Here is a 110144-nt window from a genome sequence, read left to right as displayed (position 1 = left end):
AACCAAGTACATAAAAGATCATAAGTTTGGACAAAACCAAGGCCTTGCATGGTCCTCGGACTCAAGCCTATGGGGAAACCAAGTACATAAAAAGATCACAAGTTTTGGACAGAACCAAGGCCTTGCATGGTCCTCGGACTCAAGCCAATGGGGAAACCAAGTACACAAAATGATCATAAGTTTTGGACAGAACCAAGGCCTTGCATGGTCCTCGGACTCAAGCCTATGGGGAAACCAAGTACATCAAAAGATCAGGACAGAATCAAGGCCTTGCATGGTCCTCGGACTCAAGCCTATGGGGAAACCAAGTACATAAAAAGATCGTAAGTTTTGGACAGAACCAAGGCCTTGCATGGTCCACGGACTCAAGCCTGTGGGGAAACCAAGTACATAAAAAGATCACAAGTTTTGGACAGAACCAAGGCCTTGCATGGTCCTCGGACTCAAGCCTATGGGGAAACCAAGTACATAAAAAGATCATAAGTTTTGGACAGAACCAAGGCCTTGCATGGTCCTCGAACTCAAGCCTATGGGGAAACCAAGTACATAAAAAGATCACAAGTTTTGGACAGAACCAAGGCCTTGCATGGTCCTCAGACTCAAGCCTATGGGGAAACCAAGTACATAAAAAGATCACAAGTTTTGGACAGAACCAAGGCCTTGCATGGTCCACGGACTCAAGCCTATGGGGAAACCAACTATAAAAAAAAAAGAGAAAGAAACTACTATGGCATATAAACCTCAAAATCCATCCGAAGAGAACTTCTCGTTAACAGTTGGGTCAATCCTTTAATTGCACGGGTTCCCCGGTCTACCCTCAGATCCCCAGTGCCAAAGGGGCTGATACGATACGGCACAGTATGTTACCCCAAGGGCACGATCCAAGTCCATCGCTGCTCGGCTGCTCTCTCGGATATTCGTCTAGCGTGCATCACACAGCGCTCAGCAGCTATCTCGGTTAGTTCCATGAATTCAATCTATTGAGAATTACCATTGTTATACTTGATAATATTTGCGAGTTTAAACTAATAAGGGTTTGTATTAAAGTGTTCTTCCGCCCAGAATATTGTTAAAGGCAGGCTTAGACTCAATATTCAGACCCAAAGTGGTTGTTGCAAAAAAAAAGTATGTATAAAGAAATAAACACATCTTTTATTAAGACAAAAGAACAGTACAGTGTACAATAAAAGCTGAAACCAGCTTACATTAGAGTTAACTGCGTAAGCAAAAGAAAAGTACAAAAGAGTGAAGATGATGCCGAGGAGATATCTCAGAGGAGAGGTTGGCTACTGTTCCAAGATGTCGTCTAAGGAAACTATTCCTCGACGCTTCTACATGCCCATAACTCAGGCAGCCAAAGAACCTGACCTCAGGCTAACACCATCTACAGAAAAGATGCAGGGAGCCGGAAGTTGGGAAGCCCCCGCAGAAATTTGCCTGCTACAAGGCAAACGGCGCTGATGGCGGAAATTCCTTCTTCGGACATACCAAAAATCTGGCATGACCAGAACCTGCTTCGGATTTTGACTAAAAGAGGGAGAAACATCCTTTCCCCTCTCTCGAACTGAAATATTCTCTTGAGTCTACGCCTCCTTGGCCCGTACCTCACTATCTGGAGTCTCAGGAAGACACGACGCTTTTGTGGCGGAGAGAGCTCCTTTGCCCCAATCCTCGCCTCAAACATGATGTACTAGGAGGAGAGACTGAAGAATTTGTGCGAAGGCAAAGCAACTTTCTCTCCTATTTATTTAAAAGATGAGGTGATGGCATTTATTCACAGCAGCGTGCCCAAGGACGCTACCGACAAAATGTCTCCGCTCGATTTCCAATGCCGTCTGCAACCCTGAGATTAAAGGAAGCCTCGTGAAGGCGCACCTCGAATACTGGGACGCCAAAAAGTACCGCGTGACCAAAGATTACGGAAATGCCTCTAAATCTGTGGGCCTAATAAATTCGCGGCCCAGGCCCGTTCTGCATGGAAGCCCACGGACTATGCCCACACCAAGGAATAACCGTTGCCGATGACAACTTCCTGCTCGGCAGCTTATGAGACACCTGAGGAAAGACAAGTGCAAAAAAAAAGGGAGAGCATAAAGTTTTGGACAGAACCAAGGCCTTGTATGGTCCTCGGACTCAAGCCTATGGGGAAACCAAGTACAAAAAATTGTTATTATTACGAGTTTTGGACAGAACCAAGGCCTTGTATGGTCTTCGGACTCAAGCCTATGGGGAAACCAAGTACAAAAAACTATTATTATTACAAGTTTTGGACAGAACCAAGGCCTTGTATGGTCCTCGGACTCAAGCCTATGGGGAAACCAAGTACAAAAAATTATTATTACAAGTTTTGGACAGAACCAAGGCCTTGTATGGTCCTCGGACTCAAGCCTATGGGGAAACCAAGTACAAAAAATTATTATTATTACAAGTTTTGGGGCAGAACCAAGGCCTTGTATGGTCCTCGGACTCAAGCCTATGGGGAAACCAAGTACAAAAAATTATTATTATTACGAGTTCTGAACATAACCAAGGCCTTGCATGGTCCTCGGACCAAAGCCAAGGGGGTAAGTATTACTTTTTATTGGTCTGCCTTATTATGCCAAGCACTTCCATTAAAGTTATGGCAACATCTTTTTATTATTAAGTATTTTGGTCTTAGTCGTCATTGATTTAGATGCTATATTATTGTGCCGAGCGGCGCTTACAAATTTATAAAACAGAGACAAAACATGCAAAATGAAATAGAAACAACTTTTATTAATATGAAAAATCATTACAATGTACAAAAAGGGGCTTCAACAAGCCTATACAAAAGAGGGGCTGCCGAAGCAGCACTAACATCCACAGTACAGATAAGCAAACGGTCAAGCGCCTTTTAAACTTGTCTTCAAAGTCTCTCCAATCTCTGCCTCACTGTTGCTCATACTAAGAGAAGAACTCACTTCAAAAAAAAAAAAGAACGAAGAAGAAGGAAATAGTAAGGAAGAAATCAATGAAGAAGATGGAGGACATGAGTAAGAGAAGGAGGAGAAGAAGAGGGGGAGAAATGAAAGGACAAAGAGAGGAGCAAAAGAGGGAGAAGGACAGCACCAGGGCGGAACTGGTGCTGGGAAGACTATAAGAGGAAGACGGAGGAGGGCACCAGTGAGCAAAGAGAGGGAGAAGCAGAAGCACTTCGCCCCTGCCTCAGCCCTGACTCCTAACACACTGGTGCCATGTTAGGTACGCTCGTGAGGAGCCGAGTGGTGCTGATATTGGGTGTTCTCGACTCAGTCACGCCGAGAATTCGACATGACGAGCCCCTGCTTCGGATTTTGGCTGAAAGAGAGGCGGGACAGATCTTAAGTCTGCGCCACCCTTGCCCCGATCGAGCCATTTCAAGCTTTATCGGAACATGGTGTTTTGAGGAGGGGCATGGTTCCTTCATCGTTCGTTATGGTAGGCGTGTACTGATATGGTGTATAACAAACGGGCTAAGCAGGCGCTAAAGGAGGCTACGGGTTTCAGATCTCAGAAGGAAGGAGAGGAGTCTGCACGAAAGTGATGGCCTCCTGCTTGCCTTCTTATAGGAAGGGCAAAACGGAGGGTATTAAATGCATTCAAGTTTCCCAAAGGAATCTGAAGAAAAAAGAGGCGTCCGTTCCATTTCCCCACCTTATCAGATGAGCCGCCGGATATAAATGAGCCTCGTAAAGATGATTCATTAAGGGCGCGTCTGGGACAGCCAAGCGGCAGGAGTAGATCACGAGCAGATTAAACGGAATCCCTTGAAAACCGGCTAACTTCCTGGATAGGTGGAAAACCGCTCACATAAATGCGGGGTTGAACTAAACAAGCCATATTAAGGGCCCGGGTTTGCCAAAACCCTCCTTTCCAACCCGGAAGTCGGATAGAAGGGTTTTGAGGGGCTATTGTGGGGCCCAATAATTTAAGGGCCAAGCCCAATTGCTCCTGGAAAATCCGAAGGCCCAATCCGAGGAGAGCTGTGGCCCAAGCTCTACAATACAGAGCACAAAACAATTTTGGAAGGCAGCCGAGGACAGTTTGGTCCTCGGCAGATCCAGAACCCCACCGGAATAAAGGGGTAAAACTGGTATAGGGACGAATTTGTAAGGAGATCCAAAATATCTTGGAGAAGTTATCCTTACTACCCTTCCAGATAAGACCCAGCGCCTGACAGAGCCGTACCTTGCAGCTTTATCAAACCATCCCCAACAATTCCGGGATTGGACTGATGGGACAAATGTCAGTTTTTGTAAAGATTGACCCTACACGTGGACGAAGGACAGCGAATGCAAGTTAGTATAAAATAAGAAAGTAAGTGAATCTAAGGGAGATCTCATCCCACCTCCGAAAAAGAAAGATCACATGGGGGAGAACATCTCAACAACACCGGACTTCACTGAAGAAAGTCCGTCGTTGGATAACCGGGATAAGGCCTCAGTGCTCCTCGAATCAACTCCGAGGAGTCCCATCCCATAGGGTGCGACGTCTTAGGGCTTAAATGTTCAAGCCCAACTCCTTTTTTCTATAGGAATCCCTCCAAAACCAGGACCGGGCACCGCCCCGTGACCAACGGCTAGCTTTTCAAGCCCACTCTCTACAAATTATATTGTGAGGGATCTTTCATGTGCGAGCCCAACATCCTTATTGGGCCGCCAGAGAATTTTGTCCTTACAAATATATATATATATATATATATATATATAAAAATATAAATCTATATATTTATATAAATATATATTTATATTTATATTTGCATTTAGTTGTATAAATATATAAATACAAATATATTTATATAAATATTTAAACATATAGTTGTATAAATATATAAATATAAATATAAATATATATACACATATTTAAACAACCAACTAATATACATAAGGAGCCCTGCCTGGGCTTCCAGGCCGGTTACTCAAAAAAAAAAAGTAATAATATTATGAAACAAATATACATATTTAATACAAACAAATATCTTATCAGGAAACAAATATAAATATTTAATACAAACAAATATCTTATTAGGAAACAAATATAAATATTTAATACAAACAAATATTTTATCAAGAAATGGCATGACAAATTCAATGCAAGCAACACTTTTTAAAGCAGCTATATACACTAAACAACCAACTAGATAGTGAGGAGGAGACCCTTACTTGACATGAGGATGAGCAAATATACTGTTGAGATTGTATGAGAGTGAGAGGAGCAATGTTTTGCTGCTGATGTATGAGAGTTTATGAGAGTTGTATGATGTTTTGTGAGAGTTGTTGAGAGAGAGGTTTTGTGATAGAAGTTGCTGAAGGTGTGAGTTGTGTGAGGCAGTCAAAATATTTTCTGAGAGTTGTGTGAGAGGTTGTGTGAGAGTTTTTTATTACTGACCAATCACCTAAAAATAAAACACGGATATGACCAATGCCAAAACAGTGCTGGTCAGACTTTTCTTTATAAGCTTTGCACATTCAAAATAAACACAGTAGGCTGGTCAGATATTCTCTGCACGCCCAAAAGAGACTAAAAACAAAACACTGTAGGCTGATGCTTTGCACGTTCAAAATAAACATTGACATGACCAATCACTACACAGCCCAAAAGAGACCAAACTGACTGACCTGGTCAACCACTCAAAAACAAAATAAACATTGACATGACCAATCACTACACAGCCAAAAGAGACCAAAAACAAAACACTAGGCAGGTCAGCCACTCAAAAACACAGACCCATAGTCAGCTATTCTCTGCACGCAAAAGACAAAAAACATGGACGACCAAGACGTGAACGTGTAAAAATCGAGTCCTAGAGACTCGACTTTACTTTCAGTAAATCGAGTGTCTGATACTCGATTTCTACGTGTTCTCCACGTAGAAATCGAGTGTCTGAGACTCGATTTCTACGTCGAGTACACGTGGAAATCGAGTCTCAGACACTCGATTTCCGCGTGTAGTCCACGTGGATTTTTGGCATGGAAAACCAGGTAAACCGAGCCTTAGAGGGTCGATTTAGAGCCTCTAAATCGACCCTCTAAGGCTCGAGTTGTTACAATCACAAATACTTTGCAAACGGGGCCAACTAACTGAATAGTTAGTTTTTTAATGCTAGTTTCCTACAATCTCCCACTAGAAGAGTCTTAGTAATTAAGTAAAGGGGTTATCCCTATAGGTCTCCTTTGGAAGAGCCTCATTTGGAAGAGACTCTCCTTTGGAATAGCTTACATTTGTTGGACAAGGTGTTTTGAGAGAGTTTCCTTTTTTTTTTCAAATGTAATGTACCTTGGTCATCCATGGAGTTGGATGACTTACTCTGGGTGGTGCTGGTAACTTGGACTTCCGTATGTGGCGCTTGGCCATCTACGGGGTTGGACGACTCTCATGAGGTGATGTTGTCGATTCGGAATGGCTGCTTTGTCATTGCCTAGTCTTCCATGGAGGTGAACGACTAGCTTTTGTCAATGTCAATGGAAGGCTGACTTGGCGGACTTGTCAGATAAGTCTATTGTACAGTAGTAGGTAGTTCGCTTAAGGGGTGAGAATATTATTCTCATCAATTTTATTTAAAAATAAACTTGTATGGAACTGAAAAAAAGAGATTTAAAAAATAATTGATAAACAACCAATGAAAATAAGCCTATATTGTGAGCTAAAACTGTTTTTACAACCATCGAAAGCACTTCAAACATTTATAAGCATGATTTTGGTATTTTATAGTCCTTGACTTCTTGTTCCTTTTGAGTTTGATACCTTTACATAGGTTAAAGGACCAAGTTTGAGCCAAAAACAAAAAAGGAAAAGAAAGGGAAAAATCAACTTTGGTCCATTCAGTCCTATTCAGTCCACTTAGTCTACTTTAGTCCGTTTTGTCCAAAAAAAAAAAAAAAATCTACTTTAGTCCAATTCGGTCCACTTCGATCTATCGGTTCAATTTTACCTATTCAGTCCATTTCGGTTCACTTTGGTCCTTTTGGTCCATTTTGATATACTTACTTAAGAATGGGAAAGGACAAGTTTGGGTTGAGTATTATAGTTATTTGAGTAATATTAATTGTAATTATATTATAAGCTTTGATTATTATGATAATCTCCTTAAAAGAATGAGAATTTGAATAAATTTTTTTTTTTTTTATAGAAACATTTGAATAATAAATTTGAAACTTAAAAATTTTAGTTATACCAAAAGAACTAGGAAAATATAATTTGCAATAACAATACTTAGAAGAATATGGACCACTTAAATAAATATACACACACACATATCAATCAATCAAAAACACCAAAAATGTTAAAATTATATATTTGTAAAAATAGAGAGATGAAAATTACTTTTAGAAATTATTTAATTTCTATGAATAAAAGTTAGAGAATAAATTATACATTACACGACATCTCAAAATAATTATATATCCTCATGCATTGCATAGGTCTACAACTAGTTTATAGAATAAAATATTATGAGAAACAAATGTATTCAAAATAAAAGGTATAGTTGTTGTAAGGACTCAATTTGTAACGATCCCAAACTGATATTGGGTTCGTACGTTAAACGCCCAAACAATAAAATTTGTAGAGAGTGGGCTGAAAGGTTAGGCCTTGGTCACCAGACAGTGGTTAATCATGGTTTTCATAGTAATTTGCATGAGGGTGAACCTGGAGTATCTAACAAGACTTTTTTCCAACACGACCTGAGTAGCTCCGGTCCTTAGACCTCGTCCGAGGAGCTTCATGTTCTTATTATTCTCCTTTTTTAGGGCTCAATGGTCTGGGAGACGATCTGTCCCCCTTCTTTTTGGCTACTTCCCCCTTCTTTTATACTAGCCTTTCCCTTCTCTTATGCGTCCACATGTAGGTTTCGCTTTTTAGGGCTGGTACTTGTTTTTTCAGCCCATACCCAAAGTAATTGGGGGTGGTTGTAAAAGCTGAAGAGCATGGTGAAGAGCATGGACCTGTCAGGCGTAGAATACTTAATTGCAGTATTGGCAGCCTTTTACTTGGGCCGCCCCTACATTGTGCTCGCCCTTTCTTTTAGGAGCGCTCTGGGATGCCGAGGACAAAATCGTCCTTGGCTATATCCCTAGGCCATTTGGACTTTCATTGTATGTCTTCAGCAATGCCTCTTCTCGACTCGAGCCTCGGGCCCTAATGTAAAGTGGGCCGGGGTCATAAATTCTCTAGCCCCACAGTTGTAAATATCAAATTATCTAAGTTATGCTATATAATAGAATAATATTATATCATTATATATTATATTTATAATTAAATAGAATTACATTTAACAATCAAAGGAAAAAAAAAAAAGATAACAACTTAAAAAAACAGCCAAATTAGATCAACTTAAAGTCTAGTTCAACACAAAAATTCATCAACTTAAAATACAGTTGCAAGATTGAATTTAAGGAAAAAAAAAAAAAAAAAACACGCGCACACACACAGAGTAATTACCATGTTGTGTTGGAGAAGAATTCAAATAAAAAATTCATTAAATTAAAGTAAAGATGCATGCAAGAGAGAATTATAAATCCATCAAAAGGGAAAAAAATAAGAGAGAGAGAGAGTAAACAACTTCTTTTCTGGGAAAAATATGGATTGAACTAATAATTTATATGGGTTGAAAAAAATGAATTTACATGGATTAACCTCTCTCTGATGAAACCTCAACACCTTTGATGGACCTCCAACACATGCCACCTCGCATTGCGTTGATGATGTTTAGATTAGTTTTGTTCATGTATTCTTCTCAACCATTGCAACCTTAGCTCAGAAAATTAAAGGTAGAAAGCTGTAAAAATTTCAAGGTGGAAGCGCCAGTTGCGCTTAAGATAAGAAAAGCGAAGAGAGTAGTAATGTTTAGTTAAATTAGAAAGTTGAAAAGTTGGGAAAGCGTTAAACGCTGCTAAAAAGAAGAAGAAACGTGAAAGCAGTTTATGGTTGAATTCAATCAATCATTTTTAATTTCCAAGAGAGGAAGAGACAAAAAAGAAGAAGAAATAGAATAGGACAAGGACTGATTAATTACTAGTGAGTTGGGTTTAATGTTGAAACATTAGCCAAATATGTTCTTGGGCAGATGAGGAGTCCATAATTCAAATGCAAAACATTTAAGCTTTTATTGAAGTAGACTAAATGGACCGAAATGGGCTGATCTAGACCGAATTGGGCAAAGATGGACTGAACTAGATCAAATGGACATAAATGAACTAAACTTGACCAATGGACATAAATGGACCGAATGGACCGAAAGGACTGAAGTGGACCTAGACCAAATGGACAAAAGCGAACCGAAATTTACCAAATGGACCAAAAGTATGCGTTTATTTCTCAAAAAAAAAAAAAAAAAAGAAAAGAAGAAGAAGACGAAGAAGAAGAAGAAGAAGCTAGTAGGCCTATCATAACCAAACCAAGCTGGAAAAGGTTTTAGTTTTTTCTAGTGTGTATTTGAAAAAAAAAATTTGTTGGAAATTGAAACAATATGTAAATTTATTTTATTGTTTATAAAAAAAATTAATTTCTATCTCTTGTCTAAGAAAAAAAGAATATCATCATTTAAATTAGTATAGTTGAACACATCACATTTATTATTTTATTTTATTTCTTTATATATATATATATATAGTTAAAGTTGAGAGAAAATTCAATTAGATACTAAATTGGATTTCAATTATGCTTTAATTTTGCCCACTATTATATCTAAACTAGTGTGTAACCCTGTGCACACACACAGGTACATTTAAAAATAATCATAGTTACATATTTATGTGAGTTTAAATTAAACTTGGTGTAAGAATTACAACTTACACATTTTTTAAGCTATGAATTTTTAAAATATGTATTGGTTTCTCATTTTATATATTAGATCTAGACTCTTCAATTTTTGCGCTCAATAATTCATTTGCCACAAAAATTTAAAAATTAGATGGAACACATAGCGCATAATTCAGTTTTTGATTTTTATACATAATAATTCACTTGACACAAAAATTTAAAAATTAAATAAAACACGTGGCACAAGACTACAATTTAGAATTTAATTAGATTTTCTCTCAGTTTTACTTATTAATATACACACACACTAGCATGTAACACATGCAAAAGCATGGATGCATTTAAAATTAAGCACAATTTTTATTATAAAAATATAAATAATTTGTCAAATTATTAAAAAAAAATAGCTTGTAACACATGCATATTTATAGATATATTTATAATTAACCACAGTTTTTATCATAAAAATATAAATAATTAGTCAAATTATTTTTTTTAAGTAAACATAATTAGTAATATATTAAAATTCTTACCTAAATATAATACTACTTATGATCATTTTTTTTTTTTTCTAATTTTTAATAAGATAGAAAGTGTGGTGATCCAAAGGGAGAGGACTGGATGGATCAAAAGAGAGGATTAATCTCCAATAGTTATATTCCCAACTCAGACTTTATCATGAAGATTATGGTATGGAACTGTAGATATATGGGCACTTAGTGCTGGTTTTCATAGATCAATCAATGATATGGTGAATACAAATAAGCCAAAGATTCTTATTGTGACAGAGACCAAAGTTGGAGGTTCTAGGGCTAAAGACATTTCTAACCATCTTCCTTTTGATGGTACTTTACACACGGATACAGTTGGGTATGCTAGAGGTTTCTGGGTTCTATGGAACTTAGATTGCGTGGGGGTGGATCATATAGCTTCAACTGAACAAGAGGTGCATACCATGATTAAGGTTAGGAATTCAGAGTTATCCTGGCTTTTATCTGCAATTTATGCTAATCCTAGGATCAGTGAACATTCCATCCTATGGAATAATCTTACTAGTGTTTCTGAAGGTCAGTCCTTTCCGTGGATTATGATGGGAGATTTTAATGAGGTACTCATGAGTGATGATAAATTTGGTGGTAGGCCTGTTAACTTTTGGCTTGCTATGAAATTCCAGCATTGCTTAGACACTTGTGGTATGACGGATATGGGATTTAGTGGAAATAGGTTTACCTGGACTAATTCAAGAGGTGTGGCTAATCTTATCCAAGAAAGAATAGACAGAAGCTTTTGTAACATGAGATGGTTGCTCATGTATCCAAAAGCAAGTGATAAACATCTTACTTGGGTGCATTCTGACCACTATCCCTTACTTATTGATCTGGACAGTAGATCTAGTCTTCACTTGAGTTGTCCATTCCGGTTCCAACTTGGTTGGCTGTCTCTTCCGGAGTTCCATAAACTTTTTCAGAAGGCTTGGAGAGATTCTATTCCTATGGAGAGTGCAATTAAGTCTTTTGTTGATGCAACAAAAAAATTGGAATAAAGAGATCTTAGGTAATATCTTTGCGAGGAAACGAAGACTTGAAGCTTGACTAAATGGCATCTAGCGATGCATTGCAACCAATCCAAATCAGTTCTTATTAAATTTGGACTGGAAGTTGAGAAAGGAATATGCGGAAGTGCTTGCTTTGGAAGAAGAGTACTGGGTAATGAAGTCTAGAATAGGCTTCTTGGTGAATGGTGATCGCAATACCTCCTTTTATCAACTTCGGTTTTAGCTAGGAGGAGGAGGAATAAGATAGTGAGTCTTAAAAATAATAATAGAGAGTGGATTTGTGACGAAGCTGAGGTAGCAAATCACATCAGACAGAGATTCATATCCTTATATACTTCTAGCATGGAGTGTGGATACCATAGGCCTTGGGATATTCCAAACTGGCAAGTACGTATTTCCCAGGAGGATGCTGACAGAATATGAAGTCCTGTGGCTGATCTGGAAGTTAGAGCAGCTCTATTGTCTACGAAGCCTTTCAAAGCCCCTGGCCGGATGGGCTGCATGCAGGATTTTTCCAAAGATTTTGACTTTTAGTAGGTGGTTCAGTCTAAGAGATAGTAAAGGAGGATTCCGTTATGGTGAGGTTCTGAAATTATTAAATAAAACTTTGGTTACTTTGATATCCAAACATCCTGGTGCAGCTAATCTTAGCAGTTTTCAGCCTATTAGCTTATGTAACACAGTTTACTAGTTGATCACAAAAGTTGTTGTTGCTTGGATCAGAACACTCCTCTCAGATCTCATCTCTCCTATGCAATTAGCTTTTGTCTCGGGGAGAAACGGGTTGGATGATGTTATTATAGTACAGGAAATTCTGCACACCATGAGCCTAAAAAAAGGAGGAACTAGTTATATGGCGATTAAAATTGATCTTGAAAAAGCTTATGATAGATTGGAGTGGGGCTACATCCGAGACACCCTTACTCTGTTTATTGTTCCTCCTTACTTGATCAATGTAATGATAAGCTGTGTCTCCTCCTCTTTAGTTGTTGTTTTCCTCAATGGGGGTGCTCTTGAGGATTTCAAACCTTCCCGGGGGATAAGACTAGGTGATCCTCTCTTGCCATATATCTTCATTATGTGCATGAAGTCCTTGGATTCTTGATAAAAGATAAGTGTGATTCAAATCTTTTGGATCCTATTAAAGCCTCTAGAGGTGGTCCGGCCTTTTCCCATCTCTTTTTTGCGGATGATCTTGTGCTATTTGGTAAGGCGGGTGAGAAGAATTGCCAAATTATTAAAGATACATTGGAGGTCTTTTGTGAACTTTCTAGACAAAAGGTGAATAATGACAAATCTAGAATCTATCTCTCCCAATGTGGAGTATTATAGACGAGACATGATTTGCTCCTGCCTAAACCTCCATTCTACATCAAATCTAGGCACCTATCTTGGTTTTCTTTGAAGAGTCCAAGTCCGACAACTCAGGATTTCAACTTTGTAGTGGAAAGGGTTTGAGGGCGTCTAGCTGGCTAGAAAGCAAATCTTCTATCCTTTGCTGGTCAAATTGTTCTGGCTCAGTCTGTTCTAGCAGCTATTCATGCATATGTCATGCAAGGTACATTGCTACCTAGTCGAGTACTTGTAGCTGTTGATAAGATTGGAAGGGATTTTATTTGGGGTTCCACTAATGAGAAACGGAAAATCCATTTGGTTAGGTGGGAGAGTATTACCAAACCAAAAAAGGAAGGCGAACTAGGTCTTTTAGTAGCTAAACTGAAGAACATTGTCTTACTTGCTAAATTGAATTGGAGACCTCGTTTGGAGAAGGATCAAGCTTCGGCCAGAGTGCTTCAGAGTAAATATGCAAATACTCGAAGAGCATGGTCTCAAACCTGGTCAGGTATTAAGAAAGGGGAGGAAGTGTTTATCCAAGGCACTAAATGGCTCATCGGTGTAAACAATACAGTTAATTTCTGGCATGATAAATGGCTAAATGAGGGGAGCCTTAGGAGCTTAATGGAAGGTCCTCTAAACAAAGATGAATATCTATTACTGATCAGAGATATGATTTATGAGGGTTCTTGGAATCTTAACCTCTGCTCTTTTGATTTTCCTGCAGTCCTTAGAATGAAGATCAAGGCCATTCCCATTCCTTTCTCAGATGTCAAAGTGGATGGTCTATGCTGGTCAGATTCTCCTTCGGGTGAATTCAATGGGAGGAGTGCTTACAAATTGGCCTGTGGTGTATCTCAACTACAGTGCAAATTTAAAGGTCAGTGAATTTGGAAGCTTGACACACTACCAAAGATTCAACGTTTTGTAAGTGTATATGAAGTGCCTACCAGTTAAATCCTTGCTGGTTCATCGAGGGATAGCAAAGGACCTTTGCCAAAGGTAGACCAGTGTGAGGGCTGTGAAGAGTATTTTTAGACAATTTTACACATGCAAAGGGACTATGCAGCAGCAAAAGACTTTTGGCAAAGAGCAAATATTGACATTTGCAATGACAATTTCTTCAATGTTGACATTTGCTCTTGGTTAAAGAATAATCTGGAAAATAGTTAGAGTATGATGAGGAACCAACTTCCATGGAGGTATTTCTTTGCGTTTGGTGTTTGGAAAATCTAGTTATTCAAGAATGGAAGGATCTTTAATTGGAACTCTACAATACAATTCTCTCTAAAGGAGGACTAACTTACATCATTCTTCGCTTATTTCAGACTGCAGAGATTTGGTGACTACTTTCCCGGAGGTAAGAATCAAACGCTGCTTTCGAGAGGCGAACCATTGTGCAGATAGATTGGCTAAGGCTGGTGCAAGACTTCAGCAAGATTTTGTTGTTTTTGAATACCCCCTTTCGGAGGTAGTTTTGCCTTTGTTGTATGACTCTACTAGAGTTTTCTTTGAAAGGCTTCGGCCTAACTCTGATGTTTGTTCTTAATTTTTAATTCATATCCTTTTCTACCAAAAAAAAAAAAAAGTGTAGTGATCTTTATTATATGGTGGTTTTTACTAAGTATATGTGATTGGTTTTTTATTTATTTATTTATTTTTATTTTATTCTTCATTAATATTAGATTCTTAGTATTTTACATTTATTAACTTACTTAGCACAAAAATTAAAAACCCTAAGTGGACACATGGCACAAAATTGGATTCTAATTTCATATTCTAATTTAACTTTCTCTAAACTTTATATATATATATATATATATATATATATTTCTAGTTAGTTTCTCTCAAACATCCACAGTTTTTCATTCTTTAACTGATGTCGTGGAAACCTGAAGAAAGCACACACGATACTCTCTTGATAGTACAAAAACTAAACTATTAGCTTCTGGTAGTAACCCTCGAATCCATGAGAGGTTTCCCTAAATCCTCAAAGAGAAGAAAACTGGAATCCACCAGAAAAATATTTGACAAAAGTCTATGTTTATTAATAATAATTTGATAACTGACTTGCCTTTAGAGGCTACAATGCATTTGAATAGTAAAAACAAAACCTAGAAACCTAGGGCAACTAGAAACCCTAAGGCAACTATGAAAGCATATAAAACCTTAATTTGACCAAAAAAAAAAAAAACATCAAAAGCACCTAAAAAGAAGGAAATAAATTACCTAAACCTAAAATAACAAAAATTACATAAAAACACTAAAATTAAATAATTACAAAAATTAAATATTAAACCGTGTCCTACATAAGACCCCTCCACTTGAAACAAACTCATCCTCGAGTTGATGGTCAAAATTTGAAATCTTCCACTCCAAATAAACAAATGATTTGAATGCTTTAATAACTTGATCCAATTTTGAAACTTGAATTCTTCATAAAGTATAGCATAAAATTTCTTCTCATCTACCTTCAATTTATTTGCAACATCAATCAACAAAGGGTTGAAAATAAAATTAAAATTTTCTACTCCAAAAATATCAACATATTGTGTGGTCATCTTCAACAAATCAACAGGAACCTGGGGGTTGTGGATGATGGACTCATCATTATATTTAACCTCAATTGGATCTTCCACAATATTCTCATTAAAACTTTTGACAAGTGGTATCATCATTTTTCAATTCAATAACTTGTTGCAAGTCTTGATCCTTTTTAACCACTTTAAAATTTTCTTTAGAAATAGGCTGCTTCTTCTCAACCCTCAAACCCTTTTCTTTATGTGACACATGGACTTGGCTATGATAATTTTGGTTTTGTGGTTGACCTTTCATATTTTGAATATACTGCTTTTCATATGAATATACAGATTTATAATCAACACTTGTATAATCTAGTATATCATAATAGTCATTAGAAAACCATAAATCAATTAATACCCTTTTCATTCTTTGCCAAGAGTGGATTGGATGCTTACCTCATCGCTTTCTATCGATTTGAATGTCTTCCCACCATTCCTCTGCTTCATCATCCAATTTATTAGATGCAAGCTGCACTTTTTCTTCATCACAAATCTTCCAAAAATTAAAATACACTTCCAAATCAAGAAGCTAGTCAATAAAATCCAACTTAAACATATCTCCGTCAAAGAATGGAATTTTCTTGTAGTAGGGAGTGTGTCATTGAATATATTGATCATTGTTGTTGTGAGATGATTTTCTAGCAAGAAGAGTAGCAATCATTTGCTTGATTTTGCCTATAATTTGCTAACTCTTTTCACGAAATTGTTAATTTTCATCACGAAAATCAAGGAACTCAACCCTAGTAAGGAATGTGTTGTCGACGTCGTTGCCGTCGTCGTTGTTGTGGTGGTCGCCGTCTCGCCGATTAGCCATCAGACCAAGGTATGTTAAGGCTTTGATACCAACTGATGCAGGATGTGGAAGCGTCAAGAAGTAGAACGCGTCTACTTTTAGAAAACAAGAAACAAAATATATTTACTTCTAAAAAATAACCTCAAATCCACAAAGGTTCCTTGAATCCACAGGGAGCAAATGTCTGGAATCTATCAAAGAATAAAAAGACAAAAATCTGAATTTTATTGATTGAATAATTGTTCCAAAAACATATACAAACTTAGGGGCCTATTAAAGGGTTCTGTAAAACTTGACAGACAAGAAAATATATTTCAAAATAACTCCTAATTGATACCTAACAATAACAGGAACCAAGTTTGACTTAAAAAGTATTAAAAGCACCTAAAAACAAGGAAATAATAACCCTAAACCTAAAATAACAAAAATTACAAATTAAATACCAAAACTAATAAATTATAATAATTAAATTGTAGATTTCATCCTACATCATTAACTCAAAATCTTCCTTATAAACTTCAAGGATTACAATTTACAAAAAACCATTCTTCTTCTTTTTTTTCTTTTAAAAAAAAATCACCTAGCAATGTTTTAGAGTATCTTTTAACATGTGGGGGTGGACTGGGGAACCAAGACCCTTTACTTTGTTAGTGTCCAATGTCCATGTAATTGTTTTCGAGCTATTCAAGTTCCGCTTTTTTCAAAATTTATAATAAAAAAAATTATAAAGTAACCTATGAAGTTGTTCAAAATTTTATTTTATTTTTTCCTTAGTTTTTCTCAACAACCAAATGGAGACTAACCCCTCTCTATATATTTGTTAATTTTGGTATCAAATTTTGTTTGAGCGTTGTTCTGGTATTGACTAGAATTATAAATGGACCGAATTTCTAGACTTAGACAGGCTTATACGGTTAACCTTAACCTAGTGTTGTCAGATTGAATTCTTTTTCCTGAATGTAAGTGGAGGATTTCGCCCGGTTTCTATATAGCAATGTGGAAATCCAGTATAATCATGTTGTTGAACAATTTTAGACTGAATTTTAATTCTATTTGACTGCAATATCAAAAGTCATGTAATTCAATGACTTAATCCATTCTCTGTTTAGGAGAATCAAGGTTTAAAACTATAATTATTGAATTTTCAAAATTAGTTCTTTTGGTTTTTGAAGTACTCCAGCCTTGATTTTAATCTTTAGGAGTCATTGAAAATGGAATAACTCTTGGAATACGATCAATAGTGCTCATTACTCTCACATGCATGATAGGATTCAATTATTAAATTCATGGTGGGTTTATTATGGATGTGAAAGGAGGTAACGTCATTTCACTATACTCTAGGGGTACCTAAGTCCAATGAAGGAACTAGAGTTATTTACTTCAATGGCAATGTTCATCTATGGCTTTCAATTTTTTTTTTTTTGGAGGTCGTGGGTGGGGGCAGAAGTGTGGGGTGCCTATGAATCAAAATTTTTATTCTTTTAAATCCAGCATATCCTGGTTGTTGAACAGTTCATAAGATTCAAGATTTTGAATTTCCATCTTCATATGTACATTAGAAATTGCTTAGCATTACAGGATTAGACCATGACTCCTATTTCTGCAAATTCTAGCATCCCCACTGCTCTTAATCATTGCTTCAAATATTTATTATCAGTAAGAAACAAAGTAAAAACCGAAGGAACTAATTACAAGTTCTCTAAATAGTAATGATGCATGTGATGTGTGCATCGAAGGTGCCCTTGCTTTCTTTCTTTAGTACATAAATATGGTAAAAATAGTCCACAACCTCTCTCATATATTTTTTTTTCTTTTATCCACCAAAGCCTTTGTCAAAGCTAGGAAACGTCAAGCTGTCCTCACACGGAGAGGAACTCCATGTTCAGGTGCAATAACCAACCTAAATGCAGGGGAGTGTTGGTATGCCGGCGATAGTGAGAAGCAAAACTTGGATAGAATGAGAGATAAAATCACCTTCAGTTCTGTCATGGCAAAGTGTTGGCCAGCACAGACACGAGACCCTACTCCAAATGGCATATAAGCTTGGGGAGTCTTACAAGCCCCAACAATTCCATGAGCAAATCTTTCTGGATTGAATTTGTGTGCATCAGGTCCCCACAAATCATAGTGCTGTTGTAATATTGGGATTGGAATCTGAATGTTTATGCCTTTTGGGATCATCATGTCTTTGAATGTTATGTCTTCCAGGGCCTCTCTGTTCACAAAAGCTGCAGGTGGGTAAAGACGCAATGTCTCTTGGATCACCATTGTCAACTGCCGTCAAATACAAGGTTAGTGAACCTAGTCAATGAATGGGTGTGTCAACTCTCATGTATTAATTTCTCAATGTTGAGTACACGGTTTCAGAATTTGTGAGGCATTGGTGTCAATCTCTCCTTGTAATATTTGGTAACTGATGCATCAAGTTCTTTATGTGTGAAATTAAATGAAAAAAAAAAAAAAAAAATTGAACCTCAAAGGCATAATTATGGGAAGAATATTCAATCATGTTACTAGCCATTAGAAGTCACTTTTCTGATGATACTTCAATGGGGTATGAAAATTTATTCTTGAACGTTTTTCCAGGCACCACCTCCAATTCTAAGGCAATCTTACATTTATAAGTGCATATGACACCAATATATGTGCAGAAGCATTCTTCTAAATATATACTATATGCACAGAAGCACCATATAATACACTCCTACATGCATTCTTTTTCTCTCTTGTTTGCTGGGATATTCTGAATTAACATGCATCCATATGTAGTGGGAGTGTTTTCTTGGAAGATAACTTGATAAAATCAAATACAGAAATAGCTAAAACTAATAGTACTATCATACAGTAACTAGAATTATAAATTTTAAAGAAAAATACATACCGTTTTCATGTTTCGGAGCATGTCGACATCTGGTAGACTATCCCCAACTATTTCGAGCACCTCAGCACAAGCACGAGCTTGCCATTCAGGATGTGCAGCCAGTAACATCAAGCTCCATGAGGCTGTGATGGCAGTGGTCTCATAGCCAGCAAAGTATATGTTTTTGCAATTATCCACAATGAACTTGTCACATGGGCCATAATAGTCATTATTACTTTTGGCACCCTCAAGAATCATTTGTAAAAGATCCTTCTCATATGATGCTTCAGTGCGCTGTTTTACCACCTTTAATATCATTGAGTTGATCTCTTCTTCAAGTTTCCACATAGCTCTATTGTTTTTGCTCGGCAAGAATCTATAAAATATACATAACATCCATTTTGAAAAATTTAGGAATAATCATCCCTAGCAATGTTCTCTTTCCCTCCAACCCCATTTATAAAAGAATAGAGATACCCCTAGTTTTCTTATCTCATAAATCCTCGACCCATAGAAGGCCAGGGTTGAATCTAAATCCTTAGGCCAGTGTTTAATCTAAATCCTACTCTTTTATAAGAAAGGGACGTATCGTTAGGCTATAAGAACACTAGTCAATTAAAGATGTTCACAAACAACAAACCAAAATTTGTCAATGTTATAGTTTTCTATTCTTTGTTATTAAGATCAATGGATTCAAAATGTTACCATACCTAAAACCAGGAACTCCAACATTTCCCTTGGACATGATTCCTTGAAGAGTATTGAGTTTTAAGAATATTTCTTCCCCTTGGGAATAGTTGCTTCCAAAACAGGCTCTTGATATTATATCTGCCGATAGGCTTCTCAAATCCTCATTGATTTTAATGTCTGCAATCCCTCCCTCATTTTCAATTCTACTCTCCCAACTTCTTAGCATTGAGGTTGTTGAGTCCACCATTAGGTTTACCATGCCCTTCAGAAAGAAATGCACATATTATTTCTAGCAGTATAAAAGTTTACAACAACAACCTAGCCTTAGTCTATAGAGATTTATTAAATGATGGTATAGTAGTGACTAATTAATCTAAAGCTTAGTATGATGAGGCATTGAATTACCAACAGTATAACGCAATCTTGACTCAAACAATCAGGAAACTGAGACAATATTGTGCTTTAGGATTGTTTCTGAGTTTTGTTCATGTAAAATGGCATATTAATATTGTCAAAACTGGACTATCCCAAAAAAAAAAGACAAAACTGGTTTCAGGTTAGTTAGTTAATAACAAAAATAAAAAATAAAACGTAATAAAAGAATGGTTTCAGATTATGTCTTTGTAGAGGATTACATTGCCTATAATAAGTGAAATTTACCTTAACCCTATCAATGTACAATTCAGGAGCAATAATCTTCCTTTGATGGGCCCAAATTGCGCCATTTGACGACAGAATGCCTTGGCCCAGAAGCGGCCCACGATCTTTGGATAGATAAGAAGGTTTTCCAAGGTTCAAAGAAGTGCAAAGGCTGATTTCCTTCACCATCTCTGGATCTGTTATGCATAATAGCTGTATGTTTCCAGATGAATATAAGAATATCGGTCCTGCCACCAATGCATACTAGCTAGGTGAGCAAGGTTGAAAAAGATAAATTTAAGATTTTGATTTTGATTTAGTGTTGATATGCATATTTTGATCATATGATCTTCAAGAGGTCCATTGTTAATATTCTAGGCATGTCTTGGACTAATTGCTAAAGATTACAAAACAGAGGAAAGTATTTGCTATATGACAAAACATGCCATTGTTTCTTCAACTTGTTACAAGTAAAAATGTGCATTCATCATTAAAATGAAATCTACTATAATTCCCATTCCCAAATCCCTATCCATGTCCAAGTTCACCTATTGGAAAAGTGGAAAAAAAAAACATTTGAAACAGAAAAGTACCAACTTTTATTATTAATTTATTTTCTGAACAATGCTTTTATTGGAGAAATATAATAAAGAAGCAAAAACAAAAAGAACCATCCGGTACAAATACAAGGTCATTGTCATAAGTATGGACTACAAAAGTTTATAACTCTAATTACAATTGGAATATTAAGACATCAAAAGTTGTCTAAAATCTGAGCTACACCCTCTATGACTACTGCTATTTTAATTTTCAACTCCCTAAACTATATTTCAACCTACTTTGGTAGTTAGAGAGAGAGAAGAAGAAGAAGAAAGGAAATGACAAGTGAGGTACCATATTTATTTCTCCACTGCTCCAAATATGGGAAGAGAGTGGAAGGCCAGTCATGAGCAATAGCATCAGGGTGATCATACTCCTTTGTAGCAGTAGTTTTTGGTGTTGAATGAACTTGGAGTTGAATTCTCTTCATTTCAGGGATGTTCCCAAAGAAGAAAGAAGGAGAAGGTCCCCTTATACCTTGCCTTTGAAGTTTAGCTCCGAGAAGTTTTGGTTTCAAAACCAAAAGGTTATAGAGTGCCATTAACAACACTATAAACCCTCCTATAACCACTGATACAGTGATCTTCGCCATTAGAATTGGGTTTGCTTCCATGTTTTTGCTTCTTTTGCTTCTTTCCTCCCTAGACTTCGATCAAAACTAGGACTCTTTAGATTCTTTGCGTTTTCTTTCAGGTATTAATAGTCAATAGTCTGTTTTGCTGGCCACATTTTTTTGTCTTTTTTTGGTTTTTTGATCTTTAGCATTTTCCAAAAAATCTATATTGTGTTAGATTTTTATCTGATTTGACAAGTGTAATTGGACTAACTGAGACGTATTACCTTGAGACATTGCAGCCTATATGGTTTTGTTTTTGTTATGATAATGTTGATTAATAAGTGCACGAACTGTTTTGTCTTTTAGTCTTTAGAGCACCAGTTGCAACCAAAAAAAAAAAAATATTCTATTTTTACCTAACAAAAGTTTACTTTATCCATTTTAACATTTTACTTTATAATAAACCCTGCATTACATCTATTACTTTAGCATATCACTTATTAAAATAACTTTTTAAAAAAATTTCTAACTTTAAAAAAAAAAAAAAATCACCACGCTTTCCGCAAGTAGTAGCAAGCCAGCCACCACAATCCACCCAAAACCAATTTGAACCCATTGAATCACCTTAACCCACATCTAAATCCAGCCAAAACCCATTCCACTAGACCACCAAAACCACAAAGATCAAACCACCACCAACGACTCACTGCAACCCATCAAAATCAACCCATAAAAAAATATCCACACAACAACCCCAACAAAAAATCGCCACAAACCACCGAGAGAGAGAGAGAGGTAAAATTTAAAAACATTCAAAAGTTTTACAATTTTTATTTCTATTATTAGAATTGTACTTGTGCGCGTCGGAAATGAGGCTATTAGGGTTGAGCTCACTTGGGCTCACAACTTACTTATAAGGAGGGCTTAGGATTTCCTACTTTGGATCGTTCTCGATACAGAGACTCAACGTAGTTTTTTCTCTCTCTTTCTGAATCACTATTTCTCTCTACCAATTGTGCACGCCGGAAATGAGGCTATTGGACTTGACCTTACTTGGGTTCACAACTTACTTATAAGGTGGACTTAGGATTTTCTACTTTGGGTCGTTCTCGGCACAGAGACTCAACGTAGTTTCTCCTCTCTCTTTCTGAATCATTGTTTCTCTCTACTCTCTATTTTTTGTGAACCTTTCAACAAAACCTTTTTCCTTTTCATCTTCTTATATTTATAGCTCTGGATTAGTGGAGAGACTATGATTACAACTATAGTTAGTGCAATTGGGGGTCCAATATCATCAGTTGTAAGTGGGTGGTTAGGTGGGGGTGGAATGTGGCGAATGTGACCTTGGAACTTGGTTCCAACTTAAGTAGGAATGCTTGGTAGTGATGTTTCCTAAGAACTGCCGAACATGCTATGGTGTGTTCGGATTTTAGTCTTTCTTTATTATTTGGGAACGTTATGCCGAGCAATGGTCAGGTGATGATACTTGGGCTTGTAGTTTGTAAGGGTAGAGTAGAAAGAGATTGGAGACATGAGCCATGCTGCTGGGCCTGAACCCAAGGCCCAACTGGATCCGGGTACCTTGATGCCATACAGTACTATTTATCAATGCTAAATTTTTTACCATTTAGTCATTTGTAATATTTGATGTGGGAGGTTTTTTTATGTTTAGTGTGCTAAATGCTAAAAAATTAGCATTTAGCACACTTGATGCTAGTGCTCTTATCCCTTTTTTTTTCAAGTGAGTTTTGGATAACAATAGGTTTAGGAACACAACTATTTTCACAAGTAATATATGTTATGATTAGTGCATAATAAAAATGGTAAATATGATGGTGTTCAGAGAGATAGTCAATACAATTTCTCATTAGATAAATGAGAAGGTTTTTTTTTTTTTTTTTTAAAGGAATATTGTAAAGGACAAGGGAGTTCATACTAGTGATCTCATCCTTATAATCAATTGTACTACTCTTCTTCTTTTTCCATGACCCACAATTAAAAGGTAAAGAAAGAAATCAAACACAATTGTTATTAATTTGCAAAGATATGAAGGAAATCAAAAAAATTAATCTTAGTGTTACTAAGAGTATGGATGATTAGATGAATTTATTTTTATAGTTTATTTTGTTTATAAATAAACTTGTATGAGAGAGAAAGAGAGAGAGTTGAAAACAATGGATAAACAGACAAATGATCTAATATTTTGAGCTAAAACTATTTTTACTACCCTGGAAAGCACTTTAAACATGTATAAGCATGATTTTGTGTTCCTTCTAATACCTATATATAGGTTAAAGGACCAAGTTTGAGCAAAAAAACAAAATGGAAAAGAAAGGGAAAAACCAAGTGTGGGAGTGGTTTTTTCCAACCTAGGCAATGGGCTTTAACATTCATAGGCTCGTGTGTTTTAATCTCGAATGAAGTATTAAATTCTAATTTTACTTTTTACAGGGGAGAGGAGGAAGGCCCATTGTTACTAAAGACCAAAATGAGTGATTGGGTGTCTAAGGCTGTGTTTGTTTTGGGCGAAAATCACTTCCGGAAATGCTTTTCCGTAAAATAGGCTGTTTGGTTGGTCCGGAAAATTGGGTCAAACGGAAATTATTTTCCGTTGACCATAAAATAAGCCCTCTAATTCCGGAAAAGTATTTCCGTTTTTATTTTACCTTCAAATCACTTCTGGAACTGAGATGCGCAAAGGGAGAAAGAGAGAGAGAGAACGACTCAGCGGAACGGCAGAGAGAGAGAGAGTAGGGAGAGTGAACCGGGTTTGATCGTCGCAACACCGTGTCGATCGCAATCTCGCCTTCGCACCGATCGCAATCGCAGCACCGCGCCACACCGCCGATCTCTCTCTTTCTCGATCTCCCTTTCCCTTTTGAACCGAGTCTGATTGACGCGGTGCTGCGATCACGATCGGCGCGAAGGCACCCCGCCGATCGCGATCGCAGCACCACGCCGCGCGATCTCGCACCTAGATCGCACCCTTTGACTTCGCCGGCAAACCCAGAGCCCAGATCACGCATTCGACTTCGCCGAGATCGCACCCCAAGATCTCACCAAGATGGTACCGATTGCACCGAGACGGCATCGATCGCATTGAGATCACAGAGAAATGGTTGGGTTTTGATGAATTTGACCGGATTTGATGAATTTTTTTTGGTTGGGTTTTGTTTCTGTGTTTATCTATTGAGAAATGGGATTATATATTTTTTTGGGAGCTGAGAAAATGTGAGAAAATGTGAGGAAGAAGAAGAAAATGTGTTTTTTATATTATTTTCAGCAACACAACCAAACACTAGAAAATATTTTCCAAAGCATTTTTTCATAATGCAACCAAACACTTGAAAATATTTTCCTTTCCCGTAAATAGCATTTCTGGAAATATTTTACATAAACCAAACACAACCTAAGCCTCTTTTCAAGAGCCCAAATCAAGTTCAAGCTCTTTTTGCAATATCAATTTCAAGGACTATTGGAGTTGTTTGAATACAAGTTTTGGCCTTCCAAATCACAAGTTCCCAAGCTTTTCCATGACAACTCTGGGCTTAAACCATGGCCTTAAGACTTGACAAAGCTGTAGGCATGTGACAATTTGCAGCTTCGTTAAAAGTTTTGTGAGTTTTAGCTAGGGGTGTCAATTTTTGACCCAACTAGCGAACACAACACGGATTTTTGCAAGTTAGGGTTAGGCCTTAGTGAGTTTGGGTCATAAATGAGTCGACTCAAAAGTGACACAATAAAAAATGTGTCATAAACGGGTCAACTCGTGTGATCCACAATAGACACGTTTAACACGCCAATTTATTTGAGTCAACCCAAAAATGACCCATTTAACACAACCCTTTTAACTCGTATAACAAATAAATATTCATTTTATTTTAAAATTGTTAAATATTTTTTATATCCAACCTATATTTTAAACTTTAAAAAAAAAAGTGAGTAATTACAAAAACTTACAAGTGATATAATAGTAAATTAAAACTTTATAAACCCTAGTCATGATCAATCTACTGTTTGCACTAACTCTTTCAATATTAATACTTAACATTTGGCGAGTTCTATGGATATTATATTTTTGTTGAACTATGTTATATTGAATTTAAGTTGAAGTGTATACACTTCTTTTGGAGTGTAAATAACTTATTTCTAGATTGATGTTATATTTTTGTTGAACTATATTATTTTGAATGTGGGTTGAAGACTTGAAGTATATGCATTACTTTCGAGATGTAAAGAACTTATTTCCATATGGATGTTAAATTTAATATTAAGCGGGTTGAAATGGGTTGTGTCACATTTGTATTAACCCAACATAATCCGTTTATTAAGCATGTCAAGTGGGTCAGGTCATGTCAACCCACTTCATTATCAGGTCGGGTTAGGGTTGAAGAACCATTACATGATTGTTAAATGAGTCAGGTTCAGGTTGAGGTATTTAGTCGACACGAACCCGACATGCTAACCCAAATTGACACCCCTAATTTTAGCCATGACTTATTCAAAAATTTTGGTATCTTGATTTAAGGCATTATAATAAGGAACATATTGATGATATATTGGTGGGACTTGCTGAGATGTTGTTTCTTAATATTTATTTTGGGGTAATTCTGGTGCTGGATTTTGAGGAAAATATATACTCAAAATAGTAGTCAATTGTGGATGCTTTGATTCTTGTTTCATAAAAAAAAATTGTGATTAGTTGAATTAAATCCAATAAATAGACCGAATTTCTAGACTTAGACGGGCTTATAAGGTTATACCTTGACTTTTTCTTTTTTTCTTTTTTTTAAAGAAGCAACCATGGAGGGAATATTAGTGGATAGCTAAATAGCTAAATAGTTATATACAAAAACCTTATAAATATTTGGAAGAACGAACTCCATCTAAACTAAAGCAGGAAAAGAAAATCTCGCTTTCTTTGCTAAAAAATGAGCCAACGTGTTGCCTTGCTAAAATGTACGAGAGGAAGAATAGTTTTGGAGAGAATTAGCTGAGGACAAAATATCTTTAACAAGATGACCATAATATGGTTGAGGTAAATAACCGTTTCGTATATAGCAGTTATCAAAATTTCTAAACTACCCTTGAAGGTTGAACTGTGCAAATCCAGCTCCTGAACAAAGTGGACTGCTCTTCTTGCTGCAAGAACTACCACTGAAAGATGGCATGGGAACAATCTCGGATAAGGCTGCCTTTATTTCTCCATGAGAGTTGCGAACCACTACTTCGACACCTGCTACATTCAGATCTTCAAACACGGTTATACCTTAACCTGGTATTGAAAGATTGAATTCTTTTTTTCTGAATGAAATGGAGAATTTGACCCGGTTTCTACATAGCAATGTGGAAATCCAGTATAATCAGGTTGTTGAACAATTTTAGACAGTGAATTTTAAATTCTATTTGTTTGGAGTATCAAAAATCATATAACTCAATGACATGGTCCATTCTCTTACTAGGAGAATCAATGTTTTAAAACCCCCTCCCTTTATTATAACTATCTATGGAAATATCAAAACTAATTCTCTTGGTGTTTGAAGTACTCCAGCCTTGATTTTAATCTTTAGGGGTCATCTACTTCAATGGCAATGTACATCTATGGCTTTCAATGCTTTTTTTAGTATTTTTTAAAGAGTGTGGGGTGCTTATGAAACAGAATCAAAATTTCTATTCCTAGAAATCCAGCCTATCCTGGTTGTAGAACAGTTCATAAGATTCAAGATTTTGAATTTTCATCTTCATATGTACTTTAGCAATTGCTTAGTACTACTGCAATTCTAGCATCCCAACTGCTCTTAATCATTGCTTCAAATCTTTATAATCAGAAAGAAACAACGTAAAAACCGAAGGAACTATTACAAGTTCTCCAAAGGTGCCCTGCCCTTACTTTCATTTCGTAATACATAAAGATGGTTCAAAGAGTCCACAACCTCTCTCATATTTTTATTTTCTTCTATCCACCAAAGCCTTTGTCAAAGCTAGGAAATGTCATGCTGTCCTCACGCGGAGAGTAACTCCATGTTCAGGTACAATAACCAACCTAAATGCAGGGGAGTGTTGGTATCCCGGCGATAGTGAGAAGCAAAACTTGGATAGAATGAGAGTTAAAATAACCTTCAGTTCTGTCATGGCAAAGTGCTGGCCAGCACAGACACGAGGCCCTATTCCAAATGGCATATAAGCCTGTGGAGTCTTGCAAGCCCTAACAATCCCACGAGCAAATCTTTCCGGATTGAATTTGTGCGCATCAGGTCCCCACAAATCACACTGCTGTTGTAATATTGGGACTGGAATCTGAATGTTCATACCTTTTGAGATCATAATGTCTTTGAATGTAATGTCTTCCAGGGCCGCTCTGATCACAAAAGCCGCAGGTGGGTAAAGACGCAATGTCTCTTGGATCACCATTGTCAACTGCCATCAAATACAAAGTTAGTGAAACTATGTCAATGTATGGGTGTGTCAACTCTCATGTATTAATATCTCAATGTTGAGTACATGATTTCAGAATTTGTGTAGCAGTGATGTTAATCTCTCCTTGTAATATTTGGTAACTGATGTGTTAAGTTCTTTATGTGTAAAATTAAATGGAAAAAAAAAATGTTTTGAACCTCAGAAGGCATAATTAGAGGAAGAATATTCAATCGTGTCACTAGCCACTAGAAGTCACTTTTCCGATGATAGCTCAATGGGGTATGAAAATTCATTCTTGAACGTTTTTCCAGGCACCACCTTCAATTCTAAGGAAACTTTGAAAATATAAGTGCATATGACACCAACATATGTGCAGAAACATTCTTCCAAATACATACTATATGCACAAAAGCACCATAAATAACATTGCTTGCTACATGCATTCTTTTTCTCTCTTGTTTGCTGGGATATTCTGAATTAACATGCATCCATATATAGTGGGAGTGTTTTCTTGGATAAAAATTTGATAAAATCTAATAGAGAAATAGCTAAAACTAATAGTACTATTATACAGTAACTAAAATTATAAATTTTAAAGAAAAATACATACTGTTTTCATGTTTCGGAGCATGTTGGCATCTGGTGGACTATCCCCACATATTTCGAGCACCTCAGCTCGAGCACGAGCTTGCCATTCAGGATGTGCAGCCAGCAACATCAAGCTCCATGTGGCTGTGATGGCCGTGGTCTCATGGCCAGCAAAGTATATGTTTTTGCAATTATCCACAATGAACTTGTCGCGAGAACTATCTGTTGATGGGCCATAATAGTCATTATAACTTTTGGCACCCTCAAGAACCATTTGTAAAAGATCCTTCTCATATGATGCTTCAGTGCGCTGCTTTACCACCTTTAATATCATTGAGTTGATCTCTTCTTCAAGTTTCCACATAGCTCTATTGTTTTTGCTTGGCAAGAATCTATACAAAATACATATCAGCAATTTTGAAATATTTAGGAATAATCATCCCTAGCAATGTTCTTTTTTTTCCCCCATTTATAAAAGAATAGAGAATTAGAGATACCCCTAGTTCTCTTATCTCATAAATCCTCAACCCATAGAAGGCCAGTGTTGAATCTAAATCCTACTCTTTTATAAGAAAGAGAAGTATCATTAGGCTATAAGAACACTAGTCAATTAAAGATTTTCACAAACAACAAACCAAAATTTGTCAATGTAACAGTTTTCTATTCTTTGTTATTAAGATCAATGGATTCAAAATGTTACCATACCTAAAACCAGGAACTCCAACATGTCCCTTGGACATGATTCCTTGAAGAGTATTGAGTTTTAAGAATATTTCTTCCCCTTGGGAATAGTTGCTTCCAAAACAGGCTCTTGATATTATATCCGCTGATAGGCTTCTCAAATCCTCATTGATTTTAATGTCTGCAATCCCTCCCTCATTTTCAATTCTACTCTCCCAACTTCTTAGCATTGAGGTTGTTGAGTCCACCATTAGGTTTACCATGCCCTTCAGAAAGAAATGCACAAGTATAAAAGTTTACAACAACAAAAACCAAGCCTTAGTCTATAGAGATTTATTAAATAATGGTATAGTAGCGACTAATTAATCTAAAGCTTAATATGATGAGGCATTGAAGTAACAACAGTATAACGCAATCTTCACTCAAACAATTGGGACATATTGAGCTTTGGGATTGTTGCTGAGTTTTGTTCATGTAAAATGGCATATCAATATTGTCAAAACTGGACTATCCCAAAAAAAATGACAAAAATGGTTTCAGGTAAGTTAAAAACAAAAGAAAAAGTAATAAAAGAATGGTTTCAGATTATGTCTTTGTAAAGGATTACATTGTATATAATAAGTAAGGGTTTTAATTTGTTTAAGCATTATTCTAGTCTTCATAGGAAATTTTGGTAATTAATAGAGATCATTATTATATGCCGTTGTTAAAGTCTTTCTTCAATTGTCATGTTGAACATTTTCGCCACTTAAGTCTTATGCATAATATTAAGATCTATTGTCCAAGTACTATTTTTGATATTTATGTAAACCTTTGAGGCTTACCTTAACCTTATCAATGTACAATTCAGGAGCAATAATCTTCCTTTGATGGGCCCAAATTGAGCCATCTGATGACAGAATGCCTTGGCCCAAAAGCGGCCCACGATCTTTGGATAGATAAGAAGGTTTTCCAAGGCTCAAAGAAGTGCAAAGGCTGATTTCCTTCACCATCTCTGGATCTGTTATGCATAATAGCTGTATGTTTCCAGAAGAATATAAGAATATTGGTCCTGTCACCAGTATAGATTAGGTGAGCAAGGTTGAAAAATAAAATTTTAAGATTCTGATTTAGTGTTGATATGCATATTTGATCATATGATCTTTAAGAGGTCCTTTTGTTTACATTCTAGGCATGTCTTGGACTAATTGCTAGAGATTACAAAACAGAGGAAATTAAGTATTTGCTAAGACAAAACATGCCATTGTTTCTTTCAACTTGTTTCAAGTAAGTAAAAATGTGCATTCATCATTCAAATGAAATCTGCTATAATTCCCATTCCCAATCCATGTCCAAGTTCACCTAATGGAAAAGTACTAACTTTTTTGTTCTGAATAATGCTTTTATTAGAGAAAGATAATAAAGCAACAAAAACAAAAAGAACCCCTATTTTCGTAAGTATGTACTACAACGGTTTATAACACTAATTACAATTGGAATATTCTGACAACAAAAATTGTCTAAAATCTGAGCTGTACCCTCTGTGACTACTGCTATTGTCTTTCTACCCAAAAAAAAAAAGACTACTTTTATTGTCTACCTATTTTATTTTCAACTCCCTAAACTATATTTCTACCTACTTTGGTGAGAGAGAGAGAGAGAGAGAGGAAATGGCAAGTGAAGTACCATATTCATTTCTCCACTGCTCCAAATGTGGGAAGATAGTGGAAGGCCAGTCATGAGCAATAGCATCAGGGTGATCATACTCCTTTGTAGCAGTAGTTTTTGGTGTTGCATGAACTTGGAGTTGAATTCTCTTCATTTCAGGGATGTTCCCAAAGAAAAAAGAAGGAGAAGGTCCCCTTATACCTTGCCTTTGAAGTTTGGCTCTGAGAAGTTTTGGTTTCAAAACCAAAAGGTTATAGAGTTGCATTAACAACACTATAAACCCTCCTATAGCAACTGATACAGTGATCTTCGCCATTAGAACTGGGTTTGCTTCCATCTTTCTGCTTCTTCTGCTTCTTTTCTCCCTAGACTTAGATCAAAACTAGGACCCTTTTAGATTCTCTGTGTACTGTTTTCTTTCTTAGCTGGCCACATTTTTTTCTTTTTCGTTTGACCTTTACCATTTTTCAAGAGAGAGAATACTAATTTTATATTGTGTTGGATTTTTAATTGATTTGTCCAGTCTAATTGAGCTAACCGAGGTATATACAGATAATACTGGCGGCAAAAATTGTGACGTGTTTTTAGCATTACTCATATAAATTAATTGCAGGTTAGAGCATTCATGAGTTTTAAAAATTTTAAGGCCTGTTTTGTAATGGAGTTTGAGTAATGCTTTTTTTGTAATTTTTTGGAGGGTCATGCTAACGAGCGTTTTAAGGGTACTTATTAATAATCTATTTTAGGAAATTTTTGACATCATTTTTATAGGAAATGAAAAAATTGTCAAAACATTAATTTTTTTTTTTCCCTATAAAAACTTTCTTTAACCAGATTCTTAACCAGTGCCCTAAGGGCACTCGTTAACATTTTCCTTTTTTGAAATATGTATGGATGAAAAAGGAAAATGTGTGTTTAAGATGTTCTACCAAACGAGGCCTAGTATTTAGCAATTAAAAAGTCACTTTATAACATTTAACACAACACTTTATTTTTTATTCATTTTTTATTCTTCCTCTCTGTCTCTCTCTCTCTCTTTCTCCCTATGTCTTTCTCTGTTTATTAATTGACTGATAATAATTTTTTTTTTTTTTTAAGATTTCAGCTACAGTAGAATGTCAAAAATGACATTCTACTCTAGCTAAGATGTTAAAACTTTTAAGTATAGCACCCTTAATGTAGTGTGCTTTTTTAAAATCAGATGTTAAAAAATAGCATATTTAGCATTTGAAACCTTTTATGAGAATGGCAGAATGCTGTTATATGGAGTCTTTGGTTATGATGATGGTGATTTGGTTGATAAGTGCACAAATTATTTTGTCCCTTAATGTTTTTTGAAGTGAGTTTTGGATAACAACAAACTATTTTATACCTTAGGGTGTGTTTTGTTTGAAAGTGAAATAGGGTGGACAGAAAATTTTGGTGAAAAAATGGAAAGAAAAACTTTTTTAGAGTGTGTTTGGTTGGGTGGGGAGAAAGAAAAATAAATGGTGGGACTCGAATGTTTTATCCCCAGGCCAACCAAAAAGTTTTCTCCTCAAAATTGAGAGAAAAATGAAGGGAGAAAATGAGACTGCTTACTGCAAAAAATTTGTCCAATTCTTTTCTTTATTTCTTTCCTTTTTTTTTTTTTCCTTTCTTAGATGTTGCCTTCTTTTTTCTTTTTTTTTTGATTTCCTGGCTATGGGTGTTGTGGGGATCATTCGGTTGATAGGCCCATAGGATTCAGAATTGGTTGAGGATTGTTGGGCCAGTGGCCCATCCGAGGTCGTGCACCCGTCCGAGGACGCCATGCTCCTCGGCAGTATGCGTCCGAGGACGATCGCGTCCGAAGACGATCAGGACGAGGTCTCACCACGATCAGATCTCAGAAGTAGGTCATCTCCAGGGGTAGAGTAGCCGACTAAAGATGAAAGAGATAAGGCAAACAAATATCTGAAACTATAGCTGCCTCCGCATTAATGACCTCTCAACCAACTCTCTGGCCGCATTAATGTGGAGGTGATACCTGAGCAGTAGGGAAGCAGCCTTACAGCTGCCCATAGGAAGTTCCAGGAGGTGCCAGATGGGACAGAAAGAAATCCCCCGGACACAATCTACACGTGTTCGGCGAGGATGGATCGCGAAGGGGAGTATATAAACTAAACGAAGAACATGGAGAAGAGGATCGAGGAAAAAAGAAGAACACATATAAAAACTGGAGAGAAAGAAGTAAGAAGGGGGAGAGAGAGAGTAACACTAGGGACTGAAGAAAAAACGTTGATTATACCAACAAAAAAGAAGGAAAACCTTGGATGGGCTTGAGATAAAATCTTGGAGGTAGATACCACAGTTAACCTAGTTCTTTACACCCACGCTCTACAAATCATATTGTCTGGGCCTTTTACGTACGAACCCGATACTGTTTAGGTTCGTCACCAAATCGTGTCCTTACATTACTCATACAATGATCTTGTGTCTTTGTGTGAGAACAAGATTGGTAAAACACTCAAGAGAATCTATCTTCCAAAGGAACAACTTCTAAAGAACGTTAAAGGTTAGTGAGAAATTTCTATTTATAAGTTTTAGAATTTTTTTAGGGGATCGAAAAGAAAAGAATCTATGGTTTGTTTAAATGACTTGAATAGAGTATGAAATTATTTGCTATTGGTCGATGAAAAATCATGTGTGGACATGAATAGAGTATGTGATACTAGTTGCAAACTGATCACGTGATGCATGCGAATATATAATTATACTAAGATGTGGTATAATCTAAATTTTATTGTAGATAATTTGTTCTCTCTAATAATTAAAAATTATGTAAAAGTAATTTCCATTACTCTATTTTTACAAATATATATTCTTCTAACTATTGTTATTATGCATTATATTTTTCTAATTTCTTTTGGTACAAATAAAAATTTTAAGCTTCATATTTATTATTTAAATTCATATTAACTTAAGGAGATTATTATTGTGGGTCCGAGAGTTCTGCAGTCCGGCCCAAACTCTATCTGGGCCCAGGGCCCGTGCCGAGGAGGTACCTTGCCGAAGACGAATGCTCGGCGGTCGAGGTAGCAAGGGGAACGGCTGAGAACTTACCCTGTCCTCGGCATTCCATAGCTTCAGCGGGAAGACCAACACCCCGGTGTAGGCAATCCCCAAACAGCCCCCTCAAGGGGATGTGAACGGAATGGGGCCCATAGGGAAGCAGGGTGTGAACTCGGACCAAGGAAAGTGCGTCCCACCCCCTTCAGTAAATGCACCTGCCAATACCCAGAGCTGGTTAATGAGAAAAGACGTTTGGGCGGTGCAAACGTCGATCCATGCAACTAATAGAAAGTTAGACGGGACGGTTGATGGGATGGATACAGAAATAAGCTCCTGCCTGACCTACAAGTGGAGGGTCAGGATCAGCCAAGACGGACTATATAATAAAAAGGAAGGTGCACCGATAAGGGGGTTGGGAAAAATGGCCAGAAACCAGAGCCTCCCAGCCCACCTCCAGGAGAAAGACTCCAGGGGTGTAGGGAAACTTAAACTTGCACGAACACCGCGAAAAACCCACCGCCTATCGATCAAGGCCTAGCCTTCCAAACCCACGCTCTACAAATGATATTGTTAGGGGTCTTTTCACGCGCGAACCCGACACTGTTACGGTCCGCCACGAATCGCGTCCTTACAGGTGTGATAGTTGTTTTGTTGTTGTTGTTGTTGTTGTTGTTGTTTTTTTTTTTTTTTTTTTAATGTTTAACTAGACGTGATTTTTTTTTTTTTTGGTCACTTTTTTGTTTTAATTGACCATCATTTTTTAACAAAGGTATGTAAGTAAATTTATACAAACTCACTTTTTTTATCCCCTCACTCAGGGCCGGCTCTATGGTGGAGCAAAAAATGCAACCGCCTAAGGCCCCAAGTAAAAAAAAGGCCCCTAAATTTTAACCAATAGGATTATTTATAATCAATAAATAAAATAATTTTTTTTATTAGATGAAAAACAAATAAAAAAATAGAGAAAAATGCAACGTCGTCCACAATATTTTTCACAACACTTTTACAACTAATGCTAAGTAGCAAGTTATTACAGCCTATTGTTGATAGCAAAAAAATAATTATAGTGATATTTTCAAATAAAAAACAAAAAGCAGTTTAAAATCTAGAATTTGTTGTAAAAAATATTGTGAATGTTGCACTTCTAAAAAAAAAGAATAATAATAAGAGTTTAATTAGCAAACTTTTACTAGTTTTCATCTAAATCTACCACTAACACCATTGTTTTACTTACCACTATCAATCTACTACATCAACAAGTATGAAAAATTTTGTCAAATTTTTTTTGTCTTAAAAATTCAAAAAAAAAAAAAAATTCTATGTAGTTCATGTTAATTAGTAGTAATTTTGCATCTAAATAAGATGATCAATTTTCGCCTTAGGCCCCCAAATGCATCAAGCCGCCCCTGCCCTCACTTTTCCACTTCCAACAAAAAAAAAAATGAGAGATATTAAAATCTTCTCTATCCTCCCGCTTTTCCATCTTCCCCTCATTTTCTATCATTCTACTTTTTCACCCTTCTAACCAAATGAACCCTTAATGTTTTTTTCGAAGTGAGTTTTGGATAACAATAAATTTTAGGGGCACAACTATTTTCACAAGCATGTTATGATTAGTAAATAATAAATATGGTAATTATGATGGAGTTCAAAGTGATAGCCAATGCAATTTCTCATTAGATGAAGGAGAAGGGCTTTTGTGTGTGTGTGTGTGTGTTGAGAAGAAAGATAGTAAATGAAGAGGGAGTTCATACTAATGATCTCATCCTTGGAGCATTTACATCAGCTTATACATATATTAATTTTTTTTAATTGCATATATTTCTTCACACACAACAACCATCATCAACATTCTTTATTTATTCTCATTATACTTAAAGAAAGATTCTCAAAAAAATAAAAATAAATAAATAAAAGAAAGAATTAATAATGTCAATGTAAATTTATATTGTTATTGTAATAACCATGTTTTGTTACATCATTTTGCATAGACTGATGTGGGTGAATTTTAATTTAATTGGCTAAAATGTGGTACTTTTTTTTATTATACAAGTATAGATGTGAATACACTTATAATCAATTGTACTACTCTTCTTTTTTCTTTTCTTTTTTTTCCAATGACCCACAATCGAAAGGTAAAGAAATAAATCACAAACACAATTGTTATAAGTAATTTGCAAAGTATCAAGGAAATCCAAAAAAAAAAAAAAATCTATGTTTAATTTTATTTAAAATTAAACTTGTAAAGAGAGAGAGATTTGAAAAAAAAAAAAACTTGTAAAGAGGGAGAGATAGATAAACAGACAAATAAGCTAATATTTTGACCTAAAGCTGCTTTTACTACACTGGAAAGCACTTCAAACATGTATAAGTATTATTTTGGTATTATATAGTTCTTGTTCCTTGTGATCCCTTTATATAGGTCAAAGGACCTAGTTTGAGCAACAACAAAGAAATAAATAAATAAATAAATAAAAAGGGGGGGGGGGGGGGGCGGGGGTGGAAACCAAGTGTGTGAGTGGTTTTCTTGGTTTTCTCCAACTTAGGCAATAGGCTTGGACACTGGTAGGCCTGTGTATTTTAGTCTCGAATGAAGCATTAAATACTAATTTTGCAAGGGAGAGAAGGAAGGCCCATTGTTACTAAAGACCAAAATGAGTGATTGGGTGTCTAGGCCTCTTTTCATGAGCCCAAATCAATGTCAAGCTCCATCTACAATATAAATTTAGAGGGCTATTTGAGTTGTTTGAATACAAATCTTGGCCTTCCAAATCATAGGTTCCCAAGCTTTCCCATGAAAACTTTGCGCATGAACCATGGCCTTTAGACTTGACAAAGTTGTAGGCATTTGAGAAATTGCAACTTCATTAAAAGTTTCTTGAGTTTTAGCCATGACTTCTTCAATAAATTTGGCTTAGTACCTGAAGCTTGCAAACCTCCTGGTTCCAAAAGTAGGTGATAATAACAATAATAGTGTGGTAGTCGAAAGGGGTGTGTATCCATGAGCTGATTTTTAAGTGGAGAGTGTACTTGATCTTCTTATCTTTGTGTGGTCCTTGACCAAATAATTTTGCTGTCTTTTAGAGGAGAAATGAGCCAGATTTCTCTTCTTTGAGCCCCTAGTGACTTAATTTTTTTTTAGTGAGTTGGTTTGTCTTTTGGGACCAAATGTGATGTTGTGCCCATACAAGTTTGGGAATTCAAGAAAATAAGTGTAGTCTTGAATCTTGATTGTCTTTGTAATTTGGTAACCCAAGTAGCTTAATTGACTTGTAATTGGACAGTTTTCAACCCACACTATTCTGTGTAAATATGAGCTTTTGTTAGAGAATCTAATTATTAAAAAGTGAGAAAATTTATATGAGTTGTGAGAATTGGTACCTTAATGGCTCAACCTATGAGTAAGAAAGATTTGGACCATGTGCTTATTGCTTGATGGTGGCAATAATGCGAACCACCATGAGTCCAATTCGAGAAGTTGCAAGATGTAGATCTCAAGTCTATTACAAGAAGTGAAGAAATGTAGGCCATAAGTCAAATTCATGATATAGAGATTATAGAAGTCATGAGCTCAATTCATGATGAAAAAATAAAGCACACTATGAGCCCATTATATGATGTAAAAAGATGAGTCATGGAACCATTTTGTGATGTAGAAAGATATAAGCCATGAGCCCATTTCATGAAGTGAAAAGGATTGTGATCCGAAAAGCATGAAAAGTTAGGGTAAAAAGCCTAATATGGGTGGATTAATGAAAAATTGGACATATTAGGCTTTTAAGTGAACTTAACTCAAGACCCCTTCATTTGACTTTATAGAATTATATTCATGTGGGGCATGTTGTGGAGTAAAATTGCATCACATAGGATCAAATTTATAAATGATGTATTCTTTGTGCAAAATGAAAGTGTGGTCCAACCCAAGTAGAAATTATTATAATATACTTGCTTATAGTGTATAGCCTGATCGAGCTTCTTTTTCTTCAACTTGGGAATTACAACTCATCCCTTCCATCTTTCTGTGAGTCTTTTGTAAGGATGAAAATAGATTAATTTTCTCATTGTTATTTTCTGTTCTTTTGGGCCTAACATTTCTGCTCTTAATGAAATCACCATATAAAGTAATATATATATTATAAAATTAGATATTCATTGTTTAAATTATATAATTCCCATTATACACTTATAGATTAAATTAGACTTTAGAGTAGAATTTTTATGTTGTGTTAAAAAAAAATTACAACCTCCTCAATTATTAAATTATTATATAAAAAATAATGAATTTTTTTAAATTTAAAAAAAAAATGAAGATTTTTTTTTTTTGGTAAAAAAGTTAAAACTTGTAAGAAAAAAAAAAAAAAAAAAAAAAAATCAGCACAAGGCAAAAGGACAACAAAACAAAGGCAGACAAAAGAGGTCAGGGGAACCAAAGAACGAGCTCATCTCGGTGTCCCTCTCTCCCAATTCTCTCTCTCTCTCACACACAAATTCCAAACCCTAGCTTTATCCGTAAGTACATACTCTTTCAACCCCTTATCTCTCTCTCCCCAAAACGTCGCTGTCCGATCCCAAAAACCCTAACACTACAAATTCGAGGGTTCAATTTTCAACCCCTAAATGTACAAACTCGGAGCTTGAAGAAGAAAATCTAGGGTTTCCGCTTCTGCTTCAACAATTTTTCAAAAAGCTTTGATATTTCGGGAGAGGGAATTTTTTTTTTGTATAAATTGTAAATTATGTACAGAGATCGAGTAGGTGGAGGTGGAGGATCGTCGAGATCGGAAATGGTAGCTGGCGGAGGAGGAGGACCGTTGGATCGAAAGCGAATCATCAACGACGCGCTCGATAAGCACCTCGAGAAATCGTCGCCGTCCACTTCGAGAGTCGGCGGCGGAATCAATAGTAGTAGTAAGGACAAGGAGAGAATCTCTGTGCCTTCCACTTCCACCGGTAAATCTCAGCAGCATCAGCAGCTCGATCATCGCGATTCTCGTTCCGCGTCGCTTTCGAAGAACAAGTGCTCCGATGGTATGTATTTTATGTGTATACAATTTTGAACTCTGTGTATGTTTTTTTGATCTGGGTTTGTTGATTTTTGTTGGTTTCAGCTTTTGCTTGGTAAATTGGGGTTAATTTGTTGTTTTTGTTTCTAATTATGTGTTGTCTGAATTCTGAAGTAAATTGCTTGTGGTGGGCTAGTGGGGTATTGGGATTTAGGACTGAAAGTGATTGATGAAGAAAATTTGTGAGTTGTAGGATCTGAGTTTGCTGAATAAAGTGGTTTGAACTTTGAAGTAGGTATTTGTTTAAAGTTTAGTGTTTATGATTATGTTAGTGTGAATTATGGATTGTTTAGAAGCAAATTTAGTGTAAATGAGATCTTAATTTAGGAAAGTTTTAGTTTTTATCCCTGATTATCGATAGTGGAATTTTAGTGATAGAATACGGTGACATGTAATAGCATGTGTCTTAAGCGCCTGAGCAGGAGTTGGGTTGAGGATTTCAGTTGTTTTTCCATAATGTAAACTTTCTCATTCATGCTTTGTTAATTTATGTTTTTTAAACTTTCTATTGGGTTTGGGTTAATAAAAAAAAGTGCTTTGAAGTAGGTGCTTGTTTAAAGTTTAGTGTTTGTGATTATGTTAGTGTGAATTATGGTTTGTTTAGAAGCAAATTTAGTGTAAATGAGATCTTAATTTAGCAAAGTTTTAGTTTTTATCTCCGATTATCAATAGTGGAATTTTAGTGATAGAATAATGTGACATGCTTGAGCTGGAATTGGGTGGAGATTTTATTTGTTTTTCCGTATAATGTAAATTTTCTCATTCATGCTTTGTTAATTTCTGGGTGCTCCCGTAAATATGTTAAGTTTTCGAGATTATTTTTTTGAAGTGTGTCAGTATTGAATTAGACCATTATGATTTCTCTCTATGTATATAATCTGTGAGTGTATGTATGTACATTGTTTAGTGATGTATCACAATTTCAATATGATGTAATTTGGATATGGATTCTGTGATGCATGTTAGAACTTATAAGTGAAGGAAGTTTCAGGCTGTTAACAAAGTATGCACAAACTATTGAATCTCATGCAATTGTAACTGTTTATGGAGGGGTGCACATAGGTCGATCCGGATCGAGTTTGGTGCCAAAATGCAACTCAACCTGATCCCTTCAGGTGGAGAACTCACTCACCTGCTTCCATCTTATGGTTGGACAAAACCGTACGGACCCCACTTTCACGTGGGCAGTAGGCATTGGGCTGGTCATCAGTTTGGGTTTTTGGGTTGGGTTCCAATTTTCCCCAAATAAATACTCTTGAAATTTTTCTGATCAACACAAAAGGACAAGAAAATTTTCTTTTACAATAACTGTACTTAATTAAAATTTTTCTCAATAACCTGACATTAGATCAAAACATAAATTTGATTACCCGCACTTTCTACATTTTTCTTAACAACCAAACAAAATCAAGATTCAAAAAATCAAGAACACAGCAAGAATCCAACAAGGCTCAAATAGTCATTTTCTCTTCTTCCTCTTCATTGTTTCAATAAGTAAACAAAACGGTCTTCAAAACACTGAAACAAAAATAAAAACAAACAATGGAGAGGATAGGTGGTTGTAGACATCGGTGAGCCTATCAGCCTTAATCTTTCAATTTTTTCCCTTTCAATTGCCATTGGTGAAGATAGAGGCCAGATGGGTGTAGACGTCAACGAGGGGTGCAAGTCAAGCTAGTGTCCACACCTTGCTGGAGTGTTGAACTGGATCAGACTATTCAAGTGGAAGATGGTTGTATCATTGTTAAGAATAGATATCATAACAAAAGGTTATGTGGCATTTAAAAGCAAGGTGAAAAGTTAGTTCGTGGAATCAAGACTCACCGGTGACCAACTGCATGAGTAATTTACTAAATGTAAAGGGAGTCATCTAGCATTAGCACTGCCCCTTGTAGATACATTTTGTACTAAGGAGGATGGTCTTCCATCCTATTTGTCAAACAAGTGGGATGAAATTCCCCATCCTACCTCCTCCCTTCTAAGTGCAAGGTTGAGGTTGAGGTCTTGGGTTCAATTCCTATTGGCTGCATGTATAACTTCCTAATTAAAAAAGGTTCCTTATCCTACCTTTTGGCCTTTGTTTGACAAATAGAATTGCTTTCTATTGTCTCTTGATCATAATTCACGTAATAGAGTATCATCCTGATGTTTTAGTATATAGTATGAAGCTCAAGTGTCCTTGATGCTCGTGTTCAGGTATGGATTTTTAGGGGTTTTTTTTCCATGTACTTCTGCTTAGATCTAACCTGTAATAAAAGTGAAAATAATTAGATGTTCCCTGGTAGCTAAGAAATGTACTTTACACCCCCCCCCCCCCCTCCTCCCCTTGCGGGCGCTTCCCTTGCATTGTAATATGATATCGTCTATCGTCAGGTTAATATGATTAAAATTGGAAATTTGGGTGATTTTAGATTTGCTTTCTTTAACCCCCCCTCCCTTTTTTTTTGGGGGGGTGGGTAGTTGGATTCTTTTTAATTACATTTTGAGAGTAAAAAAAGTGTTACATCATGTGAAGAAACATAAAGAATTTTAGCTATTTTAGTAGTCTGATTGAAAATTTTTAATAGGTATTTTCACCTTTTTGGCTGATGATGACCTTGTTTGCATTAATTTCAGAGGAATCTGAAACAGACAGTGAAGAATCGGATGTTAGCGGTTCTGATGGAGATGATACATCGTGGATTTCATGGTTTTGCAATTTACGAGGAAATGAATTTTTCTGTGAAGTTGATGATGAATACATCCAAGATGATTTCAATCTTTGTGGCTTGAGCAGTCAAGTTCCTTATTATGATTATGCACTTGATCTGATTTTGGATGTTGACTCTTCTCATGGTAAGAACTGTCCTGTTCTAAATTGTATTTAGGTTTATGCATTTTGAAATTATCTCTTTTTGCCAACAATAATTTGATAATTCTGCATTCTTGAATTCCTAAACAATTTCAAGCGAATGGGTTTTTATCTCCTCATACTTGTAGCTTTTGTCAACATAGATAAGTTGCCCATCGACCCTTTGAGGGTGATAAGGAAGCAAGGGTTTGTCCTTGGTGCTTATAAATGAGAATCTCAAATATGTACTCTTGATCACTCATCTTATTCTTGTGACCTCTACAAGTATGAAGTAAATGATATAAATTTTATATAATTTTTGTTTTTGCTAATATGTCATGGTGTTGTTTGGAAACTGCATTAATTATACAAAGCATTGTTTCATGGTTTCGGGAAAAAAAAAAAAAAATCTCAAATCTGATTAACTTTATCTCTGCATGTTTTTGTCATACAAAAAGGATTTCTCTGATTTATGATTGCTAGGCTTAAAAGGTGTTGTTTAGCAAACTACTATAATTTTTTGGTCTGATTCTAGATGTAATGAATAAAAATATTTTAGCATATCGACAAGCTTTATTTTTGTTTTGTTGTGATAAGGAGTTATCAATCTCAACTATTTTGTCGTTTAGAGTTTTGGAAGTAGGAATTTGGTAAGATCTATTGCCTACAGCATGTAAGAAACTGAGATCATAATGTCTTCCGTCTCAAACCATGTCTTTATTTAAAAAAGTACTTAGTAAAGTACATCCAAGCATTAATGTGGGTGGTTCTGAGTGAAATTTGCATATCAATGAGTTGTCCTCTGTATCTACATTTTATTACCTAATATCCATTTCAACAAATTCAAGTGACACCTATGACTGATTTTAAAAATATCTTTTATTGTTATAGTAAAATTCTGACCTAATTTCTGCTTCCAAGTGTGTGTGTGTGTGTTTATGTGAAGGATCTTACCATTTAGCCTTATTTAATGGTATGGGTATGGTTTTCAGCAGGTGACATATTTACCGAAGAGCAGAATGAATTGGTTGAATCAGCAGCAGAGATGCTGTATGGTCTGATACATGTTCGGTACATACTCACCAGCAAGGGAATGGCCGCAATGGTAAATTTCTGAGCCAATTTATACTTTATTTGTTTCTTATGTTTCTGGTTGAGTAAAACATAGTTAAATCTACTACAGTTAGAGAAGTACAAAAATTATGATTTTGGAAGATGCCCCAGAGTTTACTGCTGTGGACAACCCTGCCTCCCTGTTGGTCAATCAGACATTCCCCGCTCAAGCACCGTAAAAATCTACTGCCCCAAATGTGAAGATATCTATTACCCGCGATCTAAGTACCAAGGCAGTATCCTTTTATTGCACTAGTTTTTACTTGTTTTGAAACTTTGTTTGCATTTTGCCTGCATCTGCCTGAACATTGAATTCTCATTGATAGATTTTTCTTCTGCTAAATGTGGTATGACCCAATTGATTAATATGTTGTTATTATATAACTTAAGTGTGAAAGAGGAATTTTTACTTTGACCTTCCTGCAAAGTGAGCTATGGTGTTTCCATCTGGATGAAATTGTATGTAACAAGCTAATAAATAATTCTTATGGTTTAGACATGTGACCTCCTGAATTCAAATATATTGGTTGGTATGTTATGTATAGAAGTACAAATTAAGCTATATATCATGTGATTTCTTGTTCTCATCATCATTATCATTTTATTGCTATGTAACATGTGGTTAAGCTGATCTAGTGCCTAAAAATAGATTTTATATTTATGTCCTAAGGATCATTAGTAACATTTTATAATTATTCACCAGTGAATCTTTAGTTTAAATTTACTTGATGCGCATATATCTTTTGGGGTCCAGGAGACAACCTTGGAATTCTTGACCAACAGGGAGAACATTCATAGAAAGGAGGGCTCTTATGTAATTTAACAAGGCTTGTTAGCTTAAAAGATGGAATTGGGGGATCTGTGGCTTGGCTTTTTTATTAAATGAGTTTGGACAATTCATTTGAGCTTTACTTGTGTTAACAAATGAGTGAGCCTAGGCAAGCATCAAAACAGGCCAAGCCTGACAGGACAATCATATCAGCTCATTTTCTGCTCTGGATGTTGCCATACTGCTGCTGGCTCTACTGGTGCTAAAGCCACAATTATTCTAACTGACATTTGATTCTTTGCTGCTTACCTTGCTGATTAGCCTAAAACCTGGAGTTCCAAGTTAAGCTATATGTTTTTTTAGGCTAGTGAAGAAGCTCTTAGTCTAATTATGTTTTAGCTTAAGTTGATTCAGAGTAGGCTTACCATTTGCGATCCCTAAGCCCAGAGCTGTATACATGAAATCTGAATCACCTAAATCAGTATAATTGCAAAAACTAATCATTTTTGTGCCAATAATCTTAAGCTATGTATGATTGGTGGTTAGAGATATAGTATTGGACATTTTGTGTAGTGCACTTGGAGTTTCCATTTGAATTGTTGATTGATAATGGGTGATTGTGATTTCCATTAAATAGTTCTTCTTTGTTTTTATCATTGTGCTAAAGACTGTTGATGTGTGTTGAGTAATTATGGTTGAATGTATGAGATGTTCCAATTTTTGCAAGTTATCTTTTTGACAAAATTTCCTTGACTTTATGAAGATATTGATGGAGCATATTTTGGAACCACGTTTCCCCACTTATTTTTAATGACGTATGGACACCTAAAGCCACAAAAGGCGTCTCAAAGCTATGTTCCAAGAGTTTTTGGCTTCAAGATGCACAGGCCATGACATCAGAGGTGCAAGTTACTATTTGTGTTGAATTGTCCCACTGTTCATTTGTGATGGTTCTCATATTATCTCATGCTATGTTGTTATATGAATGGCTCTAACAAGCGAGATGAAATGCAAGAGTACAACAATTGATTCACAATGAAAATGTTTAAAGTGAAAATTTGCCTTTTAGCATAGCAGAACGTATATTTTTATTTTATTCACGAATTTAACAGAGCGTTTGTAAGCTTCTCTCTTTTTCTAGGTTTGAGGATATGTCAAGTGTTTTGTAGTTTCCTTTGCTTGGGTTATCTATCACTATTTCGTGGTTGAGTGCATTTATTTCATCTCAAAACTAGCACTGGAGGATTCTAGGAAGGGATTAAAGTCCTTTTGTTTTTTGTTGCTTTCGGTGTCTGTAGATGTAAATCATGTAATGCTGTCTGATGCCATTGATTTCAGTGAAAATCAGGTATGTGGGAATAATTTTTTTAAGTGAGGAAAAGGGATTTCAGAGTATTTTGAGTACCTTTCTCAAATAATTATTTTATTCCCTCAAATTGGGGGAGAGGAAATATTGTTTAATGAATTTGTGTACTTGCCTTTGTACCCGTTACAATTTATTAAAATTTTAATCATTTTCAAACAACATTTAGTACTGCTCTAATCTAATGTCAATGTATATGATCTCTTGTCTTGCTTCTTCTGCTAACTAGTTTAGGCCTCTTAGCCTATGTAATCTGATCTACAAAGCAATTTCTAAACTCCTAGCTAATAGGCTGGAACCTCTGTTTCCCAAATTAATCTCTAAGTGGTAGGTTGCTTTTATTTCAGGTAGGAATATTCAAGATACCATCATTCTTGCCCAAAGAAATAATGTATACTATGGATGATGAATTGTTGAGTGGGCTTAAAGCATAAGATGGAGAAGACTTATGATAGACTGGAATGGCCTTTTAGCATTCATGTCCTTCGATACTACGGCTTTTTAGAGTTTTGGATCAATTTGGTTGTCCAGCATCCTCACCTCTTCTCAATTCTCATAAATGGTGGGCTAGTAGACTTCTTCACTCCTCTACATGGTATTAGGCAAGGAAACCGCGTCTTTCCTTTTTAATTCATCTTAGCTGGAGAAGTTTTATCTAGATTGTGCCAACATGCTGAGTTTCTCTTTCTATTTCCCCACTTGCAATTTATCGATGATGTATTATCTTCTTGCACGCACAGGAACAAGAGCTATCACATTTTTAAACTTGTTTGCAAAAGTGATAAACTGTGAACTTAACTACATAATCTCTTTTCTTAAGTTTTAATGTTCCTGGAGCTGACAAATTGCTGACTATTTTTCTTCTTTTTTTTTTCTTCTCCACCCTATTATCTAGTCTATTTCTTTCCAAACTTCTAGACATTTCAGATCTTTTAACAAAGAGAATGAAACACATTCATCTGGTCGTATAATTTTTTATTTGTGTGGACACGTTTGTTTGGTCAGTAATTTCAAGCGGATTTAAGTTAATTTGTGTAAGTAATTTTGACAGAATACATATGCTCGGTATGCTCGACTTTGGAGTCAAATTTGCTAATTATTTATGAGTCAAATATCCAAACCGAATTAAGCCCCAGGTGAAGCTGAGCTCAAGCAGGTTGCAAGCTGCTCAGCTCATTTGGAGCTGTTGACCTCATCTAGCAGATTTGTAGTGTCCTGGAGCTCAAGAGTCAACATGATTAATCACATGTCTTCTAGAAAGAAGTCACATTTAGTGTAACCAATAATATGTTGATTTGTCAAGAGCCTTGCAACTTATTTGATTGACACATTTTGTTGTTTTCAAATTCAAAGGAGATATTCATGGGTCAAAGTCAGACCATTTGCTCTCCTAACTAGCCTTGCCTCATAAATCTCTTTATTAATGATCATTATTCATTCAAAATAAATCCTCTACACTTGTAATGTTCAGGTTATCCAATTCAGAACCTTTTGAATACAGGTTTTTCAGCCTTGGATTGAGACTCTCTAGAGTTTCAAAGGTAACTCTATCATCAAAATCTTAAATTTATATATTCATTATAAAATAAGTAAATTGTATGTTACCATATTATCATAATTTAATTCAACTACAAAATAGATAGTGCCAGTGTTTTGTTAAATATTGATGTAATCAAACAAAAAATGTTGATGACATAGCAAAATTTAATACACTAATTTCATAATAGATAATGAGTAATTCTACAATATTCTGGAAGTATAATAATGTTATATTTTTTTCTGTCACATAATAATTTGTCCCATTAATTCTTATTCCCCGGACTCAGTACCCAACTAATGAGGTGACTAGTCACTTTTGGCGAAACTCCTTTTCTTTCAGAGAGGAGGGATTACAGCACAAAATGTACTTAATTGATTCACGACACAATTATATTAAAACGCTAGTATGAAATGTAATCACCACTGTTATGAAGTCCTAAAGGCCTCAAATATACAATTTTGGGACACCATAGTAGAAGAGGACAACAGTTTCTATGAACCAGACTGTCCAAACAGTAAAAGTAAAAATCATTTTTGACCTTACGTTTATATTTTGGGAATAATGGAAAACGAAAAGGATATATATATTTTTTTATTTTTACAAAAAAGTTGTATTGTCTACTCAATCAACTAACTGGCACTGAAAATTGAGGCAGAAAAATCATGATTTGATGGGCGCCTATTTAAGCCAAAAACATATATAGTATGTAGTAGTGGCTCTTCTATTATATTAAAGAGGTAAAAGAAATTTCTTAAAAACTTGTTTGGAGCTTGCTAATGTTGTAGCTAATGTAATATTATGGTTCATAGCCAAAGAAGCTTAATCATCAAATTTTGTTCTGCACGCAACATTCAATATATAAACACATTCATGGCATATGCTTGGAATGATAGGGACTTGCATTGTTTATAGTATTCATCACAATATTGGTTTTGGTAAAAAAATGATGCAACCTACTTGACTAATGACAACTTAATTTTAAAATAATGAAAAAGAAAAATAATAGTATGAAATGACCTTAGCTTTCACTTCTTTGAAACTTTCCAAAGAAAATCTGCTTCAGTGCCTCTATCTTCTCCCACCTTCTTGACAAGGAAATCAAACTCTCAAATGCATTGACATCATTTTGTGACAGCAACTTTCTCATTTCTCTCTCTCTCTCTTTTAATAATTAATTTCTTTTCTACCTGTTTCTTTGTCTGCTGTACATGTTCAATTCACCAAATTATATAAGGAAGTCACATCAAAAAATTATATAAGGTAGAACTTTTGCTTTTTTTCTTTTTTCTTTTTTCTTTTTTTTTAGTATCCCCTCTCTTTTAGGTTGTGATTCAAACTAGAATAAATCTAGAGTTTATTAAATTCATGCAAATATGATAAATTCCTAAACTTTTAAGAGGAAAATGTAAGTCTATGCAAATACTTAAATATTAATAACAATAAAATTTAAATATTTGATATCTATAACAAATATTTAAATATTCAAGGGCACTCATGGTTGGTTGTGTACTTGCAAATATTCTAAATTGAGGAGTTCATGTTTTTTTGTCATTCATTTATTAAAAAAAAGGGTTCCTATCAACAACAAAAGCATGTAGGGAGACTATATACTTGTGAGAAGCTATATTTTTTTGACTTGTGATGAGGTTAATTATTTAGCTAATTAGTTGTAACCATTGTTTTTCTTTGGTCAATAAATTACCAGTGTTTAGGGTAATACATTTTGAGAGGGAAATCACTCCAAAGACTTTGGCTTAGCAAAGTTATGATCAATACTTCCATAGAATCCGTTTGGTGAGATGTTTTGAAAGATTAATAGAGTTTTTTTAAACCCAAAACTCGATTTTGTAACCACAATTTATATATATATATATATATATTTTTTTTAAATAATTTTTATAAACGCTCATTTTAAACTCAAAACACAATTTTTCAACAACTTATACAAAAACACCCATAATTTGTTGCTATGTACCTAATCCTGTAAATTTAATTACAATCCTATTTTCTACGCTATTGATCAGCTAAGAGGGTTAATTGGAGGCCCTCTAAAGATTAAGTTAATTCTAAAAGATTATGGTGCTTTGCTTTTTTGCATAGAAGTAAAAACTTTGTGTTGTATAAAGTCGGCAAAATATGAAAAGGAAAACAAGAAATCAATATCCCAATATGGCCAAATGGATCAAAAATTATGAAATGGCTGAGAAGTGTACTGCTTTATTCTTTCATTGTTTTTTTATTTGAGAGGGGAGTGCACTGCTTTACTTACCAACACAAAAAACAAACAAAAAAAGTCTATTGCTTTCAGAATTTGTTTACAACTGGTATCAATTATATATATATATATATATAGATATTTATATGGTTCAACTTTGGGGAAATCGACCTTTTTGGAAAGTCGATCTTTCCGAGTTTGGCCATGAATACGACAATTTTCATTAATAAAGAACTTTTTTGCTTTAATATGTTTTTTTTTTTTTTTTAATTGAGAAAAACCTTGAGTTCCCTACACAATAAATAAATATATTGTTGGAATAATTATTAAATTCATTATGTCTCAACAGTTAAACTTTTAGGACAATTCTATTCTTTAGGAAAAAAAAAAAATTTTTTTTGAAACGATTAGTAATTTATTATTTTATTATGATTAAATGATAGAAATAGAGAGCACAGTAAAATTAAAAACTTTATTTTATACAGAAATTTAACTTTTCTACAACGTCCTATTGTATCTCTAACATCTTTTCAATGGCTAAAAAGTATGCTTACCTTTGTTTCAACTGGTACATCATACAGCCTTTTATTTCATTATACTTTTTTTTTTTTTGGAACCCTATCAATATGTTAAACACATGCTTGTTAAGCCTAATTTTGACCTAATTAAAAGATGATTGGACCGTTCTATTGGCCAGCTAAGAAGTTTAACTTTTTCCCAAGAACCTAAAGACAAAAAAATGATAAATTTAAGAGAAGAAAGGGAAAAATATATATAAAAGAATTGTTAATCCATGCTAAATTTGAAAAGGTTTGGGTTACATTTTCATTATTATGTATGGATTGTGGCTAATTTTTGAGCTTGTTTGATTTGGTATGGTTTATTTTGTTTTAAAAATAAATTAAACAAAAATAATGTTGTATTTATGAAGTTTTAAAAGATATTAAAAAAAGAAGAAGCCAAGCCTGCAAGACTTTTGCTTAGTAAGATTGCCAGGTAAATGTGATTGCATTGCTTTTGGTTATTCTTGAATGGACCAAACCTTTTGAAACCTAAAAAGAAATTATGATCATATATCATTAAATATTCAGTATTTTAATAAATAATAATAATAATAATTTTTTTTTATGAATTTCATAAATCTTATAAATTGTGAACTCTCACCTTAAAAGGAATACTTTGACTCTCAATTTACTTTTTATATACTTATATTGTTTGTTTACATATCATTTCCCCAAGATTTTATTTTATTTTATTTTTAGAATAAGTTGCACCTAATGTAATTCTTTGTTATATTACAACCGTTCTTAACTTTTAATTAAATTAATAATTTAAAGTTTTAATTATTTGATTACAAATTTCATTATTTTTAAGTAACATATAAAAAAAATAGCATGTAACACATGCATACGGATAGATACATTTAAAATTAAACACAATTTTTCTCATAAAAATAAAAATAATCAATCAATTTTTTTTTTTTTTTAAGTAAACATAATTAGTCACATTTTAAAAGTTTATCTTTGCTAGTGAAAGGTGGGTCTCCATCTTCTCCTAGGTCGTAAAATAGCCATCCCTTCTCTGAAGGTGTCTTTTGTCCCTAAAGGTAACAGGTTTACCTTCAGGCTTTGTGGTTTCTTTTTTTGGGGATTGGCAAATAGTTTTTTTCGTAGTCTCTAAGATGGAAGACCTTATGAAATCATGGAGTTGTCTTACTCTTTCAAAAAGAGAAGGGTCTGACCTTTGACTGACAGAAGAATAGGCAGCAGTGGAGTTTATTCTCACGGAAAAATTCTTGACTAAGCGTGCTCTCAATATAGATGTTGATGTTGCACAGGATCAGTAGGTTGAATGCTTCGACTTCAACATGCTTATGGTTGTAGTGAAGGCCTGCAAGGATGAACACACTTATCAAAAAGGCGACCGGGGTAAACTGGCCAAGTCCTCTCCAATAAATAAGTAAGTTTTTCTCTCAAAAACCAAGTTCCAACTTCTGGGGAGTCATGTTAGAAAAAACTTGCCTTGATTTGATACCGGCTAGTCTTTATATAGAGAACCTTAGAGCGGTTATTGATTTAGTAACTTCCCCAGGATATGTGGAAATCAATGAATTTTGACATAACTTCCTCAACGACTATAGAAGTTACAACCGCTGAGGGAAGTTAAGCATTTGTGAGGAATTTGTGGCGATGAATACAGGTTTAGTTCCCACTCCAGAATTCTGTGAGAATTTCCCAAGTGTCATGTGGTCGTCCATGCGCTTTGCCTCTGGACGACCCTTTGTCCATAGACGACCTGCCTGAATGTTTGGCCTTTGGCTCACGGACGACCCTTATGGACGAACTAGAGATGAACAATTTTTGCTATCTCATTAGATGCTATTGCAAAAACCTTCACACCAAATTGGAGATCCAAAAATGGTTTTAAGGTCAAGAAGGAAGGTGATCATGTTGTACTATTCACCTTTAACGATAGGAATGAGATGGAAAAAATTATAGCAACTGAACCTTGGAGTTTTGATAAGCACCTTATGGTACTGCAAAACTATGATAAGGAAAAAGACTTGGCCGATATGGAATTTAATAGGGCTACGTTCTAGGTTCAAGTACAAGATATACCAATCAGATTTAGGACTCAAAAGGTGGTGGAAGAGATTTGTGGAGCCATTCGGGCAGTAAACAAAGCACCAGTCGATGCAAAGGTGGAAGGGGATGGCTTTATCAAGGTCCGAGTTACTTTAGATATTTCTCAATCCTTGTGTCGGGGTAGAGTTATATCCCAGAGAATGGTAAGGAATTATAGGTGTCATTCAAATACGAACAACTCTTAAATTTGTGTTATTGGAGTGGTTGCCTTACACATGATGATCATGATTGTGATCTGTGGATTGAAAGTGAAGGAAGTCTATCGATTAAATCTAGGCAGTTTGGTCCTTGGATACATGTAGCACACATTATGTCTTCAAGAAGGAATGTAATTAAGGTCTTGGGTTTTTACACTAGAAAGATGAAGGAGACCCCAACAACATCATCAACATCGCTGAAGAAGCCACCAGTAGTGGTGGTTTGCACAAGGAAGCCTTCACCAGAGATAATTAGGCCTGAAAAGGAAAGTACAGAGCCTTTGCAATAGGAAAATATTGTGGCAGATTTTCAGGAGGATAATACACAGCATTCAAATCAAATCCCCACAAATCAGGGGATTCTAAGGAATTTGAATTTAATTCATCGGGCCCTGGGGTAGGGAAATTAGCAGTTGAGACATTTGAGGAGATAGATAAGGAATTAAAAAAGTTTTACTCTGATGCAAAAGTATTACCCAAAAATAGAGCATGCACAGGTAAGGAAAATTTTTTGGAGTCTTTGTCAATTAATGATTCACCAACTCTGTTCACTCAACAAGCATGTGCATACTATCCATCTGCTACACCACGCATACCACCATCAGTTTTACCAGCTACTCTCAATAAGCTAGTGACTAATGAAGGAACATGGAAAAGAATTAGTAGATCAAATATAGGGACAAATATTGTTATGGAGGAAGAAGTGGGTGAGAAGGGAAGTGCAGGAGGTACAGAGAGCCAACAGGTGGGCAATAAAAGCAAACAGATATTGGCGGAGGCTAGTTTCCAGTCCTGCCAGAAGCAATGAGTATCATATGTTGGAACTGTTAGGGGCTTGGGAACCAACGAATAGAAAATCAGCTTGCAGAGATGGTGTGGGTAAAAGATCCCTCCGTTGTGTTTATAGCCAAAACATGGACGAATGAAGCAAGGCTAGTTCTAGTTCACGATCGTTTGAATTTTAAAAATAAATTTGTGGCTCCCAAGAGAAATAAAGCAGGGGGGTTGGTGATTTTTTGGAAGGAAGATTTTGATTTAACAATTGAGACTTTTTCTAAGAATCACATAGATAGCACAATAAATAAAGCAGAGGAATGACATTTTACTAGATTTTATGGTGAGCCAGATACACAGAGAAGACATGAAGCTTGGGGGAAGTTGAGAAAATTGAAATCAAGAGGGAAGGCTCCATGGATTTGTGCTAGGGACTTCAATGAAATTACAAAGCAATCCGAAAAAATAGGGGGAAGAACACAACCACATTGCCAAATGCATGCTTTTCGCGATCTACTTGATGAGTGTGGATTCATGGATTTGGGTTTTGTTGGACATATGTTCACCTAGCACAAACATTTTGACCATTATACGGTGTGGGAGCGTTTAGACAGAGCGGTGGCAACAAATGATTGGTTCTTTATGTTTCCAGATACAAAGGTCTATCACCTTGATTTTATTACCTCAGATCATAAACTGTTGTGGATTGTACCGAAGGGAATGGACTGCAAGCAGCAAAAACCTTTTAGGTTTGAGCAAATGTGGATGACTGAGCGTGGGTGTGGAGAAACAATAGAAGCAGTGTGGATGGGGAACTATGAGGAACCTGATGGTATGAGAGTTTAGAAAAAGATTGACAATTGTGGGAAAGAGCTTATGAAGTGGAGCAAGAACAATTTTGGGAGTGTAAGGCGTGAGCTAGAGAAAAAAAGGAAGATTTTGTCCAAAGCCAAAATGGCTGCCAATAAAGGGGGAGATGTTCATCGAGTTTGAATTTTGGAAAAAGAAAGAAATACACTCTTGGATCGTGAAGCAAATATGTGGGCTTAATGCTTAAAGGTTCAATGGCTCAAGGATGGTGATAGGAATACATAGTTTTTTCATTGTAAATCCTCTCAAAGAAGACGCATGATTTACATTAAAGGACTATTTGATGAAGGGGGACGATGGTGCACATAGCCAAGTAGAGTGGTAGACACAGTGATACAATTTTATCAGAACTTGTTCACCTCTAGCAACTTAGACAGTTTTGAAGAAATTCTAGACCAGATTCCTCAAGTGGTCACCGAAGATATGAATTTAAGCTAATGAGTGAGTTTACAGCTCAAGAGGTTGAGATAGCACTAAAGCATGTGACACCATTAAAATCGCCAAGACCAGACGATATGCCACCTATTTTTTTTTTCTCAAAATTACTGGTCATCAGTTGGTAATGATGTCATTGAAGCTATTTTGCTATATTTAAATACGAGTACCCTCCCATCAGCACTTTGTCACTCTTTCATCACCTTAATTCCCTAAGTTAAAAATCTTGAATATATCTCGCAATATCGCTCTATTTGTCTCAGCAATGTTTTATATAGGGTTTTCTCTAAAGTGTTGGATAACAGGTTGAAACAGGTTTTGCCCCATCTTATTTCTGAACATCAAAGCACATTCATGATGGATCGCTTGATTTCAGATAATATAATGGTGGCCTTCGAAACCTTACACTATATGAGAAATCATAGTTCAAGGAATACAAGATATATGGCGCTCAAGCTTGACATGAGCAAAGCATATGATAAGGTGGAATGGGTATACATGGAGAAATTGATGCAAAAAAATGGGTTTTGATGTGGCTTGGATTAAATTGATGATGGGCTGTATATCCACAACTACTTACTCAGTTTTGGTGAATGGGGAACCACATGGCAATATTATGCCAACCAAAGGCCTTCGTCAAGGCAATTCTCTTTTCCCATACTTGTTTCTCCTATGCACGGAGGATTTTCATGGCTTGTTGAAAAAGGCAGAAATTATAGGAGATATAAGAGGAGTCTCTATTTGTTGTAATGGCCCCAAACTAACTCATCTCTTATTTGCAGATGACAGTCTTGTTTTTTGCAGAGCAAAAGAAAATGAATTTCAAAAGCTCCTGGAGATTTTAGCCACATATGAAAAAGCATCGGGTCAACAAATAAATAGAGCAAAAACCACTCTCTTTTTTAGCAAATCGACATCCCATGAAATGCAAGAATCAATAAAAGATGCTCTAGAAGTACCGGTGGTCCAACAGTATGAGAAATATTTGGGGTTGCCCTCATTCATTGGTAGAAAGAAAAAAGAGAGCTTTGATAACATCAAACAGAGGGTGTGGAATAAACTCCAAGGGCGGGAAGGAAAATTGTTGTTTCAAGCGGGTCGAGAGATTCTAATAAAAGCCGTTGCTCAAGCACTCCCTACTTAAACTATATCTTGCTTCAAATTGCCTATTGCTTTGTGCCATGAAATAGAAGCTCTCATCAAGAAATTTTTTTGGGGTCAAAGAGGAGAGGGCCAAAAAGTGCATTGAATCAAATGGGAGGACCTATGCAAACCAAAGTCACAAGGTGGAATGGGTTTTAAAGACCTATCAAGGGTTAATGACGCACTCTTGGCTAAACAAACATGGTGGCTCTTACATGATAAAACATCACTTTTCTATAGAGTTTTCAAATCAAAGTTCTTCCCTAATTGTACTATAATGGAAGTTGCAATTCCAAGCTCGGCTTCATATGCATGGCAAAGCATCCTTAGAGGTAGAGAAGTCATCCAAAGAGGGGCAATATGGCGAATAGGAGATGGCAAAACAGCAGCAATCTGGGGTGATAGGTGGCTGCCAGTGAAGCACTCTCCCAGAATTGTATCACCATGGGTTGAAGCACTGTTAGAAGCAAAGGTATGCAACCTTATTGAACTGGACCAAAACTGCTGGAATAGTGAAGTAATTGATTCCACAATGCTACACTTTGAGGCTGAGATCGTAAAGAAAATTCCCTTGTGCCTTATTGATCAACCCGATACACTCACATCGCCTTAAAACCCCAATGGTGAGTACACAGTTAAGTCGGGTTACAAATTTCTACAAGAGTAGTTCCAGAACACACGGCCAGGACAATTTGATATCACTCGGCTAAACCCACTGTGGCAGGTAGTTTGGAGCCTAACCGTTCCGAGTGAGATAAAAAATTTAGCTTGGAAAGCAGTAAAAAATTCTTTACCTGCTAAGAAGAACTTGGTCAAGCGACAGATTATTAAGGGCGATAGTTGTGACGCCTGCCATAAGCATCAAGAGGATGTGAAGCATGCTCTATACCAATGCCTAAAACTGGAAACACTTTGGAACAAGGTGCCCTTTTGGAATCACAGTAGCCACATCCTTCTTTGAACTTGCCCTATTCTCTATGGTTATTTAGGCGCGGTGGACTCGAAGGAACAACATTAGGCTTGAGAAAAATGTTGGCACGCTGGAACAGGTATTAAGCTAAGCTCAAGATAGGTTACGTGAATACTCACTTCACAATAACTCAACAATCACACCAGTGGGGAGTCCACCTACAATTTGGAAACCTCCAGGCAAGTTCCAGTATAAAATCAACTTCAACGGTGCTCTTTTTCAATTAGAAAATTGTGCTGGTATAGGGGTGATAATCAGGTATGAGCTTGGGCAGGTAATGGTCTCTCTCTCTCTCTCTCTCTCAGCATATACCTTTGCCGTTTACTGCTATTGAGGTTGAAGCTCTAGCGACACGAAAGAGTCTTGAACTGGCTTTGGAAACGGGTTTTAGAAGGGTGGTCCTGGAGGGTGATTCACAAATCCTCATTAAAGCACTCAAAGAAGACACTCACTCCTTAGCAAACTTTGGCCACATTGTAATAGATTTATCGTATCTTGCCTCCCACTTTTCAATGATAGATTATTCATATGTTTGTAGGCATTGTAATGTTGTAGCTCGCTCGCTTGTGACACGGCAATTTCCACCTCACAATTCCAAGTCTAGATGGAAGATGTACCGTCAGATATCACTACGGTACTACAGGCTGATCTTACCAACCTTCATTAATGAAATTCATTGTCTTTCTTCTCAAAAGAAAAAAAAAAAAAAAAAAGTCACATATTAAAATTCTTACCTAAATTTAATACTATTTATGATCTTTTTTTTTTTTCCTAATTTTTAATAAGATAAAAAGTGTGGTGATTTTTATTGACTATATGTGATTGGTTATATATATAGTTCTTTAATATTATGTTCTTAGTATTTTACACTCATTCACTCACTTAGCACAAAGATTAAAAAACTTAAGTGGAAACATGGCACAGACTTAAGTGAATAACTATAGTATGATCCCCACATAAATTTAGATACATGTCACAAAATTATATTCTAATTTCAAATTCTAATTGAACTTTCTCTAAACTTTACCTATTAATATGTATATAGATTTGTATGTTAAGTCAAGAGTCTTGTTACTCAAATGGTCGACACCTCTTAGTATTTCCAACTAAGACATTTAGGGCCTATTTGGTTTCAAAAAGTAGTGTATCCACTTTTTATTTTTTGTATTCTATATTCAAATCTTTATTTATTTATTTTTTACGAAATATTCAAATCTTGATTTGAATATAGAAAAATGCACTTATTTTCACATTTGATAGTGTTTGGTAAGTTGTTTTGAATATATAATTTGCGTATAAAATACTTCATGCCAGATTTGGTCATTGTTTTCTATTTTTTTTAAAAAGTAACTTTTTTTCATTTATACATAATCACATCACTCAAACAAAGTAACTTTGTGTTTCACAATATTTATGAATATGCCACTATATTTGTATTCATAGAAAACGAAAACACTGAAAAGCTTTTTTTTTTTTTTTTTTTTTTTTTTTGTATTCAAATCCAACTTTTAGGATACTAAAAATGAAAACTAAGTATAAATACTAAAACCAAACTAGTTTTTTAGTGGTGGGTCCCACAGAAAATTGAAAATGAATAGAGAATATTGCACTTTTTTTAGCTAATCAAATATCCTCTTAGAGTTCCAGTTCTCCCTCTTCCAACTATCAAATTATCAAAAATTATCAAAAAAGAAATTGTATGTCAAGTTTCATGTTTTATTTCTTTTTCTATTTTTTTTATTTATTTATTTATTTTTTTTTTATGAATAAGTCTTACATAGCACACTTCAGAAGCCTAGCTAACTTTTATGTCAAGTAACTTTCATGTAATATTTTGTATATAATTTTAAAATTAAAAAACTTAAAATTTAAACATTTTATTATGAGATAATCATTAATATTTACTTATTTTGATATTTTGCAAGTATAGAGAGTATAAAAATCCAATAGTTGATTCATAAAAATAATATTTCAATGAAAATTTATGAAACTGTGTAATTAAAAATTTATGAAAAATAATATATATATATATATATAAACTTATAAGCCGGCAGAAGTTGCAAGATTGTTGAATGGGTTTTAATAATACTAGAAGACTTTTTAGTTTTATAGTAATATTTTTTGTTTTGTTTTTAGGATTCAACTATTTTCAATCGAATTAAAATAGTTGTGGATTATTTTATCCGCCGACTGATATATTTTAATATTAGAAACCTCATTTTTAGTTTATTCCATAGTAGGACAAAAAACAAATATGGCAACGATTTATATGTTTGCGGTTTTGTGCAGTAGAAAGTAGAAACTTGGCATTGTTTAATTACTCTTTAAATGTTCGAATTCATTCCATCTCAAGTAATTTTCTTGACAAAGTTATTTGGAAACAATTTTGTGGAACATGGACAAAATCGATGGTTAATAATTCGGTCCACCATCATAAAGTTAGATTTCCTAATATGTTTTTCTTTGCTTTTCCTATATTGTTTGCAATCAACCAATACATTTCTACTTTCTCTATAAGAAAAAAAAAAAAAAACACCCAATACATTTCTAAATTTACCATGCAAAAGAAAAATAAAGAAGATTTAATATAAATGTAGCTTGCATCTAAATTAAAATTATGAAACGTGGTAGTAATGATAGGGTAAAACTTAAATACAGAACAATTCCTTAAGTTGAATACATTAGATTCCATAATTAAATTCAAACACATTTTTTTTTAGAAATATTTCATTGTCAAGTCTTATTATTAATTCAAACACATAGTTGCATACTTGCATTGAATTTAATTGTCCTTTAAAAAAATTGTTTGTGTTTATTAGTCATGTACTCATGTGTCTAAATTTAATTAAGAAACCTAATATATTGTACCTAAAGAACTACTATATCTAAATTTTACCATGTAATAATTAATATCATATATATATAAAAAAAATTTTAAGAAGGATATATATATATATATATAATTAAAGTCAAAACTTTAGAGAAAGTCTAATTATATTCTAAATTGAAGTCTAATTTTGCGTCACGTGGCCCATCTAATTTTTAAATTTTTATGTCAAGTGAATTACTAGGTACAAAAATCGAAGAGTTTAAATCTAATAATTAGATTCTAAATTAGAGTTTAATATTGTGCCACATGTCCTGTCCAATTTTTAAATTTTTGTGATACCTAAATTTAAAATGCAAAAACCAAAGAGTTTAAATTCAATTAGATTATATATATATATATATATATATGTATATTATATTTTAGAAATTCATGATTTAAAAAAGGTGTAAGTCGTAACTCTAATATCAAATATAATTTGAACTCATATATGTGAATAATTGTGATTGTTTTTAAATGTATCCGTGCATGTGCACGAGATTAACACTAATTCTAGTACTAGTTACTATAAGAAGTAAAAATCAAGATACGAATCGGAAAAGATTAGATAATAAGTGCTAACAAATGGAATCTTACCTCTCACATGCATTATATATGTATGTGTGTGTGAGAGAGAGAGAGAGAAAAAAATAACTTATAAATTAAGAATAAATTCCCAAAATGCTTCTTTTTTTCTTTTCTGTTCACTTTCCTTTAGATCACAGATTCACAGTTATGCAAGTTTGGCGTTTATTATCCAAAGAAGCACAGAGAACGTGTGGTATGACCGTATGACTACTGAGTAGCAGAGATCCATGGAGTTCTCACTTTCTTGTGTTTGTTGAGAGAAATTGAATATTCGATCCATAAATTACATTAACTTTTTTTTTTTTTGAGGGACCATAAATTACATTAACTTAATCTTTGTATTTGGAATTTGGTTCAATGTTTTACACTTTTACTAGAAATTACATTAATTTATTTTCACCAAATAAATGAATCTCAAATAAAGAGAGGGGGGAAAAATTCAAACTTGAAGTTATTCTTAAATTTTCACTACCGAGTCAGTTTTAAAAATTAATGCCCAAACTTCAAATGAATAATAATGGAATTGCATGGTATTGATCTAGACATGCATCTCTTTCTCGTTGACTTGTTAAAGCATTGTTCTTGATACTCTTTCATAGGTCTTGAAGTTCAATTCCACACGGATTCTTCTGATATTAATATGATTCTCATTAAAATCAAAGAAAGCTGTTGAAATTTTATAATTGCACTAAATGATATAATAAGTAAAGTATATATTTTTATTTATTTTTATAATTTGATGGTTACATTAGGATTAGGATGGAGATTTCTTTCTCAAAAAAAAAAATATAATAATAATAATAATAATAAAAAGATGGAGATTTGAACTTATTTTTATATTTTATTTTTTATTTTTTATTTTTGAAAAGGATGTATGTTTTTATTAGAAACACTAAATAATGTTAGTTGAATTACAAAACTCTTGGCATAAAGTATAATTTCTTTGCTAATAGAATTATTTTAGATAATATTTAAAATGCTCTTCCAAACTCTCTTAACTCTAAATTTTAAGTTATTGTAAATATACATACCTTAGTTTAATGGTAATGTAATTAATATTTCTCATTATTAAAATTATTGTCAACAAACAGCAAGAAAAAATGAACCAACACTTATGTCAAATAACAACTTCACAATCAAACCTCTATTTCTTAGTTGACAAGTAAAACAATACTACTTGTTATTCTTTTAAGTGTAACTATTAAATGAAATATTGGTTTAATTTCTAAAACATTTTTGGTTAGTATTCAACCTTTTAACTTTTCTTTCAAAATCGTGATTACACTTCACTATGTTTCATTTCAACCCTTATACTTTTATATTTTTTAAAATATCCTTAAAATCATTTAATAGATAGAAAATTTAAACATAACAAAAGGAATTAATGTCATATCATAAACTCCACGTCACCAAAGTGACCCTCAAATTCATAAATTTAGCTTGTTATGCAAGTATTTTTCATCAATTAGATAACACTGATGACATTTTTGAAATATTTTAAAGTATAAGGATGATGTTAAAACAAGAAATTAAATGTTAATACTAAATATCCAATTTAGCCACACACACACAAAAAAAAAAAAAAAAAAAAAAATCAAATTTGTACAACGGATTTATTGCCAAAAATTGACTAGAATTTTTCTATCATCTAAATATAAAAATTAGACTAGAATTTTCAAAAATATATTTTTATAGCAAACCCACAAAAGAGAGAGGATATAAAAATTATTTAAAAAAAAAAAAAAAAAACCCCTAAAAACTCGGAAAATATTATCCAAAAAAAAGTGGCAATGTGAGTGGTTAAGGTGAAAAATGTGAAAAACTACATCCTTCCCAATTGGAGGAGTTGGGAGTTTTTAAGCCTTTAAGGGCAGATGATTGAGGTCGGTCATAGATTCATAGCCCATTTGGGGTATCACTATTACCCTCTTTCTGCTTTCAAAATCCCTCCTCCCTTTCCAAAACCATAAATTCCTCGCATACACCGCTCCTTCTCTCCCTCTCCCCACACGAACAAATCCACACCATTCTCAACCAACAACACCACCAACAAACATTTCCCCTCCATCAAAAAAAAAAAAAAAAAAAAACCAATCCCAATCCCAATCCCACAAAAACCCATTTAAATTCAAATCAAACCAAACCAAATCAAACACAAAAGAAACAAAGAGGAAGCAAAAAAAAAAAAAAAATTCTTTGGTGGTGAGTTTTATAAGGTATCTTTTTGTTGTTGATGTTGTTGATGTATTATTGTTTCATTCAATCAATCATTCATATATGTAATGCATCAAAAGAAATCGGAAGTTCAGATCGGAAAAGAAAGCAGTGGCATCTCTTCCGATTTCAACCCATCCCCTCCTCTTCTCTTCCCTCCTCCTACTCCCACTCATCTTCTTCACCATCCCAAACAGCCCCAACCCTCTTTTCTTCACCAATCTCTGTCTCAACAACAATTGTTCTTACAACAACAATTACAACAACAACAACAGCAAATACAACATCAGCATCAGCATCATCATCATCAGAAGCAAAATGACCCTCTTGCCCCTCCGTCTCCATCTCCATCTTCTTCCTCGTCTTCCACGCCGTACAAGCGAGCGACCCTTGTGACCCACTCGTCCTCTCTCTCCAAATCTCCCACCATTTACCAATTCCACTCGAACCCACCTCCGCAATTCGCCAACTCGCAAAACCCATCTTTTTTCTCTCTCTCTCTCGCCGTAAAGACCTTCGTTTTTCGCACCCTGAGGAAAGTCAAGCACTTTCGGCGGTTGCGTGTGCATCTCCGCCTCATTCTCTTGCTTTCTCTTCCATGTTTCTACTTCTTGGTTTCTCATCCGAGCCACTCTTTCCTCCTTGACTTTCTCTCCGCTTTCGCTTTCTCGGCCGCGCTTTTGTTCTCTCTCAACCTCGCTCTCCCTCGCCTCCCTTCTATTCGTCTCTTCCTTGCTCGTTCTTTCCCAATTAAGCTCTCCCAACCTTCTTCCATATCTAGACCTCCTCTGCCGGTGTTTTGGTCAATTGGGTCTCGGCCAAAACCCGAGAAGAGAGCGAGTTCGGGTTGTTGGGTTCAGGTTTTTAGCAACGGGGACGTGTATGAGGGTGAGTTGTATAAGGGAAAGTGTTCAGGGAGTGGGGTGTATTACTATTATATGAGTGGGAGGTATGAGGGGGATTGGGTGGATGGGAAGTATGATGGATATGGTGTTGAGACTTGGGCTAGAGGGAGCCGGTATCGGGGACAGTATCGCCAGGGGCTTCGACAGGGGTTTGGGGTGTATCGGTTTTATACAGGGGATGTTTATGCTGGAGAATGGGCTAATGGGCAGAGTCATGGGTGTGGAGTGCATACTTGTGAGGACGGGAGTCGGTATGTTGGGGAGTTCAAGTGGGGTGTCAAGCATGGTCTTGGGCATTACCATTTCAGGTAAATGGATTTATTGAATTATTGTTCTTTTTGTTTTTGTTTTGTAATCAATGGTTAAAGCATGGAGTTTGTGAAATTTTGTAGGTTATTGATTGTGCTTTGATTTTGTTGTATTTTGTTAGAACTAGCTTCAATAATTGAGCATATGTTTTGATCTTTTAGCACTATCTTGTGGCAATTTGTTTGGAGTTCTTACTTTTTAGGGGTTGATGAATTTGTGGATCTTGATTACAGTCAGGTCTTTCTAGATTAGAGAAAATTGTGTATAGTTACAACAATGGGGGAAGGGGCATTTGAACCCTAGACTTCTCCGTTGGAAACACTAAGAAATGCTGATTGAATTACAAGGTTCTTGGCCCGTCTAGACTAGAGACAATATGAAATTGAGTTGGATTTGTCTATTATCAAATCGAATATCTATCATCCAAAGTCCAAAACTATGCTTTTTAAGACACTAATCTATTTTCACAATAGTGTATCTTGTCCATTTAAGGTTTGAGTATAGGTAATTATTGTTCACACTATGCTTTTCAAGACAATGGCATCTGCACTATCACTTCTTCAGATGAATGATTTGATTTTTTGTGGTAACATAAAATCAGAACTCAGAAGTCATTATTGGTTTTGAATTCTAAACGTTGCACTTGCACAAGTAACTCTGTAATAATGCTATGCTTATCAGAGCAACATAATGATTAGTTATTATTACAACAATGAGCCAATGGTATCAATATTATTATATGAATGAATTCCCATTTGTTTATTTTATCATGTGTTTATTTATTATGTTTCTTAAGTGAGGTTAGAAGAATGCACTTATGGTTGATTTGTCACTTTACATTTTTTGAAATATAGTTTGCATTCCCAAATAGATGAAATGAGCTATTACTAGTTTCAGAACTTACATTTATTATTCCTCATTTGCTATCAAATATTCGGTTTTTGTTAACTCATGGCTGTTGGAAAAATGGATAGCACACTATTTCTTATTAATGAACAATATTTGGCTACATATTGGAGTTAAAGCAAGACCAGTTTTTCTCAAACACAAGGAAATTCTAGAAAGGCCTATTTCTACCATTTGAGTTTGCTAAATAAATATCACTTTATACCTGATCCAGTGTTTATTTGCTGAATAAATGTTTACCTTGATTACTTTACCTTTCTCTCCTCCAATGTCTAGTAGACTCTTTTATTTATACCTTAAGTATGTGTTCCCAAAGTTTAGTAGTTTGTTAATGTGATTTTCTTTTTTTTTTATTATAAAAATAATATCACAAGAGAGCACACCCACGCACACACGCCAACTTATCTAATGAGTATCAATTAGTGAATTTCATAGTTGATTTTGTATCTGTGCATATGAATTTGTAGCACTAAAAAATAATCATCTTATACTCTGTCCCAACTCATCAATTTTTTTTTTCTTTCTTTTATTAAGAAATGGGGACACATATGCTGGAGAATATTTTGCGGACAAGATGCATGGGTTTGGGCTCTATTCTTTTGCAAATGGACATCGATATGAAGGAGCCTGGCATGAGGGTAGAAGGCAAGGGCTTGGAATGTACACATTCAGAAATGGTGAAACACAAGCTGGTCACTGGCAAAATGGAATTCTTGACATTCCAAGCACACAGAACACCACCCATCCTGTATCTCCTGTTGCTGTTTATCATTCAAAAGTACTCAATGCAGTGCAGGTATTCCTTACTTCCTACCTTAATAATGTAAAGCTCCAGTGCAAGTGTTTGATGTAAATATCTTAGCTGCTGATGATTATAATTTGATGTCTATTTATGTCATGGTTTTGCAATCATACCATGGATGATCCTATCTTTTTGTACCCCTGGCTGTTTATCTTATGGCAGGAAACGAATCATGTTGTGTTGGCTATGATCCTTGTGATTATGGTTCATTTTCCATTTACTGTTGATATGAATCACCAGTCATACATGTCCTGTTTTCCATGCACATGATTAGCCCTTAGTTATTGGGTCCGACTCTTTTGTTCAAGATGATTTAAAGAAATATTCTCTGCCTGAATTTGTTCACTTGAAGCAAGATACTTTACAATTCTCTACTTATCCTCATGCTTTTTTAACATTTTATTCTTTCAAAGATTGTTTTTATGTTATTTAGTATAGTAAAAACATGTTACTGGTGTAATATTACTGTTTTATAACTAAAAATGAAACGTGAAAAGGGCATTTTTGCAGCACTGCAGTTGGGGAAACAAAATAACAAACTGCAGAAAGTTAATTAGCAATTTAAATAACTAGTAATAGTCTTTTTTCTGATTAGTTCTGTGATTCTATTTACAATCAGGAAGCTCGGCGAGCAGCAGACAAAGCCTATGATGTAGCCAAGGTGGATGAAAGGGTCAACAGGGCAGTTGCAGCAGCCAATAGGGCAGCTAATGCAGCTAGAGTAGCGGCAGTTAAGGCTGTCCAAAAACAAATGCACCATAATAGTAACAACAATGTTCCAATTCCAATTGTGTGACACTCCCAACTGCCACTCTGGCTCTTTTAATGTGCAAGACGGCAGCATCAGGACAGTGGCTTATGTTTGTTTTCTTCAACAAGTAGCTTTGTGTTTTTATGCGGTCTCCTTGGCCCCTTGCCTTGAGGGGACGATTTGATTTGTAGAGCCTCTTGAAAGCTGAGTAGTAGGGAAGATTACTGAAGAGTGTGCAACGGTCATCTATACAGCTTGAAGATTGTGTATACATAGAGAGGAGATAGAGAGGGTGGATGGTGATGGCATCCATATTTTTCATTTTTGCTGTTCCATCTTAAGTACATTTTTGTAAAGATCAGGTAGATGTAATATAAAGTGCTGGTGCCTAGGTAAAACCTCAAACCAGCCACTATTGATGTGAGTTTGCTGGTATTTAATCGAGGTAACAAATTGTCTAGTCACTGAAAAAAAAAAATAATTAACCCAAAAAAAAAATTATAATAGAATATTTTATTTTTTTGTAGTTAAATTGTTGTTCATGTTGGTGGCTAGGTAACCTTATTCTAGCCAATGTGTTAATGATTTTTCGTATCCTTGATATATGATTCATAGTGGTACATTGATGTTGGTCATTAAAACTTTGAAATGATGCGTCATATAGGTGCCTCTGCCAAGTTCAAACTTCATGCTTCTCACAGTTACTAAGAATGTGGCAAGAGTAGCTTCTCGTGTCCATATGGAAACTGAACCTACCAAAGCAAAATAATGTTATCCAGATTCCAGAGCATTTGGTGGAAGCTACGTACTGATTTCATGCCATTGAAGAATAGGTGGTGCGTGAAAGACTCAAAAGCATATACTATAATTAGTAGTTGGGGACGTTTTTATTGCTATTTTAAAGAGCAAAATAATGTAAACCAAAGAACAATTATTGGTAGATGTTGTAAATGTGATGGGGCTGTGTGAATGCATGCAAAATTAGACACTGGCGTTCTTGTGGTATGAATGAAAGTAGACATAATGGAACATCTTCGACCATAGGTATTGAGAGGTGTGAATCTTACTCAATGGGTAAATGCAATATTGTTATGACATTTGTGTAACAATATTTGTGTAAGAGGAATGTTGTATTAAATCATGTATTTTTAGACAAAAACATCATTTTTGTGGTATGCATAAAAATAGATGTAATACATTTTCGACCATAGGTGTAGAAAGAGGTGGATCCTAACAATGAAGATATGCAAATATTTTATCAATAGTTACTTACCATATTAGTAGTTTGTAGAACTTTTTGTAAAAAAAATGTCTCTCTAGCATTATTCTTATTTGGATATCAAAATAATATAAAAAAATTGTACTCACGGGATGGGTCAAGTTAATAACAGGACTTGTAAAATAAAATTGCAGAATTTTACTTTACATAATTGGAATAAAGTCTAAGATTTACCTATAGGCTTGATTACACATACTGGGTAAATGTAAAGTCATATGTGTCCAGATATATTTAGGATTAGGATTTCAAGTTTATAGACCCACTATTCTAAAAAGTGCTATTGAGCTTATACTACGTTTTATAAAAAGTTTTACAAAAAGTCTAAAATAGTTAAGTTTTTGTATATTATTGCTTGGATATCAAAAAAAAAAAAAAAAAATTGTACTAATGGGGTGGGTCAAGTTAATAACAGGACTTGTATGCTTACTTACACATATTGGGTAATTATCTAGATATATTTAGGCAGAGGATTCCAGGCTCATAGATCCATCAATCAATATAACAATATAAAAACAGAGACCTCATGCAAGAATGCATAAAGTCCTGCTACAGTGTTACGTGGTACTCTAAGCTTCCCTTTAGTATTTTTAACCTTTTTTCCATTATATTTTTTCACTGTAACTGAGGTTCACAATGACCAAACAATTGTATCTTCTAAAAAAAAAACTACGTTCTCAAAGTGTAGATGAAAAGCCCAAACCCATAAATATTGACCCAAATATGAACTCCCCACCAACATGGAGCTGAAAGGCTACAACCTTTGACCCACACCAACTTTGAACCCCCCACCAACGTGTACCTCAAAGGATACCCCACGCTGAACACCCCACCAACGTGTACCTCAAACGCCAAGGCTGACCCACCCCACAGACTACAGTTCAGTAGATGAAAGCCTAACTATTTACACACAAACCCTCTTCTTCCTTCCCACCTGTAGATGAAACCCAGCCAAGAATTTCAGTCACTTCCAACCTCTGTCTGTTTCTCTATACAAAAAACTCTTCAACTTCTAAGAAAACAACGGTTTTCACTCCGACTCGGTGATTATTTGAAGACATAAATGCAGGAGCTTAAAAGGTTTCAACGTTTAGTATTTTGGGCTTCAATGCAGCCACTTCCAACCAATTATACAATGCAGTTAACACCAGGTAAATGCCACCTGATTTATGAAATTGAAGAGTTAGTTTCATTTAATGTTTGCTTGCTTTGCATGTTGTAAAAATCTATTCTTTTATATATATCTCCGTCTCCTTGTGCCTCAAAAGTTATGCCACTGTAATTTCTCACAATTCATTTCAGAGGGAGAGAGGTATGTTTACTTTCTTAATTTTATGTTCCTCTTAAATAGTTCGTTTATTAATTTATTTTTTGAATCCCAAAATACTATTTTCGTTGTTATGCCACTATAATCTTACATCTCATTTCACATTCGTTGTTAATTTCATGTTTCTTTTCTTCAATAGTTTGTTTATTGATTTGTTGTTTATTTAGTTTAGCCATCTTTGAAAACTATTTATAATTCAATAGTTGTTGTTAACCCACAGAAACAATATTGATATAAAACAAAACAAAGGAAATATTTAGAATGAATTTCAAATTCCTTTTCAAAAACCACGAGGTTCCTTAACAGTTTTGAGTAGAGGAATTTATTGGGGGAAATGGAGGCTGCAAGGCTTGCGCGCCAAAGAAGGTGTATGATCATGTACAAGAAAAGGATGGCCAAGATGTATTCCGCAAACATAGTGTCATCAAAGAAATTTGGAGGTTGGAGGTGGAAGCCATAGGAGTAAAAAGCATAAAGACATAGCAATGATCCATGAAACAGATAGTTGTAAGCGAGCAAGACTTAACAGGCGAATGGTACTTAACCTTAACCTTAACCGTCCTTGGGAAAGTATTTCAAATGCTCAATGTTTGCAGCGATCAACCCCTTCACTTATAAATGGTTTTTCTCACTCAGTTGTTGTCTTAATGGTGATGTTGCTACTACAACTACTGTGCAAGAATTTGGGATACATCTGCCTACAAATGCTAGTGCCTTGGATAAGAGCTTACAGGTACTAATTTCATAATTTTTCATAATTGTACTGATACAGTAATTAGCTTGGTTGTAGTATTTCATTGGTTGTCACTTGCCTAAAAGTCTATTGAATCTTCGCTTAGGCTTTTTATTGCATGATTAATTGTCTTTTGGGTAGTGTAAATGGCCTAAATTATTTTGTGATTTAGCAGGGATCTATTAAAATGAAAGCTACCATGTTATAGGTTTCACCGTAAAGGCCTGATGCCTTTTTTAAAACCAGCTCATGTTGTGATCTATTATTCATGCCCTGATCGATTTCCCTTGATAATGTTCATTGTTGTTGCTTGCTATTTTTATTTAAATGATAAAGGACTAAAACACATTTTATATATGTATATATTTTCTTTTTTTGATTTGAAACACATTTTAGATTAAATATTGATGGAGTTATCCCAACCATAGTAAAATGTAAATTAAACAGCTTTTACAGCCATCAAATATTTTGGTCTATTATTCAAGCCTTGGATTGTCCGTAATACTGTTAGAAAATTCTCCATAATACACTTACTTTCTTGGCAACTAGCTAGCAGTTGACCCCTGACTTTGAGTACTGTAATAATAATAATAATAATAATAATAATAATAAGAGAAATGCTAACGGATAATAGTAAATAAAATAAAAATCTAGGACCAATGACTTTCTTGCTGACTTCCATGACGAATGTGCAGTTGTGAACTGAGAAAGGGAGAGGGTTGTAGAGATAGACCCAGGATATGTATAACAATCTATTCCAACAATTTCCCATCTCCAATAACTCTCTTTGATCAAAGCATCCCTCCCCACTTCATTTTTTATCTGTCTAGATTTTGTAATACAGAGCATACAAGTTTGTACCCTTCTCAATGTGTAATTCAAGTTTAATCACGATTGCTCTTGCTTTTTACATAAGCCTCAGTCTCTGTCTTCCCCTTGCAGTTGCACAAACACAATCATGTTCCAACACAGGCACATTATCTAATAACAGCACCTATGCCAATAATCTCAATCTTTTACTCTCTTCTCTCCCTTCTAATGTCACGGCCAATGGTGGCTTTTGCAACACTTCTGCTGGCCAAGATCCCAACAAAATTTATGCACTTGCACTGTGTAGAGGAGACCTTGATACGGATACATGTTACAATTGTGCGAACACCTCGAGCCTAGATATCACAAAGCAGTGTCCTGACCAAAAAGAAGCAATCATATATGGGGGGGGGGGGGGGGTGACTGTATTCTAAGGTACTCAAACAGAAACATTTTTGGCACCATGCAGGTTTTGCCTTCTAAGTGTGTGTCTAATCCCAATAACATTTCATCAACGGATTTGGATCAGTTCAATCAAACACTATATAATTTGATGGAGAGCCTTGTCACACAGGCGTTCGGTTCCTCTAGTATAAAGTACTTTGCAGCTGGGGACAAAAGCTTCAGTAGCTCAAGAAACGCAAACGTGTATGGACTTGTGCAGTGCACCCCAGATTTATCCCAGATGGATTGCAGAAGTTGCTTAGAAGGCGCAGTAGCAGATATTTCAAGCTGTTCTGGTGGGAAGGAAGGGGGAAGAGTTCTTAAACCTAGCTGTATTGCTTGGTTCGAGGTGTTTCAGTTTTATCATTCAACTTCTGTCCCTTCTTCTCCCACAACACCAGTGATCCCTCCAACCTCGGATAATTCTTCTCCCACAAAAACAAGAAGAGGTGTGTCCATATTTATCTGGCTTTCATAAGTAGACATGTAAGATTGTAATAGAAAATTTTTGTGAACGCTTTCTGCATTCTAACAAAAATATTATCCAAGGAGAATATCAATTTATGACAAAAGTCACTGCCTAGAATTAAGAAGCCAATATCAAATTTTTTTCTTTCCAATTTGAGTTTTTAATTTTAAATTAGGATTGATTTTCTTTCCTGTTTTAGTTCGATGGTCATCTTGTGGTGTTTTTAATGGAAATGTCTAGGGTTCAAATCCCCTCACCCCCAAGTTTCGAATTAACAACAAACACTAGAGGTCTACTATTAGTCTAAAGGTTCCATACTTCCATCCTCACGAAAGGTCACATGTTTGTATGCTTAAAATTAAAAAAATTGGAACAAAACCTTTGTGTTTGAACTTAATTATATTGCAGACCAATTGAGAATTTGTGCATTCAAACAATTTTTAATTTGAACCCACTTATGGCTTGCAGAGAACAGTAGCACATCCTGCCTTATTGTTTTCGTTGTTGTTCCAATTGTCGGCTTAATGACAATAATCACGCTTGCTCGGGCAATTCTGCCGAAGAAGAAGTCAAAGCAAAATGTTGATAGTAAGTTATATATGCTCCACTATTTACTAGTTAAAGTTGACAAAATTAGGAGTTGACATGGTGCAACTTAGAAGAAAGAATGGCTTTAGACCATAAATGTTGATAGTAAGTCAGTATGCTGTTTGCTTGTAGATCTTAAGAACAGTTGAATGTCAACTTTATGAGATATCATGGACCATAGATTTCCAAAATGAGTAACTCCTAGAATCCAACAAAATTGAGCATTACTTTAAGAGTTTTTTTTTTTTTTTTGGGAACAAAAGAAAAAAGAAAAATAGAAATTTAGTTAAATTCTTCTAATGGTTAGGTTTGCAAAAATAATTCAAGGAATTGTGTTTATAAAATAATTTTTCCCTTTGATCAAGAGAAGTAATATATCTTAAAGTAATGTGGTGTGGGTATGCGGGGAAACACGTGATTGAAACATATTGTTTATTCCATTTTCTTGTCTGGAACAAAAACTTAGTTCCCTGATGAAATGCAGTTTCAAAATAACCTTTTAGGAATTTAGAATGGGTATAGTTTAAAATAGGTTTATGTGCAAACCACACCCGTAAATTTATATAATATATACAGGTAGAGATTCTAAGATAATTTTTGTGATGCATATTTTGAAATCTATAACAAAGGATCTGTCATAATGTCGCTCTAATTCATTTTCACTTGACACTTTTATCAAGATGATGATGTTATGAAAAGGCTGGAAGCACTGAAATTCAACTTCAGCACAATAAAAGCAGCAACAAATAACTTTTCTAATGCCAATAAGCTTGGAGAGGGCGGATTTGGTTCAGTATACAAGGTGATACAAACATTGCCTTGGAAAAATTATGTGTATGGGGAACTTGAATTTCTCATGCAATGAATTTTCCCCTGATGTTTAAAATTTAAATAGCACAAAAACATTATATACTGTTTCTGATGGACATCCTATGTCCATTTACCACCCATATTTTTTTTCAAAATTGTTGTTATATTTAGCATGAAGAGCTTATCTTTATTTGCTCGTATAAATTTTCAGGCTAGACTTCCAAATGGACAAGAATTCGCTGTGAAGAGACTATGTCACAAGACTGAGCATACTGAAGAGCAATTCGAGAATGAGATCCTGTTGGTGGCTAAGCTCCAACATAAGTGTCTAGTTAGCCTTCAAGGTTTTTGCTCCGAAGGAAGGGAAAGAATCCTTATTTATGAGTTAGTTGGCAATGGAAGCCTGGATCAATTTATATATGGTATGACTTTAATATATTGCAAAAGTATTAATATTCCTATGCAGTAACTCCTAGTAATACCACAACTTGGAATTGATCATATGAATATGTAGATCCCATCAAGCGTGCCCAGTTGAATTGGGAAAGGCGTTATAATATCATTTATGGCATTGCTCGGGGAATTCTTTACCTTCATGAAGATTCTCGCCTTAAGATTATACATCGAGATCTCAAACCAAGTAATATCTTGTTAGATGAAGAGATGAATCCTAAAATTTCAGACTTTGGCCTGGCAAGGCTATTTGATGCGGGTCAGAGTCAAGACAAGACATGTAGACGTGTGGGGACATAGTAAGTACCAAGCTCTCCCTAATGATTCTAACTTATTACTGATTTTCAAGTGGCTGGTAATCCAAGTCATAATAAAGAAATATAAAGTTGTTAAGCATTGAATGTCTTATACAGACATACTAAATTCTTAATTAGATTTTTCTGATGAGCAGTGTTTATAATACACATGTCACAATTTCAGTTGTTTATTTGCACACGTGTAAAATTGTATAAAATAAAGTGTGTGCAACAAGTTGAACCCTTTTCTGATTAATGATTTTGGAACAGTGGATATATGGCTCCAGAATATATATCACATGGGCATTACTCAGTGAAGTCAGATGTCTTTAGTTTTGGTATCTTAGTTCTAGAGATTGTGAGTGGTAAGAAGAACAGTTGGCTTTGCAATACTGATGATGTAGAGCTCCTTCTAAGCTATGTAAGTGTCCCTGTCATATTTCATGAAGCTACATTACTCTTTATGAGGATGCTCTTTTCTGAGGTGTGTAGAGTTTCAATATATGAATTCATGTACTGCTTGCAGGCATGGACTAATTGGAGAGAAGGGACAGCTTCAAATCTGATAGACCAGACACTTGGGGACAGTTCAAGGAGTGAAATAATGAGATGCATTCATATTGGGTTATTATGCGTTCAAGAAAATGTAGCATACCGACCCACCATGGCATCAGTAGTTCAAATGCTCAGTAGCCACTGCTCAAGCCTCCCAACACCTGCACGACCTGCATTTCTTATATATAGTGACATAGAGCGAGACATTACTTTGCTAGCATCTACTTCAGGGGCTTCTGAGTCTGAACAATCCAAGGATAGAGATGGGACATCGTACCTTTTGGTTCACTGAAACATCGTGTGAGTTGTATCCTAAACAATAGACAAGGAAAGGATTTACTGATTTAGTACTGCAAAGAGGCATTAAATTCGTAACATGTAAAATTAATTTGATTAAAACATTCTGTGGAAACCGTTCGTTGTCATATAGGGGAATTTTTAGATATGGTTTGAGCTATAAAGTCATAAGACAGTGAATGCTAATATTCAATCATATATACTTAGTCTCATACTTAGACCCATAAAATCACGGGACTTTCACTTCAATTGGAATTCACACGTGGACCATATGAAATAATTATTGAATAGGTGAATTTGCATAGTAGCAGCAAATTAATCTTCCATGGCTCAACTATAGTAAGAGAAGATTGTTGTAAGAGAAGTTCTACAATCTCAGGAAATTTTTTTTTCCTAGACTCTGCAACTCATAAATAACTTACAGAGAAAACTTTTCACTGCACCAGAATTTCTAGACTCTTTAACTAAATGAATTGCCTCCATGGTCTACAGATGACACACTTGTGATCAATTTCATTGATTGCGCATATGATAAGGAAAGTAGCTTGGATCTCTCATGAAAGCACTAGCATGGAGGCTGAGTTTTCTTCACTAAACCACAACAACTAGCCTCTCTTGCAGTTAAAAATGTGCTTAATAAGGGTTTAAATAGATGTTTAAATTAGGGTTAAACACCGACTAAAACAGAGTTCAAATATAAATAAGCACACTGTTTCCTGCAGTCTCTTGAGCGGGCTTGATCTTCACTTGAGCGAGCATGTTTATCTTTGTTTGAGCAGCTTTGACCTCCGCTTAAGCGAAACTCTTTCAGCAACAATTCAGACTTTCTTGTATACACTTTAACCCATTTTACATCAAATAAAATACATCAAGAATTGAATTTGATTACAAGCAAATGGAATGAAATTAGCCAACACTAAAAAACCTAACATATATTATTGACGGAGAATTACTGGTTTGACTCAAGATTTCTCTTGTTTTCCCTCTTTGGTTATTACTAATCAAGAAGATAATATCAACCTGATGTGGCTCCCCACACCAATAAAAATAAACAGTTTAATAAAAAAAATGTTAGTTTTACTTTATAGTTATTAATTTGGAAAAAAAAAAAAGAGAGAAGGCTCTAATTATTAGTCTAATGGTTCCATACTCATGGAGGGTCACATATTTGTCTCCTTAAAAAAAAAAAAAAATGGAACAGTACCTTTGTATTTCAACTTAATTATATTACAGACCAATTGAGAATTTGCATGTTCAAACAGTTTTTAATTCGACCCCAATTATGGCTTGCAGAGACCAGTAAGACATACTGGCGTGTTATTGCAGTTGTTGTTCCAATTGTCAGCTTAGTGACAGTTGTTGTGCTTGCTTGGGCAATTCCGCAGAAGAGGAAGTCAAAGCAAAATGTTGATAGTAAGTTACGTATGCTCCACTATTTACTTGTTAAAGTTTAGAAAGTTAAAGAATTGACAAGGTGCAACGTAGAAGAAAGAATGGCTTTGGGCTAAAGTCATTAAGCAGTTAGCTTGGAGATCATAAATTAGGGCTAAAGTCATTAGGAATGCTTATAAATTTATATTTTTACTCTAGTCTTTCTCCTTTTGCTCTCTATCTCAAATCTCAAATCTGTAAAGCCATAAATTCTCTGGTTCATAATTTGCTTAATGTACCTTGTTTTGTGGCCATCAAAAAAAAAAAAAAAAAAAAAAAAGTACCTTGTTTGGTAATCTTTAAGAAACCCTAAGAATTTCAAGTTTTTCGTGGTTGTTTGTCTAGTTAGGAGGAAAAGATAGTTCCTCCATTCCAAAATGTTGGTCTTGTTTAAAAAATTCAACTTTTTAAGGAAACATCATTTAATGTATTATTTGTCGGTTAAAATGGCACAAATTACTTTCATTAATTTAAACTATAGAGAAAGAATGACATTGACTTTTTAAATAAAGTAAAAGATAAGATACAAATTTTAAATAAAGTAAATGATAAGATACGAATGAAAAGAATGCTTCATTTTGAGACATCATAAAATGGAATAAAGTACCAACAATTTTGAACCAATGGAGTATTTACAATTAGTTTAGAACAAAAATACCCACACAGAACTTCAAAGAGGTTTGAAGGTTCCAAAAATGAGGAAAGGAAAACATAAGAATAAATAAACCGAGCAAGGTTATTGAATCTTTTGTATGTATTTTCTGCACTACCAAACATAAGAATAAATAATGATCCATATTGCTGTGTTTTGAAGAAACTGGAATGAGAAAAGGAAGATGGTATCCACAAACTACGTATATGATTCTTGCAACAGATACAAATCCTACATGACCAAACTGAATGCATCTGCCCTGGTTGAAACCCTGAATACATTACACTAATCTACAGCATTTTCTAGTGAAACCATTTGCAAACTCATCAAATCATGCGAGTCAACAGCAGATTATACATTTACAATGGTGAAAATGCCTCACTGGGGTGATTTTTCGTATGAGTTTTTTTATTAAAAAAATTCATGGTATTTAACCATTGAAAATGAAGGTGATTACCGAAAACAACTATTACCTATATTCATTGATTCATTCATTACCAAAAGAAAATTATCGATTGAAAATAAAACAATTGGAAAATTAATTAATAAAATAGTGTTGATATCAACCTCTATAAAGAATCAAAGCATGTGTTCACTAAATACTAGCGCTAAGATTAAGGCAATAACAATTAAAATCCTAATCCACCAATTCTGTTTTTCAGTTTCTACTCAAAACTCTATAAAAATATATATAATTCTTTTTTTATTCCTATATAATTGAAAAAAGTTCTTTGTTCCTATTTTTGTCCTTAGACTATTGAACAAGCACCATTTACAAAGATTAGGGACAAAAAATCAAAATGAGCTTTTGGAAAAGTTTAAAGACAAATTATATCTTGAAAAATACTACATTCATAAGAAATCTTAAGTGATTACTAGTAGGCCAAATAGATATTTCAATAGTGGATTTACATTAGAACCAATAACAAATAAAAGAGAAAAGAGTTACTCTAATGCGTTTAGCATATAAAAGACTTAATTAGACACTTTAGGATGGCCTATCAACCTTAATTTCATACATCATGCAAACCCAGACAGAAGAGAAACAAAGCTGCAGCCTTCAAAGTAAAAATTAATAATAAACATCAAAACCAGATGAATCTGCTAGGTCTGCATCAGGATATCTGACAAAATATGAAAATAAGATACTCCCAACTCAGTTTAACATCCTTTAACAAAAACTACATTGAGAACGATAATGTCAAAATTTAAGACAAACAAGAAAATGCAGTTCAACTCTCAGTCGCATCCCTCAGCCTTCTGATGGTACTCCTAACAGTCACAGCACTTGCAGTACTGTCAAAGTAAAGCAGAAAAACAGAAATTAGAATCCTCAGCTAAAAAACTTTTAAATGAATAACAAACTCAAAGCTTTGAGAAAAATCCTTACTTCAATGTGTAAGCGCCTCCTGCTTTCACTTTTCCACAATCCTTGCAACCCCAGATGCCCACAGCCTTTCTCTTCACTGCAAACTGCAAAATTACACCATTCATTAAAATGATAGCTTGAATTAAAGCAGAGACTTAAATGGAACTCCAGTCAAGCCATTAACCAGATTCCAGCATCTGAGTAGTCACTCAATGATAAGAGATGGACACAAGGGAAGATACCTTCCCGCAAAACTCGCAGAAGTATTTGCTGTGCTGGCTGACTTCCATCTTCTTAATCTGCTTCCTCAAACTAGCACCATATCGGGTCCCTGAAATAAAACAATACAAGTACAATAACTTAATCATAAAAGATGCTGGTACAACCTTAATCATCAAAGATGTGGTTTTCTTATATTAATCTTGCCAATTTGCTAGGAAGTAACAGTGTTTGGGAGTGTAGATTGGGTTGGCCACATGCTGGTCCATGATTTTATATAAGTCAGGTCCTCCTTTTATGGTTTTGAACATTGGGTTTGTTTAGGTTTTGAACCTTCAATTTGTTTAGCTGAGTTTGTATTCATGGCTTCTATAAATTTTGCACATGTATTTGAAAAATGAAACTTTTGACAGCATCCTGATTCCTGAGTGAATGATACAACACCAATTGCAAGAATTTGTAATATTAAGCACAGTATGCCACACAAATTTTAGTCCATAAAATCAAACATGAGATTTCGTTAGCAAGTCAGATTATTTGAGTCTAATTTACCACAAACCAGCCACTTAGAAGAGGGAATAGCCAACCTACCATGCTAACTACACAACATTAACCTTTTTATTCCTATCATCTACAATTATTCTAGCCCAGTAGCGTGAATGCAAAAAAGAGTAGCACATCTTCCCATTGATCTATAAATTTCAAGAGATGTATATCAAAGAGACAAATTTTTATGTAGAACTTACCATACTTCCCAACGATACCGGCCTTCTTGGTTCTCTTAGTCTGCATACCATCAGAATGATCAAGACAGAAGGTAAGGCACAAACCATGAAAAACAAAAATTAAAAGGCAACCCAGAAATAGTCATTTTCATATCTATGATTAATATCAACCAACAATAAACACATCCATTACTGGTAAACAGGAACAAAGAAACAACACTAGAATTAAAAGCTCAAGGGAAAAAAATATCACACTGCTATTACTCATATAATAAAAGAAAAAAATTCCAAAACATTATGAAATAAGTCATCTCATCACATACAAAATCAGCCAGAAATCACACAGACCAGACGGCAACACATGCTTTCACAAAAATAGGACAATAGCACAGCAGCCTAGGATATCAAACTACAAAGTAGACCCATAAAGCAGTGCACAAGAACTAACACTCAAAATGTACACATCCCAAAAAATCGGTTAAACCTATTGATATCAGCCCAATTGGAATCACAACTTTAGTTACCACCCAACATAGCATGTCCAAAATTATAGGATCTCCATACCATTACAAACAGAACCACCCTATGCTCCAATACACACTATCACAGCACATCGAAACATATAAACCTTAAACCATTGTCTTCTGGGTAAAAAGAAGACAATCATCTATAATACTATTGTTCAAACAGGATTGAGCTATTTTCTTTTAATATTATTTCAGCAATTAAAAATCTCAACAAAATATAAACAGCCCAGAAAATCTTTAATAGATTCAAAGCCTCTAAGCTACTTAAACCATCTATTTCAATTGGTTTGCTTAAGCTGATTTCAAATCAAATATTTTCAAAAAAAAACGATATAATAATATCCAAACAGGAAAAAAATCATCAGATTCAAGCTAAACCAGCATATGGGTAAGCATAATAACATCATATAAACAACAAACAAACAAAAAAATTTCTCCTTTATTATTTTCTCAGCTACCAAACAACAGGGAAAAATGAAAGCAAACACGATTTCAAGCTAAAAGCTAACAGTTTTCTCAAAACCCAAATGCCAAAAACATAAATCAGATCCATTTTCCAGTTCAAACTTGAATATCACAGAGCTGAGAGAGTACCATTTTGGTTGGGGCTTAGGAGGAGCTGGAAACCCTAGAAGATGAACTCTCTCTGTTCACGAGCGGCCAAGCTAAGCGTAGCGTTTCGTTGATCGCTTTATATATATATATGTATTTATATATAGAGACACAGAGAGAGAGAGGCCACTAGGGTTTATGTTTTCTCTTTGAGGCCTGTGTTCATGGGCCGGGTTTGTGAACCCAAAGGCCTATGAGTTCCCAACTTCTCTTTTGGATTTTATTTTAAGACAAAATTGCAAATTTTTACCATATATAAAGCTTGGGCTAAATTTGATTTTCCTCGCTCAAATATAATATAATTATTATTAATTCTCATCGTATAATTATAATTTTTTTTATAGAATTTTAGTTGTAGGGTTTAATTTTATAAAAAAATAATAAGTTAATAATCAAGTAATGCGTGAACAAGTTTGAACATGTAATTTTGTTTGATAGTGAAATTGAGCTTAATCCAATTTTGATTCATGTTCGAGATAAAATTAACAAAAAAATCATAAAATTTTAAAATTCAACTTGTTCGAGGCCATATATTTTTTTGTATGGATTTTCAACTTTTTTAATTATTTAATGACCATTTAAACATAACAATTAAAGAATGAGTAATGCTGCATATGACATTTTTCATAATATAGTTGCATTGACAAGTTTTTATTGGGTCTTATCTAGGCTCCCTATTGAGATCACTTTATCATCTTTTTAATTTTCTAGGAAAAGAAAGGGTGGGGGGGGGTGGATTCGCTTGTGTAGTCATCACCCCTCACCCCATGGTACATTGTCACATGGGCTTTTTGGTAAACTTATGGGTACCACCAGTGCATAGCAAGGCGTAACGCTACTTAACCTCATTACCATGTTTTTTACATTTTGAAGTTCCAGTTAGTATTCGGTACTTGAACCCACAACCTCTTGGCACTTGATTCAAAGTGATGGATCTTTTCAAGGGTTGTATAACTTACCACCTCAAAAATTATGAATTTTTTATGACAATTTTTGTGACTCTAACCTTATTGATAAAGAATCTATAGTGTCATAAGGCTGTATAAAGAATCTCTGGGTCTGTTCGAGGGCTGCATAAATTACCCCTCCATCTTGTCTCTCATGTTGAAAAGTAAATTTATTTATCTTTTAATAGGGATTCAATTTCCGGATCTTATGTTAATGGATTGAGGAGAAAAAAATCTCCTTATGTAAAGAATTCTACAAGCAAATTATATGGTTCATATCCTCCCAAGTGTGATATAAATTTTGGAAGATTGTAACACAATAACTATATTCACTAGATTGTAATGCATGCATGTACATGATAACATTCAACAACAGTAATGATGATGTGGTCTTAATTAGGTGAGTGAGGCGATTATCTTAGTTTTTAGGTTGAGTATTAAGAATGGATCTCTTGGTACCAAAATTAAAAAAAAATGAGATTAGATACATAGCATTTTGTTCAAGAAAAAATAAGGATGGTAGCATAAAATTAGACAACAATTAAAAAGTGAATTTGATTTTGTTATCCTATAAATATTGAATATGTATCGAATATCATTATGTTGGTATTTATTTAAATTATTTTTTTGAAAAATATTTATTTCAATTATTTTTTATATGATAAAATTAAATCTTTTTATATCCAAATAAATGAATAGAATTTTAGAAAGCACAAAGCATATCCAATTTCTAGTGCCCACTTCCTTATTTTGCCTAAGGTGAGACTAGAATATTACTCAAAAAAGAAGGAGAAAAAAGATAAGACTAGAATAGAATATTATACAAATGGAAACAGAATGTGTGCCCACTATGACCAAGGCCAATCGTACATGTGTAAAACTCCTTTATTCAACCGAGTCCAACTTGTTCTATCAATTACATTCCTGATTCCTTTCATTTCCTATATATACTCTCAATACAGTGGGCAAATAAATTATAGGTGTGTAACATTCCTAGTGTCATTGCACAACTTTCCAGTTTTTATCATTGTGGTTCTTAATTACTTCTTCTATCTTTTTAAGAAGAAAGAACTAAACCTTCTTAATACATCGGATTTCTAATAAGAACTAAGGTCCAACCAGGACATGAAGTTCCAAGCTCCTCCAATCAAAGTTCAAAGTTAACTCTGGTAAGTTATAACTTTGTAAGTTGCAAAATTTCTGAGCAGAAAATTTATATAATTAACCAAATAAATTAAAATAACTGTGTTTAATCATCAATTACACCCAGGATTGGGAGATGATATTAAGTGTAACGGGGATAAGTGTAACACCTCTCACATGGAATTTGGTGTAATGCCCTTTGGGCCCAAAATTACCAAGAAATCAAGAACCATGCCAATGCTAGTGAATTGCTCCAATTGTTGCACGCCATTGCAGCTCCCTGCAGGTGCCACAGTTATTCGATGTGCACTATGCCAAGCTATCACACACATCGTTAATCCTCGCAATATGCTGCCTGCTCCTGCTCCTCCTCCTCCTCCTCCTCATTTTTCAACTTTGCCCTTATGCAACGTGCCCCCTCCTCCTCCATCACTGTACAATTACCACATGCCTCCAGGGCCTCCCCTCAATGCACACGGGAGAAAGAAGGCGGTGATCGTGGGGATATTATATAGGTACTCACGGCACGAGCTCAAAGGTTGTATCAATGATGCTAAATGCATGCGATACCTCTTGATCAATGAGTTTCACTTCCCCCAAGAGTCCATTCTCATGCTCACGGGTATGTATTTATCTTTGTAGGCATGTATCTATGTATGCAACTATGACTCTAATCATAATGGTTTGTTTCATCTCTTTCTTATTGTAGTAATTTGCAACATAAGTATGATCATTATGTATGTATGAATGTATGTTAGTAAGGCCTCATCCTTTAGCTTGCTTTTGCAACCAAAATTTCATGTGTGAGAGTGTGGATATATGTCTAAGCATAACTTAGGTTGATTTGGATTGTACCATGTAAAGCATTATATGAGTTAGTATATTCTCAATTGAGCTTGCCTCTTGTGTCTTGCTTGAGCCTTGGTCTTGTTTGGAGAAAAGATTTGTGGGATAACTAACCGTACAGTTGATCTAGGATGACTAGTGTTGAAAATAGAAATAAGGAAAAGGAAAAAAAAACAAATACTTGGTTTTACCAACCAGAATATGTAGGAAACACTAGACTTCATCACCTAACGGTGTTTGGAGTCACCACTAAGCTTAAAAATTTATTTTATAATTAGAAATTTTGAATTCAAATTGCAATGCTCAAACTTTCTTGGAGCCTTTTTTAAATAGGATTTGAGAGCACCTTCTTCTAGGAGCTAGGCTAAAACTTGTCCACAACTTATGTCCAAACGATCATCTCCCGTCGTCGTTTTGGCTTGCTCTCTTTATCTTGAATCCCTTGTGATGGTAGGACTCTGTCTTCTAGTCTTCTAGTCTTGGCCTTGGCTGCTGATTAAATGGAAGACATCCTTTTAGAGGCATCATCTTTCTTAAGAAAAAACGAGACTTTCCTGGGTCTTATGGGGTGAAACTAGTGCTTGCTTATAAATATGATAATTGGGTGGCTTTTAAGACTGCATTTGCCAATACGGTAAACTTTTTTATCATGCCAAAATTAAATTCAAAATTCAAAAGTGAAATTTAGAAAATATGAAATTTCAAATGAGAAAAAAATTTTGAAATAATAAATGTTGAAATAATTTTAAATATGCTCCATCCATCGATAGGACTACAAATAATTGAATAAATCTGTGCAAGGCAATAAAGCTAGATCTGTTGATAAATCCAAACCATCACCATATGTTGGTCTCACTTGTCATTACTCATTATTACCAAGGTTGCATATCTGCGATTTTTGGAGGATTCCCATGTCATGGTGTTACTTTTCAGGTTGATTTGTGCAATGTTTGTTTTTGCTTGACTAAGAGGCCTACCAAGTAAAAGCAAATACATTTTTTTTTAAGAAACAATAAAAGCAAATACTTAATTTAGAAAACAGTTTTATTTCAGTTTTTCTAAGCAAACCCTGCTCTAAGAAACAGAGGTTTTATAGAACTTTACTAGTTATGGCTGTGGTAATTCTTAAAACATGATAGTGGTAATTATTCTTACCTGAAATATGAAATGCAGAAGAAGAAATTGACCCATACAGAATTCCAACTAAGTACAACATTAGGATGGCATTAAATTGGCTTGTACAAGGTTGCCAACCAGGAGATTCTCTGTTGTTTCACTATTCTGGTCGTGGTTCACGACAGAGGAACTCTAGAGGAAATGAAGTCGATGGATACGATGAAACTCTATGTCCTTTGGACTTCGAAACTCAGGGTATGATTGTTGATGATGATATCAATGCAACAATTGTCAGACCTCTTCCTCTTGGTGTTAAGCTTCATGCAATAATAGATGCTGGTCATAGTGGCACGGTACTAGATTTGCCATTCCTTTGCCGGATGAATAGGTTAGTGATATTAAAGGCTTTGATTCTCGCACACTCTTTATTATATATCGTCCACACACATCACTTATTTCATATTTTAAATATGGATATCAGTAATAAAAAAAAAAATATATATATATATATATATGAATATTGCTCATGAAATTATGAATATTGTATATACGAAGTGTATATCAACCATGTAAGAGAAAATTTTCCCTAATATTAAACATGTTTATAGTTTATAAATGTACTATTATGGCCACCTCATTCTTAGTAAGCAACACACATCTCCCTGGTGGGGGTTATTGTGGCTTAAGCATGTAACACACTTTTTCTTTTTTCTTTTTTCTTTTTTGCAGAAACGACAATAAACTTTATTTATTTAGAGTGATTTGTACAATGGAAAAGAGAAAATAATTTGTTTTAATTTGAGGAAAAATCAGACCTCCAGTAGACTTTAATTCTTATAAATTCTGGTATGCATTTTTATTAACAATAAGAATGAGTACTTATCCAACATATGTAGATGATCACTAAGATTACAATTAGATAACATCAATTTTGAAGGAGAGCTATCCACATACATGGACACATTACACATAATATGTACATATTAAGTTTTTCTTTGTTATTTAATTATATTATTTGCACTAAGTCTGTGCTACCTGAATTTTTTTATTTTTTATTTTTGTGTATCATGGATGATCTAAATATAAATGATAACACTCCTCATATTTTCTTCGAGTTTCAGTTTTTTCTTTTTTCAACATAATTTATTGTAAAACATTTCCCCAAATTACTTTGTATTTTAGGTTTTGCTTTCTTCTTGGTAATAATAGGGCTGGACAATATATATGGGAGGATCATCGCCCTCGATCAGGTGTATGGAAAGGAACAAGTGGTGGAGAAGTTATTTCCTTTAGTAGTTGCGAGGATGATCAGACCTCTGCTGAATCATCTGTATGTATTTGTAAATCTAAGCGAACATGAACTTTGGAATTGTTTTATAAAACTATACTAGTTATCATAGCTCGAAAGACATGAAGATGATGATAACATACAATATTAATGATTAAAAACATAATTTCACAATTTTATCTAATATCGTGTTTTGAAACACAAAATTTTAAAGAGAATATGTACTGACCATGCAATAGCGAGTATGAAGCAAGATTTTCCCATACAATAATAACAACGACAACGGCAACAAGAAGATGTTATATGATGTTTTTATGGAGATTGCAGGCTCTATCAAAGATAACATCGACAGGAGCCATGACTTACTGCTTCATCCAAGCAATTGAGCGTGGGCATGCAACTACATATGGGAGTGTACTCAATTCCATGCGTACTGCCATTCGATCTACGGGCGGTAATGGCCTTGGTGTTGGTGGTGGTGTTGTGACATCTCTCCTTAATATGCTTTTAATAGGAGGAAGTTTTGGTGGTGGGCTAAGACAGGTATTTGCTTCCTATATTGTTACTTAATCTAGGGTGTCATGAAAATTTTTCTATATCTACGACATCAAATAAAACTGTCTCACTATTATTCTACTTTATATTCTCGATCTGTTTGTTTCGATGAAAAATATTGTATAAAAATAGTTTTTCATGTTTTCTAGTGTTTGATAGTATAAAAATTTAAAATAAAATTAAAAAAAAAAAAAGTAAAAAGAAAACTATCTTCGGTCAACAGAAAAAGTATGGCTTATTTTTAGATATTGTTTTCCATTAGATTATTTTGAAAAACAGTTCTATCTCTCAGCAATTTAAATAAGGAAAGTTAAAGATTGTTTTTAACTTATTTATGGTTTCTACCAAATATAGAAAAATGAGATAATTTTATAGAAAATATTTTTTGAAAAATGACTCATTTTCTAGAAAACATTATTTCTAAAATAAATAGAGCATCGATGAATCATAATTTATTATATATTTTTATATAGAAAATAATCTCATCTTAAAATGAAAATAAAAAATATTATATATTAGCTATTGCAATTGATAGATTATGAAGTATAACACAAAAAGTACCACAGACAAGAGAATTCTATTCATGGGATATCTACTTCAAATTGATGTGCATGTGTGGCATTAGATTTTTAAAAAATAAAAAATAAAAAAATAAAAAAATAAATGACCATTTAGTCTTTAAGTCAAAGCTCATCAGATGTGTATAACTATTTATTAATTTCTATGATGTTTTTGATGTCTTCCTGAATTTATGCAAGCAATGAGTTGTTAGTACTTTGACTCATTTTCCATTGTGTTTTCTTTGTTTACAGGAGCCTCAGTTGACTGCCTGCCAGCCATTTGATGTGTATACAAAACCTTTTTCCCTTTGATTTTTAAGGTTGATATATTATATGATGGTATTGACTAGCCGATGACTCGTGTAATGCGTAGTACATTCAAAATATTTTGTAAGAAATAATATTACGCCTTATGTATAATACTTATCATGCAGTACAATATTTGGAAAATAAACTTCAACTGCATTATATCTCATTAAAAAGACATGATAATCGAGAATACTGAGCATTTTACTTGATTGAATTGAAAAATATTTAATTATTTTCACTGATTTTCTTGATTGTATGTATTTAAATTTGTTTTTTTTTTTTTTTTACTATACTTTGTTTACCAAAACAACTCAATTTGAACAAAAATATCATATTTGAACAAAAATATCATATTTCAAATAAGTTGTTTCTTAAATAAATCTTACAAAAAGTAATTGTAAAATTTTATTTTACATAAATAATTACTGTACCACTACAAATAATTAATCCATGAAAACAAATGCATTTATTTTATTAATACTCAATTTAATTACATAGCACAAATTTAGAATAATGAGTATTGAAAATGATTTAGGAAATGTAAATTTTTAAGATGGATCATATATTATATAAAAGTCGAATCATAATTAGAATCCAAATAAAATCCAATTTAGTTTTTGTAAGGGTAAAATTCCCAAGTCAAACAATGGGCCTTGGGCCCTATATAGAGTCCAACTACGACCAATTGAGAAATGGGCCGCCAAAACAAATGCTAGCCCAACCCTAATAAGTCCAAACTTATTTAAAGGAGACGTCCGAGGAGGAGTGTCTCCTCGGACGCGCCAAACACAAGCCCAACGTGCACCCTATCCATAATAAAGAGTCATTCCAAACAAATATTGATAATAAGGATAAGTCCCAAAAAGCAGGAAGGATGAAGAAAAGATAAGACGTCCAGGGGGCAGCCACAACTGCCGCATTAAATACAAGAAAGCTACTTTCCCAGCCGCATTAATGTGGAGAAGACAGGCGAACAGTGTTACATTGGCCAATGCAACTCACAGAAAGATAAGGTGGATGTCCGATGGGACAGGCATTCAAGTGAGGGTCCAGATGGTTAACAAGTGTAAGGTTCTTATCAATCTAAGGAGGCTATATAAGAGAAGGAAATCCCCATGAAAAAGGGATTGGTAAATTTAGAGGGAAAAGTGAGAGAGAAAGAGATTAAAGAATTCTGTAGTCTTTAATCAGAGCAAGAGGTGCACTCATACATCTCCTCGGACCGGTATCCTGTAGACATAAATAAGATATTCTTATGTTTAGACTGTTGCATGGCATACAACTAACTAACATTCACTTCGTCCAGCCCTAGTTCTATAACCCGCTCTCTATAAATTTGTCTAGGATCCTTTGGGCCAAAACCACTTACTTGCTGGGCCTAGGCCCCAAAAACCGCCCCTACAGTTTTTATTTTGGTTGGGCCCACACTAAACAATATATAGGAGAGTTATTCAGTAATAAACATGGTGGCATTCATGAGTCATGCCTTAAAGCATTCACATCCCAAAATTTTATCTCATCCTATTTTACCATCCCAAAAAACTACTTTATCAATTATACCATACCATTTTATAATACTCTCAGCATCCCAACTTTTATTTTATAATACAACACCTTAAATATAATATTTCTACACAATAAAATAATACATCCCAAAACCCAGATAAAAACAAAAACCCAAAACCCAAAAACCTGGTGTGTGAGAGAGAGAGAGAGAGAGAGAGAGAGAGAGAGAGGAATTGTTAAAGTAAGTGAATAAAATATTAGTTTTTATTTTAGAATTAAGTTACAGTGCAATTCTAAATTTTTTTGCAATAGTTGGTTTTTACAAGTCCGGATGTGTGGGGGGTTTTGGGTTTTCATGCTAAATTTTTCCTACATATGACATATGTCATTTTCAATGTGAATACTCTTAGGGTCCTTTTGATTGGAGTAGAAAAGTGGGAGGATGGAAAATATTTGGTTTTCCCTCTTGTGTGTTTGGTTGGAGGGGTGGAAAACTCTTTTATTTGGTTGGAGAGAAAAAGAGAAGGATGGAAAATGTAATTTATATAAATTGACTATTATACCCTTATTACATAATATGTAAGAAATAGATTTATTTGTACTCATTAAATAATATAAAATTTACCACCTTATACATATAAATTATTATTATTATTATTTTTATTATTATAATGTAAGAATTACAATAGTGTACATATAAATTTAATTGGGCAAAAGATTTTGTATCAACTTGATCAGGTCACATTAAAAAAAAATAAAAAATAAAAAAAGAAGAAGAAGAGAAGAGAAGAGAACCTAGACGTTGGTGTGCTGTGAAAATAAGGATGAGAAGAGGCAAAAGTGATAAGGATGAGAAGAGAAAGCCATCAGGTCATGAATGAGGGATAGGTGAGGGTATTTGTGTAAAAGTGCTTTTATAACACTTTTCTCTTCACATTTTCCTCTCGATTTGGGAGGATTAAAAAAGTGCGTTCAGAAGAGAAAACTTTCTCCCTTATTTTTTGTCTCTCCTATTTTCCTTCCCTAACCAAACAGTGAAAAGTAACATTTTCCACCCGATTTTCTTCTCCCTATTTTTCATCCTCCTTATTTTCACCCCAACCAAACACACCCTTAGACTGCTCAAACTATAATTGAAAAATAACTATTTGAAGCCAATAGAGAATGTGACACTAACACCAAATATGGGCTTACAATTAGGGGCGTCCAACCAAACTATGGACCCAACCCACCTATTGACCCAAAAATCAGCCAACTTGATGCCTGTGGCGGTTGGTGGCAGGTGTTTGCTCTCAAGAAACCAATTTCGACAAGTCCAATTATTAGGGACCCAGAGTCATCAAGTTAAGTTCAAGTTGGGTACAAACTTGATCGGAACGGACCCATGAACAGCTGTCCTGCCATTACTAAATGGAATACAAATGAAAACTAACTACTTTTATCGATTCAATTGAATGAAAAACAAGTATTTCAAATTATTTTAAAAAAAAAAGTCAAGTATTTTAAAACTACAGTCAAATCAAAGTGGTGTAAAAAGGTGATTTTATTATTATTTTTTATTGTAAATGCGGCACAGCTTCCATTTAGTGGCGTAAAAAGGTCAGGAAAAAACATTTCCTCACAACCAACCATAAATTTCTTGATCATGCACTCCCTTATTTATTTTCAAAATTAAAAAAGTATATTACAATTTTTTTTAAAGGAGTGCAATGTTCATTTATTATAAAATTTATATTAGAGGTAAAAAGTATGTATAAGTACTAAAAATAGCAAAGAAATTAGTAAATTATTTTTTATCATAAAAATATATTTTACAATTAATAATCAAAATTTTGTTGTTTTTTCAACAAAAAAAAGAAAAGAAAAAAAGAAAGAAGAGGTATGGTGGTGGTGTGTTGGCCAGTCTGTCCATGGCGGGCCCTACAACAACTCTCTCATCATCTCTTCTCGCCGCGTTACAAAATGAGAGTCCGATTTGTATCCCAACTCAGTCATTATTGCAGTTCTTGCGTCGACTTCCATGAAGGAAAAAGTATTTTTGTATCGAGAATAATTCTTAAGCACTCCAAATGACGTTTTATCCTCTCATTTTTATAGTGAGTCTTGTCGCCTACATCAACGAATAATTTCTTAAAAGTTATATATTTATTATATAAGAGTATAGTATAATAATTTGTGTTACAATAAATTTTAATATGAGTATATATAGATAACTAAACTCTAAATTACTAATACGAGTAAAAATTAGCTTTGACCTATTACATTGTCCTAATATGTTTAATATATTTTGAATGAAAAATATAATTTTTTCATGTTTTAGTAGTACTTGAAAATTTTCCTTATCAAATGGTTTAAAAAAAAAAAAAAAAAGGCAAAGAACTAGAAAGTAGTGGGGTTATTTTTGATTGGTTCTTATGTTGGTAAGGGGAAGTATTTTAACATGCTTTCAGATTTTAAATAATATTATATATATTTTTATAATTTTTTTCACCCACACATATTTTTAAAAAATACAAATAACATTACTCAAACTCCTCAACCAAACGAACCTAAGGGCCTGTTTGGGTAAGCATTTTTCGTCACTCAATTTCCGTCACTCAATTTCCATCACTCATCACTCATTACTCATCACTCATAACTCATCACTCATCACTTATCACTCAATTTTTCACATCCGTTTGCCTTCATCACTCAGTTTCCATCACTCACTATTTTTCACACTATTTGGAGGGCCCACGTCTGTCACAGTGCAGCTTTTTTTTTTTTCTTTCTAGCAGCTTCTTCCTTTTTATTTTTTTTTTCCTCCTGGGTGGCTGTTCGGTCTGGTGTGGTTTTTTTTTTTTTCACTAAGTTTGGTGAGTCTAGGTACTAAAGAAAAAAAAAAAAAGAATAGAACGAACAGACGAACCAGTAAAAAAAAAAAAAAAAAAAAAGAGAGAGAGAAAGAAGAGGTACGAACAGCCAACGTCACCCAGAAAAAAAAAAAAAGAAAAAAAGAAAAAGGAACGAACAGCCAACGCCCAACCAGAAAAAAAAAAAAAAAAAAAAGTCAAAAGGTGGTCAAAAGTTGCGGCTGTGGATCCCTCATGTGTGTTTACTTACGGAAATGCCATTGAGTTATGAGTTATGAAAACTGAAAACTGAAAACAGCATTTTTTTTGTTTTCAGTTTCCATAACTCATAACTCAAAAATCAGAGAATTGAGTGATGGAAACAGAGTTATCGTCTGGCCAAACAACCTTTTTGCTATAGGTCCCACTATTTTTAAGTTATGAGTTATGAAAACTGAGAATTGAGTTGTGGAAATTGTTTACCCAAACAGGCTCTAACTGACTCCCTTTAAAAACTTCATAAAGTATATTTTTTTAATTTCTTAATTAATATTAATTAATAATTAATAATAATTCCTCCGCAGACATAACGACCGCGTTGAATTAAGATTAAACAAACAAACAAACAAAATCCTTAAAATAATAATATCCATTTATTAAAAAACACAAAAAAAAAAAAAAAAAACCTCAAATTTTTCTCTCGCTTTCTTCTTCAACAGACAACCTCCGTATCTCTTTCTCTCTCTCTCTCTCTCTCTCTCTCAAAGATCAAAACTTTAAATTCAAAATCCCAATAATACCCTACTGAGTTTTTTCCATTCATCACCATGATGATGAGGCCGCCGCCATTGCTAGTGAATTGCTCCAATTGCCAAACCCCTCTGCAGCTCCCAGCCGGAGCCACGGCGATTCGCTGCGCTCTCTGCCAGGCTGTCACCCACATCGCCGACCATCGCAACGCTCCGCCTCCTTCTTCGGCTCTTTCTCAATCCTACGCGCCGCCGCCGCCGCCTGCTCCGTCTCCTTACAGCCACGCGCCTCCGGGCCCCCCGCCGAACGCGCACGGGAGGAAGAAGGCGGTGATAGTTGGGATATCGTATAGGTACTCGAGGCACGAGCTTAAAGGTTGCATCAATGATGCGAAGTGCATGAAGTACCTGTTGATCAACAAGTTCCAGTTCCCTCCAGAGTCCATTCTCATGCTCACAGGTATGAGGTACCCCCATGTTGTGTAAATGTCATTGCTTTTTTTGCTTTTTAAGATTAGGATTCATTTGAATACTTGTATGATCTCTCTCTTATTGTAATGTGAGAGTAGAGTTTCTTTTAGAATAATGATTGAATGATTAAATTCGCGATTTTTAATAGTGGTAGCTTATCATGGTATCATAATAGATAGTCGTGCCCAATAGACTCGTAGCTCAACTAGAATCCCGCATCCCCAAAATATTGAATTATAAAAAAATAAATAATAATAATAGCTAGTTTCGAGTTCAAATTCTATATTTACGCTACTTTCCATTTAAAATGTTAAAAATCTCATGTTTTGGGTCTTACTTATTGGGGGGAGTGTTAGAATAATGGTTAAATCATAAATGATTAAATATGTCATTTTATAATAGCTTAAGATTTTGGGATAAGTGGTAGTTTAAAAGTATTGTGCGAGTTCATAGATTTGGTTCCTTTAGATTTTGTGTGTATATGCATAAAGTATGTTTTAGGTTTGATTTCAGAATCTCTTTGTATGTAAATTTGGTTCTTTTTGGGTGTACTTGTAGATGAAGCTCCCATCAAACTCACATCTAAAGCTGAATCTCAAATGGGAATTTTTAACCTTTCTTAAAAGGAAAAACTTAGCTTTTCCAGCACATGTAAAAGGGAATTACATTAATCAACATTATAAACTCGAAACCATCCAAACCCATACAAAGAAAGAAACTACAACTGGACTGTAACATGCATAAAAGGAAATAAAAAAAGTAACAAATATTTGAGATTTTCGAGAGATTGTGTTCATAATTGGTGATCAAAACGTAAGCCTTGCCCATCATGATCAAGATATTATATATCCATATTATCAGCTTGTAAGTAAATGCCATGTTTTAATTCTTCCAACCATCATGATCAAGATATTGTATCAGTAGCATACAGTTTTTTTTATAATCACATTTGATAGAAAATTCTTCATAAAAATAAAATTTCTATCAAATTAGTGGCTTAAATAAGCTCTACCCAAAAAAAAAAAACCTTATTTCCAAATATCTAAACAAAGCACAAGAATGAAGTCACAACGAAATGACATAGTAATGCCTTTTCCATACCCAAAGCAATTGCATTTTCATTAGCTTCCTGCAATCCAGAATTCAGTTTCTATTAAATTGAACTGCATTAAGCACATCAAATCATTTGACATTGAAAGTCGAGAAAGGTAAAATCTCTTATTAATTTCTGGAAGTATTTACATGTCTTTATTAACTGTAAAGAAAGCAAGGATTTCAAATCAAGTCAATTATGATGTTAGCGTGCACATGCAATCATTAATTTTGGCCTGTATCATTACTGTTCAATATTTTTTATGTAGATCCTACCACTCAGTAAATTGTGATTATATATGTGCATTGAACCCAAAGTATGTATTTTCAAGAGAACCTCTACTCTTTGGTTTTATGGCTATCCAGTTGCATCCTTTTTTGGCTAAAGAAGTATATTCGCTATGAGACTTCTTTGAGACATGGACTTCAAGAAAACTAGGCATTAATTCAAGCTGTGTTAGTAAATGAGTCATAGGTTAGTGGTGCATCATTCAGCTTTGAGTCATTTACTCTATTTATGGATAAGTGAGCATAACATATTCAGAATGAGATCTATTGGTGAATGCTGTTTGCCAGATGATATTTTTTGTGTGTATTTGGTTTAGTGGTAGTTAAAGTAGTGGTTGTCTTTTCCTTGTAGTTTAATCATGCTTAAAGAGTAACCGAATAATTTCTTTTAAAATAGAAAAAGAAAACATTGCTGCAACCAATGATACTAGATGAGCTACCCATAAAAAAAAAATTAAAAAAAAAAAAAAAAAAAAAAAAAAAAAAAAAAAAAAAAAAATGATACTAGATGAGAGGATTTTGACCAGTCAGCATCAGGAAAGTTACCAGAGGAAGTTAGCAAAAAATGAAGTTACCAGAAGAAGCATGATATGAAGGAAGAAGCCTTCTGTTCACGAAATTTCTTCACAGATCTGCAACAAGAAGCATGACAGGAAATCAATTTATCAGTGTTACAAGATCCACAAATTGCCATAAGTGGCTGAGGGTTTGCATGCAAACTTTAGGCTGTAGGAGAGAAGTTCCTCGGGATAACTCAATGCATAGTGCTACAAATTATTGATTAATTCTGTGCAAGGCAATAAAGCCAGCTCTGTTGTTAGATCCAAAGCATCACTATATTTTAGTCGCACTTGGCATTAATCTATTGAATAAACCATGTATGTATTGTTTGAGTTTGAAAGTTATTGCCAAGGGTTCATATCTGTGATGTATGGCGTCCTTTTTTTTTGGGGGGTGGAGGGTTTAAATTTAAAGACTAAATACTTGGTTTTTGCTCTTCCTATCTAGAACATGACTGTGTAAACAAGCAACCTGGTAGAAAGCAAAGCTGTACGCTTGGGCCAGGACTTCGCAAACCAATCATGGTAAAGCATAGGTGTCCTATCATGATTTGATTTGCAATATGCTTTTCAACTAGTCATGAACTGCAACCTTAGATTGGTGTTTGGGTTAAGCATAATCAGGACTCCCTCTCCCCCCCCCCCCCCCCCCCCCACTTTCTCTCCTTCCTCTCACCCCCAAGGATTAGCACTTATTAGTTCAAACTCTGGAATCACCACATTTTCCTCGTGTTTTTGTGCTGCCTATTGGTTCAAGCCCCCCTCCTTCCCTCCCCCATTATCTATGTATCAAAAAATAAATTTCCACATAAGTTTCACTTATAAAAAAAATAAATAGAAAATAAAAAGCTTTTTTGGTGCTTCCTATAACCAAATGAAAGAAAAAGAGAGTTGCTACTGTTGTACAATTTGCAAAGGTCTTCATTTATATAAATAAAGTCTTAATTTGTAAAGAGTTTTATTTCAGTATTTCTAGGCAATCAAATGAGGCAGAAGCAGACTCTGCATTAAGAAACCAATTTTTAATTACTGAGTTTATTGCAATTTTTTAAATGTCATTCATCATTAATTTAAATCATTGAAGGACATATGGCTGTTGCCTGTTCCAGCAACCTAAGTTTTTGATGTCTCTCATTTTAAAACATGATAGTTGTAATTCTTACCCGAAATATGAAATGCAGAAGAAGAAACTGATCCATACAGAATTCCAACTAAATACAATATGAGGATGGCATTATATTGGCTTGTTCAAAGTTGCCAACCAGGAGATTCCCTAGTGTTTCACTATTCTGGTCATGGTTCACGGCAGAGGAACTATAATGGTGATGAAGTGGATGGATACGATGAAACTCTATGTCCTTTGGACTTCGAAACTCAGGGTATGATAGTTGATGATGAGATCAATGCAACAATTGTCAAACCTCTTCCTATTGGTGTTAAGCTTCATGCAATAATAGATGCTTGTCATAGTGGCACTGTACTAGATTTGCCATTCCTTTGCCGGATGAACAGGTTAGTTTATATTAAATACATTTGTAGTTTATAAATATAGATTAAGTTTCAGCAAAAAAGATATATACATATTAGGTTTTTCTTTGTTATAATTATATTATTAGCACATAGCAGTTGGGAGTGGTGTATTGGAAGACCAAAGTCTTTCAGAAAATTTGAATTTCCAGAGAGATGGACATCCTGTTCTCATTTTAATAATGTCTAAACAATTTCTTAGAACCTTGCTTTTGTTCTATATGGTTTTTGAAAAATTGAAATTATGCTCTTAGAGAAGAAAGAAAAGAAAAGAAATGAAATGAAATGACACTTCTATTTCTATTCAGTTCATTCACTAAGTTCAAGTTATCTGAACTTATTTCCTTCTCTTTTATCTGTAGGAATACCATTTTAATATATCTTTGGGACCAAATCTTTTACTGTTCTTATAATTTCCTTCTTGGTAATAGGTCTGGACAATATATATGGGAGGATCATCGCCCTCGATCAGGTATATGGAAAGGAACAAGTGGTGGAGAAGTTATTTCCTTTAGTGGGTGCGATGATGATCAGACCTCTGCTGATACATCTGTAAGTTTTTGAAAATCTAAGCAGACACTTTGGCAATGTTTTATAGAACTACAAGTTTTCATACATCAAAAGGCTTGATGATGATGATAACAGTGATAACACCAACACCAGCAATAACATGTTATACGATGTTTTTATTGAGACAGGCTCTATCAAGGATCACATCAACAGGTGCCATGACTTTCTGCTTCATCCAAGCAATTGAGCGTGGGCATGCGACTACATATGGGGGTGTACTCAGTTCAATGCGTACTGCCATTCGGAGTACTGGAAGTAATGACCTTGGTGGTGGTGCTGTGACATCTCTCCTCACCATGCTTGTGACAGGAGGCAGTGTTGGTGGTGGGCTAAGACAGGTATTCACTTGCTATATTGTTTAGTTAATATATGGTGTCATACAGTGAAAGTCCTTCTACGTGTGATATTTACTCTCAAATTCTGTGCCTGTTGCCTTGGGATTTTTTTTTTTTTTTTTTTAAATGACCCTATTTGTCAGTTGCAAGTAATTTCCAAGCATGAATATGCACCATTTACTCTTAAGTCAAAGCTCATCAGATGTGTAAATTACTATATGCAATTCTCTGATGTATGAAGTCTTCCTGATTTTATGCAAGCAATGATTTTTCAGTACTTTAAACTCATTTTCCATTGTGTTTTTATTTGTTTACAGGAGCCACAGTTGACTGCCTGCCAGACATTTGATGTGTATACAAAACCTTTCTCCCTGTGATTTTTTATGTTCTATCTACAGATTTATTAGTTAGAAATTAAATATTATATTGAGGAAAGGGTTTTTCTTTATTGTTGAAAACACATTGCTTATGATGTATTTTATTGATGGAACAAGCTTTGTGTGCCCAAGGTCCAAGCCCCATATTTTATACATGACATTCATGCAGCAACTTTGACCTGAAATTTCATTTTCATTTTCATTTTTTGGAAATTATGTTCTTATGAGTTATAACCAGAGAAACTACCTCAGTGGACTGAACAATACCTCATATCATGTACAAAAGTAACTGCCATTTCCTGGAGACATTAGACATAATATTAGTTACAGAAAGAAGCATATGAAAGAAGCAAAGGTTACAGCTTTGTATAATATCATTGGTTTAATGACTTCATACTCTTCGAAGAATGTACTTACGTTTGTACATTTAAGGCGGGAATCGAATAAAATATCAGTGCTTTACCCTCTGGCCTCTGCTCCCATCTCCTTAGGTAGGCTATGAAATCAATGTCCTGAAAATCCAGGAAGACTAAATTTGAGACTTAATCATTGAAAAGGAGTTGAAGATTATTATTTATGGCTATAAAACAATCATATAATAAAACACACTCAGCCCTACCTCCCTGTCCTCAGTCATCATGACTCTGGCCATCATCTTCTTAAACAACAAGCTACAGCAGAATAGGACCCTTCCAACATATTAATGCAATATGGAATTCCAAAGGGGCTATGTACTGGAAAACTTTTAGACATGAATTTCTGTGAAGAACTGTCTTCACACCAAATGGAATTTCTTAGTTGATAAGAAATTCTGGTCCCCAATGGTTAGTGTTGATTGAACAAATCAACCAATAGTGGCCAACTAAATAGAATCTTTAGAAACTTTAGTCAGCATCAGCCGTAAAGAACCTCACCAAGTTAGCCACAGGAAGCCAGAACAAAAAACTTTATGCTCCCATCTATTTGGATTCTGGCGTTTGGAAAGTGAACGGTTGTTTTTTTTTTTTTTTTTTTTAAATTAATTAATTAAAATATTTATGTGAGGTGAATAGTTTCAAACCCTCTATTATGTGTTAACAAATGTTAAAGATCTATTTGTTTTGACAAAAAAACATTTTATTTTACGTTATAAAAAAGACATACATATGGATCATTTTAAGTCGCGGTCAAGTCTAAGTTTCTATTTGAAGTTAATTTATTTGGCTTTCTATTGTTGCCTTTTGCTGAAGGTGGATTAAAGTAAACTTTAAAAAAATGTATAAAAATTTTTTTAGCGTACTTCCTTGCCCTTGGGTTAAAGGGCACCCCCACCCACAAATGGGGGGGTAGCCATTACAAAATGTATAATTTTTTTTTTTTTTTTTAAAGTTGTGTTTTAAAAGGCGGTGTAAAAACAAAAATAAGCTAAAAGGCAAAAACTAAACGAATAAGCTACTTAGTCCTTTGCCTAGCGCCGCCCATCATCATCATCATCATCATCATCATCATTATTATTATTATTATCATCCCAAAATTGGGGGCTATAATTGGTTTCATCCAAAAAGAATTAAAAACAAAGCATTGGTGGGCTCTCTCCCACATCCAAGATGGCCCCCAAAGTTGTGAGATAATAAATATTTAATCCAATTGAAACCTTACACATTACTTTAACCCAAAAAGAGAAGTCGTGAGTTTGCGAAAATTATCATTCACTTTCAATTTCCCATAATGATTTGAGTTTTTAATTTTTGTAAACCAATCTATAACATGGTAGATTGTCAACATTAGCTCTCGATATTCCAAATGATTACACTCTAAACAACCTCTTTCTCTCTCAACACCAAAATCAAACATGAAAAATTAGATTTAGGTTTTCTTTTACCATGATCGCTTTACCAAAAGTAAAGTAAAAATCATTTTTAGAAAATAAATAAATAAAAATTTCATATCTTTTTGTTAAAATTTATACCTAAACTATAATATTTGACTCTCTAATATGAAATTAATTTTGGTTTGACAAGTATTAATTAACCAAGTTATGTGTTGAATCTGTCTTTACTTCAATAAGTTGAAACCATATGGTGATTTTATTGTTAAGTAAAGTTGCAATAGTATTTTTGATAAATTAATTCTACTATTGTATTTTTTTTTTAATTTTATCTTTGTGATAATATTTTGTGCATCTTGAGTTCAAAGAGAAGATATAATTAGAAATTTTAAAATCTTGATTCAATTAAAAGTTATAAAATACATTATGTCAACAATATATTTGCCAAGTATTTTGTCAAATATAATATAAAATGATATGTTTTTCCCCAACTCATTACGCTCGTCAAATGTCAATATAATCGCCCTTGACTGACGCTCTAAGTCGAAGCCAATCCTGCTTGGTTTATGACCAATGTTCACCCCTAATCTCTCCTTAAATTGTTTCACTTATTTTCACTAAAATTGATTAGTGTATTGCACCTAATTACCAATAAAGAACATGTAATTTAATCATAGAATTGGTAAAAGAGAGAAACCATTCGCATTTGAAGGAAAATTCTAATATATATATATTGAGTTAAGAGGGGAAAGAAGAACACTCATTTAAAGGAGATACACTACACATCGCTCATTTGATGTAAGGTATTTCGTTTATATCTAAAAGAAATTTATTCTAGATAATATATATATATATATATATATATTAGTTTATTCTAAAAGAAATTTATTCTAGATAAAATATTAATTTAAAGTGAAATTATAAACTTTTAAAGCCCCAATTCCTTATATATTTCACCAAATCCAGTATTTAATTACATGTTCTCTCATACATACTACATCGGTAGGGGGCTTATGCATTCAGGTTTTAAAAACTGATACTCAAAAATCATTGTGAAAATCTATTATTAAAAACTCCGAAATGATGATTTCTAGTTTAATGTAAAGATCTTATATGCGAGTTTAATAAAATATTTGATCCTAAGATAAATTAGTCAAATTGTGTGACATCTTATAAGCAATAAACATCTACTCATTTCATTCGATAATGACCGATATGATGCTAAAGCTCAAACTGTAACGAGATCCATCTCATGACACAACAAAACCAAAAAGTAAAATAAAAGTTGGAAACTTAAAATTCTGATGCTCAATTGAACCTTTCATAATTGCAGTTAACATTTCAAGAATAATATTAAGACATGGACAAAGAAACCGAATATATAATCCCCACCCACCAACAGAAAAATATTTCTTGGATATTACTAAGTACCCTAAAGCACTAGAGAATAATTCCTCTTTCATTTTTTTTTCCTTTCCTTAAAAGATACAACGAGCATCACTATCCTCTAAATAAATTTATCTAATTTCCTTGAACTGTTGTTAGGATTCGGAGGTCGAAAATCCTCTATGCGCAAATTGGAGCTTTTGCGGAGTTCATTTAAGACAGAATCTCCTTTCTCTGATTTTATTACCTCCAAGGTGCTTCCAAGAACATCTGCTGCAAGCCCGCATTCTAGCAAATAACCTGGCTCCTCTCCTCCTTGGTATATTAGCCGCCCGATCTCACTCAAAGGGACCACATTTTCTGTAATGACTTTCGCAAAGAGATGACCAAGAAACTCTGGAGCTCTTGGGGCATCATTTACGGCATCCTCCAGATTAGTCATAACAGATTCAAACCTGGCCAGATGGGAGAAAAACAGCAGCAAGTAAATAAAACACCAAATATAAATGACAGACAAATACAACTATGATTGACAAATTATTAGATATTTTTTACCCTTTGATGAGCTGGGCTTGATTCAGAACACCATCACGAGACTTCGTAAGATTGACTAGAAGCTTAGTCAAAACATCCCTTTCCATGTCCTTCCTCTCAAATGAATCTGTGACCCATAGAGATACCATTGATGGATGGAAGCTTGGGGCATTCATGTCTCTTATGCACAATTCAACTTCCTTCTCATCTCTGGCACTGAAAGTTGAATGACTTTCGTTCAATATATCGATAAATACAACAGAATGACCTATGGAATCTATATTATAAATAACACGGCTATATATCATAACCATGCCAACAGTTAAAACTACAGGCATCTGAATTCCCTTAAGCCATTTGCAACCAAACATGAGAATGCTCGGGAATCCTTCCTAAGAGATTACCCTAAACCAAACAACTAGAAAAAGTAATAAAATGACCTTCACTTTTGCCAAAAACCTAATTCAAACAGCAGGTAAACAACTACTACATATTATTTATTCCGTCTCTTTACTTTGAAAGCCAAAAGTATAATGAATATTCAAATGCCTCAGAAATGAATCAACGAACCCCTCGTAGAAAATAGAACTAGCCAGGCAAAAAATAAAAATAAAAACAGCACTGCCATGGAATTTATTAACTAATATAAGGTTCACACAGTCTCATCTAAATCATTTTAGAAAATCTTTTTATTTTTTTTTTTAATTTTTTTATTATAGGTCAATCATTTTAGAAAAACTTAACATATGACAAAGCATTACCACACAATTATAAGATATATTACTCATAACCTAGTCATTAGTTTATGTGTACCTTATGTGCAGTACCTTAAGTTCCCCAATTAAATTCAAACCCCTAGTTGCATTGACCAAGAAAACAAAAACAATGTCATCTTTTCCAAGGATAATCAAATTTGATACACCCAAGTGTTTATAATTTAATTGGGGAACTTAATGTACTGTATCTAGATTTTACCCTTTCAAAAAAAGTTTCTAAAAACTGTCTATAGAACCCCACCCCCACCCCCCCCAACACACCCACAAAAAAGAAAAAGAAAAAAGGCATACAAAATAAGATGTTTTCAATGGTTTTATTTATCTTAAACTTAAAACACAAAACAATTTGGACATTTCAATTAATGACGTAATAGAAAACATGACTTCTGCTAGAATTAAATAGACATGTCCAACACCGTCTAGATTGTTGAGGATTCATAGCCAATCCAAAAATATTTGGGACTACAAGTTGGTGGTTGTGAAAACACAAACCAATTTCAGAAAACACCATTTTGGTGCTTTCAAAACAGTCATTTGGTATTACAATTTTCAAAAATCCATATCTCCCCACCCCCATCCCAACCCCAAAAAAAAAAAAGGAAACCAAATGATTTGTCGTGCGTGTCTTTTAAAGCTCAGACAACAGTTCCAAACAAACCCAATATTTACTATTAGTACTTTCCATAAAAGCAGGCTAAGATTCTTCCCAAACTAATTGGGGGGAAAATGCTGGTGAAACAAGTTAGGAAGTGACAAATGAATTGCATAAGACAATTCTTAAGAGAACAAAGTTAGATTAAATCACAGTTACAATATTGCCATGGTAGAGGAATTAGAACCATGATCTACTTGATAGAATCCCATAATTTGTTGTCAGCCAAAAATTGGGGTAATTGGTCTAGCTATTTGGTTTTAAGAAGAGAGGGAAGAGGGGTGGGGGAAGAGAGAGGAAGAAACAAGCTCAAGTTCACATCAATTGAAGCCAAGAAAATCCCCGTTAAAAATACTAGTTGTACAAGTCGGCACAAATAGTTACTTCCACATCTAAACAATCTAATGAAACTTGCTTATTTCCAAAGCTGCCATTTTATCATTCCACCCTCCTCAGGTCCAAATGTGATAAGCAGTACCCAAGGAGCCATCAAAACACTTTTTGCCACCACATTCATAAAAGAAGTCTCAAAACAAACAAACTGGACATCTCAATTTATTTGAACTTTTAGCTCAATTTTTTTCTCTTCTCTAAAGTTCCACGGGAATAAATTGAAATACTAATCCTATCTCCTATCTATACAAAACAAATAGGCAGAAAGGGAAGGATAGCTATATTACTTCATTTGACAACACAACATTATGGACATCTGTTGCAAAGTATAATAAATCCATACAAAAAAAAAAAAGAGCACAAAGGAAAGGATAGCCATAATACTTCATTTGACAACACTCAACGTTATGGACATCAGTTGCAAAGTATAATAAGCAAACAACTCAGTACTTGAATCAGGTAATCAAACAATATGGATATTGAAACATAACACATAAACTTTACACTAGCATACATATGATGCTAGTTTCTCTAAAGTTAACTTAGAGAAAAAGAACTGGAATAAACAGAAAGATAGATGCATGCATAGGACATGAAGATACCTGTAAAATTCTTTAATTGCTGCAATGGACATATCTTTAAGGCGTTCTTCAGGCAGCTTTTCTGAAGGAACATTTTGGGGAACAGCGGCTCCCTCCATGCGTGGAGTTGGTGAAGTGACAACTGATCTATCAAAACTCCGATCGGGATTCTTTAGGTCTCTGTTACCAAAATTTACATTACGCTCTTGAGGGCTTGATTGGTCATAAGCTGCTGGGGCAGCAAATCTATCTGGAAAAAATCTTGGAACGAGTTCCTCTCTTGGGCCATAAGTTGTCCGCTCCGACACCATACTGTAACCATTCAAGCCAACTGCCATTCTTCGGGGGTCTGCAGCACCAGGAGATATTTCAGCTGCAAGAGCACTTGACATTGCTGGTGGTCCTCTAATTGACATTCCTCTTGCAAGACCACCTTGAGGTCCAAGAGTAATAGAATCATCACCAATAGGTCTTTGAGGCAAGGGAACAGATAAGGTCCTAGCCTCATAAGGCACTCTGTCCTCAAACCGAACATCTTGACCACCTACTCCACGAACCTGACTAGGCAGGCCACGGAAACCACCCATCTGCACACTTGAAGGAGACAACATAGTTGACCCTCTTGAACCAAAATCCATAGGTGTCCTTCTTGTTGAAGTGTTGATGTTTCCTCGGCCCCCCAACCTGCTAGTTTGTGCCTGTCGTTCTTGAGCAGCATCTCGGTGCACTTCCTCAATCTTTTTCGGCCCTTCAACTTTCCTCCGTTGTTGCCATTTATTCTTTCTCAAATCAATTGAATCCTTCAACATGAACCTGACCCTAGAAGATAAATTCATATTGTTGGAGAACGCCTTCATTCTCTCAAAATATGCATCCATATTCTCCTTGGCTTTGGAATGGTCGATCATCTCTCCAATAGTACTCATCAATTTGCACAAAGCTTCAATATCTTCTTCATCAGGATTAGGATTATCATACTGACCCAGCAACTTCTGGATGCATGCATGCATTATTCGCTCAGTCAACATTTTCTTCTTGTACAGCTCCCCAATTAATCTAATGTTACCCAACATTCGTCTTCGAGCCTTAATTCTCTTTTCTTCTCTTTCCTCTGCAGACTGTTTGATCTCACCCTCTTCATCAGCTTTATTAGCTTCTTCTTGCTCTCTTTCCCCTCTCTCAAATTCCTCCTGGCACTTATTCAAAAGCACCCTCTTAAAAGTTATCTTTTCATTGTCTTTGCTGAAATCAGGCAATTCCAAGGAAAGATGACTACAGAAATTGGCATACATTTCACAGAAAGTAGGTTCCATTAAAGCTTTGTCAAAGATCTGTGAGATGACACCAGTTAGAGTGTCAGGATTGTCAATGTTTACTGCTTTCACTTGTTCGAAAAGTTTATCAAAGTTCTGAGGAGTTAGCTTGTTCAAAATAGCTTTCAACTGCCTTTGCTTTGCCTGTTCCTCATCCGTCACTTTACCCACTTCATACTTCCTCTCAGCTTTGTGCATCATCTGTAATGGAGTATGAGGAGAAGGAAATAAACCCTTCTGTTGAATATTGGCATTACGCAGCCACCTGTCAGCATCAGGGCTGTTTCTAGGCATTCCACCCTGAGAACCCATGGAGGGACCAGAGAGGATTCCTCCGGGGTACTGCATAGGTGCCTGTCCACGTGGGTTCCTGAGAACACCATAATTGCCTCCTGGGCCAGGTCGAAAACCTGTATTACCTCCATAAACAGGAACAGGATCCAAACGCACATCACGAATTGCAAAATGACCAGTTAGTCTACCCCACCTCTCCTCTTCACCCATACTATTACTACTACCACGACGGTCTAATCGATTTCCCCCACTTGGCCTGTCTACAATTCTACCTGGACTAGGGTATGAATCACGTTCAACAAGATGAGAGAGATTCAAATTAGCACTCATCAAGGCCTCTATATCAGATGTAATCTCAAAATCCTCAGGGAGATCAGAGCATTGCTCAGAAAATTTCAAGAGGAAATCTCGGGAATACTTCTTGGCCATACTTCCATCTCCATCATGGTCATAATGAACCAGTCCTCCATGAATTAGCTGTCCATCATCTGAAACTTCTAATTTTGGAGTAGACAAGTCAGCAGCATCTTCCCAATCATCGGGCTCAGCTTTGTTCAGTCCACCCATTTCACTAGCAACAGCATCTACTTCAACCGCATCAGCAGGTGCCTGCTTCTCATTCACACAAGTAGAAATGCTCTCAGTATAATCTGTAGACAAAATAGTTTCTTTCTTTTCCTCTGGGCCCTTGTAAGCATTATAAAGATCAGAGGTTGTCCCGGCAGCATCAGCTTTCAGACAAATTTCTTTCCTCTTCTTCTTTGTTGCTTTAGAAGTAACCTTTGCCTTATTCTGATCAAGGATAGGTTTATCCTTAGCACCTGATGCTGGCAAAGGGGCCAATCCACCACCAATGATCTCTGCATCTTCCCCTTCATGTTTTGAAGTTGCTTCCTTAAGATCAGGGGCTGGAATAGGAGCAGACTGCTGATCTGATGTACCAGACATTGTACCAATCTCATTACTACCTATGCTGTCACTTCTGCTTGAAGAGGCATCTACAGTAGAGGTCTTCTCACCATGAGAGCTTCCAACATCAGAAGAACCCAAATCAGTGGAGTTCAATATCTCTAAATTATCAGTTGTCCCATCAATTTCTGCATGATGGCTCACGGGTTCATCCAGCCGCTTCTGTGCAGTCTCTATGGTTAAGACCTTGTCACTTACTACCTTCAAACCAGAATCATGTCCAGATTGTTTTACCTCTTTATTAAATTCTGAGGATTTTAAAGAGATAGGTTCTGAAGATATCTCACTACTGTTGATAACTTGTGTGGACCCTGGAGGTAAACTGTTTTCTCCTTGTTCATCTTTTCCTACAGTTTCATTTACCAATTCCTCATCTTGTGAAGAGGATTTGTCTAGCTTAGCTTGATGAACAGTTTCAAGCGTATCAACAATGATCCTGGCACCAAAAATTTCAGATGAAACACTATAGGAGGCTTCTACAACAGTGTCAGACTTTAATTCAGATGCATCAGGAGTACCACCACTAACATTTGACAGTGATTGTTGGGTTGATGAAACACCTTCACTAGTTACAGGTGTAGGTGTAGCAACAGTCGGTTTAGCTTCTACAGTACCAAAAACTCCACTGCCGGAAGATATATCCTGCTCCAGGGCCTGAGAAGGCAAACTTGAGATTGAAGCAGATTGACTGCCAACCTGTGAAAAGGAATTAAATTTTTGCAATACAGATTAAGAAGAAATTAAAAAAAAAAAAAAAAAAAAGATACTAATTGAAATTGAAAGAATATTAATGGAAAAGGTAGTAGAAGAGTAAAGCATAAAAGTACCTGATGCTGTGATTGGATAAGTCCTTTCTTGCTTATCTTCTTTTGATAATCTTTGATAGAGTTTGACCTACTAAGAGTTTCCCTTCGTCTGCCTTCATTGATGGGCACAACTGGTACAGATTCCTCGGATGGAGAAACTGAAGCAGAAGAAGATGGATTCGATACAAGGCCCTCAGAAGAAACTGCAGCAGATACTACCACAGACTGTTTAGTAGCCACTGGCAACAACTTGGAGGCCAATGATTCAGTAACTTCCCTTTGAGGATGAGATGAGCTGACTTCCCCAGATGGCCTCACATGTTTAGTAGGTTCACTCTTTTCAACACCATGTGAGCTTTTTGGCAGCAATGAGTCTGCAACCTTTTCCCCGAGAGAACCAGGAGTTGGCTTTACTGTAATTGGTATCACTGTTGGTGGAGCAGAGGAGATTATATTATGTACATCACGAGAATGTTCCAAGTTTGGTAGATCTGCAGTGACATGCAGTGATGGATTCATGTACGCCATGTTTTGGGGATTCTGGCCAACCGGATAATTAAATCTCGGTGCTTGAGAATTGGGTGCTAACTGGCTACTTGTTAAAGGAACAGAACTTTGAGGCGGATAGAACATAGAACCAGCATTGAAAGAATTGGGATTATAAAAGTTAAGAGGATGAGAAGATGCAAATGATGGAATAGGCTGGGATTGAGGAGGCATATTAGAGAGAGACCTAGGAGCCGATGATCCACCATCTGAATAAGAATCAGTTCGTTTGTCAAGCCTCAACTCTTCATGCGTATCTGGATGAGTAATCTTAACAGTAGTTTTACGGGGGCCACCAAATTTTCCTCCCTGCTGCTGGGGGTATGGTGGGGTCATGCCCATTCCCATGTTGCCTAATTGAGGGGGCAACTGAGGACCCATTTGAGCAGTGTACTGGCCTTGATGAATGATTCCCTGCTGCATAGGATGGGGTTGGAGAAACACGGGCGGTTGCACTTGTGGAGCATTTGCCATTGATAAACCCATGGGCAACTGCATTTGAAGTGGAGCGGCTGTCATACCCTGGGATTGAAGCTGTTGGTTAGGGCCAGCAAATTGCACAGAAACCTGTGGCTGGTGATACTGCATTGGCATGGACATCCCACCCATAGGAGGAAGTACAGGAGGCTTCTGAGGTTGACTTGCAGGTGGCGCAGGCGAGACTTGCACATCCTTTTTAACCTTTGGCACTGAATGAGCCTCCCCAGTATTAGATTTTTCAGCAGCAACTGCATCCTTCCTCGGGAACTGCTGCTTGGGTGCAGTAGGAATTGGCAATGGAGGGGGAGGTCTAAAGGAATCATGACGTGCCTGCCGGTCAAAAAAACACAGAAAGGTTTGTTGTCAAATTACAAGCACTCAATGTCATAAATTTCCAACATTCAAAATTGAGTAATTGAATTATCCCAACACCAACAATTGAAGCACAAAGGAAATGGCAAATAAAAATATGCCAAGTTTTAATAGTACATTGTATAAAGCTCCAAACTAATTGAAAGAGAACAGGAAGGGAGGTTAGGGGGCTACCATTAAGCATCAGATTTTCAATAGACAAGCAGGTCAAAAGATGAAATAGGAAAAGGGTAAGTAAAAACCTGATCTCGTTTCTGCTCATCCAAATTTGGGGGTGCTGAGCTTGTCCGGGCAGGAACCTACAACCACAAGATAAAAACAATCATTCAAATCTACAAAAATAATATTAAAAAAAAAAACTACCAAGCACCATGCACTTTAGGGAAAAGAAAAAAAAATATATAACAATGTTGATTTAGTAAATGTGAGATCATAAACATACCTGCATCCCATTCATGAAACCAGGACTTATGGACCCAAACTGGAAGGGGTAAGGCTTAGAAGCATCTCCTGGGGCTGATCAATAAATAAATAGCATATCATTAGTTACATTGGGCTAGAACTACTAATCACCATCAAGAGAAACCAACACTGATAGTCTCCCACATTATAACAAAATTCAAGAACTATATCTGATGCATCTAAATAACACATACCCTTTACGGGTGTTTTGGGAGCTGCAGCCGGGTCAGAGCTCATGGCGGAAGATTGAGAAGTTGGAGCCTTCGGAACAGGCCGGGTGCTTCTCTGCACAGCAGCTGCTGGTGCTGGTGGCTCAGCTGGCTTGGCAGCTGCGCTTGTAACCGGCGCATCAGCTGCTCCTATCAACACCCAAATAAAAAAAAAACCATTAAACTCAACCACACTCGCTTTTTTCTCAATTATAACAAAAACCCATCAACATCCTCCAATCAAAGACACAATTTTTAATCCATACCATGTAATTGGGGGTGTACATGGGAACCATTCTGTACAACAGCAGCAGCAGTAGTCCGTGGCGTAGACGCGGCAGCAGCATTGGTCGTAGCACTAGAGTCCAACGTAGTAGACGGCGAATTCACACTAGCAGTAGGCACATGTGCCCTAGATTGCCCTCCCTGAGCATTATTGCTACTCTTCTTATAACTAAAAAAACACAATAAAAAAAATCCCAAAACAAAAAAAAAAAAAAAACAACAATCATCAAAACCTCAAATCACAAATCACCACCATTAACAACAAAAAAAAAAATCAAATTGCAAACCCTAATTACAAACCAAACCAAAAACAAAAAACAAAAAAAAGTAAAAACCAAAACTTTGGAAACAAAAACGGAAACCCTAGACAGAGAGAGAGATGACCTGCGAGAGTTGGAGGAATTGTAGGACGGAGAAGGGGCGGGCCCACCGCCGCCCTTACCGTACGCGCCTGAGGAGCTCCGCTGCTGATTGGAGCTGGAGGATCGCCTATCGGTTTTCCTATACTGCGTCGTTTCAATCTTCTCCGACCTGTTTGATTGATTGTAGGACATATATCCCAATCCGTAAGATTCCCCCTCCGATATTTTTATTTTTCCTCTATACAAAATTTTCTCTGTAACCAAACAAGATCCAACCACAACAATTAACAACAACGAAAACAAACTGCAACGAGCGTAATCAAAAAACAGAAACACAATCGAGAGAGTTAGAGAGAGAAAGTTTAGAGTACCTGAGGAGTGAGAGAGAGAGAGAGAAAAAAAAAAACCGAAATTAGGGTTTATTGGGCGCTCATCAGAGATGTTGAAAGAGAGAGAAAGGAGGAGAGAGATGAAAAAAAAAGAAAAGAATGTAAATTAGAGAAGGTTTATTTTGTAAAGAGTTTTTAATTAAAATAGGAAAAAAAAAAGTTTTTTTTTTTTTCTGTTTTAATTAAAAATATTTTTTTTTTAATTTTTTTTGTTTTTGTTTTTAGAGAGAGAGAGGTGAGGGTGTGTATATATGCGGTAACAAACTGAGCAGCGAAGGGAGGTGGTCAAAACTCAAAAGGGGGAGGGAGTAGGTTTTTTAGGAGATCAGAGATCTTCTCGCTCTAGCTTTCTCTCTCATCAACTCTTTTTTTTTTTTTTCTTTTTTTTTACTCTTTAATGGGTGCTCGATTGTACTCGTTGAGGATAAATTAGAAGTGTTCTTTCTATATATTGAAACCCATTGAGATCAGGACACGTAGAATGTTTTATTGACTCCTTAAAAACACTAAAAATGAACGGATCATTTTTTCTTATTTTTCAATTTATTACATTAGAAAAGCTTCGGGTTAGTTTTCTATGCACTGAAAACACATGGAGATATAGACATGTAGAATGTTTTACTGACTCCTTAAAAACATTCAAAAGACGAAATGAATTACTTTTTATTAATTTTTCTTCCCATTTTTCAATTTTTTACATTAAAAAGGCTTTGGTTTAGTTTTCTATACATTAAAACCCATTGAGATCCTGACACATAGAATGTTTTACTAATTCCTTAAAAACACTCAAAAATGAATGAATCACTTTTTATTAATTTTTCCTATTTTTCAATTTATTATTTTAAAAAGGCTTCGATTTAGTTTTCTATGAATTGAAACCTGTTGAGATTCGGACACATAGAATCGATTTAGTTTTCTATGAATTGAAACCTGTTAAGATTCAGACACAGAATGTTTTACTGACTCCTTAAAAACACTCAAAAATGAATGAATCACTTCTTCTTAATTTTTCCTTTTTTCAATTTATTTTTCTATGAATTGAAACCCGATGAAATCCAAACACATAAAATGTTTTAGTGACTCTTTAAAAACACTCAAAAATGAACGAATCACTTTTTATTAATTTTTCCTATTTTTCAATTTATTACTTTAAAAAGGCTTTGGTTTAGTTCTATGCACCGAAACTTGTTGAGATCTGGACACGTAGAATGATTTACTAAGTCCTTAAAGACACTATTAAATGAATTAATCACTTTTTATTTATTTTTCCTATTTTTCAATTTATTACTTTAAAAAGGCTTCGGTTTAGTTTTTTATGCACCGAAACTCGTTGAGATTTGGACACGTAGAATGATTTACTGGGTCCTTAAAAACACTAAAAAAAAATGAATGAATCACATTTTATTTATTTTTCATATTTTTCAATTTATTACTTTAAAAAGGTTTCAGTTTAATTTTTTATGCACTAAAACCCGTTAAGATTTGGACAAGTAGAATGATATACGAAACCCTTAAAAACACTCAAAAATGAATGAAACACTTTTTTATTAATTTTTCCTATTTTTCAATATATATGAGATTATGAGGCTTTTCGTCGGTTGAAGGCTACCATTACTTATTACTTTTGGTTTGGAGTTCTTTTCTTTAGTTGGAGTTGTAGTAGGGCCACGTGTTGTTGAACCATGAGGGTAGGAGTGAGAAATTGGGTTAGAAAGTGGGATGTGGACGAAACTTAGATGAGAGGTTTTACTTTGGAGAAAGGAATATTTCAGATAATGGAGAGTATTTTGTGGAAAAGGTATTTTTGACATAAAAAGGTAGTTTCATTGAATAGTTTGGACAATGTGTATGGCAAATTTGGG

General features: G+C 34.9%; 10 protein-coding genes, 1 long non-coding RNA gene and 1 pseudogene across 22 annotated transcripts in view; 6 read left to right on the top strand and 6 right to left on the bottom strand.

Moving 5' to 3' along the window:
• The window catches only part of LOC115984924 (disease resistance protein RPP2B-like), a 14509-nt gene extending 8155 nt beyond the window's left edge, over positions 1–6354 (bottom strand). Inside the window, exon 1 of the mRNA XM_031107907.1 lies at positions 6307–6354. Coding sequence (XP_030963767.1) covers positions 6307–6354 — 48 coding nt within the window. The remainder of the gene's footprint in view (positions 1–6306) is intronic.
• Positions 6355–10507: 4153 nt separating this feature from the next.
• On the top strand, positions 10508–11302 carry LOC115984923. Its single transcript, XM_031107906.1, has one exon. The coding sequence runs from the start codon at positions 10508–10510 to the stop codon at positions 11300–11302; it is 795 nt and encodes a 264-aa protein (XP_030963766.1).
• Positions 11303–17631: 6329 nt separating this feature from the next.
• Positions 17632–21454, bottom strand: LOC115984166 (cytochrome P450 714C2-like). Its single transcript, XM_031107093.1, has 5 exons — positions 21108–21454; positions 20235–20461; positions 19595–19836; positions 18906–19260; positions 17632–18298 (listed from the first exon to the last, which is right to left on the bottom strand). The coding sequence occupies exons 1-5, from the start codon at positions 21424–21426 to the stop codon at positions 17873–17875; spliced, it is 1569 nt and encodes a 522-aa protein (XP_030962953.1). The 5' UTR covers positions 21427–21454; the 3' UTR covers positions 17632–17872.
• A 5720-nt stretch (positions 21455–27174) lies between these two features.
• LOC115984165 (cytochrome P450 714C2-like) lies at positions 27175–31151 on the bottom strand. The gene is made up of 5 exons (XM_031107092.1): positions 30721–31151; positions 29880–30106; positions 29080–29321; positions 28397–28766; positions 27175–27786 (listed from the first exon to the last, which is right to left on the bottom strand). Exons 1-5 carry the CDS (start codon positions 31037–31039, stop codon positions 27361–27363), a joined length of 1584 nt encoding a protein of 527 aa, XP_030962952.1. The 5' UTR covers positions 31040–31151; the 3' UTR covers positions 27175–27360.
• Positions 31152–38167: 7016 nt separating this feature from the next.
• LOC115986635 (putative casein kinase II subunit beta-4) lies at positions 38168–45735 on the top strand. 4 transcript variants are annotated; one of them, XM_031109852.1, is made up of 6 exons: positions 38168–38763; positions 41415–41633; positions 42624–42733; positions 42812–42974; positions 44274–44412; positions 45221–45735. In XM_031109852.1, the coding sequence occupies exons 1-5, from the start codon at positions 38472–38474 to the stop codon at positions 44402–44404; spliced, it is 915 nt and encodes a 304-aa protein (XP_030965712.1). In that variant the 5' UTR covers positions 38168–38471; the 3' UTR covers positions 44405–44412; positions 45221–45735. The 4 variants fall into 4 exon arrangements, with proteins under 4 accessions (XP_030965712.1, XP_030965711.1, XP_030965710.1 ...); XM_031109851.1 differs by having other exon boundaries at positions 42621–42733; XM_031109850.1 differs by having other exon boundaries at positions 38169–38763; positions 42812–42977.
• Positions 45736–61000: 15265 nt separating this feature from the next.
• Positions 61001–65427, top strand: LOC115987508 (annotated as a pseudogene). Its single transcript, XR_004091111.1, has 4 exons — positions 61001–61571; positions 61627–62543; positions 63985–64246; positions 64872–65427. The product of XR_004091111.1 is annotated as an uncharacterized LOC115987508 (transcript).
• Positions 65428–67002: 1575 nt separating this feature from the next.
• On the top strand, positions 67003–73166 carry LOC115984155 (putative receptor-like protein kinase At4g00960). 3 transcript variants are annotated; one of them, XM_031107079.1, is made up of 9 exons: positions 67003–68142; positions 68243–68339; positions 69619–70042; positions 70531–70650; positions 71331–71452; positions 71672–71882; positions 71975–72212; positions 72480–72630; positions 72736–73166. In XM_031107079.1, exons 1-9 carry the CDS (start codon positions 68099–68101, stop codon positions 73054–73056), a joined length of 1728 nt encoding a protein of 575 aa, XP_030962939.1. In that variant the 5' UTR covers positions 67003–68098; the 3' UTR covers positions 73057–73166. The 3 variants fall into 3 exon arrangements, with proteins under 3 accessions (XP_030962939.1, XP_030962940.1, XP_030962938.1); XM_031107080.1 differs by having other exon boundaries at positions 67003–68339; positions 69724–70042; XM_031107078.1 differs by having other exon boundaries at positions 67003–68339.
• Positions 73167–76184: 3018 nt separating this feature from the next.
• Positions 76185–78680, bottom strand: LOC115983563 (60S ribosomal protein L37a-1-like). The gene is made up of 5 exons (XM_031106275.1): positions 78579–78680; positions 77479–77518; positions 76756–76844; positions 76535–76617; positions 76185–76440 (listed from the first exon to the last, which is right to left on the bottom strand). The coding sequence occupies exons 1-5, from the start codon at positions 78579–78581 to the stop codon at positions 76377–76379; spliced, it is 279 nt and encodes a 92-aa protein (XP_030962135.1). The 5' UTR covers positions 78582–78680; the 3' UTR covers positions 76185–76376.
• Positions 78681–80542: 1862 nt separating this feature from the next.
• LOC115987376 (metacaspase-1-like) lies at positions 80543–85363 on the top strand. 5 transcript variants are annotated; one of them, XM_031110900.1, is made up of 6 exons: positions 80543–80712; positions 80963–81308; positions 82706–83036; positions 83831–83978; positions 84264–84479; positions 85304–85363. In XM_031110900.1, exons 2-6 carry the CDS (start codon positions 81035–81037, stop codon positions 85361–85363), a joined length of 1029 nt encoding a protein of 342 aa, XP_030966760.1. In that variant the 5' UTR covers positions 80543–80712; positions 80963–81034. The 5 variants fall into 5 exon arrangements, with proteins under 5 accessions (XP_030966760.1, XP_030966758.1, XP_030966759.1 ...); XM_031110898.1 differs by having other exon boundaries at positions 80814–81308; XM_031110899.1 differs by having other exon boundaries at positions 80543–81308; positions 83858–83978.
• Positions 85364–90393: 5030 nt separating this feature from the next.
• On the top strand, positions 90394–95851 carry LOC115987252 (metacaspase-1-like). The gene is made up of 5 exons (XM_031110761.1): positions 90394–90906; positions 94039–94369; positions 94816–94936; positions 95083–95292; positions 95607–95851. Exons 1-5 carry the CDS (start codon positions 90525–90527, stop codon positions 95664–95666), a joined length of 1104 nt encoding a protein of 367 aa, XP_030966621.1. The 5' UTR covers positions 90394–90524; the 3' UTR covers positions 95667–95851.
• LOC115987253 lies at positions 90934–96481 on the bottom strand. The gene is made up of 5 exons (XR_004091027.1): positions 96286–96481; positions 96084–96178; positions 95934–95965; positions 92873–92929; positions 90934–92046 (listed from the first exon to the last, which is right to left on the bottom strand). It is a non-coding gene; the product is annotated as an uncharacterized LOC115987253 (long non-coding RNA).
• Positions 96482–98946: 2465 nt separating this feature from the next.
• On the bottom strand, positions 98947–108397 carry LOC115986935 (eukaryotic translation initiation factor 4G-like). Of its 2 annotated transcripts, none has more exons than XM_031110361.1 (10): positions 108265–108397; positions 107916–108147; positions 107513–107700; positions 107232–107396; positions 107018–107091; positions 106818–106874; positions 105199–106533; positions 101817–105067; positions 99415–99609; positions 98947–99314 (listed from the first exon to the last, which is right to left on the bottom strand). In XM_031110361.1, the coding sequence occupies exons 2-10, from the start codon at positions 108083–108085 to the stop codon at positions 98981–98983; spliced, it is 5769 nt and encodes a 1922-aa protein (XP_030966221.1). In that variant the 5' UTR covers positions 108086–108147; positions 108265–108397; the 3' UTR covers positions 98947–98980. The 2 variants fall into 2 exon arrangements, with proteins under 2 accessions (XP_030966221.1, XP_030966222.1); XM_031110362.1 differs by having other exon boundaries at positions 107232–107390.
• Between the last annotated feature and the right edge of the window lie 1747 nt (positions 108398–110144).

This window comes from Quercus lobata, chromosome 4, assembly GCF_001633185.2.
Source record: "Quercus lobata isolate SW786 chromosome 4, ValleyOak3.0 Primary Assembly, whole genome shotgun sequence".
NCBI lineage: Eukaryota > Viridiplantae > Streptophyta > Magnoliopsida > Fagales > Fagaceae > Quercus > Quercus lobata.
Note: the sequence above shows the minus strand (reverse complement) of the source record. Positions and strands in the feature narration are given on the sequence as shown.

Bases quoted from the DNA above. Each gene is read 5' to 3' on its own strand.
- LOC115986635 (XM_031109849.1), top strand. From the start codon at position 38,472: ATGTACAGAGATCGAGTAGGTGGAGGTGGAGGATCGTCGAGATCGGAA. The intron at 38,764-41,414 runs GTATGTATTTTA...CATTAATTTCAG, and splicing joins GAAGAACAAGTGCTCCGATG to AGGAATCTGAAACAGACAGT. The intron at 42,734-42,811 runs GTAAATTTCTGA...AATCTACTACAG, and splicing joins GCAAGGGAATGGCCGCAATG to TTAGAGAAGTACAAAAATTA.
- LOC115984923 (XM_031107906.1), top strand. From the start codon at position 10,508: ATGGTGAATACAAATAAGCCAAAGATTCTTATTGTGACAGAGACCAAA.
- LOC115986935 (XM_031110361.1), bottom strand. From the start codon at position 108,085: ATGTCCTACAATCAATCAAACAGGTCGGAGAAGATTGAAACGACGCAG. The intron at 107,701-107,915 runs GTCATCTCTCTC...GTGTTTTTTTAG, and splicing joins AATTCCTCCAACTCTCGCAG to TTATAAGAAGAGTAGCAATA. The intron at 99,610-101,816 runs GTATCTTCATGT...TTCAACTTTCAG, and splicing joins GCAATTAAAGAATTTTACAG to TGCCAGAGATGAGAAGGAAG.
- LOC115987376 (XM_031110898.1), top strand. From the start codon at position 80,864: ATGGAATTTGGTGTAATGCCCTTTGGGCCCAAAATTACCAAGAAATCA. The intron at 81,309-82,705 runs GTATGTATTTAT...TATGAAATGCAG, and splicing joins GTCCATTCTCATGCTCACGG to AAGAAGAAATTGACCCATAC. The intron at 84,480-85,303 runs GTATTTGCTTCC...CTTTGTTTACAG, and splicing joins TTGGTGGTGGGCTAAGACAG to GAGCCTCAGTTGACTGCCTG.
- LOC115983563 (XM_031106275.1), bottom strand. The intron at 76,845-77,478 runs GTAAGTTCTACA...GTTTTATTTCAG, and splicing joins CGGTATCGTTGGGAAGTATG to GGACCCGATATGGTGCTAGT. The intron at 76,441-76,534 runs GTAAGGATTTTT...TTACTTTGACAG, and splicing joins GGAGGCGCTTACACATTGAA to TACTGCAAGTGCTGTGACTG.
- LOC115984165 (XM_031107092.1), bottom strand. From the start codon at position 31,039: ATGGAAGCAAACCCAGTTCTAATGGCGAAGATCACTGTATCAGTTGCT. The intron at 30,107-30,720 runs GTACTTCACTTG...TACTGGTGACAG, and splicing joins GCAGTGGAGAAATGAATATG to GACCAATATTCTTATATTCT. The intron at 27,787-28,396 runs GTATGTATTTTT...ATTTGATGGCAG, and splicing joins TGCTCCGAAACATGAAAACA to TTGACAATGGTGATCCAAGA.
- LOC115984166 (XM_031107093.1), bottom strand. From the start codon at position 21,426: ATGGAAGCAAACCCAATTCTAATGGCGAAGATCACTGTATCAGTGGTT. The intron at 19,261-19,594 runs GTATGGTAACAT...TATATTTTATAG, and splicing joins GTTGGAGTTCCTGGTTTTAG to ATTCTTGCCGAGCAAAAACA. The intron at 18,299-18,905 runs GTATGTATTTTT...ATTTGACGGCAG, and splicing joins TGCTCCGAAACATGAAAACG to TTGACAATGGTGATCCAAGA.
- LOC115987252 (XM_031110761.1), top strand. From the start codon at position 90,525: ATGATGATGAGGCCGCCGCCATTGCTAGTGAATTGCTCCAATTGCCAA. The intron at 90,907-94,038 runs GTATGAGGTACC...TATGAAATGCAG, and splicing joins GTCCATTCTCATGCTCACAG to AAGAAGAAACTGATCCATAC. The intron at 94,937-95,082 runs GTAAGTTTTTGA...TTATTGAGACAG, and splicing joins AGACCTCTGCTGATACATCT to GCTCTATCAAGGATCACATC.
- LOC115984155 (XM_031107078.1), top strand. From the start codon at position 68,193: ATGTTTGCAGCGATCAACCCCTTCACTTATAAATGGTTTTTCTCACTC. The intron at 71,453-71,671 runs GTGATACAAACA...ATAAATTTTCAG, and splicing joins GATTTGGTTCAGTATACAAG to GCTAGACTTCCAAATGGACA. The intron at 72,631-72,735 runs GTAAGTGTCCCT...TACTGCTTGCAG, and splicing joins TAGAGCTCCTTCTAAGCTAT to GCATGGACTAATTGGAGAGA.